Here is a 144,179-nt window from a genome sequence, read left to right as displayed (position 1 = left end):
AGAGAGTTCAGAAGCTCCTTTCGAACAAGGGGTCCTATGTGAAAATGTAACATCACCTAGAATAAAGTTTTGAGTTGAAAACTGTTTGATTTCAGTTTCTAATAACCTGCTAATGCTTATAATTTCAAAAATGAACATTTTTTTGGTCTTTATTAAAATGAAAAGGTTGATCTAAAAGTTTGTGGGATCTAAGAGTGTGGCAACCCAGTAGTCATGATTACTTCGAATTCTGACAATATGAGGCTCATGTTGCAGGTAGTGCAGCAAGAAGGCACTTATGTGTCTTGCGCATCTCGGAGCCCCAAAATTATTTTCCGGGCTAGATGCAGCTAAAAATTATTATTAATTTTAAATCTGGTGGAGCTTAGTATAGATGGCCTAATAGGATCAGTGCTGCACACTGCTACAAAGCCCAAATTATTTTCCAGCCAAGATACAGATAAACATGATTAGTAATTTGAAAGCTTAAAATGGTTGGTGAGGTGATTTTAACCAATCATCAAGATTTTACTCTCCCCAGGATGACACAGGGGTAGAAAAGTTGTTTCGGATCCATGATTTGTTTATCTTTATGAACGTGAGTCTGTCTACATTATCAGTGGAGAGCCGCGTGCGCTTATCTGTCAGCACACCACCAGCAGCGCTGAACACACGCTCAGACAGAACGCTGGCTGCGGGGCATGACAAGATCTCCAAGGCGTAAGTGGCTAGCTCCGGCCATTTATCCAGATTGGAAGCCCAAAAAGAGCAAGGGTCCAGTGACACAGTCATAGCTTCAATGTTTACTTGGAGATACTCCTGTACCATCGTCTCTAGGCGTTGACTATGTGTCAGACTTCTTGTCTCCTGTGGCCTTGCAAAGGATGGGCTAAAAAAGTGGTGAAATGATTCCGCAAAATTGATGTTACCAGCAGATACTGTGGTTCTGTTACGGTTTGAGTGCTGAATACTCGACGGTCCCACGGTTGGCAAGTTGGAACTGTGAGATTCACTACGTGCACCACTGGTGTTTTGTGGAAAAGCACATGTAAGATTCTGCAACAGTCTCTGCTGATACTCCTGCATGCGTGCATCCCTTTCTATGGCAGGAATAATTTCTGCAAATTTACTTTTGTACCCGGGATCTAACAGTGTGGCAACCCAGTAGTCAGGATTATTTCTAATTCTCACAATTCGAGGGTCATGTTGCGGGTAGTGCAGCAAGAAGGCACTCATGTGTGTTGCGCATCCAGGAGCACCAAGTCCCTGTTGTGTTGGTGGCGAGGTAACAATCATGCTTCCTTCCTCTGTCCTCTCCCCCCAACCTCGCACAACAGAAATGTGATCAAGGTCTCCCTCATCTGATGAGTCTTCCATCAGTTCGTCCTCCACTTCTTCCTGGGCTCCTGCACCTTCCTCACTAATTTGGCTGCTACCATGCGCCCTGGTAAAACCATCTCCCCCACACTCACATGCCTGCCGCCTTGGTGCTGCCGACCGTCTGGACCTTGCAGATGTTAGCCCTTCCACATACAACTCCTCCTCCTCTACTTCCTCCACCTCCTCTTGTGCCACCACCTGACTCCGAATTCTGTTTAACGTGCTCCAGCATGTAAATCACCGGAATAGTCATGCTGATAATGGCATCGTCAGCACTAAACATCTTCGTCGCCATTTCAAAACTGTGCAGAAGGGTGCATAGGTCCCTGATCTGAGACCACTCCTCCAGCGTGATTTGCCCCACCTCTGGATCTCGTTGGCCCAGGCTATACGTCAGAACGTATTGCACCAGGGCTTGTCGGTGCTGCCACAGTCGCTGCAACATGTGCAGTGTTGAATTCCACCGGGTAGGCACATCGCATTTTAGCCGGTGAAGTGGCAGGCCCAACGACTTCTGTAGAGATGTAAGATGCTGAGCAGCGGGATGCGAACGGCGGAAGTGAGCACACAGCGACCGTGCCCTCTGCAGAAGGCCATCTAGTCTGGGATAGTGGGCTAAAAATTGCTGGACAACCAGGTTCAACACGTGAGCCATACAAGGCACGTGTGTGACATTGCCCCGGCGAAGGGCCGCACCCAGGTTTGCAGCATTGTCGCACACGGCCTTCCCTGGTTTCAGGTCCAGTGGAGACAACCATTCATGAAATTGGTTCTCCAGAGCTGACCACAACTCCTCAGCTGTGTGACTCACATTTCCCAGACATTTCAATGTAAAAACTGCCTGATGACGTTGAGCCCTACTGCCAGCATAGTAAGGAGGTGTTCAGGATCCCTTCTGCGCAGTTAGAAAGCTTGTGGCATGACCAGACAGGCTTTGGGTGAAGGTGGAGGACCGAGAGGAGGTTGAGGAGGCAGAAGCAGTGGAGGAACTTTGACATAAAGAGGATTGACGCACAACTCGTGGGGACGGCAAGACTTGGACAGCAGCCCCTTGTCCTGCTGTTACCCAGTGCCCAGTCAGCGACATGTAACGCCCCTGTCCATGCCTACTCGTCCAAGTGTCTGTGGTGAAATGCACCCTGTCACACACAGAGTTTCTCAAAGAAGCGGTGATGTTGTGTGCGACATGCTGGTGGAGCACAGGCACACCTTTCTTTGAGAAGTAGTGCCGACTGGGCATCTGGTACTGGGGCACTGTCCACCAGGCGGAAAGGCAGCATTTCTGTAGCCAAGAGCTTGCAGATGGTGAAATTCAACCTCTTAGCTTTCTCATGGCTAGGAGGAAATGGTCTTTTACTTGTCCACATCTGAGGGACCGAGGGCTGGCTATTGTGCTTAGACAGGGTTGATAAGGGTGTCCCCGGCAAACTGCCGGTCTGTGAGGAAGATGCAGGCGGACATGTTAGGTTGCCTTGATCCAAAGGTGGTGCTATCGATGTCGGACAGCGCTCAACACCAGCTGGTGTTACCAACTCCAAAAAAAATGATGACCTGCCAATCACGCTGGCTGTTGCGGGTAAAGAGGTGGCAGGTCTGCGCCCCAAAACAGGTGTGACTGCTGTCCCCCCAGTCACAGAGGATGAAGAGGCCGCGGATGCACAAGATATGGCAGACGGTGGCTGGCCCGGCCGGCTAGGCCGCATTTTAGCACAGTGAGCTTCCCACTGCAACTTATGCTTCATGTCCATGTGCCGGTTCATGCATGAAGTACTCAAACTATGTATTTTTTGGCCTCTACTTAGCTTTTGCTGACAAATGTTACAGATAACACGAGTTGGGTCATCTTTATCGATCTGAAAAAATGCCCAGGCTATGCAAGGCTTAGCACCCATGCGACCTGAAGAGCCACCATGACTTGTGGTCAGAGGCAGAGTTGTGTTTGAGGATGCAGTTGTTGACGTACTTCCAGTACTACGTCTCTGTCCAGGAAGGCGCAACCTGACCTCGTCGTCACTAGCATCCTCCTCCACCTCCTCTGCTGACCTCATCTCTTGGCTGACTGTGGGTTGACAGTAAGTGGGATCTCCAACCTCATCATCATCACCCTGTGCGTTATCACACCCGTCGTCCTCAGAGCCAACCTGTTCCTGCCCTGACAAAAAAACTAAAGTTGTCGCTCCAATCAGGTATTTGAGTCTCATCATCGTCTTCCTCATTGTCTCCACCAACAGGAGTTACAGTTTGGGAATGAGGGTCTACATTATGGTCAGAACCTTCTGCGTCTGATCCTGGATCCGACTCATAAAGATTCTGGGCATCAGTGCAGATCATTTCCTCGTCTGGATTCACAGAAGCGCTGGAGTCGACCTCTGATTCCCAGGCTATAGTATGAGTAAACAGCTCTGCAGACTCAACCATCTGTTCTACCTCATACTCAGACGGGCAGCTGGAGATTTGGGAGCTGTGAGGAAGCAAGTGCGATTGGGGTGACACCTTTGAGGACTGGAGTATTTGTGATGTTGAAGTTGATGTGGAGGAGAGCCCACTTAAAGGAGCACCTGCTGTTTTTGTGCCTCATCTGGAATTTGTAGCGATTGGCGTGGCCGTAAGAAAGGGATCTTATCACATTGTCCGCTAAAAGAAGTAGACATTTTAGTTTGGCTGGAAGATGGTCTTTCTTCTGCAGATGTTACTGTTGCTTTAACACCTACCCCACGGACACAACCTTTTTTCCCCTTCCCAACACACCTATTCCCCTTTCCACCAGCAGCAGGCCTTTTTCCACTCATTTTGGTGGTTAACTAATTCACAACTCTGGAGTTGTTTGCACAAAAAAACAATGGATGGGAACCGAGCAGAGCTGAGTGGCCAAACTGTGGTATTAGGCCAAAACTATTGGCTGGGTTAGATGCAGAAAAAAATTATATTCAATTTGCAACCTGATGGAGGTCAGTATAGATGGACTAATAGAACAAGTCCCACACACAGCTAGAAGCCCAAATATTTTTTCAGAGGTAGATGCAGAAAAATTTTTTATTCAGTTTGCAACCTGATGGAGGTCAGTATAGATGGACTAATAGAACAAGTCCCACACACAGCTAGAAGCCCAAATATTTTTTCAGAGGTAGATGCAGATAAAAATTATTTTTAATTTGCAACCTGATGGAGGTCAGTATAGATGGACTAATAGAGAAAGTCCCACACACTGCTAGAAGGCCAAATATTTTTTCAGAGGTAGATGCAGAAAAAAATTATATTCAGTTTGCAACCTGATGTAGGTCAGTATAGATGGACTAATAGAACAAGTCCCACACACAGCTAGAAGGCCAAATATTTTTTCAGAGCTAGATGCAGATAAAAATTATTTTTAATTTGCAACCTGATGGAGGTCAGTATAGATGGACTAATAGAGAAAGTCCCACACACTGCTAGAAGGCGAAATATTTTTTCAGAGCTAGATGCAGAAAAAAAATATTTTTAATTTGCAACCTGATGGAGGTCAGTATAGATGGACTAATAGAGAAAGTCCCACACACTGCTAGAAGGCCAAATATTTTTTCATAGCTAGATGCAGAAAAAAATTATATTCAGTTTGCAACCTGATGGAGGTCAGTATAGATGGACTAATAGAGAAAGTCTCACACACAGCTAGAAGCCCAAATATTTTTTCAGAGGTAGATGCAGATAAAAATTATTTTTAATTTGCAACCTGATGGAGGTCAGTATAGATGGACTAATAGAGAAAGTCCCACACACTGCTAGAAGGCCAAATATTTTCTCAGAGCTAGATGCAGATAAAAAATTATTTTGAATTTGCAACGTGATGGAGGTCAGTATAGATGGACTAATAGAACAAGTCCCACACACTGCTAGAAGGCCAAATATTTTTTCAGAGCTAGATGCAGAAAAAAATTATATTCAGTTTGCAACCTGATGGAGGTCAGTATAGATGGACTAATAGAACAAGTCCCACACACTGCTAGAAGCCCAAATATTTTTTCAGAGCTAGATGCAGAAAAAAATTATATTCAATTTGCAACCTGATGGAGGTCAGTATAGATGGACTAATAGAATGATGCTATGCCCAAAAGATTTTACTTCACTAGGTGCAGTAAAAAAAATGGTATTCTATACACAGGTGGTATATCTTGCAACACAGATAGGCTACTCCACTGACTAACACACTCTGCAATAGGCCAAAAAGGATTAGCTTTGCTAGATTCAGCCAAATGCTGTGAAAAAAACTTGCACAGCACTGGCACAGACCTGCCTGGCAAAAACTGATAGGAACTGATGTAACCTAGTCCTGAAAAGGACTGCAATTACAATTAGTCTTTACTCCCACAATCTATCTATTTAAGAGCACAGACCTGCCTGATAAAAGTCGTAGGAAATGCTGTAACCTAGTCCTTAAAAGGACTGCAATCACAACTATTCCCTACTCCCAAGCTATCTGTAGATTTGTGCGAAAATTGGCTTGAAATTAACAAGGTATAGCGCACACAGCAACAGCGGTGCCGTCTAACACGCAGCTGCAGCAGTGAGAAAATGGTGGCGACGGGGAAAATGGCTTGGTCTTATAGGGCAAGGACATGTGACATACACTGCCAATGACACATGCCCTTGCTTGTGTGAAAAAAAGCACTTCGCTCCGTGTGTGCGTTGCTGATAGGCTGACAGATTGCACCTCCCCACTGTAAATGCGGGAAAGAGAAAAAAAAATGGAGATCTTCATTATTCCTGCAGAGATCCAACCCCTGCCCCTCCCCCCACCCCGCTGTACACTCAAACTGCGTATTAACATTAAATTTCATCATTACTGAGAAAAAATCCAGTTATGATTTTGGTGCACGAACAGTTATCGAACATAACCTCGAACAGCCAAATTTTTCTCAAATCGTTCGTGTTCGCCGAACGGCTCGAACACCGCCCAAAACAGCTCGAATTTGAGATTGGCGAACAGTTCGAGTCGAACAACGCTCATCTCTACTTCTCATTGGAAGTTGTATTTCACCACAGCAATATTCTTTAGCTCGGTGAAAGGGCTGGCATAGAGGGAAACCGTATCTACTCCGGCTATCATTTCTCTGTCACCAGGTTCCGCCCATTGTCACACACGACCATGCCTGGCTGTATGTTCAGCGGTGAGAGCCACAGCTCAGGCAGCTGTGTTACAGCTTTCAACAACTCTGCAGCGCTGGGCGGTTTGTCAATTAAGCATAAAGCATGTTATCTTCAGCACAGCCTGTTGCCGCTTGGCCAAGGCAGTGCTGCAGTGCTGTCAGCTTGTGACTGATGTGGTCAGTTCGAAGATGGAGGAGGAGGTGCAGGAGCTGAACAATGTGATTACATTGAGGTTAAATTGGTGACGCTGTTTTTTATACTAAAGAAAGATCCTATTGTTTTGTTTTTTTTCGTTATTTTTTAAGACAAAGGCATTCACCGGGAAATGTCATTTTAACATTTTACAACCTTGTGGCAATGTGGTGTGTGACACATTATCAGACACATCCTGTGTTATTTATGATGGAGGGACTCTGAAAGTCACAAAGCCTATTATTGTAGGGCCATCAGACGGCCCTTACTATTGTTAAAAGGCCAGCAGTCGGCCCGGCTATGCTTTGTTGTTCCCATTATTAACAAGTGGGTCTCCTATACTGTTATTGCGTATCCAGTGACTGCAAGGGCTGCCAAAAATTTGGACGCAACCCAATATCCCTTTGAAGAGACATAGAAGGTCTCAGTACAAAAAAAATGTTCCCATTATAAAGGAGCGGGTCTCCTATAGTGGTAATGCCCATGCTGTGACTGCAAGGGCTGCCAAAATTTGCAAAAACCCCCACTAAGAATTTAAAGACACATAGAGCAGTGCCACAGTAATGACAAATTTCCATTAGAAAAGAAAGAGTCTGCTATACAGTTATAGGGTACGCAGTGAGTCCAACGACTGACCAATTTTAGGAAAAATCCCACTAAGAATTTAAAGACATATAGAGCAGGGCCACATTAACGACAAATTCCAATTAGAAAGGAGAGAGTCTGCTATACAGTTATAGTGTTTGCAGTGAGTCCAACAGCTGACCAAATTTAGGAAAAACCCCACTAACAATTTAAAGAGACATAGAGCAGGGCCACAGTAATGACAAATTTCCATTAGAAAGGAGTCTCCCATAGTGTTGGCCTATGCAGTGAATGCAAGGGCTGCCAAAAGTTCCCATTATAAAGGAGTGGGCCTCCTATACTTGTAATGCCCATGCACTAAGTGTATGGGCTGCAAACATTTACCCCTGGGGGGTATACATGAACATACTGTATAATTTTTTTTTTTTTACGGACATCATAAACACCCTTTAGAAAAAATTATGTGGGTGTTGCATCACGGACCACAGTCACCCTGGTGATATGGTGGTGGAAGATGAGGAGAAGGCGTAGGACAAGAGCAAATAGCCAAAATCAGGAAGTGTATACCCATGTGTGGGTGTGAAAAGGTGCATGAGAATACACCTCCCAAGAAAAGACACTGGATTTGAGTTTATGTTACGCTGCTATCATTCGGTGGTGTTGAGAAGTCTGGCCCAATCCAGCCCTTGTTAATTTTTACAAGAGTCAGCCTGTCAGCATTTTCAGTTGACAGGCGGATGCGCTTATCAATTATAATTCCACCAGCAGCACTAAAAACCCGATCTGATAAAATGCTGGCGGCAGGGCAGGCCAGGACCTCCAAGGCATAGAGAGCAAGTTCATTCCACGTATCCCGCTTGGATACCCAATAATTATAAGTCACAGAGGAATCACGGAGGACGTTGGTACGGTCGGCAAGGTACTCCCTCAGCATATTCCAAAACTTTGCACTCCTTGTGAGAGTACCCCGCGCCTCAGGGCCTGTGCGATGGGAGGGTCTGAGAAAACTCTCCCAGAACTTTGTCAGTGTTCCCCTGCCTCTGCTGGATTGAAGTTGTGCTTCTCTCGCCTGTACTCCTTGGTTGTCCAACGACGTGTGCCCTCTGCCACCAGCGTTTTCAGATGGGAATTTTTTTTAATAGTTCCGCAACAAGGGCCTTCTGGTACAGCCACATTTTTGTAGACCTGTACGCCTCAGGAATAAGAGATAGAAAGTTCTCCTTGTAGCGTGGGTCTAGAAGTGTCACCAACTAGTAATGACTGTCACCCAAAATTTTGAGAACGCGAGGGTCATGGGAAAGGCAGCGTAACATAAACTCAGCCATGCGTGCCAGACTATTAACTGGCAAGACTTCCGTGTCTTCACCAAGAGGCTCTCCTCCTCCTCCTCTCTGTCCTCTGGCCATCCACGCTGAACAGACGGTATGACAGCTGTGCAGGTAGTATCGTCTATAGTGCATGAAACTAGCTCCTGTCCTTCCTCCTCCTCCTCTTCCTCATTGTCACCCAATCCACAATGGGATGAGATGAGGCATGGCTGTGTGTAATCACCCTGTATGGTTCCTTGCTCCATCTCATCATGCTCCGCCTTCAATGCATCCTCTTTGATTGTGAGCAGAGAGCGTTTCAGAAGAAAGAGAAGCGGGATGTTGACGCTAATTATGGCGTCATCGCCGCTCACCATCAAATTTTTGGAGGATGGTACATATGTCTGACATCCATGTCCACTCCTGAGGTCTTATGTATGGAGTCTGAACTGAATACCGACGGCCTTGTTGATGCTGGTACTCAACAACTGCCCTCCTCTGCTCACAAATCCTTCCCAACATCTGCAGTGTAGAGTACCAACGTGTGGGGACATCACACACCAGTCTGTGAGCCGGAAGCTGCAAACGCTGCTGAAACACGGCAAGGGCGGCAGAAGCTGTAGTTGACTTTCTAAAATGGGCACACATTTAACAAGCAGATCCAGTAGCTCCAGGTAGGATTTCAGAAACCACTGAACCATGAGGTTAAGCACATGGGCCAGGCATGGTACGTGTGTGAACTCGCCTCGCCTCAGAGCCGCCACCAGGTTCCGCCTATTGTCACACACGACCATGCCTGGCTTGAAGGTTCAGCGGTGTGAGCCACAGATCTGCCTGCTCTTTCAGAGCTGTCCACAACGCTTCAGAATTGTCAGGTGGACTCTCCCAGTAACTGCGTTGTTGAGGGCACGGCTAATGTTTTGGGACACGTGCTTGTGTAATGCGGGGACGGCGCACCGGGAGAAATAGTGGCGGCTGGGGACCAAGTACCGAGGGACAGCCGCCGCCATCAGGTTGCGGAATGCTTCCATCTCCACAAGCCTAAAAGGCAACATTTCGAGCGCAAGCAGTCGTGAAATGTGAGAATTTAGTAGTGTGGCCTGTGGGGCGTTGGCTGCATATTTGCACTTGTGTTCCAAGGATTGGGGTATGGACAACTGAACGCTGCGCTGGGACAAGGACATGGACGTGCTTCCTGATGCTGCTACTTGAGAGTGCGCAACGACAGGTGCAGGGCAGGAGGCATGCACCATGGACAGGGGATTGGTTTGCATGTACAACAGCAGAAGAAGCAATGGTGCCACCTGCAGACACTGTTCCTGGACCCTGGGGTTTGGCCCACAAAGTGGGGTGCTTTTCTGCCATGTGCCTGATCCTGCTGGTGGTGGTCAGGCTGGTCATTTTGCCACCCCTGCTGATGTTGGCCTAGCAGGTGGTGCAAATGGCCTTTTTGGGGTTATCGGTAGAGTCTTTAAAAAACAACCAGACTCGGGAAGACCTAACAGTTGTACTGGCAACTTCCTTCGTGTTGGTGTTACGGGAATCGGTGGCGTGCCTTCTGTCTGCGGCCACCACACTGCTTCTTCCTGCCTGTTGGGGTGCTCTGCCTCCCTCCCCCTGTGTGCTGCTGTCCTCGCTCTGCATGTCCTCCTGCCAGGTTGGGTCAGTTACTATATCGTCCACCACCTCGTCTTCCACTTCCGCACCCTGGTCCTCCTCCTGACTTTCTGGCAATTGTGTCTCATCATCATCCACCTCTTGTGACACTTTCCCACCATCGCCTTCGTGTGACTGTGGCTGCTCAAATATTTGGGCATCTCTACATGCGATCTCCTCTTGCCCCGCTTCAAGTGGACCGGGCGAGGGGCCCGAATCTATAAATGGAAACGTGAACAGCTCTTCAGAGTGTCCAAGTGTGGGACCAGTTGTCTCTGGGCACTCAGCATGGTGGGAGGAAGGAGGATCAGGGTGAGGAATATGCGGTCCAGACTCACGACTACTGAGACTTGACCGTGTGGAAGACAGGGTGGTGGTGGCTAAGTGACTGGAAGCATTATCCGCTATCTAACCTACAACCTTTTGATACTGCTCTGGGTTCAATAGTGGTGTGCTGCGGTCCCCTAGCAATTGGGACAGGAAGGTCAGGCGAGAAGATGTGGGTGTTCCTGTTGTGGCACAATTTCAGCTTGCCCACGGCCTTGTCCTCGGCCTCTGCATGCACCATCACCATCACGTCCAGTTCCCCGTCCCTTGCCATGTGCCTTGCCCATTTTAAATGGAGGACAGTATCTTCCACGCTCACTACAAATGACTGAGTTTGGAGCGAACTTATATGTGATCCGTGTGACGGAGAAAACAGAGTTTTAAATACCTGGCCTGTAAGTAAGTCGTTTGAACAGCAAACTGGTGTGAATTGCTTAACTGACACACTGAAAGAAATTTTTAATGGAGGCCAGAAATGGCAGTATTTTCTGACAATGTGTATGTGATCCGTGTGACGGAGAAAACAGAGTTTTAAATACCTGGCCTATAGGCAAGTCATTTGAACAGCAAACTGGTGTGAATTGCTTCACTGACACACTGAAAGAAATTTTTAATGGAGGCCAGAAATGGCAGTATTTTCTGACAACGTATATGTGATCCGTTTGATGGAGAAACCACAGTTTTAAATAGCTGGATTTCTAGGGCTCTAATATGGAAAGGACCTGGCTGTATTCTGCAGTGCCAACAAGCAAATGGAGCAAAAAAACGGTGTTCTCTGGATTGCTTTTTAAGCAAATAATGAGGATTAAGATCCAAAAAAAGTATTCCTGGCCCCTGAGACCTGGGCCTTTGTATAGAAGTATCTAACAGCAGTAGAAGGCAGATTTGGAATGGAGCCTCTTGTGCTATGTGTTATGAACTGCTACAAACACTAAGGAAAGAAAGGAAAACTGTCCCTACAATAGGACTAAGCTGATTCCCTACGATGCAGCGGGGGACCTGTTCCTTGTGAACAGACCCGCCTAAGTCCTCGGCTAGTCTGAACGCAGACCTATAGATATAAGGCAGGGGTCCCTACAAGAACTAAGGACTGGGAATATAGTTGGACACCTCCTAGCAGAAATTGTAGCAGAGCAAAGACAAACAAACAAACAGAAGTACTAGTGGTCAAAAGACCAAGCAAACTACAGAGAAAGGTACAAAGCACCTGGCTAGCTTAAGAGTAAATGTAACACTGAAGTCCAGCAAGGCCAGGAGGGCGGAGCTGGATTATCTAGGCAAAAAGTCATGTGACCAGCAAAAATAGAAAAAACTAACAGGAGGGTTCTAACAGTACCCCCTCTTCTATGAGGATCCTCCGGATCCTCCAGGCCCAGGTCTATCAGGAAATCTCCTGTGAAACGCTCCGACAAGTCTAGGAGCAGAGACATCATCCGCCCTTACCCAGGAGTTATCCTCGGGACCGAAACCTTTCCAAGCGACGAGATACTGCAATCTCCCTCTATGCCATCTAGAATTAAGAATGCGAGAAATTTCATATTCACCGTCTTCCTCCACCGGAGGAACAGAGACCGTGGCGTCCCTATCAGAAACATCAGCTTTTTTCAATAAGGAAACATGAAACACCGGATTAATCTTCCAGGAGGTAGGAACCTCCAACCTAACAGCAGATTGGTTAACTACCTGAAGCACCTTAAACGGACCTACAAACTTCGGGCCCAATTTCTTAGAAGGAATCCTCAACCGCAGATTCCTAGAGGACAACCAAACCATGTCACCAACAGTAAACAAAACCTCTTGACGTTTCCTGTCAAAGTACCTCTTGGATTTTTTGTTAGCCTCTTGAAGGTTACGACGTACATCAGTCCAAATTCTCTCCAAATCACCGGAAAAATTCTCCTCCTCCGGCACAGCCGATACCAATTTGGAGAATGACCCAAACGACGGATGTCTCCCAGTACAAAAAAAAAAGGAGAACACCCAGCAGAAGAGGATGTATGGTTGTTAAGAGCAAATTCAGCCAGTGGCAGAAACTCAGACCACCCCTCTTGATTGTCAGCCACAAAACAACGCAAAACCTGTTCAACATCCTGGTTCTTTCTTTCTGTCTGTCCACTAGACTCAGTATGATAACCAGACGAAAATGACAAATGGACTCCCAACCTGTCACAAAAGGCACGCCAAAAACGAGCCACGAACTGAGGTCCCCTATCGGAAACAATGTCGGTAGGAACGGCATGGAGTCTGACAATTTCTTTAACAAAAGCCTTAGCGAGTGTCCTGGCGCAGGGCAGTTTGATGAAGGGAACCAAGTGACACATCTTGCTAAAACGGTCCACGACCACCCAGATAACAGTGAAACCCTCAGAGGCAGGAAGGTCAATAATAAAATCCATAGCAAGATGCGTCCAAGGAGCACTAGGAACCTCCAGAGGGCAAAGCAACCCCGCAGCAGGAGCATGTGAAGACTTAGATCTAGCACACACAGTACATTGACGCACCCACTTAATGACCTCCTTCTGCCACCCAGGCCACCAAAAACTGCGACCTACAAGTCTCTTAGTCTCTGAAATTCCTGGATAACCTGCCAACTGAGACTCATGACACTCCACAAACAAATCTCTCCTAAAGTTCCTAGGCACAAACAACCTCCCATGGGGAGTGTTAGATGGGGCATCCTCCTGGGCTTTCAGAATCCCATCTTCCAAAACGGAGTCCAATGCTGCTATCACGACACCTTCCTGTAAAATGCTCTCCTCCTCCTTGGTACCAACTATGGGAGAAAAACTGCGAGATAAAGCATCAGCTTTTACATTCTTGGTACCCGGGATGTAAGTAACAGAAAAATTAAACCGCAAAAAAAAAAGTGCCCACCTAGCTTGACGGGCATTCAAGCACTTGGCAGCATCAAGATAGATCAGATTCTTATGATCAGTAAAAACCTGAATGGGAAATTTAGCACCTTCCAAGAGATGACGCCAATGTTCAAATGCGAGTTTAATCGCCAGCAATTCCCGATTACCGACATCGTAATTAAGTTCGGTCTCAGAAATTTTTTTTTTTAAAAAAAAGCACAGGGATGTACTCCATCCTTGTTTTCCTGAGACAAAACAGCACCGACCACCACCGAAGAAGCATCAACCTCGACCAAAAAAGGCTTGGTCTCATCAGGCTGCATAAGGATGGGGGCAGAACTGAACCTCTCCTTGAGATACACAAAAGCTTCAATGGCCTCAGAAGTCCACTGAACCGTATTCGCACCTTTCCTGGTGAGATCGGTCAGCGGCTTAACAATTCTAGAAAAATTCTTAATGAATTTTCTGTAATAATAATTCGCGAAACCCAAAAATCTCTGTATTGGTTTCAAACTAATAGGCCTAGGCCATTCCTGCACCGCCTGAACCTTCACCGGGTCCATCTCAAAGCCCTCGCTGGAGATAATGTAGCCCAAAAACTAATTCTCTGCACAGCGAACTCACATTTCTCCAGCTTAGCAAAAAGTGAATTGTCACTTAACAACTGCAATACCTCACGTACGCTCCGCCAATGAGACTCCAGATCCGGCGCAAAAATCAAAATGTCATCCAAATACACCACCACATTCTTACCGATCAACGGTCTTAGGATGTCATTAATAAGGTTTTGAAAAAACGCTGGTGCGTTGGTAAGACCAAAGGGCATAACCAGATTCTCAAAATGACCCACTGGAGTGTTAAAAGCAGTTTTCCACTCATCACCTTCCTTCATACGTAACAAATTGTATGCCCCCCGGAGATCAATCTTAGAGAACCACTTGGCCCCCACTAACTGGTTGAACAAGTCAGGAATTAATAGTAGTGGGTAGTAATTGCGTACTGTAATTTTATTAATTTCGCGAAAGTCCAGACATGGACGTAAACCGCCGTCCTTTTTTTTAACAAAAAAAAATCCAACAGCCACAGGTGACTTAGAAGGTCTAATGTGACCGGCGGCCAAGCTTGTCTGTATGTATTCCTCCAAGGCCTTTCTCTCAGGGATAGTAAGATTAAACAAGCGACTCTTGGGAAGAGTTGCTCCAGGGACAAACTCAATAGTACAATCATAGTCCCTATGAGGAGGCAAAACTTGCGACTCCTCCTCAGAGAAAACTTTCCAAAAATCCTGAATAGGTACAGGTAATTCCCCTCTTTCCACAGCAGCAATGTGACCGTTACAACATCTATCATAACACTTAGAACTCCAAGACTTAATTTCATTGGTAGACCAGTCCAGTACAGGATTGTGCAATTTTAACCAAGGTAACCCACAAACCACTGGAGCAGGCAAATTATTTAATACCGCCAAATTCAAATTCTCTTGGTGAATACCATTAATGGTGAGGGGAAATTCAAAAACCTTGTGAGTCATACCTTTCAAGGGAGAGCCATCAACAGCAACCACCGAAATAGGAGATTACAAAAGTTTGGATTCTAATTAAAATTTTTCAAAAAAACCCACATCAATCACATTGAGTGTAGAACCGCAATCTACAAATACCCGAAATTCAATCAACTCCTCCTGGAATGAGGTGCTTCCAGAAAGAAATACTCCTTTTGAGTTTAAACACGCTATGCGGGCGTAAACTGACCTCTTTTTTTTCTTTGTTCAAATGAAGCATACAGTTCTTAATAAAGTGGTCAGATTTACCGCAATAAAAACACAATCCTTTAGCAAACCTGCAGTCTTTTTCCTGAGAGTGGGGTGACATCGCCCCAATCTCCATCGGTTCTCCACCCTCTGAACAGACCCTCTGAAAACTAGGAGCTGCCATAGCAGTAAATTTCTCTTCATTACTCCTAGCACGCAGTCTCCTGTCCACATGTATGGCTAATTGCATTGCCTCCTGCAAGGTTCCAGGTTTTGGGAAGGCAATCAGCAGATCCTTAACCCTTTCACCTAGACCATCAAGAAACAAACATTTTAATGCTGAGTCAATCCATTCCACTTCGGCCGACCATCTTCTGAAGTATGTACAATAATTTTCCACATCACCTGATCCCTGCTTCAAACGTCTTAATTCAGTTTCAGCAGATGAGACTCGATCAGGATCATCATACAACAACCCCATAGCAGAAAAAAAATCTTCCACAGATCTAAAACACGGATCATTAGGTTGTAGAGAAAAGGCCCATCCCTGTGGTTCTTTGCGCAAAAGTGACATTATAAACCCAATGCACTGTGATTCATTCCCCGAGGATCTGGGTCTTAAACGAAAATATAATAAACAAGCGTTTTTAAAGGAAAAAAAATCTTGCCATTTACCATAAAAAAAATCTGGAAGTCCTACCTTCGGTTCGACAAAATGCGCTCCAGGACAGCTACCCACGTGTTGCTGGAGCTCGGCCACCTCCAAAGACGGACTGTTGAGCCAACTCCTGAACCAACACCATGCTGAAATCTGGATTTATTTATTTTTTTTCCTTAGAGTGTTTTATTTTTGGGCTGGACTTACTGTTATGAACTGCTACAAACACTAAGGAAAGAAAGGAAATGTTATGATCTGCTACAGGGACTAAGGAAAGACAGGAGAACTGTCCCTACAATAGAACTAAACTAGATCCCTACGATGTAACGGGGAACCTGACCCTGCGATCAGACCCGCTAAAGTCCTCGGCTAGTCTGTACGAAGACCTATAGATGTGAGGGAGGGATCCCTACAAGAACTAGGGACTGGGATAAGTTGGACACCTCCTAGCAGAAATAGTAGCAGTCAAAGACAAACACACAGCAAAAAGCATAGAGGTCAGAAGACCTAGCAAAACTAACAGAGAACGGCAACAGAGCACCAAGCTAGCTCAAGAGTAGTAAATACAATGAAGTCCAGCAAGGCCAGGAGGGCGGAGCCGGATTAAATAGGCAAAAATGGTCATGTGACCAGCAAACTTAAAAAAACCTAACAGGAGAGTTCTAACAGTACCCCCACTTCTAAGAGGATCCTCCGGATCCCCTAGGCCCAGGCTTACCAGGAAACCTCCTGTGAAAAGCTCTGACAAGTCTGGAAGCAGAAACATCATCCGCCCTCGCCCATGAGTTATCCTCAGGTCCGAATCCCTTCCAAGCGACGATATACTGTAAACTCCCTCTATACCGTCTAGAATTTAGGATGCGGGAAATTTCATATTCCCCGTCCTCCATCACCGGAGGAACAGTGGCAGAGGCGTCACCATCCGACACATCAGCTTTTTTCAACAGAGAAACATGAAACACCGGGTTAATCTTCCAGGACGTAGGAACCTCCAACCTAACAGCAGATTGGTTAACTATCTGAAGCACCTTAAAGGGCCCTACGAACTTGGGACCCAATTTTTTAGAAGGAATCCTCAATCGCAGATTCTTAGAGGACAACCAAACCATGTCACCAACAGCAAACAAAACCTCTTGCCGTTTCCTATCAAAGTACCTCTTAGATTTTTTGTTAGCCTCCTGAAGATTACCACGCACATCCGTCCAAACTCTCTCCAAATCACCGGAAAAACTCTCCTCCTCAGGCACAGCCGAAACCAATTTGGAGAATGACCCAAAAGACGGATGTCTCCCAGAACAACAAAAAAAAGGCGAACACCCAGCAGAAAAGGATGTATGGTTGTTAAGAGCAAATTCAGCAAGTGGCAGAAACTCAGACCACCCCTCTTGATTGTCTGCCCCAAAACAACGCAAGAACTGCTCAACATCCTGGTTCTTCCTTTCTGTCTGACCATTAGACTCAGGATGATATCCGAATGAAAACGACAAATGAACTCCCAACCTGGCACAAAAGGCACGCCAAAAAAGAGCCATGAACTGAGGTCCCCTATCAGAAACAATGTCAGTAGGAACACCATGTAGCCTGACAATTTCCTTGACAAAGGCCTTAGCGAGTGTCTTAGCGCAAGGCAGTTTGATGAAGGGAACCAAGTGACACATCTTGCTAAAACGGTCCACGACCACCCAGATGACCGTGAAACCTTCAGAGGGGGGAAGGTCAGTAATAAAGTCCATAGCCAGATGTGTCCAAGGTGCACTAGGAACCTCCAGAGGGCAAAGCAACCCCGCAGCAGGAGCATGCGAAGACTTGGATCTAGCACACACAGTACATTGACGCACCCACTTAATGACTTCCTTCTGCCATCCAGGCCACCAAAAACTGCGACCCACAAGTCTCTTGGTCTCAGAAATTCCTGGATGACCTGCCAACCGAGACTCATGACACTCAACAAACAAATCTCTCCTAAAGGTCCTAGGCACAAACAACCTCCCATGGGGAGTGTTAGATGGGGCATTCTCCTGAGCTTTAAGAATCTCATCCTCCAAAACGGAGTCCAAAGCAGCAATCACAACACCTTCTTGTAAAATGCTCTCCTCTTGCTCCTCAACACCGACCATGGGAGAAAAGCTGCGAGACAAAGCATCCGCTTTAACATTCTTGGTACCGGGATGTAAGTAACGGAAAAATTAAACCGCGAGAAAAAAAGTGCCCACCTAGCCTGACGGGCATTCAAGCGCTTGGCAGCATCAAGATAGATCAGATTTTTATGATCAGTGAAAACCTGAATGGGAAATTCAGCACCTTCCAAGAGGTGACGTCAGTGTTCAAATGCTAGTTTAATCGCCAGCTATTCCCGATTACCAATATCGTAATTAAGTTCAGTCTCAGAAAATTTTTTTGAAAAAAAGGCACAGGAATGTACTCCATCCTTGTTTTCCTGAGACAACACCGCACCGACCCCCACCGAAGAAGCATCAACCTCAACCAAAAACGGCTTAGTCACATCAGGCTGCATAAGGATGGGAGCAGAGGTGAACCTCTCCTTTAGAAACACAAAAGCTTCAATGGCCTCAGAAGTCCACTGAACCGCATTAGCACCTTTCCTGGTGAGATCGGTCAGCGGTTTGACAATAATAGAAAAATTTTTTATGAATTTTCTGTAATAATTGGCAAAACCCAAAAACCTCTGTATCGATTTCAAACCAATAGGCCTAGGCCATTCCTGCACAGCTTGAACTTTAACCGGGTCCATCTCAAAACCTTCACTGGAGATAATGTAGCCCAAAAAACTAATTCTCTGTACAGCGAACTCACATTTCTCCAGCTTAGCAAAAAGCGAATTGTCCATTAATAACTGTAATACCTCACGTACGCTCCGCCAATGAGACTCCAGATCAGGCGAATAAATCAGAATGTCATCCAAATACACAACCACATTTTTGCCGATTAAAGGTCTAAGGATGTCATTAATAAGATTCTGAAAAAATGCTGGAGCATTGGTAAGACCAAAAGGCATCACCAGATTCTCAAAATTACCCACAGGAGTGTTAAAAGCAGTCTTCCATTCATCACCCTCCTTCATGCGCAACAAATTGTATGCCCCCCGGAGATCAATTTTAGAGAACCACTTGGCCCCCACTAACTGGTTAAATAAATCAGGAATCAATGGCAGTGGGTAAGGATTGCGTACAGTAATTTTATTAATCTCACGAAAGTCCAGACAAGGACGTAAACTGCCATCTTTTTTTTTTACAAAAAAAAATCCAACAGCCACAGGAGACTTGGAAGGCCTAATGTGACCGGCGGCCAAGTTTGTCTGTATGTATTCCTCCAAAGCCTTTCTCTCAGGAATAGTAAGATTAAATAAACGACTTTTAGGAAGAGTCGCTCCAGGGACAAATTCAATGGTACAATCATAGTCTCTATGGGGAGGCAAAATTTGTGACTCCTCCTCAGAAAAAACTCTCCAAAAATCCTGAATAGGTACAGGTAATTCCCCTTTTTCCACCACAGCAATACGTCCGTTACAACACTTGTCATAACACTTAGGGCTCCAGGACTTAATTTCATTGGTAGACCAATCCAGTACAGGATTGTGCAATTTTAACCAGGGTAACCCCAATATTACTGGAGAAGGCAAATTATCCAATACCACCAAATCCAAATTCTCTTGATGAATACCATTAATAGTGAGGGGAAATTCACAGACCTTATGAGTAACACTCTTCAAGGGAGAGCCATCAACAGAAACCACAGCAATAGGGGATGACAAAGTTTTAGGTTCTAATCTAAGTTTTTCCAAGAATCCCCCATCAATCACATTCAGAGTAGAACCACAATCCACAAATACCCGAAATTCAATTAATTCATCCTGAGCAGCGGTAGTAGCAGATAGGAATACTCCCTTAGAATTTAAACAGGCAATACGTGCATGACTGACCATTTTTTATTTTTTTCTTCATACGAAGCACACAGTTCTTAATAAAATGACCAGAATTTCCGCAATAGAAGCACAAGCCTTCAGAAAGCCTGCGGTCTTTTTCCTGAGAGCGGGGTGCCATAGCCCCAATCTCCATCGGCTCTCCATTGTCAGCACAGACCCTCTCAGGACTCGGAGCTGACATAGCAGAGGATTTGCTCTCATTAACCCTTGCACGCAGTCTCCTGTCCACCCGTATAGCTAATTGCATTGCCTCCTGCAAGTTTCCAGGTGTGGGATAAGCAATCAGTAAATCCTTAACCCTTTCACCTAGCCCTGCAAGAAACAAGCTTTTCAAAGCTGAATCGTTCCACCCCACCTGGGCAGACCACCGACGGAAGTGAGAACAATATTTTTCCATATTACCTGATCCCTGCCTCAAACGTCTCAATTCAGACTCAGCAGATGAGACACGATCAGGATCATCGTACAACAAACCCAAAGCAGAAAAAAAACTATCCACTGATCTAAAGCACGGATCACTATGTTGGAGAGAGAAGGCCCATCCCTGAGGATCTTTGCGCAAAAGTGACATTATGAACCCTATGCGCTGTGATTCATCACCAGAGGATCCGGGTCTCAAACGAAAATACAATAAACAAGCATTTTTAAAAGAAAAAAAATCTTGTTGTTCGCCAAAAAATAAATCAGGCAGACGTACCTTTGGTTCCACAAAATGTGCTCCAGAACAGCTACTCGCGTGTTGTTGGAGCTTGGCCACCTCCAGAGAGAGTCCCTGCAAGCGTTGAGCCAAATCTTGAACCGAGACCATGATGGAAAACTGGAGGTCTTTCCTTAGAGAATTTTTTTTTTTTTTTTAGGGCTGGACTTACTGTTATGATCTGCTACAGGGACTAAGGAAAGACAGGAGAACTGTCCCTACAATAGAACTAAACTAGATCCCTACGATGTAACGGGGAACCTGATCCTGCGATCAGACCCGCTAAAGTCCTCGGCTAGTCTGTACGAAGACCTATAGATGTGAGGGAGGGATCCCTACAAGAACTAGGGACTGGGATAAGTTGGACACCTCCTAGCAGAAATAGTAGCAGTCAAAGACAAACACACAACAAAAAGCATAGCGGTCAGAAGACCTAGCAAAACTAACAGAGAACGGCTACAGAGCACCAAGCTAGCTCAAGAGTAGTAAATACAATGAAGTCCAGCAAGGCCAGGAGGGCGGAGCGGGATTAAATAGGCAAAAATGGTCATGTGACCAGCAAACTAAAAAAAACCTAACAGGAGAGTTCTAACAGGAAAACTGTCCCTACAATAGGACTAAGCTGATTCCCTACAATGCAGCGAGGGACCTGTTCCTTGTGAACAGACCAGCCTAAGTCCTCGGCTAGTCTGAACGCAGACCTATAGATATAAGGGAGGGGTCCCTACTAGAACTAAGGACTGGGATATAGTTGGACACCTCCTAGCAGAAATTGTAGCAGAGCAAAGACAAACAAACAAACAAACAGAAGTACTAGTGGTCAAAAGACCAAGCAAACTACAGAGAAAGGTACAAAGTACCTGGCTAGCTTAAGAGTAAATGTAACACTGAAGTCCAGCAAGGCCAGGAGGGCGGAGCTGGATTATATAGGCAAAAAGTCATGTGACCAGCAAAAATAGAAAAAAATAACAGGAGGGTTCTAACACTATGTGCACTGCAGTCTGCTATATACCCTGCCTGCCTGCCTATATACACTGCCTGCCTGATATCTCTGCAGATGGATTAGTTAGTCCTCAAAAGGACTGTTTGTTAAGATGGATATGTGTAATGTACGGTTTTTCTCCCTACACTACCTAATACACAAGCAAATCTTTCCCTAGCTCAGCAGCAGCTCTCCCTATACTGCCTGATTCTGGAGTGACTGTGGCGAGCATGGCGGCGCCAGGTCTGATATAGACCTGATGACGCTGTGTGGCCAGCCAATCACTGTAATGCCCACAACCAACATGGCTACGGCATTACAGTGAGTGGTAGCCAATCCCTGCATGTTCATTGGCTCTCTAAAGAGCGCCAAACATGCAGGGAGGGGGCCCGAGCTCCCGCCGAGCAACCCCGGAAATACTCGGCGAGCACCGAGCATCTCGAGCAGTGAGATGCTCGGGCGAGCACCGAGCAGTAACGAGCATACTCGCTGATCACTAGTGTTAAATAAGACGTGTATAGCACATCATGAAATCACGGAACTGAGAAAGTGCCAGAGTTGCCTAGGATGCCAGGCCGAGGATGATGGGATCAGAAGTGAAGACTGGCTGCCGCAAAAGACAAGACTGGCAACGGGTCAGCGGGAATTGAATTACTGAATTACCTGACTCATTTCCATTGATTTGTTCTTTTGTTAAATATTCAGATGTGTAGGAAAAATATTGTCCATTTTAAGAGATTAGGATGGATTACAAAGGAAAAGGTGAAGTTGGGGGTGAATTAAAAACTGATCAATAGTCATGTGAATGTGGCCTAAAGGTAATATTTATGTGTTCCGGTAGGGACTACAGCTGAAAGTCACAACTACTACACTACAACATATGCAAGAATGTAAATGTTGAACCTATGTCACACAATTTAAAGGGAAGATATCTCCTAGATTTTATTTGTATAACGTAAAACCTTTAATTTATTTCTAAGGAAACATTCTCTTTAAAGAAGTTGTTAGCAGTTCCCCTTTCTGGTGCAACAACGACACTGAGGGGTGTCACTCTATTGTGCATGGTAACTAAAGCAGGCAGGCACATCAATTGTTATTCTGGCTTCTTGCCCCCTAATAATATAATAATTCTGAGAGGAGAGGAATCAAAGTTATTAAACTAAAAGCTTCTCCCAAGGCTCTGCCAGCAGAATCTCTCCTAGAAATTCAATCATCCTCCTGAGAAAGATGGGGGTGGGGAGATGACTTGTTCTGTGAATGATGGCTTTTGGGGAAGTGGAGCAGATTAACGCATTAACTCTTTGTATAAATGCAGCAATTGTATCCTGATATTACGGTTTTATATTTGAAGATTTACAATGAATATGTTCACAAGAAGCAGCAGTCAAAATGCTGCACCATTATATCAAAAGAAATTCTAATATTAATATATACTGTACAGCTTTCACTGCACTTTAGATCTGAATGGTTTACTCAGATTGTCCCGGTGTTAAATTATATTTTGTTCAATAAAATGAAAGGAGTTGTATTAAAAAGAGCGCCATCCTTGTCCATGAGCAGTGCTGGTTCTACAGCTAAGTTGTCACGGCTTTACCGCAACAGTGAGGAGCCAGAACACTGCGCCGTCTGATTTCTCCTACTCCTTCATGGATTGGAAGAACTTCTCCTTCATATTAAATGGTGCAGGTTTTGTCTAGCAGTGCAGGGGTTAACCTGCTCCGTTGAGAGTGCCTGGAAGTTTACCTGCAGTATAGGGGTTGTCCCTCGAACAAAAGTTGATTTTAATAAATAATAATAAGTTCCACAATTGGATGTGTTTAACCCCTTAAGCCCCGCGGGTGGTTTGCACGTTAATGACCGAGCCAATTTTTACAATTCTGACCACTGTCATTTTATGAGGTAATTACTCTGGAACGCTTCAACGGATCCCCCTGATTCTGAGACTGTTTTTTCGTGACATATTGTACTTCATGATTGTGGAAAAATTTCTTCGATATCACTTGCGTTTATTTGTGAAAAAAATGGAAATTTGGCGAAAATTTTGAAAATTTTGCAATTTTCAAAATTTGAATTTTTAAGCCCTGAAATCAGAGAGATATGTTACACAAAAGAGTTAATAAATAACATTTCCCACATGTCTACTTACATTAGCACAATTTTGGAACCAAAATTTTTTTTGTTAGGGAGCTATAAGGGTTAAAAGTTGACCAGCGATTTCTCATTTTTCCAACAAAATTTACAAAACCATTTTTTTAGGGACCACATCACATTTGAAGTCACTTTGAGAGGTCTTTATGACAGAAAATACCCAAAAGTGACACCATTCTAAAAACTACACCCCTCAAGGTGCTCAAAACCACATTCAAGAACTTTATTAACCCTTCAGGTGCTTCACAGGAATTTTTTGAATGTGGAAGAAAAAAAATGAACATTTAACTTTTTTCACAAAAATGTTACTTTAGACCCAATTTTTTTTATTTTCACAGGGGTAACAAGAAAAAATGGACCCCAAAGTTTGTTGTGCAATTTCCCCTGGGCACGCAGATACCCAATATTTGGGGAAAAAACACTGTTTGGGCGCACGGCAGGGCTCGGAAGGGAAGGAGCGCCATTTGACTTTTTGATCGTAAAATTTGCTTGAATAATTAGCGGACGCCATGTTGCGTTTGGAGAGCCCCTGTGTGCCCAAACTTTGGAGCTCCCCCACAAGTGACCCCATTTTGGAAACTAGACCCCCCAAGGCACCTATCTAGATTCATAGTGAGCACTTGGAACCCCAGGTGCTTCACAAATTGATTCATAAAAATGAAAAAGTGTTTTTTTTTTCACTTTTTCATTTTTACGAATCAATTTGTGAAGCACCTGGGGGTTCCAAGTGCTCACTATGCATCTAGATAGGTGCCTTGGGGGGTCTAGTTTCCAAAATGGGGTCACTTGTGGGGGAGCTCCAAAGTTTGGGCACACAGGGGCTCTCCAAACGCAACATGGCGTCCGCTAACAATTAGAGCAGATTTTCCATTCAATTCGTTAGCGGACACCATGTCGCGTTTGGAGAGCCCGTGATGTGGGGGAGCTCCACTGTTTAGGCACAAGTGTCCCCATTTTGGAAACTATAACCCTCAAGGATTTTATTAAGGTGTATAGTGAACATTTTGAACCCAGAGGTACGGCACAGAATTTGTTTACATTAGGTCATCATATTGAATAAGTTGTCATTAGTCTTGAGCGCAAGTGCTCGCTACTTAAGTTTGCATCGGGTACTCAGGTATGCACCATGTACAGCGTGTACTTGAGTGACATGCTCGAGTCCCTGCTTCGCATGTTTCACGGTTATTAGACACCCAAAAAAAAACATGCGGGGATCGCTCGTGCATGGCAGGCAATCCCCGTAAAGTTTTTTTGGCCGCGAAGCATATGGGGCAGAGACTCGAGCATGTCACTCAAATACCCACGATACTCAATGCATACCAGAGCACCCGATGCAAACTCAAGTAGCGAGCACTTGCGCTCAACACTAGTCGCCATATAGTCATCTTTTTTTCTTACTTTTGAAAAAAATCCCAACCCCAGCCCTAACCCTAGCACAACCCTAACCCTAGCACAACCCTAGCCCTAGCACAACCCTAGCCCCAGCACAACCCTAACCCTAGCCCAATCCTAACCCAAGAGTTTATTTTTGACGCCGTTCCTTGTGCGGTATAAGTGATTAGACGACTTTATTCTTCAGGTCGGTGTGATTACAGCAATGCCAGAATCATATGGGGTTTTTATGACTGACAGCTGTCACACACTAAAAGACGCATTTTTTGTAAAATCTAGTTTTTGCATCGCCATATTTTGAGAGCTATAATTTTTCCAGATTTTGGCAGACAGTCATGTGACGGCTCGTTTTTTGCGGGATGACTTGACGTTGTTATTGGTGCCATTTTCAGGCACGTGACATTTTTTGATCGCTTTCTATTCCGATTTTTGGGAGGCAGAATAAACAAAAACCAACAATTCAGGAATTGTTTTTTTTTTTTTTATTATTCTGTTCCGCGTGTGGTAAAATTGATGAGGTAGCTTTATTCTTCGGGTCAGTACGTTTACAGCGGTACCACATTTGTATCATTTTTCTATGTTTTGGCGCTTATACACAATAAAAGCTATATTATAGAAAAAAATATTTTTTAGCATCGCTTTATTCTGAGAGCTATAACTTTTTTATTTTTCGGCTGATGGAGCTGTATGGCGGCTTGTTTTTTTGCGGGACGAGATGACGTTTTCAGCGGTACCATTTTTATTTATATGCGTCTTTTTGATCGCGTGTTATTCCACTTTTTGTTTGGCGGTATGGTGATAAAGCATTGTTTTTTGCTTCGTTTTTTTTTTTTTTTTTTTTTTACCGTGTTCACTGAAGGGGTTAACTAGTGGGACAGTTTTATAGGTCAGGTTGTTCCGGACGCGGCGATACCAAATATGTGTACTTTTATTGTTTTTTTTTTTTATAATAATATTTATTGATGGGTACATTATATTTTTATTTTTGGTGGATTATTTTTTTTTTTTTTTTTTTTTTTTTTTTCCACTTTCAGACAGTTTATACACTTTATTACTTTGTCCCACTCTGGGACTTTCACTTTTTTTTCTCTGATCGCCTGCATGGCATAGGAATGGAGCACCATCCCTATGCCATGCAGGCTGTCAGCGGTGCACAGTGTGAAGATTGTTTGGAGATGCACTGCGCATGTCCAAACAATCTTCCTGCTGTCTGGTGACCCGGATGTTGTCATGACGACATCGGGTCGTCATGGCAACACCCGGGAAGCCTTTGCAGACTGCGCTGGAAGCCGGAAGAGGAGGTTAGTATCGGCGATCACCTCCCCTTGCCCCCGCAATGCCGCGATCGACTTCGATCGCAGCATCGCAGGGGTTAATGTGCTGGGAGCGGTGCAGGACCGCTCCCTGCACATTGTCACAGCTGACACCCGGTACTATCAGCTGACACCCGGCGGCGATCGCGCCCGCACAGCCTGTGTGCGCGCGCGATCGCGATGACGTACTAATACGGGTCTGGCTCTTAAGTCCCAGGGCACAGACGCGTATTAGTACGTCAGATGTTGTTAAGGGGTTAAATAAAATGTTCTCCTGTGTAACGGCTGTTTATGACTGTGTACAGGAACATGGTCTGATCATACCACAGCTCCTGGGCAGGGGAGGAAGCAAAAGAGAGTATACAGACAGGACAGCAGGGGATCACAGCTGATTCTTTGTGTGAGGTAAAACATTTCCCTGCCTGTTTTTAAACAATGTTTTACTTCAAAGAAAGAATCAGCTGTGATCCCCTGCTGAAGTGTCTGTATTGTCTTTTGCTTCCTCCCCTGCCCAAGAGATGTGGTATGTTCCATACACGGTCAGACACAGCCATTGAATAAAATGAACTTTAGTTCATGGGAAAACCCTTTCAAGGCTCTCATCTGTTCACTGTTGGCCACTTCCCACTCTATATATATACCGGACTTTGGCTAGCAGGCATTGCCAGAGCTAGTTTCATGCCACATGGTTTCAGGAGTTGGTGGAGAGTTATTGTTTGAAAAGGCGTTTGGTGGATTCATCTAAGACTGTTGCTTGGTTTTGGTTGTGTGTTAATCCTCTCCTCCTACTTTGTTTTTCCCCATTCTCCACTCCCCAGTCTTTCCCTCTGTTGTTTGTGAGAGCATATTTGTATCATCTGTATTTTCCTTTATCCCTGTTCGTATTACCTTGTTAGTCTGGTTGGTGTATTGCCATACACTACTATACCCGTATTCCCAGGGTGGGGGGAGGGAACAGACTGAGGGTGGATTCAGTAGCTTCAGTAGCTCAGCAAGGGACGTGGCCCCGATGTCTTCACCTTCAGAAGTAATCCGGGCAACAGGGATAGCTAGGGCACAGGGCATTAGGGACAGGGAAGGAGCCCCTGGTCCCGGGATACCAGACAACAGAGTCATAACATAAGCTCTGTCTACTGCAATACCACCAAGCAGGCAACGTAGTAGAATGTTTACTCTGTTGCAGTTTGTTGCTATGGTCTGTCTACTCAGGCAAGGCCATCATCCTGGAATCCATAGAAGCAGAAGAGGTCAGCTGCCATCAAGTGACATGCAGCCTCAGACTAGAGCCTTTCTAAACACTGAAAAGGGCTCTTGTCTGGGCTGACAAACTGCTTTGAGTTTAATCCAAGTAAAGACAATTTGGATAGCATACAGACATATCCTTTTGTAGATGTCACATGAGGCTAGCCAAAGATACATGGAGGTCTGGAAACTGAGACAATTTATATTCAACAGTCTTTGGGGTTTTTCTTGGTCCTCTAAACCCAGTTACACCCCGATCTCAAACTGGAAATATTCAGAATACCTTTTATGTCTTTGGAAAAAATCTATAGAAGATGGTTAACTCTTATGAACTCAATGTTTTCTCTAGCCTTTTACTATGTGGTATTATTACGTGAGTAAAAGTCCAATCTATCAAAAGTCTCAAATTCATTAGTTCCACTATAGCTAGGCATTGTCTGGCAAATACTGCTCCCTTAATACAAGAGGTGGAGAGCTGTTGAATAACACTATTCTAATGGAAAAAGGGTTTATATCAAAAGGGGGACTACTGCTAAATTTGGGAAACAGTGGGGGGATTGCATTAAATGTGAAGTCGATCGCAGCATTGTGGGGCAAGGGGAGGTGAGTATTGCGATCTCCCGGCCTCCAGCACTGTCTGCCGCGACTTCCCGGATGTTGCCATGACGACCCAATGTCGTCATGACAACATCCGGGTCACCAGACAGCAGGAAGATATTTTGGTCATGCGCAGTGCATGACCAAAGTATCTTCTGTCCCTGCAGCGCTGACAGCCTGTATAGCACAGGGATGGATCCCTATGCTATACAGGCGATCAGAATAAAAAAAAGTGAAAGTCCCATAGTGGGACACAGAATAAAAGTCCAAAAAGTGTTAAAAAAATGAAAAAAAATTGTAAAAATATTAAAAAAAATAAAAAAAAAATCCAACAAAAATGAAAAGATAATGTACCCATCAATAAATATTATTCTGAAAAAAACAAAAAAAAACAATAAACGTACACATATTTGGTATTGCCGCGTCCAGAACAACCTGACCTATAAAACTGTCCCACTGGTTAACCCCTTTACAGAACATGGTAAAAAATAAAAAAAGAAGCAAAAACAATGCTTTATCATCATACCGCCAAACAAAAAATGGAATAACATGCGATCAAAAAGATGAATATAAAAAAATGGTACCGCTGAAAACGTCATCTTGTCACGCCAAAAACAAGCCACCATACAGCTCCATCAGCCGAAAAATAAAAGTTATAGCTCTCAGAATAAAATAGCTTTTATTGTGTAAAAGCGCCAAAACATAGAAAAACGATATAAATGTGGTAAACGTACTGACCCAAAGAATAAAGCTGCCTTATCAATTTTACCACACGCGGAACAGCATAAAAAAAAACATAAAAACAATTCCAGAATTGCTGTTTTTTGTTTATTCTGCTTCCCAAAAATCAGAATAAAAAGCGATCAAAAAATGTCAAGTGCCTGAAAATGGTACCAATAAAAACGTCAACTCATTCCGCAAAAAGCAAGCGGTCACGTGACTCTGTCAGCCAAAATATGGAAAAATCATAGCTCTAAAAATATGGCGATGCAAAAACTAGATTTTACAAAAAAATGTGTCATTTGTGTGTGACAGCTGTCAATCATAAAAACCCGATATGATTCTGGTATCGCTGTAATCGCACTGACCTGAAGAATAAAGTCGTCTAATCACTTATACCGCACGATGAACGGCGTAAAAAATAAACTCTAGGGTTAGGGTTGGGCTAGGGTTGGGAAAGGGTTAGGGTTGGGGTTGTATTAGGGTTGGGATTTTTTTCAAAAGTAAAAAAAAAAAAAAAGATGACATGGCGACTCGAGCATGTCACTTGAGCACCCGCGATACTTGGTGCATACCCGAGTACCCAATGCAAACTCAAATAGCGAGCACTTGCGCTCAAGACTAATGACAACTTATTCAATATGATGACCTAATGTTATCAAATTCGGTGTCGTACCTCTGGGTTCAAAATGTTCACTATACCCCTTGATAAAATCCTTGAGGGGTGCAGTTTCCAAAATGGGGTCACTTGTGGGGGGTTTCCACTATTTAGACACATCAGTGGCTCTCCAAACGCGACATGGCGTCCGCTCAAAATTCCAGCCAATTTTGCGTTCAAAAAGTCACACAGTGCTCCTTCCCTTCTGAACTCTGTCGTGTGCCCAAACACTGTATTTTCCCCACATATGGGGTATTGGCGTACTCAGGAGAAATTGCACAACAGTTTTTGGGGTCCATTTTCTCCTCTTAACCTTATGAAAATAAAAAAATTGGGGCTAAAACATCATTTTTGTGGAAGAAGTTTGATTTTTTTATTTTCATGGCTCCATGTTATAAACTTCTGTAAAGCACTTGGGGGTTCAGGGTGCTCAGTACACATCTAGACAAGTTCCCTGAGGGGTCTAGTTTCCAAAATGGTGTCACTTGTGGGGGTTTTCCACTGTTTAGGCACATCAGGGTCACATCCGCTAATTATTCAAGCAAATTTTACATTCAAAAAGTCAAATGGTGCTCCTTCCCTTCCAAACCCTGCCGTGCACCCAAACAGTGGTTTTCCCCCACATATGGGGTATCTGCGTGCTCAGGAGGAATTGCACAACAAATTGCATGGTGCAATTTCTCTTGTTATCCTCATGAAAATGCAAAATTGGAGGCTGAAAAACATTTTTGTTGCAAAAATGTGAAAATTTTATTTTTACGGCTCAATGTTCTAAACTTCTGTGAAGCACCTGGGGGTTCAAGGTGCTCACCACAAATCTAGATAAGTTCCCTGAGGGATCTAGTTTCCAAAATAGTGTCACTTGTGGGGGGTTTCCACTGTTTAGGCACATCAGGGGCTCTCCAAACGCAACATGGCGTCCGCTAATTATTCAAGCAAATTTTACATTCAAAAAGTCAAATGGCATTCCTTGTCTTCCGAGCCCTGCCGTGCGCCCAAACAGTGGTTTTCCCCCACATATGGGGTATCTGCGTGCTCAGGAGGAATTGCACAACAAATTGCATGGTGCAATTTCTCTAGTTACCCTCATGAAAATGCAAAATTGGGGGCTAAAATACATTTTTGTTGCAAAAATGTGAAAATTTTATTTTTACGGCTCAGTGTTCTAAACTTCTGTGAAGCACCTGGGGGTTCAAGGTGCTCACCACACATCTAGATAGGTTCCCTGAGGGGTCTAGTTTCCAAAATGGTGTCACTTGTGGGGGGTTTCCACTGTTGAGGCACATCAGGGCCTCTCCAAACGCAACATGGCGTCCGCTAATTATTCAAGCAAATTTTACATTCAAAAAGTCAAATGGCATTCCTTGTCTTCCAAGCCCTGCCGTGCGCCCAAACAGTGTTTTTTCCCCACATATGGGGTATCTGCGTGCTCTGTGGAAATTGCACAACAAATTTTGGGGTCCATTTTTTCCTGTTACCCCAGCAAAAATCAAAAAAATTGGGTCTAAAGTAACATTTTTGTGAAAAAAGTTAAATGTTCATTTTTTTCTTCCACGTGCCAAAAATTCCTGTGAAGCACCTGAAGGGTTAATAAAGTTCTTGAATGTGGTTTTAAAGCACCTTGAGGGGTGCAGTTTTTAGAATTCTGTCACTTTTGGGTATTTTTTGTCACAAAGACCCCTGAAAGTGACTTCAAATGTGATGTGGTCCCTAAAAAAATGGTTTTGTAAATTTTGTTGGAAAAATGAGAAATCGCTGGTCAACTTTTTAACCCTTATAGCTCCCTAATAAAAAAAAAATTTGATTCCAAAATTGTGCTGATGTAAAGTAGTCATGTGGGAAATGTTATTTATTAACTCTTTTGTGTAACATATCTCTCTGATTTAAGGGCATAAAAATTCAAATTTTGAAAATTGCAAAATTTTCAAAATTTTCCATTTTTTTTCACAAATAAACGCAAGTGATATCGAAGAAATTTTACCACAATCATGAAGAACAATATGTCACGATAAAACAGTCTCAGAATCAGGGGGATCCATTGAAGCGTTCCAGAGTAATTACCTCATAAAGTGATAGTGGTCAGAATTGTAAAAATTGGCTCGGTCATTAACGTGCAAACCACCCTCGGGGGTAAAGGGGTTAATAGTAGTATACTATGTCATATGAAAGATATTTGACTGTTTCGCTGTTTTTGATATGTATGTGGTCCATGTACTATAGTAGTAACATAATTTTATGCAAAGTTAGATGGGCAAGGGAGGCGTGCTGGGAGTTGGGGTTAAAAAAAAAGGACATACGAAAATCCTGGAATCCTGTAATTGTTATTGTTAGACTTATTAATTTGTTGTAATTTCTGTATCAACTAATCTGTAAAAAAAAAAAAAAAGTTTCTGTTCAATAAAAACGCTTTGATTAAAAATGATTAGCCCTATTGGTAAACGGCATGAGAAAAAAAGTCCGGTTTGCGTTTAGCTGGAGCATCATTTATTTTTCAACAGGACAATGACCCCAAACACACCTCCAGGCTGTGTAAGGGCTATTTGACCAAGGAGGAGAGTGATGGGGTGCTACGCCAGATGACCTGGCCACAGTCACCAGACCTGAACCCAATCGATATGGTTTGGGGTAAGCTGGAGCGCAGAGTGAAGGCAAAAGGGCCAACAAGTGCTAAGCATCTCTGGGAACTCCTTCAAGATTGTTGGAAGACCATTTCCGGTGATTACCTCTTGAAACTCATCAAGAGAATGCCAAGGGTGTGCAAAGCAGTCATCAAAGCAAAAGGTGGCTACTTTGAAGAACCTAGAATATAAGACATATTTTCAGTTGTTTCACACTTTTTTGTTAAGTATATAATTCCACATGTGTTAATTCATAGTTTTGATGCATTCAGTGTGAATGTACAATTTTCATAGTCAAGAAAATACAGAAAAATCTTTAAATGAGGTGAGTCCAAACTTTTGATCTGTACTGGGTATATATATAAAAAAATTAAAAAAAAAACAATTCTTCAATTGCATTTTTTCCGCAATTTCACCACACTTGGAATTTTTTTTGCCATTTTATAGTACATCACATAATTACATGAATGGGGTCATTCAAAAGTAAAACTCATCCTGCACAAAAAAAAAGCCCTCATATTGCTACACATGTGGTCAAAATTGTTGGTACCCCTTGTTTAATGAAAGAAAAACCCACAATGGTCACAAAAATAACTTGAATCTGACAAAGATAATAAATGAAAAATCTATGAAAATGAACAAATGAAAGTCAAACATTGCTTTTCTGCTTCCACAGAATTTAAAAAAAAAATCAAATTCATGAAATAGGCCTGGACAGAAATGATAGTACCCCTGAAAATGTTTTGACAAAAGGGACGTGGTAAATCAAGTTGTCTCCACTAATTAGCATCACACGTGTCTACAATCTTGCAATCAGTCTGTGGGCCTGTATATAGGGCTACAGATACTCACTGTGCTGTTCGGTAAAATAGTGTGTACCACACTCAACATGGACCAGAGGAAGTAAAGGAAAGAGTTGTCTCAGGAGATTAGAAAGAAAATTATAGGCAAGCATGTTAAAGGTAAAGGTTATAAGACCATCTCCAAGCAGCTTGATGTTCCTGTGACTACAGTTGCACATATTATTCAGAAATTTAAGATCTATGGGACTGTAGCCAACCTCCCTGGACGTGGCCGCAGGAGGAAAATTGATGACAAATCAAAGAGACGGATAATACGAATGGTAACAAAAGAGTCCATTTAAAAGGTGTACTTCAAGCTCAAGGAACATCAGTGTCAGATCGCACCATCCGTCGTGGTTTGATCCAAAATTGACTTCATGGGAGACGACCAAGGAGAACACCATTGTTGAAAAAAAATCATAAAAAAGCTAGACAGGAATTTGCCAAACTACATGCTGACAAGCCACAAAGCTTCTGTTAGAATGTCCTATGGACAGATGAGACAAAAATGGAAGTTTTTGGCAAGGCACATCAGCTCTATGTTCACAGATGGAAAAATGAAGCATATCAAGAAAAGAACACTGTCCCTACTGTGAAACATGGAATAGGCTCTGTTATGTTCTGGGGCTGCTTTGCTGCATCTGGCACCGGGTGTCTTGAATCTGTACTGGGTATAATTAAACCTCAAGACTATCAAGGGATTCTAGAGAGAAATGTGCTGCCCAGTGTCAGAAAGCTTGGTCTCAGTCGTCATGGGTCTTGCAGGATAATGACCCAAAACACACAGCTAAACACACCCAAGAATGGCTAAGAGGAAAACATTCTGAAGTGGCCTTCTATGAGCCAGACCTAAATCCTATTGAGCATCTTTGGAAAGAGCTGAAACATACCGTTTGGAAAAGGCAATCTTCAAACACGAGACAACTGGAGCAGTTTGCTCATGAGAAGTGGGCCAAAATACCTGTCGAGAGGTGCAGAAGTCTCATTGACAGTTACAGGAATAGTTTGATTGCACTGATTGCCTCAAAAGGTTGTTCAACAAAATATTAAGTTAAGAAGAACCATCATTTCTGTCCAGGCCTATTTCATGAGGTTAATTTTTTTAAAAATTTTGTGTAAGCAGGGTTGAAAAGCAATGTCTGACTTTCATTTGTTCATTTTCATAGATTTTTCATTTATTATTACTTTTGTCAGATTCAAGTTATTTCTGTGACCATTGTGGGTTTTCCTTTCATTAAACGAGGGGTACCAACAATTTTGACCACGTGTGTATGTTGACTGAGCAATTAAAAAAGTTATGGCTCTTGGATGAAGAGCAAAAAACAAAAATGCAAAAAAAAGCTTAAAATAGCCATGTCAGGAATAAGTTAATTCCCTATATCCCTATTTTTTGCGAATAATGTAAACAGTAATAACATGATTATTATAATAGTAATGTGAAAATAAAGATGTAAACTTTCAATATTGTTGTAACCTTGATCAGTTGTTCCATTCTCAGAGTAATCTCAGTGCAAAATAGAGGACCAATGGTCAGCCATCTTTAAAAGGAATGTGTAATAAGAAATTTAACTTTTGTTTAAATCAGGTTTTTGCTGTATATTTTTCAATTTTTTTGACAGTGTTTTTTTCATATCACCATCTTTAAAAAATAATAGACTTGCAGTTTTTCTCACTTGTCACTGGGGCTTTTTTAGAATAACTTCCTGATACATCAGGAAATCCACATGTACATTAGCAGTAAAAGAATTATTCAGGCCCTATCTTTTTTGTTGAAGCATTTAATGAGCGGGTACAAAGATCACTGTGATGGGAGGGGGAGCTATGACATCACTTATTGTAGATGGTAAATCTGTTTTATTAGCTGTGTATAGAAATGTTACCTTTCATTGTGATCTTGACTCTGATGATAAATAGCCTGCTGTAGACTCTTCTTGAATGTCAGCAAGTGTAAGTCTAAAATATCCCCTGTGGCCAAATTTTGTTTTGGTTTTTAACTGCTTCTGGCCTGCCCATTGATAAGAGTGGACTGCTGGGACTTTTAAAATCTATGTACTAAAGTTCTAAAACATCAAACATCTAAGTAGCTTTTACAAGATCATGAAAGTGTAGAGAGGGAAGCCGTTTGTCACACTCAGCCAGACTTCCGAGAGGAACATACTTTATTACCATGTTTACCTTTTCAATCTCTGTATACAACTAGCACTAAACTAGCACTATGCAGATTAGGAAACACTTACCCTGCTTCCCCCTCCAGACCCAGTGAACATGTGGTCACTGGGTGTACAGAGGGAAACTAGAGCTCCTGGGCCCTACAAAACCAAACCAGCTCTGCTATGCTCTCCCCAACCACCTCATATGTCTTTTAAAACCTTATGAGAGGCACAGTGTGTCAAATAAGTTAAAAAATATATAATTTCTCAAGAAAGGGGAACGCAATTTAAAATATTTTTAGCAGTTCTTTCGGATCATTAAAAAATAAAAGAAAAGTGAAAAATAGACATGTATTTCCTTATTTTTCTTTACATTTTTCCAGATATCAGCAAAAAAAAGGAATATAAAAATGACATCAAAATTAAAATGTGCTATTCAATTCAATTATTTGAATATCTGAATGAGAAAAAATTATAGAGATGTTAAAAGCGCATGTATGATAAAACCAGAAAATATCCCTGGTTAGGAATGGGGGTAAATGGCCAGTCATGAACTGGATAATAAAGATCGTGATATGAAATATAAAATTAAATAATAAATGTAACAGAAATTACATTTAAACAATAGGCAATTTTCCGGTGACATATTCCCTTTAAAGCCTTCTTTACTGGAATGTAAGATATATGACTCATGATATACTTCTATAGTTCCGTTGCAGGACCTCATGGGCCTCATTTATCAAAACTATCTTAAAGAAAAACTGTTATTGTTTCCAATAGCAACCAAGCACAGTGCAGCTTTTATTTTACCAGAACGATTTAAAAAATGAAAGCAGAGCGCTAACTGGTTACTATGGACAGAAGACTGGTTTTCTTTTAAACACTTAAAGGGGTGTTCCCATCTCCAAGATCCTATCCCAATATGTAGTAGGTGTAATAATAATAATAATAGCAAATAACGCCAATTAGAAATGTAAATACCCAAATAGTGACCAATAATCAATAGGGATGCTTCCAAAAGAATACAATATATCCAAGAAAAGGAAAGCAAAACAAACCCAAATAAAATCAATAAATCTTTATTATACTCAACAAAAAAAATTCATAAAACAATAGTAATAAAGTGGAACAAGAGCAGTGTAAAGCCTGGGCAGGTACAATACTCGTACTTATAAATGCATAATGTAAATCACAGGTAAGTATAAATGCTTAATACAGAGGACCTGTACGCTGATTCACTAACAAGATACGTATATATGTATAAAGATAGACACATTGGTGTCCAATGGCGCCATCTAGTGGGCAAGTCTTTGAATGTTCAATATAGTGATCAGAGTGACAAAGTAAAAGACAATACAAAACATTATTGCACAAATATCAAGAGAGATGTGGCCATATACTTGTAAAGGGTTATCACAATGGTCATTGAGTCAGTAAGTTATATGCTGTTTGCATGTAAACAATAATACCACTGCAACTAAAGTGCCAAAGTGCAATATAGTAAGCCTGCAAGGGCAGGGGCCTCTATCTACCCTCTGTACCAGTCTATCATTGTTTGTTTGTTACTGTAAGGCCCACGATGCGGATTTAATGAGTTTCCTTGGCGGCATTTCCACCGCGAAAATGCATTAAAAATGATTGTTAAGTTGACTGCCATGTTTCCGCAATGATAATCGGCATGTGCTGTGCACATGCTGCGAAAATTTCCACTGCGGATTATCATTGCGGAAAAATCTGCAACACAATCATTTATTGTGCGTAATCACGGCGAAATCTCCACCATTGACTTGCACTGAACCACATAACATGCAGAGGTTATGAGGTTCAATGCACGGATGGTACCCGAGTCTGGAAAAGAGGAGACTCACCTCCAGAGCCGGGTACCATTAGTTAAAAAAAAAAAAAAGAAAAAGAAAAAAGAATTAAAGCGTAAAAAATAAAAAAAAAATTATACTTACCTCTCCGGTGGCGTCCTTTGCCCTCGGCGTCCCGCGGTGTTCTGAAAGGACCTGCGGTGACGTCATTTAGTCATGTGATGGTCACGCGTCCGCTGACGTCAGCTGACTATGACATCACCACAGGTCCTTTCAGAACACCGCGGGACGCCGAGGGCAAAGGACGCCACCGGAGAGGCAAGTATAATTATTATTTTTTTTTATGTTTTAATTCTTTTTTTTTTTTTTTTAAACTCTCAGGAAAAATCCGTATCAATTCAGCATCGTGGGCACATAGACTAAGTGATATCTTTATTTTGTATGCAACCCCTTCTCATGTACACCACCATGGAATCAATGGTGCTATATAAATAAATAATAATAATATATGGCATGTGCAAAACAAGGTATGAAAAAACACAAAAATGTGTCTTGCTAAAGTGCAAATGCAGAAGAAAGGGAAACCAAAAATATGCAAATAATGTCAAGAGAAAGGTTAGAAAAAGGTAGAATGTACTCTGATGGCAGATGCTACTGCCTCAATCAAATGTATAGACATTCTATGAAAATGGAGAGTGAGATATTAGACCCTGATAACATCTTCACCCGCCCCCTAATTTATTATGATGCTATCAGGGGCTTATAGTGAATGGGGGGCACAGAACAGGGACTAAGGCTATGTGCACACTTTCAGGGTTTGCAGCAGAAAATTCTGTTGGCAGGAAAAAGCTGCCTAAAATGTGTTTTTGCCGTCTTTATCTACATGCGCTTTTGTTGCGTATTTTTGTCCTCATTATTATGCGTGAAAAACACTGCTAGGAAAAAATAAGCAATGTGTGCATGAGACTTCAGAAATCTCATTCACTTTGATTGTATTGTAAAACGCTGCATATTTTCCACAACAAATTTGTGCGGAAAAAAGGCAGCAAAAGCGCAACGTGTGTATATAGCCATAAAATTAAGAGAGTCACAGAGACTGATTAATTTATATTTATTGAGCAGCGGAGGGAAGACATATCTGTTACCTTCCAGCCAGCCGATAGTCAGCGTCTGGGACGTCTGATGATCGTTCTCGATTATCGGCCTGCAAAGAAGGATTCGGGATCTTCAAGACAGGTATCAAACAAGATCTTCCCAGGCTAATCCGTGGCAGTTAAGAAAGTAAAAAGACCTGTTTGCAGATTGGGAATTTCTCCTATCCCTTCCGCTACTTAGTTCCCCATCCTCCTTAACCAGCTGCAGCCTTTACGCTTCCCTGGTTCTCGTCGGTGGCCTTGCTTTTAAATTCATAAAGCCCCTGGCAGCTCGGCCAATTGCACACTTCGGCTCTGCCCCGTCCCTCCAACCACCGCTGTTAGCCTATCAGGGTGTGCCTCTCATTTAGATGCACGAGAACTCTGTGCACTTTCTGACACCGCCTCTTCCTCTTCTTCTTTGTGGCACCATCTTATAGCTGTCAGCTCATCCATAACCGCTGCAGGATCTCCAGCTCCCATGAACCCAGCAGCTCACTGCTGGTCCACCATTTTCTCCAGATTCGCGAGGGCACAGGATCCAGGACCTGAGTAAGCTCTGCCACCGGGCAGCAGCCCTCTATCCCCAGCAACGCTCTCTGGCACATTTTTTTCACCTGTATCCCTAAACTCAGGGACCCCCCTTTCTGATGGGGTCTCACTGAAGGATCCTTCTGACTGGTACAACGAGGCTCTGGCAAAGTCTGGCCTCAAGGCCGTGGGTTCGGCCCTTTGCCCGTCCTTGGCCGCAACATGGGTATCCAAGTCGGTTTCAGCCTGGGAAAAAGTACTTTAGCAAGGTATTCTGTCGAGCAATCCCGCTACTGAATTAGTGGATCTAGTGCATGAGATTGGACATATAGTATTACCTCCTTTCAGCTTCTCTCGACACAGTAGCCTGTTCAGCCCTTGCAGCTGGCAACATGGAACATGGACGCAGCCTCCAGGGTGGTGAAGAGTTGGACAAAATCATTTTGGATGGCACGGGGGAAAGAGTATTTTGCTTCTGCAACAGAACAAATGTCCACCTCCCAAGAGACGCATGATCCAGTTTCGTTCCTTTCGGAAATTTTCAGTCCATAACAGAAACGCCAAGTCAAATCTCTGGTCTGCCAGGAAAAGAGAGGACCCTACTTCAAGTCAGCCCCCTCCTGGCGTTTACAAACCCACCAGGGCCGGTCCTCCAGGCCCGGATCCAACAAATTCTCTTCAGCATGACGGGGTGCCCTCCACCTGGGGAGTCTCTCAGGGTGGACAGCCATCTTCTTCGGTTCTGGGACGGGTGGCTCTCAGTAGTCGATTATGCTTGGGTCTGGGACGTAGTCTTCTACTGCTATAAGACAGAATTTCCACCCTCCCACAATTTCATTTTTTAGAGTTCTACCCTCCAAAGAACCCCCTTCTCATTACCGGCTTCTTTAAGGCTATCGATTCGCTCTACAAGGCAGACGTTATCATTCCTGTTCACTCACAGGAACGTTTTTCGGGTTTTTATTCAAGCCTGTGTATGGTCCAAAAGAAGGATGGCTCTGTTTGCCCCAGCCTGAATCGAAAATTATTGTACACACACGTTCGTCTGCCTCACTTCAGGATGGAGTCCCTTTGGACGGTGAAAGCTTTAATGGAGCTTGAGGATTTCCTATGCTCGATAGACATTCAGGATGTCTATCTGCACATTCACATTTTCCCACCTCACCAGAGGTGCCTCCATTTCGCAGTCCAGGAAGCTCACTTTCAATTCACAGCACTGCGTTTTGGCCTAGCCACAGCACCCAGTGTTTTCTCGAAGGCGTTCTTGTCATCCCTTATTTGGACGACATTATGATCAAGGCTTTACCCCCCTCAGCATGTTGCAAGAGGCTGCAGATCACTCTGGACACCCTTTCTTGCCTCGGCTGGATCATCAACAGTTCGAAGTCATCTCTGATGCCGGCCCAATGCATAGTTTTCCTGGGAATGCTGTTTGACATCGCAAGGGCAGGTGTTTTTTTGCTCGAAGAAAAGTACTCGGCCCTACTACATGGAATTTGTTCTCTCAGATATCCCTCCCCATGCTCTCCAGATCTGCATGAGCATGCTGGGCAAGATGGTAGCATCAATTGAAACCGTTTCAGTCGCTCAGTTCCATACATGTCCTCTACAGCTCTTTCTTCTATCAAGATGGGACAAGTCCACTCACTTTTTGGACCTGCTTGTCACACTTCCTTCCTCCAGATTAAGAAGTCCCTGGAATGATGGAGACGCTCACCTCCTCATCCGTCATGGAAGATAGTTTCTGGCAATGTGTTGGAAGGTCGTAACAACGGATGCCAGTCTGCTCGGTTGGTGAGCAGTTTTTCATGACCTAACAGTCCAGGGCTGATAAAAAGTTCAGGAATCATCCCTTCCCATCAACATTTTGGAACTCAAAGCAATCCTCCTTGCTCTTCTTCTGGCAGAACATTATCACATGCCATTCTATACGAGTCCAATCCAACAAAGCCACGGAGGTGGCATACATCAACCACAAAGGAGGAAATCGAAGTCGAGCAGTGATGTCAGAGGTGGCTTAGATCCGGTCATGGGCTGAACAGAACGTACTGGTAATCTCAGCAATGCACACCCCAGGAGTGGACAACTGGGCCGCTGACTTTCTCAGCCAAGAGGGCCTCATCAGGCGAATGGTCCCCAAACCAGTCAGTTTTCGACGATCTGCCTCAGATGGGGAACTCACAAAGTCGATCTGTTGGTGTCCAGACTGAACCACAAGGTTCCCCAATTTGTATCCCCTAGTGGTCGCTGCCGATGCGCTGGCGATCTCCAGGTCCCAGTTCTTCCTCCCATATGTAACACTATGTCCGGCACCCCTGCACACACTCCCCTTCTCCCTCAGTGCTGGGACACCGGTTTACTCACCGAGCCGGCCCTTGGTGCAGCCCCCGGCACGTTCCCTGCCCCAAACTCTCCAGCGTGCTTCCGGGTCCTCTGCTGTGCACGCAGCACTGTGTTGTACACATGGCAAAATGTTCCCAGCTGACAGAAATTTTGATAATGTGTTCACCTGCAAGGTGTCTCCCAGCCAATAGTTGTTGGGTGGTGCCTGAGCAACCACTATAGTTATGTAGGTGGGAGTGTGAGCAATGATATGTTGCCAGGTCCCCCGTCCCTAGCCTGCTATAGTTATCCTGTGTCCCTTATCCGGAGTCCCACGGTCCAGTCTAGTTGCCCGTCCCGTTGACATAGCCAGAACCTGTCCCTGAGGCCGTCCTGTCGACACTGCCTGAACCTGTCCCAATGGCCGTCCTGTCTGCACAGTGTAAACTTGTCCCAAGTGGCCTTCCTGCCCTATTGAGAATCTGAAGTGCATCTCCACCCTTTGGGGGCTGTTTATGGAACCATTCACATATCCTTGAAAATCACAGATATGAAAATTAGATCTGCGAGACTCAGAGCATGTCTATTTCTGATCCGATGAGGATTACAATAGGACATACTCAATGGGTCTGTGTGCTGTCCAAGAAAAAAATAATCAGGCAGCAAACCGACACTTCAAACGGATACCTGATTAAGTATATAGTGTACTTTCTTGTTATATATTGTGCCATCCTTAATTACATAGTTTTCTCTTACCATGCCTTATTACATATCATCATGGCGCCATCCTTATTATATAGCATCCTGTTATGTACAGTGCTGTCCCATTATTACACAGTATCATCTCTTGTTATGTAAAGCATCGTCCCTTCCCTTATAAAATAAATACATAAGTACTATGAATGTCAAAACGATGCCACTGAGAAATATAACTCATGCAAAAAAAAAAAAAAAAAAAAAAAAAAAAAAATGGGACTCCTGGAACGTGACAATAGAAAAGTGAAAAAAAAAAAAAAAAAAGTGTCATAAAGGCCTATAAAGAGTTAAGATGGAGTCACAGTGTGCTCTATCATGCATTATTTTCGCCTGCCTGCCTCCAATAGGCATATACAGCCAAAAATGATACACAACCGAGCACACTGTGACTCCATCTTATCATTTTCGGCCGTATATGCCTATTGGAGGCAGCCAGCCAGATGTAGTTGATTGGAGTACGCTTTGAAAACCCGCCTCAGCTAAGCATATACAGCCGAAAATAATGCATGATAGAGCACACTGTGACTCCATCTTAACTCTTTATTGCCATTGCCAGTTTTGGTTTTTATGAAAGACTTTTTTTTTCTTTTTTTTTAAGGAGGAGTTATATTTCTCTGTGGCATCACTTTGACGTTCATAGTAGTGTTGAGCGAGTATGTTCTGTCCGAGTATGCTCGGGCCGAGCTCCAAGTATTTACAGCTGCTCGGTGATATGGTTGAATCGCGCCCGTGTGCATGATTTGCGACTGTTTGACAGCTTTATTACATGTGAGGAATGTCTATTTCTTACACATTGTGATCGCTGTGAACAACGTTGTCAGAGGATTACACCACTTTTATGGACAAACAATAAAACTTACAAAAACAAAGCCAAAATGGATTTTCCTGTAAAAAATGCATTACTCTACATTAAACCTCATCTGCCAAGTTTTGCTCATTCGGTCATTTAGTCCAAATCATTCTGCAATATTGTAATGTCAAGATCAGGTTTTAATATGGTAGTTTGGTGTCAACAAAGTGACACTTTACTCTCAATCCCATCCCCAAGGTGTGGGAAAGACTAAGTGCAACACAAAGGGAAGAGGGGAAGGAAGCCCAAACACCAGGGAAAGGGGGAGTGGATACTCCAAGGCAGACCTAATAAACACCCAGCCTACCCTACCATCCCTATATAGGTTCCACACCCATCGCCAACCTAAGCCCGGATGTGGCTTGGCCCTAGCTAGGGAGGGGTGAGTACTGGTCAGGCCCCACTACAAACTAAAGGCAACAAGGTAGACAAACAAAGGGGGGTAAACTTATCTTGAGCAAACACCAGAGGATTAACGCCAACTGTCCTCCAAGGGCACCAGAGAAGAAGCTAACCGACTGCTAGTGCTCCAAGCCTGCACAAAAGTACATAGAAGTATCACCGGCGATTCCCTGGAGCAAACTGAGTATTTTTAACTCTTAGGCTAGGGTGCGTCAATCAGCAGGAGGGAGGTCACCGCTGGGTCCTAAAGGAATAAGGATTAAGGCGTCCGTAATGCCTGGAGAAGAGAATCTCCAATCCTTGAAATCTGAAACTCCAAATTACCATCAACCATGATTGGGGGCGACAGTACGGAAGAGGACTCAAGAGGTTCTACATATTTCTTGAGCAGAGACCTGCGAAAGACATTGTGGATCTTAAGGGCCTGAGGTAGCTCAAGACGAAACGCTGCTGGGTTAATGACGGCGGTTATTTTATAGGGATCAATAAATCTAGGTTCCACCTTCCAGAAAGGAACCTTCAACTTGATATTCCTGGCAGACAACCACACAAAGTCATTCACACACAGGTCCGGACCTGGCAAGCGTTTCCTGTCGGCCATACTTTTGTATCTGTCACCCATGATCTTCAAATTACTCAAAACCCCCAGCCACACAGAGGAGAGCGACGAAGCAAAACATTCCAGCTCCGGAACTCCCAAAGCCCCTCTCCCACTAAAAGTACCAAACTGTGGATGAAAACTGTATGCACCAAAGAACAGTGACATGCTGGTAGATTCTTGGCAATTACTAATAGACAGTTCTGCCAGCGGTAAGATGCCCAATCCTCCTGGTTTTCAGAGACAAAACACGAGGTAAGTCTCCAGCTTCTGCTTAATGTGCTCTGTCTGCCCATTCGACTGAGGCTGAAAGGCAGAGGAAAAGGACAGTTGCAGCCCCAGTTGAGAACAGAACGCTTTCCAGAACTTGATAACAAATTGGGTCTCCCGATCTGACACCACATCAGAGGGAACCCCGTGAAGCTTCACAATCTCATTTATAAACACCTGAACAAGAGTCTTGGCATGTGGAAGTGCCAGTAATGCGACAAAGTTGAATCATTTTACTTAACCAATCTACAACCACCAAAACCACAGTTTTGCCTGCTGATACCGGTAGTTATCTCTTGGGACGTACCCAGAAATGGTGAAATCCTTGGATGGATAATGTGGGTCGTAATACAATTCCCTGATTCCTAAAAAGTGGCAATAAAGGATTAGGAGGTAGGCAGTGCAGTGTATGATCTCTAAAATAGACACTGGTAATGTCAGAAAGAGATGGAACATGTATTGGCACCTTGGGATGAGAATTCCATGTTCTAAGATGGCGACCGCAATATCAATGTGCGGAGTATGGATGCGCGGCCGTGATGTCATTGGCAGCTCTCTAATCTAATTGTTTCTTTTAAGAAGACTGTTCCTGCGTCAGAGCGGACATGCACAGCGAGATGCATAGGATGCCGAGAACAGTGTGGTGCAGCATGTCTGTGTACTGTGGATATGATTGTTGCTGGGTGAGTCGCCCTCTCATGATTATGAAATGCACCTGGACTTGAATTTAATTATTTAGAATAAAGTGCTTAGTGCATTAAATTATGTTTGCACTATGATTTTGATTTTTGCACATGTATTCAATTAATGGAACTTGTCCATATGATGACTTACTTATATTTGTATTATGAAAATTTAGAATATGATTGCACTTAATGAAATGTGATTATGTTGATTGTACTCTAAGACTATATATACACACCTCACTAGTAGCACTTTTACTTTGCTTGAGAAAGGTTCTATGAACCCAAACATTGCCATGTGGGCGGAATAAAAATCCATTTTTTCAAAAGAAATTTTCCTATGGGAGTGCTGCCTTTTTTTTTTTTTTTTTTTTTTACCTATATTGTGGAACAACCTGGACATTTGTATGGAGGTGTAGCACCCATCGTAATTTAATGGTGCTGTTCTTTAAAGCCTTTTTGTATTGATATCTATCTACAGTGACGAGCAATATATCAATGTTAAGAACTTTTAACTACCAGGCTCCATATCTTACCATGCACTACTGCTTTGAACGTGAGGCTACCATCATTTTATACACAGTCATCTTGGCTATCTCATACATAAATTTGACTAGCAACTACTTAGCATATGATTAGTTATGCAGATTCTTGTCATCTCACTGCATTGTTACGGTTTTGCTACTAGTGGTAGAAAAATCTTTTTCTTCTTGTATACTACAAATTACAACCTGTTCTCATATTCCCTAATAGCTCAGTGTGAAATTGTGTTTATTTCAAAGCAAAAGGTTACTAGTTCGAATTGAAAAGCAGCCATGAAGACTTCCGAAGTAAAGAGAAACAGCATCATCCAGCTCATTGATTGCGGTCTTTGGCCAAGAAAATTGCCAAACTGCATCATGGGGGTGACATAACAATTGGAACAATATGAAATGAAGTCTGTCCATCCATTCAAAAGTCAAGAGGTGGATGTCCAGGCAAAATATCAGAGCCAACAAGTCAGCTCATCACAAGATCTATCAGTTCTGTCGCTACAAACATGGCTGTGGAGGTGGTTCGTATGCTTTATAATAGTGAGATCACAGATATCTGTGCAAATGCACATCACACAAGTCTGGAATGGTGGTTTGAAAAAAAAAAAAAAAAAAGGTGAAGAAGCCTCAACTTCAATATCATCATAAGAAGCGTTGGCTCGAGTTTGCAAAAAAGTGGATCGTAGAAGATCGAAAACAGGTGATTTGGAGCAATGAGACAAGCCAATAGACTAGGCTCTGATGGGTGCAAATGGGTCTGGAAGAAACAAAGGAAAAGGGGCTAATTGATCAAGAAATCAAAGGAATTGTCAAGTTCGGTGGAGGAAGGATAATGATATGGGGTTGTTTCACAGCCAAAGGCATTGGATATTTGACCAGGATCGATTGTGGTCTCAATGCTGAGCTATATGTGAGTATCCTACAACATGAGTTACTTGGTACATTCGAGTACTATGGGTTTGAAAAGGACAACAGGGTTTCAGCAGGACAATGACCCGAAACATGCGTCAAGATTGGTGCAGAAATAGTTCAATCAAGTTTAAGTGCTGGATTTGTTGAGGGAGGGCACAAACGTCCCTTCACGGTTGACCAAGTGAGTGTCAAATTATGTTGATTGCAATCCAATAGAAAACCAGACGGAGGCAAAGTTCTGTATGGGGGGATTCAAGAATCTCTCTAACCCCGTTTATTTCTACTTAGCATTTTACATTGTTTTGATTTCATTAATGTCCAATCACCTTCAGCCATACTACAAGCTTGAACCAATGTTAGTACAATTATTTCGGAAATACACATATGGTCATATTATCGTTAGTTCGGTACATGGTGGAAAGTTACAAAGTCGTACATCCCGGCTGAGAGTAGCTAGATAACAGGAGCAGGGTGTCTCATAGAATGTTCCTGAGAGAAAAGGTTAGTGTGGGAAAGTTGCTTGTGAATCAAGAGGAAAGAAGGAAACAATGTATGTTATGCAAAGAGTATAATAACATGATTTTGAAGCAAGCAGACAAAATGGAGTTGCCATAGCATGAATATCAATATGTCCTTTACAGATTGACCCCTACAGTCCCTAGACCTCAACCCAATGGTGGCGAAAACGCAGCGCTTCCGCAAAATAATTGGTATAATAATTTTTTCGCAATGATAATCTGCATGTGCTGTGCACATGCTGCGGAAATTTCCGCTGCGGGTTATCATTGGGGAACATGGCAGACCTTCTACCAAGCGTTTAATCCGCAGCAGAAACGCTTAAAAAACGCAGCCTTATAGACAGAATACTATTTCAATTTATTTAGGAAATTATAAATATGTGATTGTGCTGGTTTATAAATTATAAACCAGCACATACACACTCACTTTGTTTGAAGAAGTACAAACTCCTCTCAAAGGAAAGAACCATAAAACACAATCACCATGGATTTCTGAGGTATTGGTCTTGATCAGGAGGCAAGGTCTAAAGTGGATCATCACTGCTTTGAATGTGTAGAACTAGATTTTCTTCAATTACATTTCACACCATACAAGCTCTGAGATTTCAGTCCTCAATGTGGTTGTCATGCCACCAAAAAAGGAGGAAAGTTTTGTGTAGTTTGAATTACAAAAGTAGGCTTATTGTATTGCTTCAGAAGTATAAATAAGTGTGTGGTCAGGAGTCCAGCTTGTGTAGAATTAGCTGAGCAGTAGTAGCTTTTGTAAAGTTCACATGTCTGACTATATTCCAATAGGATGCATCACAGTGAATCTTTAAGTTAGTAAATATTGGCACAATTCACTTAAAAAGTTTATTTGACAATAAGTAGAGAAAAAACAATTCATGTTGTGAAGTACATTTTTTGTATTTTATATTGTACCCAAAATGTTTCACACATCCCTACTTTTCCCATGAACTACCCTAATGAAAAAGATCATAAATAGGGAATTTATGAAAAAAAAAAAAGTTAAAGGAAGTATGCCATAGATTTTTGGTCACACTATGCTACATATTCTTTGGACATGTACTTAGACATTGTTTAAGTGGTGTCAAATGGTACATTTACACTGTTGTATTTTTAGACCATATATTTCTTGCCAAAATGGTGACGAATCTCAGAGGAAATCTATATTTTTTAACACCTGAGATTTTTATTTAACTATAGATCTATTACAGAAAATATAAAGCTGTGTGAGAGCATGTGTCCACTTTTTTTTAATCTGTAAGGCTGTGTGCCCACAATCAGGGGCTGTGTCCAAAATGCTGCGTTCTACAGTACAAGGACAGTGGATGGGATTTATAGAAATCCCATGCTCCTTGTGCTCGTTTTTTGACGGTGTTTAAAAACCCACCCGCAGCGCAGGTTTACGAGCTGTAGCATGTATATTTCTGTAGCAGAAACACCAGTCTCTGCTGCAGATTTCGACAAATTGAATGTCATTACACGTACTGACAAAACAAGTGCGACATTAGAAAGCAGCGAAAATCTGCTGCGTCCAAAGGGCTGCTGGTTCATGATTGTGGGGACATAGCCCAATATAAAAATGATTGATCTAGTGAATCTCAATTAGAATTTTTTTTTTATTAATATGAATGCCACTCACATAATTCATGGTTTTAAAATATGCCTGTAACTAGCCTGCTATCTTCACATCTGCATTACAAAATTTGTAATGGTCTGTCATAGGAACAAAAAAACGTTAGTCAAGTCAGGGATGGATCCATCACATGATGGACAAACTGCTTTTGAAGAATTCCATTTACTATAATGAGATTCTTCAGGTTTCATTATAAAAGATAACTCCTAGCATAACAGCTTTTATTTTAGCAAGTAAATGATCCAGCAACTGATCCCCTTCTTTGCAATTTATTCCATATATGACATGACAAAGGTTTTCATCCCTTTTGACATGGCTACAGTTGGCCATTTTATTTTTCATATTTGAGAAATTAGGTGTGATTGAATTAAATACTACAATATAAAAACCCACTAGCCCTGTGCCAATCTGCATTTGCAGGAGAAATTTAAAAAGTGGTACCACTGAGCAATATTCTGTGAACATCAGATACCATAGAGAAAGTTCAACATTAAGTCAACAAAATCCTTGAACTAATAGACAAAAACAACTAAAATACATAAGGACTTCAATACTACGATACTCCTAGAAGGCGAAGCGGGGAGGGGAGGGATATTAAAAACCAAAATTCATGAAGATATACTTGCTGGAAAGAAGCACAAAAAAGGTAATAATTACAACCCATTAAACACTTCAAGTTTTTGTAATGATGTTAGCTGAGAAGTCAAACAGATCTTTATTTATCTTGCGCACCATATTTAGCTCATCCTCGAGTTCTGAGGTCCTAGATCGAAGCTGTTCTACAATGCCAGAGAGGTTCTGGAGGGAAAAAATAAAAATAGTAGCATGACAATGGAATACAAATGACAAAATATTCATTTTATAGGGAATTAGTCATCAGAAAGTAACCTATTCTTTAAAATCAGGTTCTATTTTAAATGTAATTTTTTTTTATCAATTTTCCATATACTGTATTTTACGGACTTTAAATGAAATGGTGGTGTGTCTTACAGTCCGATTTTACAGTAGCTTACGGGTGGTGGGGGTGGTTGAGGGGGAACGGGGTCACAATAGGCAGGGACGTTGCTGCGGGCAACATGCTGGGAGGCTGCAGGCCCTGGCCTCTCATTAAATGTTAGCTCTAAAATCTCAATCTGCGCATGCGTCGCCTCCGGCGGCTATTTTGCCCAAAGCCCACCACAGGGAAATCTACTCCCCTCACCGGCCAGCTTTTTATGAAAGCTCATGGCCCGCAGCCTCACACTGCCTGGACACACCCACCTTCCAGCACAAGGCCACAGAATCCCCCCACTCCTGCCACCACCGCCGGCCTCCTATGACCCCTGCTCCACTGCAGTAGGTAAGCTACATTTGAATTATAAAACACACTCCCATTTTCCTCTCAAATTTGGGGGGAAAAAAGGGAGTCTTATAATCTGAAAAACATGGCATCTACAGTGGATATAAAAAACAACACACTCTTGCTAAACTGTCAAATTTACCATCATATAAAAAAAACATCAGGAAGAATCATTTCAGTACTTTTTTCCGCCTTTAACCCCTTAACGACCTTGGACACTGTCATCGTCCTTTGTTCTCTAAAGAACAGAAAAGATGACGATTGAGACTGCTGGCAAGTGTTCTTTAGAGACAGTTTTTCCTGCAGTCGTTGTCGTCAGCCTTTCTGTTCCCTATAATTTCGTCGTTTCTGTGCTCTAAAGAACACTTCCCAGCAGTTGCCGTTGTCACAGTCGTCACCCTTTCTGAGTCTCATTTTGACTTGTTTTAAGGACATTACATCAAAGATGAATCAGCCAGTAGTATGTTTTTCCACTTTAATTTTGGGGGTGACTCCAAATCCAGGCCTCCATTGGTTAATAAATTTGATTTCCATTGAGGATTTTTGTGTGATTTTGTTGTCAGCACATTCAACTTTGTACAGAACAAAGTATTCAATGAGAATATTTCATTCATTCAGATCTAGGATGTGTTATTTGAGTGCTCCCTTTATTTTTTTGAGCAGTGCACATCATTCACATTAGTGATCCTACAACTCCAATCCCCTCATAACTGTCTTGGCTGATTGAGGAGGCCATGTACACATGTTGAGCATTTGGTGAGCTTTTTTACATCAGTATTTGTAAGTAAAAACCAAGAGTTAAACAGTCAGAAGTATAATAGAAAGATGTGCACCACTTCTGCATTTTTTACCCACTGCTGGTTTTGGCTTACAAATACTGTGGTAAAAAAAACTCACCAAATACTCAATGTGTGCACATGGCCTTAAAAGGGAACCTGTCACATGAAAAAATGCTATTAACCTGCAGATATGGGGGTTATAGTGCTCTGAACCTGCCCGGCACTTCCACTTAGAGCCCCAATGCCGAGAGGAAATGAACTTTATTCCTCCCGGCAGCATTCGGTGTTCAATCCTGGTTGGGTGGTGCAAATTCAGTCACAACTCTGTGTATGGAAACCGGTCAAAGTAATCACACCCCCTGCCAAGCTACTGTCAGTAAGTCCTGGGGGTGCGGTTACAGCAGCCACCCCCGTGCCTGAAAGTCGAATCCCTGTCCAGCCGCAAATATATACATTTAAAAAAGTCTGGTATATACACCAGTAAATTATAACTGTGGGTTTGCTGTTCCACGGTAAAAAATCTCTATTATCCTGCTTTTCGCTTTTTTGGCCTTAAAGAAAAACAGTAGCGTCTCCTGATTGTTCTGACACAAAAATATATCTGTTGAAAATAGTCTGTTGTAGGCCCGACAAATCCCAGTGTGGTTTTGCATTTCCACGGGTCAAATCTCTGTACTATCCAGTTGTGGGCCTTTTGTATCTAAAAAAAAACAGTTTGAGTGTGTCGCTCACTGTTTTTCCGCAAATATATATATTTAAAATTCTATGGTATACCCCAGTAAACAATAACTGTGGTTTTGCCATTCCACGGTAAAAAATCTCTATTATTCAGGTTTTGGTATTTTTTCCGTAAAGAAAAACAGTAATAGTTTATCCCTGATTGTTCTGATTGTTTAAAAGAGTCGGGTGTAGGCCAGAGAAATAGAACTGTGGTTTTCCTCTTCCACGGTTCTAATCTACTTTTTATTACCCTTTTTCCATTGATAGTGCGAGTGTAAGCTATTTTACTTCCTTTACAATGGGCAAGGCGCGTGGCAAGGGACGTGGAAGTGGACGTTCTGGTGATGGTGTGTGCAGAGGACGGGGCCGTGGCCAAGGTGAAAATGTGCCATAACCAACAGCCACATCTTCTCGCTCCCACTTCTTGATCGAATTACTAGGGAAGCACAGAACAACACCAGTATTGCGAACTGATCAGTGTGAACAGGTTATTAATTGGATAGCAGAAAATACTTCCAGTTACCTGGGCACCACCACCTCCGGTCTGACTTCCACACGGTCAACTCTTAGTAGCCGTGAGTCTCGACCGCATACTCCTCCTCACCCTGATGCTCCTTCCTCCCACCATGCCGAGTGTCGTCAGAAAGCAACTGATCCCACACTTGGACACTCTGAAGAGCTGTTCACTGGTCCATTTCCAGATTTGTGCCCCTCACCTGCTACGCTTGAAGTGGTGGAAGAGGAGATTCCATGTAGCGATGCCCAAATATTTGAACAGCCACAGCCACAGGAAGTAGACGCTGGCAATTTGTCACAAGAGGAGGACGATGACGAGACACAATTGCCAGGAAGTGAGGAGGAGGATCGTGGTGCGCAAGTGGAAGAGGAGGAGGTGGTGGATGATCTAGTAACTGACCCAACGTGGCAGGAGGACATGCAGAGTGAGGGCAGCAGCACACAGAGGGAGGGAGGCAGAGTACCCCAACAGGCAGGAAGAAGCAGTATGGTGGCCGCAGACAGAAAGCGGGCAACCGTTCCCCGTAACACCAACATGAGGGACGTTGCCAGTACAAGCGGTAGGTCTTCCAGAGTCTGGAATTTTTTAAAGACTCAGCTGATAACCCCAAAAAGGCCATTTGTACCACCTGCCATGCCAGCATCAGCAGGGGTGACAAAACTACTAGCCTGACCACCACCAGCATGATCAGGCACATGGAAGCAATGCACCCGACTTTGTGAGGCGAACCCCAGGGTCCAAAACCAGTGTCAGCGCGTGTCACCACTGCTTCTTCCGCTGTTGTGCGTGCAATAGAACCCCCTGTTGTGTGTGCAAGGCAATCCCCTGTCCATACTGCATGCAAAGATGCCCCATCCTCTCAGTTTTCATTTGTTATGGCAGTTTCTCAAGAAACAGCATCAACGTCCACGTCCCACCACAGCGTTCAATTGTCCATATCCCAGAGCTTTGAACGAAAGCGGAAATTCGCAGCCAACGCCCCACAGTCCTAAATTCGCACATTTCACGACTGCTTGCGCTGGAAATGCTGCCTTTTAGACTGGTGGAGATTGAATCCTTCTGCAACCTTATGGCGGTGGCCGTCCCTCGGTACTCGGTCCCCAGCCAACACTATTTTGCCCGGTGTGCCATCCCCGCACTACACAAGCACGTGTCCAATAACATTTGCCGTGCCCTCAACAACGCAGTTACTGGGAGAGTCCACCTGACAACAGACACGTGGACAAGTGCTTGTGGCCAGATACGGTACATCTCCTTGACGGCACACTGGGTAAACATAGTGGAAGCCGGGACCCAGTCGGACCTTGAGACGGAACACATCCTCCCCACACCGAGGATTGCGGGCCCTATGTCAGTCAGAGTTGCCCCCACAGTGTACAGCTCCTGCGCATCATCCTCCTCCTCCTCCTCAGCCTCCATCTCAGATATCACCACATCAGTTACAAGCTGGAAGCACCGCAGTACTGCCTCCGCCAAGTGGCAACAGGCTGTGCTGAAACTCATAAGCTTAGGTGATAAACTTCACATTGCTTGTGAGTTGTGGACAGCTGTGAAAGAGCAGGCAGATCTGTGGCCGAGACCACTGAACCTCCATCCAGGCATGGTCGTGTGTGACAATGGCCGTAACCTGGTGGCGGCTCTGAGGCGAGATCACACACGTACCATGCCTGGCTCATGTGCTTAACCTCGTGGTTCAGCGGTTTCTTAAATCGTACCCAGAGTTGCCAGATCTGCTTGTGAAAGTACGCCGCCTGTCAGCTCATTTTCGCAAGTCGGCTACAGTTTCCGCCCTTGCTGTGTTGCAGCAGCGTTTGCAGCTTCCGGCACACCAACTGGTGTGTGATGTCCCCACACGTTGGAACTCTACCCTCCACATTTTGCAAAGGATTTGTGAGCAGAAGAGAGCAGTTGTGGAGTACCAGCTGCAACAAGGCCGTCGATATTCAGGTCAGACTCCACACAAGACCTCAGGAGTGGACCTGGATGTCTGACATATGTACCATCCTGACAAACTTTGAGGAGGCCACCAAGATGGTGAGTAGCGATGACGCCATCATTAGTGTCAGCATCCCAATTGTCTGTCTTTTGCAACGCTCTCTGCAGAGAATTAAAGAGGAGGCATTGCAGCCAGAGTATGATGAGATGGATCAAGAAGCCGTAGCGGGCGATTACACACAGCCCAGCCTTATCTCATCCCAACGTGCATTGGGGGACAATGAGGGAGAGGAGGAGGAAGAACAGGAGCTGGTATCATGCGCTGTAGACGGTAGTACCTCTACAACTGTCATACCGTCGGTTCAGTGTGGGTGGCCTGAGGCCGGGGGGGCGGGGAGGAGGAGGAGAGCATGGTCAGTCGTCATCTTGGTGAGGACACGGAAATCTCGCCCGTTACCTGTCTGGCACGCATGGTTGACTTTATGCTACGCTGCCTTAACCGTGACCCTCGCGTTGTCAAAATGTTGGGTGACAGTCATTACTGGTTGGTGACATTTGTAGACCCCCCGCTACAAGGAGAACTTTCACTCTCTTATTCCTGAGGTGGAGAGGTCTACAACAATGGGGCAGTACCAGAAGGCCCTTGCTGCATAACTGTTAAAAAAAAATTCCCATCTGAACACGCTAGCGGCAGAGGTCACAGTTCAAGGCGTACATGCGAGAGAGACGCAACTCCAATCCAGCAGAGGCAGGGGAACACTGTCAACGTTCTGGGACAGTTTTCTCAGACCCTCCCTTTGGACAGACCCTGAGGCGCGGCGTACTCTCACAAGGAGTGGAAAGTTTCAAAAGATGGTGAGGGAGTACCTTGCCGACCGTACCAGGGTCCTCCGTGATTCCTCTGTGCCTTGTAATTATTGGGTATCCAAGCTGGACACTTGGAATGAACTCGCTCTGTAAGCCTTGGAGGTCCTGGCCTGCCCTGCCGCTAGCGTGTTATCGTAGAGTGTTGTTAGTGCGGCTGGGGGAATTATAACTGATAAGCGCACTCGCCTGTCAACTGACAATGCTGACCCTTATCAAAATGAACAAGGGCTGGATTGGGCCAGACTTCTCATCACCACCAAATGACAGCAGAGTAACAAAGTCAAATCCACTGTCATTTCGGGAGGTGTATTCACATGCACCGCTTCACACCTACACACGGATATACGCTTCCTCATTTTGGCTGTTTTATGTTCTTCTCCTTATCCTCAGCCTCCACCACCACTCTACCACCAGGGTGACCGTGGTCCGTGTTGCCATTATTGAATGTTCCTCCATCCTGATTTTTGTCAGCTTTTGCTTGGAAGGCATAAGCAAAGACTGTGGGAGACCCACTCCCCAATAATGGGAATAATATTCTTAAGATGCTTTACTGTATGGCTCTTCCAAGGGGCATTAAAAGCGTCTTGTTATAACACTCTGAGCTCCACGTCTCTTCCGAGGAGCATTAAAAGCGTCTTGTTATACCACTCTGACCTCCACGTCTCTTGTAAGGGGCATTAAAAGCGTCTTGTTATACCACTCTGACCTCCACGTCTCTTGTAAGGGGCATTAAAAGAGAGTCTTGTTAAGCTACTGGGACCTCCACGACTCTTCGAAGGGGCATTGCATTTCCTCAAAATTTTTGGAAGCTTTTGCTTGGAAGGCATAAGCAAATACTATGAGAGACCCACTCCCCAATAATGGGACTAATGTTTGTAATATGCTGTACTGCATGGCTCTTGTAAGAGGCATTGCAAGTTGCTCAGCCCTAATTTTTGGAAGCTTTTGCTTGGAACGCATTAGCAAATACTATGGGAGACTCACTCCCCAATAATGGGACTAATGTTTGTAATATGCTGTACTGCATGGCTCTTGTAAGGGGCATTAAAACAGTCTTGTTAAGCTACTGTGACCTCCACGACTCTTCCAACGGGCATTGCATTTCCTCCTAATTTTAGTCAGCTTTTGCTTTTCAACGCAAAGTTGAAAACTAAGGGAGACCCACTCCCCAATAATGGGTAGAAGGTTTTTAGTACGCTGTAATCCACTTCTGTTTCAGGGGCATTGCAGTTCCTCATAATTTTTTGGAAAGCCTTCCATTCACTGCTTAGGCCAACAGTGCACAGGAGACCCAGTTGCTATAAATGGAAAAAAAGGTTTAGTTAAGGCCCTCTGACCTCCATGTCATTTCCAAGGGGCATTGGAGTGCCTCAAAATTTTTGGTAGGCATTGCACTCACTGTATGCCCCATAACTGTGTAGCCGAACCGCTCCTTTTGTTACAGAAACGTATCCTACAAGACATATGTGGTCGACTGGCCTGATATTGATGTGAATGGTCCCTGTTCCTCCTGCTCGTTCTCCTTTGCCACTACCTCATCCATCATTTATCACCTGAAGCTTTGTTTTAACGGGAGTCAGAACTTGGATAGTAGCAGGAAAACATCCAGCAATCCTCGGAGGAGGTAGGATATGCGCCAAAACGCTGACCACCTCAGGCCTAGCCGCTACTACATACATGCGCTTGCATTCCTTGAAAACAAAGCAGATGCTAACTTCTATCATCCTTATCATGCTCCTCACCTTGGCACTCAACTCTCCTGATGGAGAAGCCAGGGCCCACCGGAGGAGTCGGGTTCTCTGGTGGGCTCGTCCAATGCTGCCCTAAAGCAGGTCAGTCTAAGAAAAGTCTGTGTGGGGATGTTCCGCGGAGAAATCGGGGCGGCTGGAGACCGTTTATAGACACCCGGCCGCCCCCAGGTGGCTGGGGACCGTGTGTGGACACCCGGCCGCCGGGGACTGAGTATGGATACCTCGCTGCCGAAGCAGCCATTAGGTAGTGGCCAGCTTCGGCCTCCTCAAAACTAAAAGGCCCCATTTCAAGTGCAAGCTAGCAGTATGGTATTGCAGCCTGGGGGTGGGTGGGTGGCAGGTTGCACATTTACGCTTGCATTCCAAGAAAACAAAGCAGATGCTAACTTCTATCATCATCATCATGCTCCTCACCTTGGCCCAAACAACTCCCCTGATGGAGAAGCCAGGGCCCACCAGAAGTCGGGTTCTCTGGTGGGCTCGTCCAATGCTGCCCTAAAGCAGGCCAGTCTAAGAAATGTCTGTGGATGTTCCGCGGAGAAATCGGGGCGGCTGGGGACTGTTTATGGACACCCGGCCGCCCCCAGGCGGCTGGGGACCGTGTGTGGACACCAGGCCGCGGGGCGGCTGGGGACCGAGCGTGGACAGCCGGCCGCCGGGGACTGAGTATGGATACCTCACTGTCGAAGCAGCCATGAGGTAGTGGCCAGCTTCGGCCTCCTCAAAACTAAAAGGCCCCATTTCAAGTGCAAGCTAGCAGTATGGTATTGCAGCCTGGGGGTGGCTGCATATTTGCGCTTGCATTGCAAGGAATGGGGGAGGTACAATTGAACACTGCCCTGGGACAAGGACTTGCACGGGGATAGTTGCAAGTCTGCATCGTCTGATGCGGCAAGGATCACTTCTGATGGGCACACTTTTAGGCAGTGACCTGGGAGTCAGATGCTTCCAGGGGTCTTCCCCATGCTATTCCCATGTCTTTTCAGCACTGTATGCATGTGTCACACAGCACATGGCCAGATAAGGTTGTAAAATGTTAAAATTACATTTTCCCGGTGAATGCTTCCTGGGGTGATCCCCATGCTGTCCCCATGTCATTTGAGCACTGTCACTATGGTTTTGGGCACTTTTTAGGCTTTCTACAGACTGCCGGGGGTGCCGCCGCAAAAATGCTCGGGTCTCCCATAGACTATCATTGGGCGAGCTCGGGCCGAGCTTTGAGCACCTGAGCATTTTAGTGCTCGCTCAACACTAATAATGACAGATCAATTCTGGCAGAGAAAGAACCAGATTTCTCTGATAAGAAATTACAAAAGTTTCTTATTTTTACGTGTACTATTGATTTATGACATAAAAATTAAGATGATGGTTCCACTTAAGGTGCTCTTAAACAAAAATAAATGAAAATCAGTTTTAGTAATAAAAAAAAAAAATTAAAAAAAAAACCCTCCCACTAAGTCATATTCGGTACCACTTTATTCATAATGATCCATATCAATTAATACCATATGGCGAATACTGAAAAAAAAAAAAAAAAAAATTCATAGGTATTCCAAAATGGTACCAATAAAAACTACAGCTTGTTACACAAAAAAATCCCTCATTTAGCTCTTTAAACAGAAAAATGCCAAAGTTAAGGATCTTCACAATTCAAGATTTAATGTGATGAAAAAGTTTATATACCAAAAACTGGTACCAGTAAAAAATACAGCTTGTCCTGTAAAAAAAAAAAAGCCCTCATACAGTCATCTACAGAGAAATAAAAGTTATGAGTGTTAGAAGAGGATTAAAAACACTTTCTCAGGTAATTTTTTGTGTAAAAGTAGAAAAAAATACATTCAAATTTTGCTATTGGCGTGATTGTATCCAATGGCAGAATAATGATTAAATGTTCTTCATCTCCCTAAGAGTTAATAGAAAGTTACATGCACCACAACCCCCACCCCCCCATATCCCTCAAGGTACTGGTTTATAGGCTGTGCCTCTAGTATACCCAGCAGATGCAAGCTGTGTTATACAGACATTATCAGCCACTCGCTCCGTTCGCTGTTTAACCCTTTAAATGCAGTTGACAAATTCTCAACGCCATTAAACCCCTTCACCAAGAAGCATGTTTTCAACTTCCTGAGGCCAATTTTTTTCAATTCTGACGAGTGACACTTTATGAGGTAATAACTCGAACTCTTCAATGGATCCCACCGATTTGGAGACTGTTTTTTCATGATAGTGGTAAAATTTCTTTGATATGATTTGCATTTATTTGTGGTAAAAAATGGGAAATTTAGCAAAAATTTTACAGATTTAGCAATTTAAAACTTAACATTTGGTTTAAGGGCATAAAGGGGGGGGGGCACACCCAGCCTACCGGGTGAGGGAGGGAGGGGGGCACGACCAGCCTACCGGGGGGAAGCTGCCAGGGTGGGGATCAAGGGGTGCCATGCATATCAGGATGGGCCATATTAACAGAGCTGGGGGACATTACCCCTGTAACAGTGTCAGCAGCAGACCGCCTCCCCCATAATAGTGCATCATGACCACATTTTTTGCTTACTATTTTTTTTTTTTTTACAATTTTCCTCCTCTAAAACTTAGGTGCTTCTTATGGTCCGGTGCGTCTTATAGTCCGAAAAATACAGTAACTCTCTGGTTTACGGGAATAAAAATGTAAAGTTTGAAAATTGCAAAATTTTAAAATTGTCAAATATTTGATATTTTCATAAATAAAAACAAGACATAGCAACCAAATTTACCACCATCATGAAGTACAATACGTCACGGGAAAATCTCAGAATCACTGGGATCCTTTAAAGTGAAAGAAAAAAAAAAAAAAAAAAAACTAGCTTACCTTGCCCTCAGTTTCACCTATTAAAAGGTGCAACTGTTCTCCACGCTGCAAATAAGTATCTTCCGAGCCCTACAAAAAAAAACAAAAAACACAGCACTAAAATAAAGTATTATGAATTGTGTAAAAATCCACTACAGATGCATCTCACTAAGCTAGAATATCATGAAAAAGTTATTTTATTTCAGTTCAATACAAAAAGTGAAACTCCTATATTATATAGAGTCATTACAGAGTGATCTATTTCAAGTGTTTATTTCTGTTAATGTTGATGATTATGGCTTACAGCCAATGAAAACACAAAAGTCATTATCTCAGTAAATTAGAATAATTAACAAAAAAACACCTGAAAAGGCTTCCAAAGCGTTTAAAAAGGTCCCTTAGTCTGTTTCAGTAGGCTCCGCAATCATAGGGAAGACTGCTGACTTGACAGATGTCCAGAAGGCAGTCATTGACACACTCCACAAGGTCATAGAATTCCAATTTTCATTTGGAAATCAAGGTCCCAGAGTCTGGAGGAAGAGTGGAGCGGCCACAATCCAAGCTGCTTGAGGTCTAGTGTGTAGTTTCCACAATCAGGGATGGTTTGGGGAGCCATGTCATCTGCTTGTGTAGGTCCACTGTGTTTTATCAAGACCAAAGTCAGCGCAGCCGTCTACCAGGAAATTTTGTAGCACTTCATGCTTCCCTCTGCCGACAAGCTTTTTGGAGATGGAAATGTCATTCTCCAGCAGGACTTGGCCCCTGTCCACACTGCCAAAAGTACCAATACCTGGTTTACACACAACAGTATCACTGTGCTTGCTTGACCAGCAAACTCACCTGACCTTAACCCCATAGAGAATCTATGGGGTATTGTCAGGAGGAAGAGGAGACACCAGACCCAACAATGCAGAAGAGCTGAAGGCTGCTATCAAAGCAACCTGGGCTTCCATAACACCTCAGCAGTGCCACAGGCTGATCGCCTCCATGCCACGCCGCATTGATGCAGTAATTGATGCAAAAGGAGCCCCGACCAAGTATTGAGTGCATTTACTGAACATACATTTCAGTAGGCCAACATTTCAGATTTTAAAAACATTTTTCAAGCTGTTATAAAGTATTCTAATTTACTGAGATAATGACTTTTGTGTTTTCATTGGCTGTAAGCCACAATCATCAACATTAACAGAAATAAACACTTGAAATAGATCACTCTGTTCGTAATGACTCTATATAATATATGAGTTTCACTTTTTGTATTGAAGAACTGAAATAAATTAACTTTTTGATATTCTAATTTTGCGAGATGCACCTGTACAGTGTGTACAGTTACCACATAATTCTTAGTGCTACTGGCTATTAAAGAAGTTGTCCACTACTTTATATGAACCCCCCCCCAATGTATTCCCCTGGGGCCCAGAAGTGTTTTTGTAAATACCTTGCAGTGCCTTTCCTGCCTCTGAGTGGCGCTATCGCTGGCCGCTCAGAGGCATCATGTGACCCGTCACTGATGTCACGCCTCACTTGACGTGACATCAGTGACGTGCTCCCCACGGTGGACCCTGGGCTGTGGGCGGGGTTACCCCGTGCGTGACACCCAGTATCTACCGTGCATTTTTCCAGTGAATGAGGAGAGGGAGAGCGCGCGGTGGATGCCGGGTGTGAGTAACCCCACACACAACCCAGCAGCCACCGGTGGAACACTGAAGAGGGACCCTTGGCTGCAGCCTGGACTTGTGACGTCAGCGGATGTCAGAGCCGGCTGCAGCCAGGGGTCAGGTGATGCCAGTGAGCGGCCAGTGATAGCGCCGCTCACAGGCAGAAAAGGCACCACAAGGTATTTAGAGAAACACATATGGGCCCTGGGGGGAATACATTGGGGGATCATATAAAGTAGTGGACAACCCCTTTAGGACAGGCTTACATTGAACTCTGTTATTCAAGTATGAAACTAACCCATTTTTGATCATATGACATATACCGTATTTTTTGAGACTAGAAGACGCACTAATTTTCTCCAAAAGTTTGGAGGAAAGCGGGGGTGGGGGTGCGTCTTATAGTCCGAATATATATATATATATATATATATATATACACATATACATACTGCTCAAAAAAAATAAAGGGAACACTTAAACAATATAACTCCAAGTAAATTAAACTACTGCGAAACCAAACTGTCCAGTTAAGAAGCAACACTGATTGACAATCAATTTCACATGCTGTTGTGCAAATGGAATAGACAATAGATGGAAATTATTGGCAATTATAAGACACACTCAATAAAGGAGTGGTTCTGCTGGTGGGGACCACAGACCACATCTCAGTACCAATGCTTTCTGGCTGATGTTTTGGTCACTTTTGAATGTTGGTTGTGCTTTCACACTCGTGGTAGCATGAGACGGACTCTACAACCCACAGAAGTTGCTCAGGTAGCGCAGCTCATCTAGGATGGCACATCAATGCGAACTGTAACAAGAAGGTTTGCTGTGTCTGTCAGCGTAGTGTCCAGAGACTGGAGGCGCTACCAGGAGACAAGCCAGTACACCAGGAGATGTGGAGTGGGCCGTAGGAGGGCAACAACCCAGCAGCAGGACCGCTACCTCCACCTTTGTGCAAGGAGGAACAGAAGGAGCACTGCCAGAACTCTGCAAAATGACCTCCAGCAGGCCACAAAAGTGCATGTATCTGCACAAATGGTCAGAAACCGACTCCGTGAGGGTGGTATGAGGGCCCAACGTCCACAGATGGGGGTTGTGCTCACAACCCAACACTGTGCAGGACGCTTGGCATTTGCCACAGAACACCAGGATTGGCAAAGTCGCCACTGGCGCTCTGTGCTCTTCACAGAATAAAGCAGGTTCACATTGAGCACATGTGACAGACGTGACAGTCTGGAGATGCCGTGGAGAGCGATCTGCTGCCTGCAACATCCTTCAGCATGACCGGTTTGGCAGTGGGTCAGTAATGGTGTGGGGTGGCATTTCTTTGGAGGGCCGCACAGCCTCCAAGTGCTCGCCAGAGGTAGCCTGACTGCCATTAGGTACCGAGATGAGATCCTCAGACCCCTTGTGAGACCATATGCTGGTGCGGTTGGCCCTGGGTTCCTCCTAATGCAGGACAATGCCAGACCTCATGTGGCTGGAGTGTGTCAGCAGTTCCTGCAAGATGAAGGTATTGAAGCTATGGACTGGCCCGCCCGTTCCCCAGACCTGAATCCGATTGAGCACATCTAGGACATGTCTCGCTCCATCCACCAATGTCACGTTGCACCACAGACTGTCCAGGAGTTGGCGGATGCTTTAGTCCAGGTCTGGGAGGAGATCCCACAGGAGGCCATCCACAACCTCATCAGGAGCATGCCCAGGCGTTGTAGGGAGGTCATACAGGCACGTGGAGGCCACACACAATACTGAGCCTTATTTTAAGGACATTACATCAAAGTTGATTCAGCCTCTAGTGTGTTTTTCCACTTTAATTTTGGGGGCGACTCCAAATCCAGGCCTCCATTGGTTAATAAATTTGATTTCCATTGATGATTTTTGTGTGATTTTGTTGTCAGCACATTCAACTTTGTACAGAACAAAGTATTCAATGAGAATATTTCATTCATTCAGATATAGGATGTGTTATTTGAGTGTTTCCTTTATTTTTTTGAGGTATGTATGTATGTATGTATGTATGTATGTATGTATGTATGTATGTATGTATGTATGTATGTATGTATGTATGTATGTATGTATGTACATATACACACATGCACTGTGGCTGGTGGGGAGAGCGGCAGCGGAGCAGGGCACAGGAGGCAGTAGCCCGCTGCTGCATCCTACACGGTGCCCGCTGCTAAAGAAAATAAATATTCACCGCTCCCCACGCCCATGTGCGTGGGGAGCAGTGACTATTCATTTTCCTTAATAGCGCGCACACTGTACCTGCAGCGCGGCTCCTGGTATGTATGGCACCCTTCATCCCTTTTCCTGGTATTTTTAGCACCCCTCATTCCCATCATGCTGCACAAAAAAAACAAAAAAACAATTATACTCACTTCCTCTCTCCTCCAGCGCTGCGTCCTGCTCTGCTGCCAACAGGGATCTCACGGTGTGAGCCGTGCATGGTGTAACTGCCATGCACCCTCACACAGATGCTGTGCCGGAATTGTCACTGTTCCCAACGCCGGGACTATGGACTTGGAGACCAGTGACTATTCATTCTCCTTAATAGCATGCACACTGTGTGCAGCATGATGGGGATCAGGGGGTGCCACACATACCGGGATGAAGGGTGCCATACATACCGGGATGAGGATGAAGGGTGCCATACATACCAGGATGAGGATGAAGGGTGCCATACATACCAGGATGAGGATGAGGGCCATATATACCAAGATGGGGGATATTAACAGAATTGGGGGACATTACCCCTATAACAGTGTATCATGACCACATTCTTTGCTTTATTTTTTTTTCTATTTTCCTCCTCTAAAACCTAGGTGCGTCTTATTGTCCGGTGAGTCTTATAGTCCGAAAAATACGGTAATTAATAAAACTCACCTGCTGCCGTTTCCCAAGCCGCAATACAATGCCATCACTTTCGGGCCCCTCGCAGCCTTCAGCACCTTGAAAATGTTTATTAAAGCGAGGCAGCGGAAAGCTAGGTTTACTGTCTGCTCTTAACATGTTTCCGGGTGCAGGTATGATGATCGCATTGGTCACTGGACCTAGAAAGAAAGATGAAAATGCAGATAACATGTTATACTTTTGGATATGATAAAATATTATACTGTAAAAGAAAAATGAATAAGAAAGTTAGTACCTCTATGGTTTACAGTTCGAAGGCATTGCTTGCTTTGGATGTCCCAAACACATACAGTTTCATCATGGGAACCCGAAACCAGCATACTTCCATCTAATGATACGGAAAGACAAGTCACCTGGTCTCTAAAAAGTCAAAGAACAGTTAATACAATTAAATTACCTAATATTTTAGGACAATTAAAGCAGATCTGTTGTAAGATTTCACAAAAGAAAAATTATTAAATAGACCTTAGGGATGATTAAGCTAGTATACTTTGATAAGTGATGTCATAAAATGTTAGAAAATGTTTTTATACCAAGCCGGAAAACTTTTTTTTTTTTTTAAAACAAGATTATACAGCTATTTTAGCAATGATTTTTACAGTCTGTAATTGCAGCGCCACCTCTGAATCACAAGTAGACAAATCACCGGGTCTGAACAGCATACACCCTTTAAGTACTGCAAGATTTAAGTATCGTGATACACCATATTTTGAATATTCAAGGATCCAATATTAATGGTCTGTAATGGCGCATAGCAAACGTGGTACCAATTTTCAAAAAATGGGGTCAAACAGAGTCTGGAAGCTATAGGTCTGGAAGTGGCCTCTGTGATAGCAAAATCTTTTAGTTTTTTTTTTTGACAGATGTAATCCTGGAGTATCTCAATAAAAATATCCTCATGACCAAAACAGCAACATGGTTTAGAAGGGATCAGTCCTGTCAGACTAATCTTATCACCTTCTATGAGGAGGCAAGTTCCAGACTGGACCAGGGAAATGCAGTGGATGCTGTCTATATGGACTTTTTAGAGCAGTTTAATATAGTCTGACATAGATGGCTGGTACATGAAATGAGAACAAAAGGTGGTTATTAATGAACCACACTCTGATTTGGTCACAGTTAGCAAAAGGTTACCACAAAGGTTAGCATTGGGCCCTCTTTTAAACACATTTATGAAAGACCCAGTTGAGGGCATACAGAGTAAAATGTCAATATTATCTAAACTCTGCAAGGTAATCAACACAGAAAAGGATAGTTTAATCTTACTGATGGATTTAGTTAAGTGTGCTTTCACATTGCGTTGTGTCCCCGTCGTGGCATACGTCCAAAATTCCCTGCAAAAAGGGGTCAGGGCGCATACGCCGATGAGTCCGTAGACTGTAATGATGCCGACGGAGCAAACATGTGCTCTGAAATGTATCATTTTCTGGAGCGTACGTCTACTGGAGGCGGACACCCAGAAGTAGTACACTCCCGTAAACGATGTACGTTAGAGAGCACGTTCTCTCGGTCTGCAACATAACAGTCTATGGACCCGTCGGCGTATAAGTCCGGACCCAGTCTTGTGGGGGATTTCAGATGTATGCCCTGATGGGGACACAGAACACAATGTGAAACCACCCTAAGCCGGAGGCTTGGGCGGGTATGTGGCAACTGAGTTTTAATGTACATGAATTTAAGGCCATGCAGCTGGAAAAAAAAAAAAAAAAAAGTACAGTCATGTACAAAATGGTAAAATGGGTAAAACGGTCACTAGAAAAAAAAAAAAAAAAAAAAAAAAAGACTTCTTTTGCAGCAACTTCCCGAAATTGGACGTATCAGTACGTACTGGTGATCGTACAAGGAACAGGAGCGGTGCCCGTGCCATCGCCACCAGGAGCTTGGTTTAAGTGATAGCCGAGACCCGGATATTACAGCCATGAGTGGTTGGTGTGGTTTGTCCTACTCAGGATTATTTTAAAGTAATCAATAAATGAAGATCTAATTTTTTTTTTTTAATTTTATTTCATTTCATCGCTGGACATTTTCTCTTTTTTGCTGTACATTTGCCCGACCCGTGCGTCTCCGTGCGATATTCTCAACAAAGGACTGCTTTATTCACTGATGAGCGGACTTTCCTTTTTCCCTTTCCTATGCTTGGTATATTTCATGGTTTTTGTCGTGCTCCCATATGAATTTTGCTTAAAAGATATTTATTATCCTATCTGATAATGGACACCACGATACCTACCAGTTTCCTTGATCTGGTACTGAATACAAAAAGATTGGACAGATTTGCTTCTATCTTTAATGAAACATGTGTTTCTAAAACTAATGCCACTAACACAGCAGCTGAGGAGAATTTAAAATCCCTAATGAAACAACTAGATAATAAAAAGACGAAAGAATTGAAGCTATGGTGGGACTCTACTTCCTTGCAATCTTATATCTCAAAAGAGATGATCCCGAGGGGACTGAGATTGAGAAAAAGTGCAACCTCCACATATGCAGATTCCTTTCAATGTGAATGGAACCAATACTGTCTGCTTGCGCTCTTAAAGGGGTTGTCCACTACTATTCAAAATAGCCCAATGTGTTTTTCTGATGAAAAGAAGCTTCTTTCTAATTACCTCCCTTCTGCCTTTTCTGCCTGTGAGCGGCGCTATCACTGGCTGCTCACAAGCATCACGTGACCCCCGGCTGCAGCCAGCTCTGACATCCGCTCATGTCGCGTCATGATTCCGAATGCAGCCGGGGGTCTCCCTCATCTATGTTCCACGGTGGCTGCTGGGTTGTGGGCTGGGGTTACAGCCCGCGTCACACCCAGCTTCCACCGTGCGCTCTCCCTCTCCCCATTCATTGGGAAAGCGCGGTGGATGCTGGGTGTAACCCTGCCCACAACCCAACAGCCACAGTGGGGGCCCCAGCGCTGAGTCACGCCTCACTTGACGTGACGTCAACGGGGGTTGGGGGGGGGGGGTCACGTGATGCCTGTGAGCAGCCAGTGATAGCGCCGCTCACAGGCAGAAACCGCAGAGGGAGGTAATTAGAAAGAAGCTTCTTTTCATCAGAAAAACACATTGGGCTATTTTGAATAGTAGTGGACAACCCCTTTAAACTCATGGAGCTAATTGTGAGATTTGAGGTTCAAGAGATGACAGCTGTAAAAGAAGATATTAATAACTTACAAACCTCTTGGAAAACATTAACTCAGATTGAATATTAAAATGACAAAAAAAATCTTCAGAAATTAGAGGATATTATATCTGAAATAAAAGAAGGCAAAGTTTGAAAGGGATCCTATGGATTATAAAATGAACCAAGTTTATACTTGGAGTACATCCAGTTTCAATAAATCCATTTTGAAAAATGGGTCTTTTTTCAAATCCTCCAAATCCAAGCAGGGATCAGGTCAGTTTCTCTAACTTAAGCTTTAATTCTTCAGCAGAATCCTCTAGCCTTTGCTCCTCAGGCGATCAATCTGACATCTCTGCACCAACATCTAAAAGTAACTTTCAGCAGAAAAAGTCAACAAGTACCTTATCTACATCGTCAAAAACCGCAGCAGGAGGGCAGGACGGAAACACAGACGAAGGAAGATGTGCACTAAGGGGGATAACTAATAACCATGACATGTTAAAAAATAAAGCAGACAAAGGTGGAGGGGGATTGTTGTTTTAAATGCTTCACTATTTTTGAGAGAAAACGTGAAAGCCTTAAATGATGAGAACATTTGCATCAAGTTGAAAAGTGATCCTACATATCACTATCAAAAGATGTCCAAATTATTACAAGATTGAGTTCTCTTGGGAGCTTTAGATTCTAAATTAGCAGAATATCTTTATGTTGAGAACCCAATTATCCCAATTTATCATGCACTTCCCAAAGAAATCCCCCCCCTCCCTTCAGGCACATAATATCAGGAATTGGGTCCTTATCTGAGAAACTGGGTGAATGGGTTGACCACGATCTCCAGCCGCTTATCAGAGCAATTCCAGGTTACATCAGGGACACTAAAGCGATCACTAATGCTGTGGCAGGTCAGCTCTGGCAGTCAGACTATGTCTGGTTAAGCTGTGATATAGAGAGCTTATACCCCTCTATTCCACACGATATAGCATTCAAATGTTTAACAACTTCTCTAAAAAAAAATATATAGCACCTATTCTATAATGTTGCAAGAATTCCTCGCAACAGCAGTCTCATTTCTACTCAGTCATAACTTTTTTTCTTTTAATGATTTATTTTATTTACAGAGACAAGGTGTGAGCATGGGAGGTAAATTCTCCCCATCCCTTGCCAATATAGTGGTAGGAATGTGGGAAGAGCATATCTTTACAGATGGTAACCTTTCCTTAGAACTGATTACATTCTATGGCCGCTCTATTGATATGATACTTATTTCGAAGGGGGGTGAGAAATATACTCCATTTTATTTCCTATATCAATAACAAATCATTATGATCTGAAATTTTTTCTTCACCAGTATCCATAAATTTTCTTGATATAACTTTGGGAGGGAATATAGAAACAATCAGCTGCAAAACGTATAGAAAGTCGACAGTTTAATTCCATCCTACAGGCACATTCCTGTCATGCTGCACAGACTATCAGGAATGTTCCTGTGGGAGAACTAGTTAGAATGAAAAGGAATTCATCAACAATTGAAGCTTATAAAGCAGAATTAAAACTGGTTAAGGATAGATTGAGACAGAAGAAACGCAGAATGGGTGTTACAAAGGGCTGAGTCCATAGTGGACAATATTGACAGAAGAATTGTTACTCAAATTAAAAACAATATAGAAATAAACCAAAAGAACAATAATAGTTGTATTACCTTTTCGACCCAGTATAGTCCTGAATATAACAATTATATCCATCATCAAAAAACATCTCCCAATGTTACACCAGGATGCTAAACTAGTTAACATTTTACAAAACTCTACCATCGGATATGTGGCAAAAAAAAAAGCCTGTACCTTAGGTAATCTTACTTCTCCCAGTCTTTTTCATGACAGAACCAACAATACAAGGACATTAACTGGCTGGCTTGTAAAGGTTTTTTCAAATGTGGACACAATGTATGTAAATCCTGCAAACATGCAAATGTTTCTGCTGGTTTCACCTCTATGGCAAACATTTTAATGTCAATACAGTCGGAGTCATCCATCGGGCCGTGGGGTACTCTCTGCCGGGCCGGTCGTTGCCAGGCGAGATGTCACCGTGGCGGTGACCCGGTCTGTGACCCAGGGCGGTCAATCAAAAGGGGATTATTTATTTACAGGGGATTTATAGTTTTTATGTATATACAGTTTGTGACGCCACCTGTGGTATGCGGCTATGTGGAACCGCCGCTGCGGAGCAGATCCTCCGGAGCTGATGTAAATGCAGCAGGGTTGGTTTAGCTCTCCACAGGTAGAGCTTAGCTTCAGGGCAGTGTAGATGTTTTAGATGTTGCTGGGCGTTGTAGTGCAGTGTAGTGCAGGGAGTGATGGCGCAGCAGTAATTCACAGAGACAGTGGGGTGCAGTCTTCAGAGTTTACTCACAGTTAAGTTCCTCAGGTTGCACTGTACACATTACAGCCTCCCACGTCGCGCTGCGCTCACCAGGCAGGGGTTCAGCAATCCCTCAGGTAATTCAAGAGAGCCTGACAGGACTCCGTTCTGTGTGCCTTCTTCAGTAGTCTTCCTGCGCTGGCTCTCGCCCTCCTGCCCTGCGCCTCACAATCAGTGTCCCAATCCGGTAGCCTGGGGTCTTGTCGGGCGACCTGCAGTCCCCTGGACCCTCTGTGGCCACCTTTTCGGCGATATAATTGTGGTTGTGGCCACTGCACCTTGCAAGTACAGCAGCCTCCAGTTTCTAGCTGAGCCTTGTAGTTCTCCACTAGTTTAGGGGCCGGTCCCCTCCGCGGCTCGATCCCTCTACCGCCTGGCAGATTCGGGCGTAAGGGTGGCCTCCAGCACTTCCCGTACCCCTGGGATCCCTTCTGTTCCTGGAGCCTTTCTCCTGCTCCCTCTCCTCAGGCCCGCTCTGGAGCAGAGCTCCTACAGAGCCTCTGCTCTTTTCACTTCTCCTCCTCTGACAGTTCTGACTGAGCTCAATTCCCAAGATGGTTCCCCTTTTTATACAGCTTCCTTTCATGCTCCCCTAATCTTCTTCCTCCACCCACACCCACTACATGGTTCCCCTCCACTCCAGCCAGGGACTGTGCTCTCCCTTAGAAGCAATCTCGCTTGGCCCTACTGAAGTGGATGTGTTGGATGCAGGTGATCGGGTCCTGGGCAGCACACTATCCTTACCTGAGAGTGGGATACCACACCTCTGGGTGAGATGCAGTACCTCTGTGGTGACTGAACCCACAGGGGCGCCATACATACATACAGTACAGACCAAAAGTTTGGACACACCTTCTCATTTAAAGATTTTAAACCCCATTTATAAGGCAAGAAATCCCACTTATTAAACCTGACAGGGCACACCTGTGAAGTGAAAACCATTTCCGGTGACTACCTCTTGAAGCTGATCAAGAGTGCAAAGCAGTCATCAAAGCAAAAGGTGGCTACTTTGAAGAACCTAGAATACAAGACATATTTTCAGTTGTTTCACACTTTTTTGTTAAGTATATAATTCCACATGTGTTAATTCATAGTTTTGATGCCTTCAGTGTGAATGTACAATTTTCAGTCATGAAAATACAGAAAAATCTTAAAATGAGGTGTGTCCAAACTTTTGGTCTAATATGAATATATCTATCTCTATATACACACAAAAAATTGTTGTTTTAGCCCCAATTTTTTTTATTTTCACAAGGACAGAAGGAGAAAATGGACCCCAAAATTAATTGTGCAATGTCTCCTGAGAACGCAGATACCTAATATGTGGTCGAAAACTACTTTTAGGGCACAGTGCAAAGCTCAGAAGAGAAGGAGCGTCATTATTGGTGTTCAGATTTTGCTGGACTGGTTTGAGGATGCCATGTCCCATTGGCAGACCCCGAGGTGCTTGAACATCAGAACCCCCTATAAGAGACCCCATTTTTACCAACTACACCTCTCAATGAATTCATCTAGGGGTGCAGTGATCATATTGACACCACAGGTGGGTCACAGAATTTTATAGCATTATGCAGTGAAGAAAAAAAAAATTACCACTAAAATTTTGCTTTAGTCCCAAATTTTACATTTTAACAATGGGAAAGGAGTAAAAATTGCACCAAAATTTGTCCCCCAATTTCTGCTAAATGTAGAAATACCCCATATGTGGCTGTACAGTATTGCTTTACCATACAGTGAAACTCTGGAGGGACGGAGCGCTATTTGCCTCCTGGAGCACAGTTTTTTCTAGAATAATTTGCAGACTCCATATACAAAGCCCCTAAGTGCTAGAAGAGCCGAATCCCCCTCAAGTGACCTCACTTTGGAAATTATACCCATTTGGGAATTTATCTACAGATGTAGAAACAATTGACTCCATGGGTGTTTTCCAGAAACAAGCAGCAGTGGATGCTGCTGAGTGAAAATTGCAAACTGCCGTTGTAACAACCAGTACGTTGTAGTCCCCAGCTTGTGCTTCTGGAGACACGCGCCCGTAAATTAGGTGGGCACTTATCGCTACAGAAATGCCAAACATGCAGACGCTGACTGCGGTTTAGGCACACAAACTCATAAGGGAAGATTTTAAACCCCTGAAAGATCCATTCACTATAATGAGGCAGACGAGTTACTCTGCACTTCTGAAAAAGGCAACGCCGAACAGAGGCCAGACTGAGTGCACAAAACTCTAGCCAACGGCACGTTTATGCACGCCTAAAATGAATGGACACCGCCGGATCACAGGACAGACTGCGTCCACAGTGCCTCCATCTGTCTTATTATAGGGAATCTTCTGCCAGGGGTTGTGTCTGAATCACGTATTTCAGAGATTTACATGGAAACCCCTGTGTAAGCGCAGAGCGCAGGATAAATGTGAGCCAAGCCTTACTGCGATCTTTGGGAGGCAGAATGAAAAAAAGGAAAAAATAAATAAATAAATCAAACAGCAGGTGAAGAATTAGCTTTATTTATTTTTTATGCTGTTCCTCGTGCGGTTAGATTACAGCAATACCATATTTATAATGTTTTTTTCTGTTTGGCTGCTTTCACACACTAAAAGATGCAAAAACACGTTTTTCGCGTCGCTGTATATTGAGAGCTATAATCTTTCCATATTTCTGGTGACAAAGTCATGTGAGGGCTTGTTTTTTCGCAGGACGAGTTGATGTTTTTATCGGTACCATTTTCGGTCACAACCTTTTTTGAATGCTTTCTATTTCAACTTTTGGGAGGCAGAGTGAACAAAAACCAGCAATTCAGGAATTAGTTAAATCAGCAGAATGCATGGGGAGTTTGTCAACCACCCTAACCCACTTTGTTTTTGCCATAAATGAAGGATGGAAAATGGCCCAAAAGAACCCCATATACCTCTCCAGCCAAGTTTCAGGTTGTATTCTACCTTTCTGCTTCACTTCCTGTCTCCTGGTATCAGCTATGTGGTCAGAGCCATAGCTTACTTTTAGAATCCCTTGAATGTGCTGCAAGCTGGTAGTGACAACACCCCTCCCATTATTCCCCAGCTTCACACACAGCCTCAACATAACATCCCGTTTAGTAAACAGCTGCAGGAAAGTCACCGATACAGTGCATAGGTGTAAAGCAAAGCACCAGGACACCAGCCCTGGCAATAAAGATTATCCCTTGCTCCCCCTCGGTGACTAAACATGTTCTACTGTAACGGGATAAATAGATGGGGAGAGATCCATCAATGTTTATTTCACCTAGTATTCCCTTTGTGGGTGAGCATTCACGTGACTGCGTGCATGCGATTTGCATTGTGGTGGTCACGTGCCGACCAGACTATTGCGCTTCTCTTAATTCTGTTCTAATAAGAGAAGCCAGATGAGACTAGTAAACACATCACGCACGGTCATAATTTGGCTGTCTACAGTCACAGTGCCTGCAGATTTTTCTCATGAGACTGGACAACGACTTTAATGACGCAGCCAATTTGGGGCATTAGAACATAGCTTCATTTTTAAAATATGGCAGATTTCAAATTTACATTGCAATAACTGATCTTGAGAATATATATTTTTATTATAGTGTACTTAACCTTTTCACTCCCAAGCCTGTTCCCACCTTCCTGACCAGCCCAAGTTTTTCAATTCTGACCAGTGTCACTTTATGTGGTAACTCTTAAACGCTTCAATATATCCCAGTGATTCTGACATTGTACGTCATGATAGTAGTACATTTAGGTTGATATGATCTGCATTTATTTATGAAAATATCTTTAAAAAAAAAATTGAAAATTTTCGCAATTTTTACATTTTTATGCCCTTAAACCAGATAGTCATCTCACACAAAATAGTTAATGAATAACATATGCAATATATCTACTTTACATCAGCATCAATTTTGAAACAAATTTTCTTTGCTAGGAAGTTAGAAGGGTTAAAAGTGTCAGTGATTTTTTTCAACAAAATTTACAAAAGCTATATTTTTTTTTCTTAGGGACATCACCTTTGAAGTGACTGAGGGGCCTATATTACTGAAAATACCCAAAAGTGACAAAATTCTATGAACTGCACCCGTCAAAGTCCTCAAAACCACATTCAAGAAGTTTATTAACCCTTTAGGTGCTTCACAGGAATTAAAGCAATGTGGAAGGAGAAAATGGAAATTTTACTTTTTCCCCACAAAAATGTTTCCTTTTCACAAGGTTAACAGGAGGAAATGTAGCATACAATTTGTTGTGCAATTTCAACAATAAAGCATATGTGGTGGAAAACTACTGTTTGGGCGCACGGCAGGGCTCGGAAGAAAAGAAATACCATTTGACTTTTGAAGTGAAGAATTGGCTGGAATAGATAGTGGATGCCATGCCACATTTGCAGAACCCCTGATGTGCCTATACAATGGAAATGCCCCACATGACACCATTTTTTAAACTACTCCCCTCAAGGAATTTATCTAGAGATCTGGTGAGCACCTTAAAGCCACATATGCTTCACAGAATTTTATAACATTTAGTCGTGAAAATAAACTACATTTTTCCAAGAAAAATGTTGCTTTAGCCCCAAATTTTCAATGGTATTCGGAGAAAACAGACCTCCAAATTTGTTGTACAATTTCTCCTGAGTACATCGATACCCAATATGTGGTGGGAAACTACTGTTTGGGCACATGGCAGGGCTCAGAAGGGATATAGAGCTATTTGCATTTTAGAGGACCATTTGAAGAGCCCCTGACATGCTAAAACAGAAAACCACACACAAGTGACCCCATTTTGGAAACTACACCTCCTCTCAAGCAATTCCGCTAGGAGTGTAGTGGGCATTTTTAACCCTCAGGCTATTCATAGAATTGTTTAACACTGGTCTGAGTCAATAGAAAAAAATAAATCAACAATTTGACACTAAAATATTGCTTTGGCTCCAAGTTTTTAATTTTCAAAAGGGATAATAGGAGTAAAATAAATGGTAAAATGATACACAATTTCTTCCTAGTTTGCCAAAACTCCACGTGTGGTCAAAAACTACTTTTGATGCACAGTGCAAAGCTCAGAAGGGAAGAAGCGCCATACTGGATCGGAGATTTTGCCAGAATGGCTTGAGGGTGCCATGTCACATTGGCAGAGGCCCTGAAGTGCCAACAGACACCTCCCATAAGTGAACCCACTTTACAAACTACACCCCCCAATGAATTTATCTATGGGAAGAGTAAGCATGTTGACACCACATGTGCCTCACAGACTTTTATACCATTGAGTGGTTATGGACCTTTCAGTTTGTTGTGCATTTCCTGCTTAGTAGGCCAATACCCTACAAGTAAATTGGGAACTACTTTTCAGGCACAGTGAAAAGCTGAGAAGGGAAGGAGCGCCATATAGTGCAGATTTTGCGGTTATGATTTGTGTGAGCCATGTCACATTGGCAGAGCCCCTGAGGTGCCAGATCAGCAGAACATCCCATAAGTAACCCTATTTTACAAACTACACCTCTCAATGAATTCATCTAAGGGTGCAGTGATCATATTAAAAGCATAGTTGCCTCTCAGAATTTTATACCATTGGGAAGTGAAGAAAAAATAATTACATTTTTAACCACAAAAACTTTGCTTTGCTTTATCCCCAGATTTTACATCTTCACAGGTGAAAAAAATGGGTAAAAATGGTACCAAAATGTGTCACAATTTCTGCTTTTGTGGCAATACCCCATATGTGAGTGTACCGTACTCTTTATCCATAGAGCAAGACTTGGCAAGGAAGGAGCACTATTTGACTCTTGAGCGCACAAATTTTCGCAGAATAGTTTGCAGAGTCCATATAAAGAGCCTCTTAATGCCAGAAAGTCGAATCATCCCTAAAGTGACCCCATTTTGTAAATTACACCCATATGGGAATTTATCTATAGATTTAGTGACAATTTTGACTCCATTGGTGTTTTCCAGAAACAAACAGCAATGGATGTTGTTGAGTGAAAATTGCAAATCTGCCTGTGTGTCCGTACATTGCAGTACCCAATTCGTGTTTCTGGAGATACGCACCCTGTAAATTAAGTGGTCTCTCATTGCTACAGACATGCGAAACATGTGGACGCTAAATGTGGTTTAGGCACACTGTGGGGCTCAGAGGTGGGTTGTAGCATTTAGATTTAGGTAGCGTAGATTTTGCTGGATTACTTTTTTGCCCTCACATCTCATATGCCAAGAACTGAAAACATTACAGATCTCGAAAAATTGTGACAAGCTAATTTTTTTTTTAAATAAAAAAAATATGCATAATAGTTCTGACCTGGATAATCTTATTGCCAGGTCAGTTATACCGTATAGTGAACATGGAAAATAAAACTCAATTGTGTAATTGCACTTTTTTTTTGCAATTTCAACGCACTTGAGCTTTTTTTCTTGCTTTCCCAAACATCACTTGATAAAATGAAGGTTGTGTTGCAACAGTACATCTGGTCCTTCAAGAAACAAGCCCTCATATGGCTATGTGTAAGGAAAAATAATAAAAAGTTATGGCTCTTGGAAGACTGGGAGGCAAAAAAACAAAATGGCCTTGTCAGGAAAAAAAAAAAAAAAGTTACATTTTTGGGAATAGAGCTGGAAGTGAATTAAAAAAATATTACAGTAAGATCACTTGCAGAGCCCCTAAATATCAGGATAGATGAAAGTGACTCCATAATGTAAACTACAATCGCAACCCCCCCCCCCAAGGAATTCATCTAGGGTGTAGTGAGTATTGTAAATGCACAGGCGTTGTCCAGAAATTAGTGCGCAATCGATGCAGTGAAAATCTGTAATCTTTCCACAAATAAAACTTCAGCGCCCAGTTTTCACTACAGTGATAGGACAGTTCTCCATTATGCCTTACTTCTTGGTTTTTATAAACACCCTACGTGTGGCCTTCATCTTTTGGCAGGATATATGACTGACTTTTCAAAGTGTTCTTTTTGCAACTTTTCTGGCAAAAACACTGGTGTAAACTGGAACAAACATTCCCTTTATTACTTTTGTGAAATAAAAACACAGTTTTAAAAAAAATAGTTTGTATAGCAATATTCTAAGAGTTATAAAAAATTTCTATCTACAGGGATGTGGAATTGCATCTTTCAGGCCGAGATGTAAATTTATTGGTACAATTTTTGGACGCTTGTCAGTTTTTGATCGCTTTTTAATCACACCAAAACTGGCTTTTTACTTTTAGTGTTCACTGTTTGGAGAGAGGTGAAGGGACCTTAAATTTTACTTCGATTTTAGATTACTTTTTTTTTTTACAATAAAATATGCATATCCATTTTGTGACATCACTTTATCTTCAATTTTTCACAGCCTTCACTTGTGTGATAAATGACACTCTAGTACAAGTCGTGACGAACAAGGCAAAATTACATTTATTTTTTATAATAAATATGAGAGGAAAATCACAATTTTGCACATTTTGTTTTACTTTGTTCCATTGTGGACTGTTTATGCGGGACTTGAGCATCTAAGTTTCTGATTGCTGGTATATTACACTACCATACTTCAGTATCACAGAGCATTTATTAAACATGTCCATTTTCCAATGACAAAGCACATTAGACCCAACGGCTGGCAAGGCCCACCTGACTCCTGTATATGTCAAGTGGTGAGGCCATTTTTAGCCATCTACACCCAGCGACTACATAGCATTGAGTGGAGGATGGGGTACAAAGGAAGCCCCATCCCTCTGTCAACCCACTAAATGCCATGGAATCACAGAGCCCAGTCATTGAGGAAAAGTGATCTCTATGCAACATGTCACAGGTGGACCCAAATGCACCATAATAGCAGGTCATTGACTGCAAAAACATTAATATCAGCAGCATATAGAGTACAAACAGGAAGGAAGGTTAAGATTTTAAGATTAAGACAGATTATGTCAAATCGTCAGTACAAAGGAAGAACTTAAATTGAATCAGAATATTCTAAACTCATTTTTACCTGTGCCCTTTAAACACCTTCTCATGTTCAGTATTAAATGTTCTATCTCGCTGCACAGGCTAAAAAGATAAGAGAAAATGGCTTTTAGGGATTTAGGAGACCTTAAAAGGGAACTTGTCATTTTAATTTTTTAAATATTTTTTCTAAATTTGCAATGTTGCAATTTTTACACTTTACATAATTACTAGACTCACATTTCTTGCTCTGTAGAGAAGACTATTCACTATAGGTGAGGTTACACCTCCCCTTTCACAATCACCTTTGTCCATACAGAGCATGGCTAGTTATAGTTCTATACAAATAAGGTCTGAGTCAGTCTATTACAGCTAATGTATATGTGAAAACAGGGAATAAGCGTTAAATATTAGTCCTAATGGCTAAGTGTTAAAATTGCAAACATATTTAATACACATACACACAGTCATGGCCGAAAGTCTGGGCACCCATGAAATTGTTACAGAAAATGAACCATTTCTCCCAGAAACTTATTGCAATTAGGCTGAGTTCACACGATGCGTATTTCATGCGTTTCCGCGGCGTTTTTGCAGTTGCGTAAACACCGCGGAAACGCATGAAAAACGCATGGTAGAAGGGAAGCAATGTTCCCCAATGAAAATCCGCATGGGCTGTGCCCATGATGCGGATTTTTCCGCAGCGTAAACGCTGCGCTCAAAAATCTGCAGCATGTCAATTAATTTTGCGGAAACGCGGCGATTTCGCCGCCATTGACTTGCATTAGAACGCGCCAATTCCGCAAGACTGCATCTGTACTTGCGTTATTGGTGCGTTCTAATGTGCGGATGGTACCCGGGTGTAGAGGAGAGGAGAGTCTCATCCACACCCAGGTACCATTAAAAAAGCTGTAAAAAAAGAATAAAATAAAAAATAAATGTATTCTTACCTTCTGTCGGCCCGCGCAGCGCTCCCGCTTGGTTCCCGGCACTTGCAGTGAGTTGTAGGACCTGATCTGACGTCAGAGTCATGTGACGGGTCACGTGACGCTGACGTCGGCAGGTCTTTCAATTCAAAGTTGCCGGCGAGGGAGAACAGATTGAGCAGGACAGCGCGGGCCATCGGAGGTAAGTATATACACTCTCTCGGGTCACACTATATAAATCATTGCTGTTTGCATGGATTTATACAGTGTGACCTAGTTGTCAAGCACTTTCCAAGTGATGCTATCGCCTGGAAAGCGCTTGTCAATCTGCATGCGGAAACGCATGTGAATCTGCATGTGGATCCGCATGTATTCTGCAGGAAAAACGCATGCACAATCTGCATGCGTTTTTTCTGCCAGGGAGATGCAGAAATGATGCAGAAATTTTCTGCTTCATTTCTGCATCGTGTGCACATACCCTTACACTTGTTTTTTATATACATGTTTATTTCCTTCGTGGTGTATTAAAGCACCACAAAAGAAAGAAAATAAAAGCAAAACTTGACAATTTCACACTAAGGCTGTGTGCCCACGATGCGTTTCTGGCGCGTATTTTGGTGCGTATTTGCAGCAAGTAAACGCTCCAGAAACGCATTGCATACCTTATCCCATGACTTCCTATGACATTTTGCAAGTTCTGTGCACATGGTCCGTATTTTTTCTGCACAGATTTTACTTGCAGAAAAAATAAGGACATGACCAATTCTTGTGCGTTTCCGCATGTGTATTTGCCTATACAATGCATTGGAAAAACGCATGGCAAATACGCGTCAAATACGCATGTAAAAACCGAATGCGTTTTTCTGCCAAGGAGATGCAGAAATGCTCAGGAAAATTTCTGCTTCATTTCTGCATCGTGGGCACTAAGCCTTAACCCCAAAAATGGGCCTTTTCAAATATGTTGGTAAACAACTTTGTTTCAAGCATGTGATGCTCATTTAAACTCACCTGTGGCAAGTAACAGGTGTATGCAATATGAAAATCACACCTAAAACCAGATAAAAAGGGGGAAAAGTTGAGTCAATCTTTGAATTGTGTGTCAGTATGTGCCACACAAAGCATGGATAACTGAAAGAGAAGAGAACTGTCTGAGAACTTAAGAACCAAAATTGTTGAGAGAAAAAAAAACAAAAAAAAAACAACAATCTCCAGAGATCTTGATGTTCCTTTGTCTAACGTGCGCAACATAATCAAGAAGTTTACCACCCATGGCACTGTAGCTAATGACCCTGAATGTGGACGGCAGAGAAAAATAAATGAAAGGTTGCAACACAGGATAGTTCGGATGGTGGATAAGCAGCCCCAATCAAGTTCCAAAGAAATTCAAGCTGTCCTGCAGGCTCAGGGTGCATCAGTGTCAGCGTGAACTCTGTCGACATTTGAATGAACCGCTATGACAGGAGACCCGGGAGGAAAACACAGCTAACAGACATAAAAAAGCTAGACTGCAGTTAGCCAAAATGTACGCGAGTACGCAAAAATCCTTCTAGGAAAGTATCTTGTGGACAGATGAGATTAAGATAGAGCCCTTTGGTAAAGCAGATCATTCTAATGTTTACCAAAACAGAATGAGGCCTACAAAGAAAAGAAACCAGTACCTACAGTCAAATCTGGTGGAGATTCAAAGCTGTTTTGGGGTTGTTCTGCCGCATCTGCCACTGGTTGCCTTGACTGTGCGAAAGGAGTCAAGAAATTTGAAGATTGCTAAAGGATTTTGGGTCGCAATGTAGTGCCCAGTGTCAGAAAGCTGGGTTTGTGTCCTAGGTCATGATTCTTTCAGAAGGACAAGGACCCCAAACATACTTCAAGAAGCACCCAGAAATGTATGGAAACAAAGCGTTAGAGAGTTCTGAAGTGGCCAGCAATGAGTCTGGATCTAAATTCCATTGAACACCTGTGGAGAGGTCATAAAATTGCTGTTGGGAGAAGGTACCCTTCAAATCTGAGAGACCTGGAGCAGTTTTCAAAAGAAGAGTGGTCCAAAATTACAGTTGAGAGGTGTAAGAAGTTTGTTGATGGTTACAGGAAGTGATTGATTGCAGTTATTTATTCTAGAGGGTGTGCAACCAAATAAGTTGAGGGTGGCAACAATTTTGTCCAGACCATTTTTTGGGGTGGTGTGTTAAATTATGTCCAATTTGCCTTTTATTCAGTTTTTTTGTGTTATTCCAATACACACAAAGTAAAACGTGTGTATAGCAAAAAATGTGTAACTGCACTCATTTTCTGGAAGACATCATTTTCTGAAACAATTTCAATGGTTCGAACACTTTCGGCCATGACATACATATCAAAAACACATTGCCATTAAGTTCACAAGCAGACATGTCCTGTTTTGAGCCAATGAATCTTACCCATTCACAAAGATCCACCTGAAATATTGTTCCATCACTTCCCCCACAGAATAAATGATATTCCGCAGGGTCAAAGGTTACTGACATGATTCGAACATCAAAGAGGATAGACACAAGAAGCTCCCCAGATGCAATATCCCAAAGCTATAGGAGAAAAAAAAAAATGATAATCAACTACCAGATTGTTGAAAGGGTTGCCACAACTTTTACATTGATGACCTATCCTTAAGGAATCTGACAGTGGATACATGCTGCCCAAACCTCAAGCAGCATGTATCTAGCTGTATGATTTCAGCCAGCAATTCCAAGAAAATTAAAAAAAAAACAAAAAAAACAAACAACATACTTTAAAGGGCGGCCGGGTGACCATGTTAAAAAGGCTGGTCCTAGGCGCTTCCTCTCGGTAAGGGACGGAGGTCTCCCTGCGTGTGTGTACAGGATGAGACCTGTCAGTCATTGGGAGTGGGAGGATAGAGGCCATTGAGGACCAGCCTTTTTCAACTAGTTGCCCATGCAGTTCGGTCCCCGTTGGCTTTTAAATAGTTTTTCTCTGAAACTCTGCAATGTTCAAAGAAGACATACATGACTGAAATCATACAGCCAGTGCCTGATACATGCTGCTTGAACCATGGGCAGCATGTATCTGCTGTCAGGTCACCTTTAAATTGTGGTGACCACTACTATCTGTTATAGGCTGATGAATGTTCCTATCCAGGACTGAAAACACGTTTGCTACGAAACATATGAATAGTTTTACCAAATAAACTATTGGAGAAGCATACAGTGGGGAAAGTATTTGATACACTGCCTATTCTGCAGGTTTTCCCAGTGAAAGAATGGAGAGGTCTGTAATTTTTATCATAGGTACACTTCACCTATGAGAGACAATCAAAAAATAAAAAAATCATATACAATGTGATTTTCTGTTTAAATAATTACATTGCATGAAGTATTTGATCACCTACCAACCAGAAAGATTTTGTCTCTCTCAGATGAAGTGTACCCAAGATAAAAATTAGACCTTTCCATTATTTGTAGGTGGAAAAACTTGCGCGTGTGAGTATATGATTACACTAATATTCTCATAGGAACATTCAGTGAAGGACAAATGCATAGCTCATAAAATGAGCAAGTGCAATCCAGTCAAGAATAACCAAAAATACTTCATTAAGGTTACGCATCTTCTTTTCTTGGCATGAAATAGCTAAACTTCGGCTAAGTCATCAGTATAAGATCAGTGGGAGTGGGGGGAGTGGGGTCAAAAACCAGCACTCCCACAGATCAGCAGTTATCACTTCATATTAATTTACTTTTACTTTATATAGTGTACATGGTACGGATTAATACGTTTTGCAGTTTAAGTAGATCAAGATATGCTCGATTTTTCTGACTCAGGCCAAGTCCCCACTATCAAAATTTGGTCAGTATTTTTTCTCAGGAGTGGGAGCCAAAACCAGGAATGGGTGATAGAGACAAGTGCACCAATTCTGCTTTTATTATACCTTTTCTCTGATTGTTCCTCACCTGGTTTTGGCTCCCACGCCTGAGAAAAAATACTGACCAAATACTGATAGTGCTACTCTGAAGCTTATGCCACAGCCCCACTAAGATGGGGACAAATGCCTGCAGTAGGAACAGGCTGCCAATGTAAGTCTAAACAATGCAGTTATTAGATTAAAAGCAATATCTAAATGGTCAAACAGCAGTGATCAGAGCTAGCTCCAGTGGCTGCTGTTAGAAGCAGGTGACAAATATATGACACTTCCAGCACCTGCTACTGAGCTCATTCCATATACCCGACCTGTGACCTACACAGAAAATATTTATGTGTAATACATGTGTGTAATTTATGCATTTCTCTCCCTCTGAAGACAGACACACACAGACACACAATATCGTGAACGTTTTAGGCAGCTGTGAGAAAAATGCGTTTTAATAGTTTACTTTCAGCAGTTAAGATGCAAAATTAATAAAAAACAGAAATCTAAATTAGATCAATATTTGGTGTGACCACCCTTTGCCTTCAAAACAGCATCAACTCCTCTCGGTACACTTGCGTAAAGTTTTTTGAAGTTACTTGGCAGGGAGATTGAGCCCAACATCTTAGAGAATTAACCACAAATCTTCTATGGATGAAGGCTTCTGCAAATACTTCTGTGTCTTCATATAATCCCACAGAGAATATAGGACATTAAGATCAGGGTTCTGTGGTGGCCATATCCTCACTTCCAAGACTCCTTGTTCATCAAGGATAAGATATACAGTACAGACCAAAAGTTTGGACACACCTTCTCATTTAAAGATTTTTCTGTATTTTCATGACTATGAAAATAGTACATTCACACTGAAGGCATCAAAACTATGAATTAACACATGTGAAATTATATACTTAACAAAAAAGTGTGAAACAACTGAAAATATGTCTTATATTCTAGGTTCTTCAAAGTAGCCACCTTTTGCTTTGATGACTGCTTTGCACACTCTTGGCATTCTCATGATGAGCTTCAAGAGATAGTCACCGGAAATGGTCTTCCAACAATCTTGAAGGAGTTCCCAGAGATGCTTAGCACTTGTTGGCCCTTTTGCCTTCACTCTGCGGTCCAGCTCACCCCAAACCATCTTGATTGGGTTCAGGTCTGGTGACTATAGAGGCCAGGTCATCTGGTGTAGCACCCCATCACTCTCCTTCTTGGTCAAATAGCCCTTACACAGCCTGGAGGTGTGTTTGGGGTCATTGTCCTGTTGAAAAATAAATGATGGTCCAACTAAACGCAAACCGGATGGAATAGCATGCTGCTGCAAGATGCTGTGGTAGCCATGCTGGTTCAGTATGCCTTCAATTTTGAATAAATCCCCAACAGTGTCACCAGCAATGCACCCCCACACCATCACACCTCCTCCTCCATGCTTCACAGTGGGAACCAGGCATGTAGAGTCCATCCGTTCACCTTTTCTGCGTCGCACAAAGACACGGTGGTTGGAACCAAAGATCACAAATTTGGACTCCTCAGACCAAATCACAGATTTCCACTGGTCTAATGTTCATTCCTTGTGTTCTTTAGCCCAAACAAGTCTCTTCTGCTTGTTGCCTGTCCTTAACAATGGTTTCCTAGCAGCTATTTTACCATGAAGGCCTGCTGCACAAAGTCTCCTCTTAACAGTTGTTGAAGAGATGTGTCTGCTGCTAGAACTCTGTGTGGCATTGACCTGGTCTCTAATCTGAGCTGTGGTTAACCTGCGATTTCTGAGGCTGGTGACTCGGATAAACTTATCCTCAGAAGCATAGGTGACTCTTGGTCTTCCTTTCCTGGGGCGGTCCTCATGTGAGCCAGTTTCTTTGTAGCGCTTGATGGTTTTTGCAATTGCACTTGGGGACACTTTCAAAGTTTGCCCAATTTTTCAGACTGACTGACCTTAATTTCTTAAAGTAATGATGGGCACTCGTTTTTCTTTACTTAGCTGCTTTTTTCTTGCATTAATACAAATTCTAACAGTCTATTCAGTAGGACTATCAGCTGTGTATCCACCAGACTTCTGCACAACACAACTGATGGTCCCAACCCAATTTATAAGGCAAGAAATCCCACTTATTAGACCGGACAGGGCACACCTGTGAAGTGAAAACCATTTCCAGTGACTACCTCTTGATGCTCATCAAGAGAATGCCAAGAGTGTGCAAAGCAGTCATCAAAGCAAAAGGTGGCTACTTTGAAGAACCTAGAATATAAGACATATTTTCAGTTGTTTCACAGTTTTTTGTTAAGTATATAATTCCACATGTGTTAATTCATAGCTTTGATGCCTTCAGTGTGAATGTACAATTTTCATAGTCATGAAAATACAGAAAAATCTTTAAATGAGAAGGTGTGTCCAAACTTTTGGTCTGTACTGTATATTAATGGCATTGGTTATATGTTCAGGGTTGTGCTGCTGCAGAATAAATTTGAACGATATCAATGTCTTTCTGATGGTGTAACATGATTGATCAGCATCTCCCTATATTACTCAGCATTGAGGACAGAAAGAAAAGGGCAATTTTGTGGACTTTAGACAGTGGTTGGCCAAGGAAACTTAATGCAGCAGATAATAGACATATCAAGTTTAATTCTCTTCTAAATCGGAAGATATCCAGCAGTGTAATCAGCTTAAAACTAACAAGCTGTGGGACCCAGATGCACCCATCAACTGTTCAGAGAAGTCTATCCAGTCTTTTTAGAAGAATTGCAGCCAAAAAAAAACCAAAAACAGACCGTCCACATGTGCTCTGGACAGATTAGTCAAGATTAGTGATCGGGCGAGCACCAAGTATTTACAGCTGCTCGGTGATATGGTTAAATCGCTCACGTGTGGTTGATTTGCAACTGTTTGACAACTTTAATACATGTGAGGAATGTGTATGAAATTGACAGCTTTAGTACATGTAAGGAATGTCTAACAGTCGCAAATCATGCACACGGGAGTGATTCAAACATAACACCGAGCAGCTGTAACTACTTGGTGCTCGCCCGAGCATACTCACTGAAAGGGTTAACAGAATGTACTAGCTCAACACTAGTCAAGATGTGAAATATCTAGCAGTAACAGAAGCAGTTTGCTCACCGAAGGGCGGCAGTACAGTACAATAATGAGTCTGCAGGGAACAGTGAAGCATGCTAAAGGTTCCTTGTAAGAGTGGGGCTACATTTCAGAAAATGAAGTTGAGGATTTAGGTTGTGTGCCCACTATGCGTTTAATCTTTTCCGCAGCGGCAATTCCGCAGCGAAACAGCTTGGTAGAAGGTCGGCAATGTTCCCCAATGATAATCCACATGTGCTGTGCACATGCTGTGGAAAATTCCGCTGCAGATCATTGCGGAAAAATACGCAGCATGTCCATTCATTTTGCGGACACGCAGCGTAATCGCCACCATTGACTTGCATTGAATCACTTAATATCCGCATGACTACATGTGCACAAGCGGATATTAAGCGATTAAATGTGTGGATGGTACCCGGGTCTGGAGAAGAGGAGACTCTCATCCAGACCCGGGTACCATAGTACCTGTAAAAAAAAAAAAATTAAAATAAAAAAAAAAAAAAAACTCACCCTCTGATGACAGTGTCGTCCAGGCTCGCGATGGTGTAAAAGGACCTTCGATGACGTCATTTAGTCATGTGACAGGTCATGCGACCGCTGACGTCGCCAAATGACGTCATGGAAGGTCCTTTTAAACCACCGCGAGCCACTGGGGAGATCGGAGGAGACCGAGGGCCATCGGAAGGCGAGTATAATGTTTTTGTTTTACCATTTTATACTTTTTTTTAAAACTATTACTGGGTCACACTATATAAATCCATGCCGGTTGCATGGATTTATATAGTGTGACCAAGTTGTCAAGCACTTTCCAAGTGATGCTAAAATTGCTTGGAAAGCGCTTGTAAGCCCGCATGCGAAATCGCATGTGCAAAACGCGTGACAAACGCTTGTCCCTGGCTGAAAAAATGCATGTACAATCCGCAGGTACAATCCGCATGCGTTTTTTTCTGCCAGGGAGATGCAGAAACGCTCAGGAAAAATCCGGAGCATTTCTGCATCGTCGGCAAATAGCCTTAGTCTGGATTAATGGTGTTCCAATGCTGAGAAAAACAAGAAGATACTTAGCCATCATGTAATACCATCAGGGAGGCGTCGGATTGGCTCCAAATTTATTCTGAATCAGGATAATGACATTCCATTTCATTAACAATTATTTTAGGAATTGTGCAACCCTACAGCCACAGACAATCTGCGGTTAGTTTTCCAAGCTGTCCGAAACCATCTCCGTGCCGATTTCCTTCAAATACCTGTGTGCTTAGAAAAATTGATGTTTTGATATCAATAGGTCATCACACCAAATTTTGATTTAATTTAGATTTCACATTTGTTCACTTTGAATGTTGATCTTTAAAAAAAAAAAAAAAAAAAAAAAAAATGAATAACTATATTAGCATTTCTATTTTTGAAAGCATTCTTAGGCTATGTGCCCACGATGCAGAAATGCTCCGGATTTTTCCTGAGCGTTTCTGCATCTGCCTGTCAGAAAAAACGCATGCGGACTGCGCATGTGTTTTTCCTGCCAGGGACAAGCGGAACTGAAGCGTTCTTCCCATGCATTTCTGCATGCGGGTTATCAAGCGATTTTAGCATCACTTGGAAAGTGCTTGACAACTTGGTCACACTATATAAATCCATGCAACCGGCATGGATTTATATAGTGTGACTGTAAAGAATGGTAAAAATTAAAAAAATAAATATTATACTTACCTTCTGATGGCCCCCCAATGTCCTCGTCTCGGCTTGCCGGCAGCTCGCGGTAGATTTAAGGACCTGCCGACGTCAGTGGTCACGTGACCCGTCACATGACTAAATGACATAAGGGCAGGTTCTTTAGTCTACAGCGAGCTGCCGGCAAGCAGAGACGAGGACATTGGGGGGCCATCAGAAGTTAAGTATAATGTATATTTTTTTTATTTTATTTATTTATTTTTTTTACAGGTACTATGGTACCCGGGTCCGGAGGAGAGTCTCCTCTTCTCCAAACCTGGGTACCATCTGTACATTGAAATGCATGGAATCCTTATCTGTAGTTGCAGTGATGCGGAATCCAAGCGTTCCAATGCAGGTCAATGGCGGCGAAAACACCACGTTTACGCAAAATTGGTAGTGCTGCGTATTTTTCCGCAATGAGAATGCGCAGCAGAAATTTCTGAAGCATGTGCACAGAACATGCGGATTATCATTGGGGAACATGGCAGACCTTCTACCAAGTGTTTCAGCAGCGGAATTGCCATGCAGAAATGCCTAAAAAACGCATAGTGGGCACACAGCCATACTTGGCAGTAATTTTTCCCTACCTGCCTTAAACTTATGCACAGAACTGTAAATACAGGCACCCTTACGAGTCTTAAAATCCATATACAGACAGTAGTGACTTCTCAATCTGTATGTAGAATTTTGGGCCAAAGTTGCCATAGAGAACTATATTAATAGTTATTATATAACAAAGAAAACTGCAAGCTACAGAAACAATTAAACTTAATTTACAGGGTTTAATTACCTTAACTGTCTGGTCCAAAGACGAAGTAATTGCTCGGGATTGGGGCCCTCCAGTGCCACACTGCACATCAGTGATCGGAAGCGAATGTTGGGTCCACATGTGACGAGGTTCAGAACCTCGAGAACCTTCAGTCTGCAAAACACTGATACTAGAGACTGTTAGACATTTGTTACACCTTACAGTACTGACCTTTTAAAGAAGCAACAAAAATGTACTTTATTGAAAAAATAATGGTACTAAAATGAACATCAGCAAAATGTCATTAAAGGGGTGTTCCCATCTCCAAGATCCTATCCCAATATGTAGTAGGTGTAATAATAATAATAATAGCAAATAACGCCAATTAGAAATGTAGTATAGTTTTCTGATTCACTACGTCTCTTTCCTTATATGCAGGGCCTCAGGTATCCATGGATACAACCACTAGCAACTAGCTGACTGTCATTATATCAGTGGCTGTAACCATGGATACCCAAGGTCCTGCGATGACTGCACATGAGGAAAGAACTAGCAAATCAAAAAAACTATACTACATTTCTAATTGGAGGTATTTGCTAATGTTATTACACCTACTATATATTGGGATAGGATCTTGGAGATAAGAATACCCCTTTAAGTTTTGCATGCTGTTTGCTTTCTCACATTTTCCCTCTGAAGAGCATGCCAACATAAGAAAGATTGGATGTACATCAGCTCACGACTCGGATAAGCTTATTTCTGTTGAAAGATATACTAGCTCTTCCACTACCTTCTCAGTTTCTAGAACTTAAAGCTAACAATACTGAAAGGTGTTACACTATTCAGAAGTAGATCCCATTTTATATAAATGATGTAGTGTCATGTTCGGCTTTATCGAATAGTGTAAAATGCGACGCCATAGGACAATTGTCACCTTGTCTTTTCAGATTCACAGAAAAATATATCCACTTTGCTGACATATACAGAGAGTTATAATTGCAACCATAATAGCAGTAATTGTATGGACAGTGACTCAGTTCTTTGAATCTTACAAAATAAAACAGTATAAAATCTGCAGTAATCAATCTGGATCCAAGTTATTAATTCTTTACTGAACAAAAAATAAATAAATAAATCGCACAAACAAGAAAAAAAAACACTAAAAGTGGACCTACGCAGATGACAAAAAAAATGGGCAAGCCATACTTCTACAATGATTTCAAGTGTAGAAAAGTCTCAAAAATATACAAAAAAAGGAGTTACTAATATGTAGAACATAAAAAATGCATGTATATTAACCCCTTTACCCCCGAAGGTGGTTTGCATGTTAATGACCGGGCCAATTTTTACAGTTCTGACCACTGTCACTTTGAGGTAATTACTTTGGAACGCTTCAACGGATCCACCTGATTCTGAGATTGTTTTTTCGTGACAAATTGTACTTCATGATGGTAGTAAAATTTCTTCAATATCACTTGCGTTTGTGGGGGGAAAAAAAAAATATATATATCATTGCAATTTTCCATATATATATATTTTTTGTTAGGGAGCTATAAAGGGTTAAAAGTTGACCAGCGATTTCTAATTTTTCCAACAAAATTTATAAAACCATTTTTTTTTAGGGACCACATCACATTTGAAGTGACTTTGAGGGGCCTTTATGACAGAAAATACCCAAAAGTGACACCATTCTAAAAACTGAACCCCTCAAGGTGCTCAAAACCACATTCAAGAACTTTATTAACCCTTCAGGTGCTTCACAGGAATTTTTGGAACATGGAAGAATAAAAAAAATGAACATTTAGCTTTTTTCACAAAAATGTTACTTTAGACCCAATCATAAGGGAAGAGGAGAAAATGGACCCCAAAAACTTGTGCAATTTCTCCTGAGTACCCCGATACCCCATAAGTGGGAAAATACAGTGTTTGGGCACACGACAGAGTTCAGAAGGGAAGGAGCACGGTGTGACTTTTTGAATGCAAAATTGGCTGGAACTGAGAGCTGACGCCATGTCGCGTTTGGAGAGCCCCTGATGTGCCTAAATAGTGGAAACCCCCCACAAGTGACCCCATTTTGAAAACTAGACCCCTCAAGGATTTTATCAAGGGGTATAGGGAACATTTTGAACCCAGAAGTACGACACAGGATTTGATAACATTAGGTCATCATATTGAATAAGTTGTCATTAGTCTTGAGCGCAAGTGCTCGCTATTTGAGTTTGCATTGGGTACTCGGGTATGCACCATGTATTGCGACTGCTCAAGTGACCTGCTCAAGTCCCCACCCCGCATGTTTCACGATTATTAGATACAAAAAAAAAAAAAACATGCAGGGATTGCTCGTGCATGGCAGGCAATACACGAAAGTTTTTTTTTTGGCTGTATAACAGCCGCGAAATATGCGGGGCCTCGAGCATGTTACTCGAGCACTTGAGTTTAACCAATAGTCGCCATATAAGTTGTAACGGGTCTGGGAGGCGGAACCTCTGAGCAACTTATACAAGGGGGCGGTCCTTGTAAGGAAGCGGGTGGCGACCAGGGAAGACAGGCAGGTAGTCACAGCAGGTGACCGGGACAGTCTATGGGTAAACGGGCAGGAGGTCACGGCAAGTGACCGGGGCAGTCTCTGGGTGAACGGGCAGGAGGTCACGGCAAGTGACCGGGACAGTCTCTGGGTGAACGGGCAGGAGGTCACGGCAAGTGACCGGGACAGTCTCTGGGTAAAGGGTAGGTACGACCTGTGACGGCTGAGCCTCCAGGTAGGCTAGCAGGCAGATGGCAGATGTGTGCTCCCAGGTGAGCAGGCGAGAGTCTCTGGATAAGCAGGTGGTCACAGCATGTGACGGCGGAGCCTCCAGGTAGGCCAACAGGCAGGTAGCAGATGAGCGCTCCCAGGTGAGCGGGCAAGAGTCTCTGGACTGGCAGGTGGTCACAGCACGTGACGGCGGAGCCTCCAGGTAGGCTAGCAGACAGGTAGCAGATGAGCGCTCCCAGGTGAGCGGGCAAGAGTCTCTGGACTGGCAGGTGGTCACAGCACGTGACGGCGGAACCTCCAGGTAGGCTAGCAGGCGGGTAGCAGGTGGGCGCTCGCAGGTGAGCGGGCAAGCTGGTCCATAGACAGACTGACAGGTGTCGGAAGGCAGACCGTCGGACCTCAGGCTAGCAAGCAGGTAACTGGCAGGTAACTGGCAGGTAACTGGAAACGGGACCTGAGGGCTGAAGCAGAGTAGTGAACAGTGCAACAACATTGCTCGGGCACCTCCATTTTGGAGGAGGTGCCTATATATGGTGAAGTCCTCCGGCCATTGGCCGGGGACTCCTTAGGACGACGCGCGCGGCCCCTTTAAGAGGGGGGGAGCGCGCGCGCGCCCTGAGCACCGTGGCCGGGAAGGAGCGCGCGCTGCCAGCAGAGCAGGAGGAGGACGCCGGGCTCGGAGCGGAGAGGTGAGGGGAACAGCGTCCCTGCCTAGCAGAGGGCAGGGACGCAGACGCTGCAGTACCCCCCCCTTTAGGCCCCCCCTTTTTTAGGCCAGACAGAAATTTAGCAAGGATGAGAGGGGCATGGATGTTCTCCCGGGGCTCCCACGTTCTCTCTTCAGGACCAAACCCCTTCCAATCTACTAGAAAAAAGGTCTTTCCTCTTACCCTTTTTGTGGCCAGAATGTTCTCTACCTCAAACTCGTTTTCAGTGGAAACCGGAGCAGGAGGCGTACCTGTAGACTTGAAAAAAGAGTTAAGTACCACGGGTTTGAGGTGAGATACATGGAAGGAGTTAGGGATCCGCAAGTTGGCCGGGATTTTCAATTTATAGGCCACCGGGTTGATCTGACTGATGACCTCCAGAGGACCGATGAACCGAGGCCCTAACTTATAGGAAGGAATTTTGAGCCGGACATACTTGGACGAGAGCCAGACCTTATCCCCTGGACGGAATTGAGGAGAATCCAGACGTTTTTTGTCAGCATGTCTTTTCATACGCTCGGACGACTGAGGGAGTGCGGACCGGGTACTCTCCCACAAGGAGGAAAATTTGTTAACAAGAGATTCCGCAGCCGGATTATCCACCGAGGTGGAGACGGGAAATGGGATCCGAAGATGCTGACCTAAGACTACAAAAAAACGGGGATTTGAAGGAAGATTCGCTCTCGTGATTGTTGTAAGAGAATTCGGCCCATGGCAGGAGATCCACCCAGTCAGAATGGTGGGCATTAACGAAGTGCCGGAGGTAACTGGTCAGGATCTGATTGATCCGCTCCACTTGACCATTAGACTGTGGGTGGTAAGCGGAGGAGAAGTCCAGGGTGACGTCTAGCAATTTACAAGTGGCTCTCCAGAAACGTGAGGTGAACTGTACCCCACGATCCGACACGATGTGGAGGGGCAGGCCATGAAGACGGAAGATGTGGCGGATAAAGTCTTTAGCCAGCTCGGGTGCAGACGGGAGGCCTGGCAGGGGAATAAAGTGAGCCATCTTGGAAAAGCGGTCAGCGACCACCCAAATGACCGTACAACCGGCAGAGACGGGGAGATCAGTTATAAAGTCCATAGCAATATGCTGCCAGGGGGCAGCAGGCACAGGAAGCGGAAGGAGGCAACCGGCTGGCAGGTGTCTCAGGACTTTGTTGCGGGCGCAGGACACACAGGCAGAAACAAAGTCTATTACGTCCTTGTGCAGGGTAGGCCACCAGTAGTGCCGGGTAATAAGCTGGAGGGTCTTTTTCTGACCGGCGTGGCCAGCTAGTTTAGATGAATGGCCCCAGTGTAGGATCTTCTCCCGATCAGGTACTGAAACGAACGTCTTACCGGGAGGGAGACGATTTAGACTCACGGGAGCCACTTGCATTACTCTGGCGGGATCGATGATATGTTTGGGTTCTTCCTCGAGATCGGACACCAGAAAGGATCGGGACAAGGCGTCTGCTTTGATTTGGTCAGCCGGGCGAAAATGAAGAACAAAATCAAAGCGAGCAAAAAACAAGGACCACCGGGCTTGGCGCGGGTTAAGTCTCTGGGCATGCTGGAGGTAAGCCAAGTTCTTGTGGTCAGTGTAGATTATTACCGGGTGAAGAGCCCCCTCGAGTAGGTAACGCCACTCCTCCAATGCCAGCTTGATGGCCAATAACTCTCGGTCTTCTATGGAATAGTTGCGCTCAGAAGAGGAGAAGAGTTTGGAGAAGAAGCCACAAGTTACCATTCTCCCGGAAGACGATTTTTGGGTAAGTACCGCTCCGGCTCCAGAGGAGGAGGCGTCAACTTCCAGGAAGAACTGCTTGTTGCCGTCCGGGCGATGCAGCACCGGGGCAGAAGACAAGGCCTGTTTTAAGGAAAGAAAGGCCTCCTCTGCTTCGGGCGGCCACTCTCTGGGATTAGTGCCCTTACGGGTGAGCGCGGAAATTGGGGCAGTCCGGGAAGAGAAGTGCGGTATGAAGAGGCGGTAGTAGTTGGCGAAGCCCAGGAACCGCTGAATAGCCTTCAACCCCTCCGGTCGAGGCCATTTCTCGATGGCAGACAGTTTCTCTGGATCCATTCGGAGGCCGGTCTGAGAAATAATGTAGCCCAAAAACAGAAGAGAGGTCTGCTCAAAGAGGCACTTCTCATATTTAGCGAAGAGGTGATTCTGCCTGAGCAGGACCTGACGAACATCCCTCCGGTGAGTCTGGAGATCCGGAGAGAAGAACAAGATGTCGTCCAGGTACACCACTACGCAGGAGTAGAGAAGGTCCCGGAAGATGTCATTGACCAACTCTAGAAAGACGGCAGGAGCATTACAGAGACCGAAGGGCATTACCAGATATTCATAGTGGCCGTCCCGGGTGTTGAATGCAGTCTTCCATTCATCCCCCTGACGGATACGGACCAGGTTGTACGCCCCACGGAGGTCCAGTTTGGTGAAGATTCTAGCCCCCCTCAGACGATCAAATAACTCCGGAATGAGCGGAAGGGGGTACTTATTCTTCACCGTGATCTGGTTAAGGCCTCTATAGTCTATACAGGGACGGAGAGAGCCGTCCTTCTTTTTAACGAAAAAGAAGCCTGCTCCCGCCGGGGAGGTAGATTTCCGGATGAATCCCCGGGCCAGATTCTCCTCAATATATTCGGACATCGACCGGGTCTCAGCAGCGGACAATGGGTAAATACGCCCACGGGGAGGCGTAGTACCGGGTAACAGGTCGATAGGACAGTCGTATGGTCTATGAGGGGGTAATGTCTCGGCCTCCTTTTTATTAAAGACATCAGCAAATGACCAATAAGGAATCGGAAGTCCAGGTAGATTAGTTGGGGTAGGAGAAGGACGGACGGGATGAACGGGAACCAAACAAGTCTTATTGCAGTCCTGTCCCCAACGAAGGACTTCTCCGGTCTTCCAGTCAAGCACGGGTGCATGTCTCTGGAGCCAAGGTAGGCCTAGCAAGAGGGCGTGAGAGAGTCCAGGCAGAACATGAAAAGAGATGCTCTCAGAATGCAGCATTCCGACCTGCAGAGTAATGGATTCGGTGAGGAGTTGGATGGGACGTGGTAAGAGGCCCCCATCCACGGCAGCGACAGATAAGGGTACAGCCAGAGGTTTGGTGGGAATGCGGTGTTTTTCTACCAGGGACTGTGAAATAAGATTCCCGGCTGCTCCAGAGTTAAGTTGGGCTAGTTCGAATAAACGGTTCTCCCCGCAGATAATTGAGACTGACAGCAGCAGAGATGGAGAGGATTTATTCTTGTCTAGGTAGACCTCTCTGAGCGAACCTAGACACAGGCGTCTCCCGACCTCTCCGGGCAGGTACGGATCCGGTGCTCCTTGCTGCCACAGTAGAAGCAGCTCCCCTCGGCACGGCGTAAGTCCTGACGGGTTTTGACCATCTTGGTCTGGTCGACCTGCATAGGCTCAGGAGAGTGTACCTGGGGAGAAACGGAGGGAGTGACGGGTTTCTGGAAGGTAGGAGCTAGACGTGGAAACCTCCTCTCACGGGTGACCTCTTTGGCACGCTCCTGGAACCGTAGGTCAATCCGGGTGGCAAGAGTTATTAGGTCATCGAGAGTGGTAGGAATGTCCCGACCGGCGAGTTCATCTTTAATACGGCCGGACAGACCCTCCCAGAAGACAGACACCAGAGCGTCGTTATCCCAGGCCAGCTCCGAGGCAAGGGTACGGAACCGTATGGCATATTGGCCCACGGTGAGACTTCCCTGACGGAGGCGTAGCAGAAACGATGCGGATGAGGTCTTCCGTCCGGGTTCGTCGAAGACTTTCCGGAAAGCCGTGAGAAAGGCAGGCAAGTCGGACACCAGGGGGTCTCCTCTCTCCCATAGAGGATTTAGCCAAGCCAGTGCCTCCCCCGTGAGATGGGACATGATGAAGGCTACTTTAGCCCGGTCGGAGTTAAACTGGTGGGACAATAGTTCAAAGTGCAGGGTGCACTGGTTTATGAAGCCCCGAGCCAGAGCGGAGTCGCCTCCGAAGCGAGGAGGTGCAGAAAGCCGGGGTCCGGAGCAGGATACCATGGTATTGGTGGGCAGCGGAGCTGCCGGGTTGCGAGTCAAGACACTAGCGGTGCTTGCTGGTGGAGCAGTCAGAGTGTCCAGGCGAGAATTGACATTCCGCAGGTGACTCAGGATGGACTCCTGTTGAAACCTCTGACGGGACAGTTCATGACAAAGGTCCGAGAGCGAGGGAGCTTGGGTGCCACCGGGTTCCATGGCCCGAGCAAACTAACGGGTCTGGGAGGCGGAACCTCTGAGCAACTTATACAAGGGGGCGGTCCTTGTAAGGAAGCGGGTGGCGACCAGGGAAGACAGGCAGGTAGTCACAGCAGGTGACCGGGACAGTCTATGGGTAAACGGGCAGGAGGTCACGGCATGTGACCGGGGCAGTCTCGGTGAATGGGCAGGAGGTCACGGCAAGTGACCGGGACAGTCTCTGGGTAAAGGGTAGGTACGACCTGTGACGGAGGAGCCTCCAGGTAGGCTAACAGGCGGGTAGCAGATGAGGGCTCCCAGGTGAGCGGGCAAGAGTCTCTGGATAAGCAGGTGGTCACAGCACGTGACGGCGGAGCCTCCAGGTAGGCTAGCAGACGGGTAGCAGATGAGCGCTCCCCGGTGAGCGGGCAAGAGTCTCTGGACTGGCAGGTGGTCACAGCACGTGACGGCGGAACCTCCAGGTAGGCTAGCAGGTGGGCGCTCCCAGGTGAGCGGGCAAGCTGGTCCATAGACAGAGTGACAGGTGTCAGAAGGCAGACCGTCGGACCTCAGGCTAGCACGCAGGTAAGCAGGAAACTGGCAGGAAACGGGACCTGAGGGCTGAAGCAGAGTAGTGAACAGTGCAACAACATTGCTCGAGCACCTCCATTTTGGAGGAGGTGCCTATATATGGTGAAGTCCTCCAGCCATTGGCCGAGGACTCCTTAGGACGACGCGCGCGGCCCCTTTAAGAGGGGGGGAGCGCGCGCGCGCCCTAAGCACCGTGGCCGGGAAGGAGCGCGCGCTGCCAGCAGAGCGGGAGGAGGACGCCGGGCTCGGAGCGGAGAGGTGAGGGGGAACAGCGTCCCTGCCTAGCAGAGGGCAGGGACGCCGACGCTACACAAGTCATCATTTTTTTTTTTCTTTACTTTTGAAATAATCCCGACCCCTGCACGACTACCAACCCCAGAGTTTATTTTTTTTCACGCCATTCCTCGTGCGGTATAAGTGATTAGACAACTTTATTCTTTGGGTCGGTGTAATTACAGCGATACCAGATTCATATCAGGGGTTTATGTTTGGCAGCTGTCGCGCACTAAAAGACTCTTTTTTCCTTGCTAAGACTAGTTACTGCAATTATTTTTCCATATTTCGGTCGACCGAGTCATGTGAGGGCTTGTTTTTTGTAGGACAAGTTGACGTTTTATTTGTACCATTTTCGGGCATGTGACATTTTTTTTATCGCTTTCTATTCCGATTTTTGGGAGGCAGAATAAACAAAAACCAACAATTCAGGAAATGTTTTATTGTTTTTTTTTTTTATGCCGTTCTGCGTGTGGTAAAATTGATAACTTCGCTTTATTCTTCGGGTCAGTACGTTTACAGCGATACTATATTTATATAGTTTTTTTATGTTTTGGCCCTTTTACACAAAAAATATTTTTTTGTATTGCTTTACTCAGAGCTATAACTTATTTTTCAGCTGATGGAGCTGTATGGTGGCTTGTTTTTTGCGGGACAAGATGACATTTTCAGCGGTACCATGTTAATTTACATTCGTCTTTTTGATCGTGTTTTGTTCCATTCTTTGTTTGGCAATATGATAAAGCATTGCTTTTTGATTCGTTTTTTTATTTTTTTTTTACCGTGTTCACTAAAGGGGTTAACTAGTGGGACAGATTTATAGATCATTTTGTTCCGGATGCGGCGATACCAAAATGTGTACTTTTATTTTTTTTTCATAATGCTATTTATTGGTACACTATATTTTTTATTTTTTTTGATTTTCACTATTTTATTTTTTTTTTTATATTTTAACATTTTTTTCCTCACTTTGACACTTTTTACTTTTATACTTTGTTCCACTATGGAACTCATTTTTTTGCTGGCTTATTGCTCGCACATTTTGGGACAGAGTCCAGCTTTGACCACTCACACCATTATTATGCCTTTATGTTGTGTATTTATTGTTTCTGGACCATGTTAGGTTTATATATATTTGCTTCAACTGTTGCTATTCTTTTCTTCTGTTTTAATTACAATATTTCAGAGTGACTTGCCGGCACGTGTCCACAAGATGCCTGCTCTACAATGACGCATAGACGGCAGGAAGAAGTGTGCTTTGCGTAAAAGGTGAAGTGCGCAGGCGCGGCATGTGGCCGCGGCGACTGCATGTCACAGGGCACTGTGACATGCAGGAGAGGGGGGAAATATTGTATTTAGAAACAGGCAGGATTTCTTGCAGCCCCGGGACAGGAACACTTCACAAACCAGAATGAATAAAAAGACATTTCACACCAACAAGACCTCTACTATGGGCCATACAGGTAAGTATAGATTTACATTTCTATCACCTGTATGCCCATAGTAGAGGTCTGATAAGTGCCAGGGGGTGACAGATTCCCTTCTGAATGCCATTTACAGAAGTAGTCAGCAGTAAGGTCACTATAAAAAACAAACACTAACAGATTAAAATAAATCACTAGTAATACCTTGATTTAAGAGTTTAATTTGTTTTGTGATCGAGCTCAGAACTCAATTTGCTCTAAAATCAAATCAAATTTCCCTATTAAAATGAATTGAAATGAAATTAATCTGTTCCAGCCCCCCAAACACCACAACATTTTTTGTTAGGTGTTTTTAAATAAGAAAAATTAATTTTATTAATACAGTAATGTACAGTATGGAAAACTATTAAACGTGTAATAAACCATTGTACTATACTTTATTAACTTCACTTAATCATCTTCACATATAAATATAGCAAATATTGAATCCTAAAGCCAACACTCCAAAGAATAATAGTGCAGTATACTATACCTTGCTACACATGAAATAACAGTACTGCCATAGAAAAAATAGAAGCAAAAAAAAAATAATAAAATTAGACTTACCAGTAATTTGGTTTCTAATAAGCCACCACGACAGCACACAGGAGGATGTCACCCCACCGTAATAGTGACAGGAAACACAAAGATTAAATAGTCCCTCCCACTGCCTCCTTCCAGTGTTCTTATAAAGGACAAGTGTATGAATGCTTCAAATCATATTTTATCATCACTGATAGGATAATGCAAGAAATAAAGCAAAGGGAGGAAATTACCCGTGCTGTCGCCGTGGGCTATTATAAACCAAATTACCGGTAAGTCTAATTCTATTTTCTATAATAACCCCCCCACAACAACACATTGGAAGAATACGCAAGAATAATTTTAGGGAGGGACAATAGCCTGGAGGACTTTACTCCCAAAGGCGAAATCTTTAACAGACATTAGGTCTAGTCTGTAATGTTTGGAGAACGTATGGACCAAGGACCAGGAAAGCAGCTCTGCAAATCTGCTCAATGGAAGCACTGACTTTCTCAGCCCAGGAGACCGATACTGCTCTAGTGGAGTGAGCGTCTCCGGAGGTGGAAGGCTCTGGATCTGGTATGCTTCAGCAATTGCTCTCTTTATCCAGTTGATGATCGTAGATTTGGAAGTTGTCTTCCCTTTATTATGGCCTTGAAGCAGGAAAAATAGATTTTGGTCTTTTCGCCACTCCTGGATTTTCCAGGAGATAATGCAGGACCACTCTTCAAACGTCCAGAGTGTGGAATGCTTCTTTCTCATTTGTCGGATTCTGATAGGAGGGAAAAAATCTCTTGATATCTGTGGAATTAAGAGACCACTTTAGGTAGAAACGAAGGGTCTAGATGAGGAATGAGTCGGTCCTCTAGTATTCTCAAGTAAGGTTCGTTATCTGAGAGAGCCTGTAGTTCGCCCACCCTTCTGGCCATGTTTATATCTACAAGGAAGGCGGTCTTCCAGGAAAGTCTGTCCGGTCTTCTAGATAAGGGCTAAAAAGGTTGAAGTGTCAGTCCTTTAAGGACAATGCTAAAGGTCCCAAAAGGGAACCAGGTTTGCCACTCTAGGGTGAATGCGAGAAGATGAAGTTATAAATCTCTTCACCCAGTGATGCTCGGCCAGGCTCTGGTCAAAATAAGAATTCAATGCTGCTACTTGGATCTTAAGGGTACTGGGTTTGAGACCTTTTTCTAGGCCTTTCTGCAGAAAATCCAAGATCTGGGCAATGTTCGGTTGATGTTCAGGCACACTCCATGATATAAAGGTTTTCCATATCTTATAATATATGGCGTTCGTTACCAGTTTCCTACTTTTTTGAAGAGTTCTAATGACCATCTCAAAATTGAGAATTCAGCAGCCAAGCAGCCAGGTGTAGCCTCTCAAGGTCTGGGTGGTGAATCGGCCCCTGGTGAAGATCTCTGATGGGAGACAGGACTAGGGGACCGTCTATACTTGCGCTGGTTAGAGTGCTGAACCAGCTTTTTTTCAGCCAGAAAGGTGCTACTAGGATCACTTTGGTCCTTTCAGATCTCATGTTCTGCAGGGTTCTTGGTAAAATTGGAACCAGAGGTAAGGCGCATGGCAGATTGGATTTCCATTGGTGGGGGAATGGGTCAACACCTAGGCAGGCATAGTCTGGATTTAGGTTATATAAAAAAAAAAAAAAAAAAAAAAAAAAAATGTAAAAAAAAAAAAAAACCAACACAAACACACACCACCACAGCCACTTTCGCGTTCTGATATCCCGCAAAAAGATCTACCTCTGGATGACCCAATTTTTTGGTTAGCATTTGGAAGTCTTTGGGATTTAGACTATTCTCCTGGGTGAATCTCTGTCCTGCTGAGGAAATTGGCCTGGACATTGCCTTCCACATAAAAGGTTTCTTTCAGATAGGGAGAAAAGGTGTACTTCGGCCCAGGAGAATATTCTTGTTGAGATTGAGTAAGTCCTCATGTCTCATGCTTCCCTGGTGACGGAGGTGGGCTACTGTAGTCATGTTGTCTGAGTAGATCTTTACATGGAAATCGTGGATCAGAGATATCGCCAGATATTACAGTTTTAGGGGCTCCCTAAAAACACCTGTTTAGGGCGGCCCATCACGTTCCCTAATCAAAGTCCTTATATATTCTTATAGCCCATCCCTTATTTCTCCAAACATAAGTCTCCACCGAACCCAAAAGCACTACAGATACTGGTTGGTGATTAGCTCATGCAGCCTTTATCTATCCCTCATCCCCTCAAGATGCTCTTACAAGCAGGGCCGTCATTTGCTTTAACTTTAGCTATGTTACTTATGACTGTTGAATATGAACCTCTGAATTGTAAAGCGCTGCGGAATATGTTGGCGCTATATAAAGATTATTATTGCCGATCTGAGCACTTCCTCTACAGCTTTCAGTTCTCTGAAGTTGAAGGATTGTTGACTAACCTTTCTTGTCCCTAGAAAAATTCTTCTTAGGAGACCATGGCTGCCAATCCCCTACTGCTGGCATCTACTTTTATGGAGCCCACAGGGTGCTGGATCCAGGGGACTCCTCTGTTCAGGTTCCTTGGCTGAGCCACCAGGATAGAGAGGCTTTTAGTCGCGGTGGTATAGGCATTTTCTTGTTTAGGGATTCCAGAGATCCATCCCAATTTGCCAGAATGTGAGAATGTAATGTTCCGGTATGTGCCTGGGCCCAAACCACTATCTGGATGTAGGATGTCATGTAGACGAGGAATGACATGGCACACCTTACTGACACCAATTTTCTGCTTCGCAGTATGTTTACCCTTGATTTTAACAGGATCTGTTTCTGTTTGGATAAGAAAGATGTCTGGTTGTGGGAATCCAACAGAACCCCCAGGAACGTCTGTTGTGGAGGGAACCATATCCGATTCTTTGTGGTTCACTAACCAACCAAGTGATGTCAGGATCTGGGTTGTTAACTGCAGATGTTTCTGGAGTAACAGTATTGAGGGGGGCACAAGCAGGAAGTCGAGGTATGGAATTATGCAAACATCCTGACCTCTGATGTACGCCATTACCTCTGTCATGATTTTCGTGGAGATCTGTAGTGCCGATGATCTTCCAAAACAGGAGAACATTTAACTGGTAGCGTACTGTTCGTTCTCCTTGGGCAACTGCGAACCTCAGGAACTTCCAATAGGTTGGGTGAAAAGGGACGTGATGATATGCGTCCTGAAGAGTGATTGTAGCCATGAAGTTGTGGCCTATCAGAGGAACTGCTGACCTGACTGATGTCATCTTGAATCTCCTGTACACTATATGCAGATTCAAGGGTTTCAAGTTGATTATGATCTGATGAGATCCGCTTGGTTTTCTTACCAGAAAGAGCCTGGAATAGTGTCCCCTGTTTCTTTCCCTTTCTGGAGCTAGGGAGATTACCCCTGAGGATAATAGGCTTTCCAGACCGGCTATTAATGTGGATTGCATTTCCGGAGAGGAGAGTTACGTTATTCTTACTCTCTGTGGAGGATAGGAAGAAAATTCTATTTTTACTCCCGCTTTGAGCAATTTTAGAGTCTGTGCATATTTCGCTCCATTGGGGAAGGAAACTCGAGATGCGACCCCCTACTGTCTTGGCTTGTTGTGAGAGGTCTTGGGAGAGAAAAAGATTTCTGCCCCGTCCACCTTTAGAGTAGCTCCACCAGCCCAACTTCCCTTTTTCCTCTGTACTTTGGAGTCTGCTCCTGGGAAGGTTAAAAGGGTCTTTCCCTAGAACTTCTAGGTTTATGTAGGGCTTTCTTTTTATTTGAGGTCTTCTCCAGTAGGTGGTTAAGGGCAAGCCCGAACATGTACTTCTCTTTAAAGGGAATAGAGTACAACTTCATTTTTAAAGTCACGTCCCCACTCCAAGATTTCAAATCAGAGTGAATGTCTCACAGAGTTCGATAGGCCAGATGACCTTGCGGCTACCTTTATTGATTCCGCAGATGTGTCTGCTAGAAATCCGGATGCTTTTTGGAGCAGAGGTAAAGATGTCAGAATGTCTTCTCTGGGAGTACCCGTAGACAGATGTTCTTCCAGCAGACTTAGCCAACGGAACATCAATCGTGCAAAACACTTGGAGGCGGCATTTGTGTTCAGCAGTGCGGCTGAAGTTTCCCAGGACTTCCTTAAGAGTCCTTCCATTTTGCGTTCCAAGGGATCTTTCAGCAGTGGGGAATCCTCAAATGGCAAGATCATTTTTTTGGCCACCCATACAATTTGGATGTCTATTTTTGGTACTTCTGACCAGCATTCTGCAGTTTCATCGTCCACCGGGAACAGGTTTCTAAGCTCGGCGGGAGAGTTCAGCCTCTACATAAGGGTTTCTTATGGGAAGAAGCCAGTTTCTTTGCACAGAATGAACATTTGTGTAAGGTTTTAGTTCTGCTTCCAGGTGCAGGTTCCTTGTCCCCCCTGAGAGAGAGGGGAGAAGGAATAAAAGGCTATAATACAGGTGCATCTCACTAAATTAGAATCAGGGCTGTGGAGTCGGTAATCCAAACCTCAGACTCCTCAATTTCCATGACACTGACTCCACCTCCCTCATACATGGTTCATGTTTAAGTGATAAATTTACTGCAGCACAGATTCATCTCAGCTAAAAGTCTAGACCATGAGATCAGGAATAGGACAGACATTTCATAATGCCCACATTTTTATGAAAAAATATTCCCCACAAACTGCATTGAACTACTGTACCCAATTTATTACATATTTTAGGAGTCTGAGTTGGTCCATTTTATACCAACTCCACCAAAATGGGCTCTGACTCAACAGCCCTGATTAGAATATCATCAAAAAGTTAAATTTCAGTTCTTCAATACAAAAAGTGAAACTCCTATATTATATAGAGTCATTACAGAGTGATCTATTTCAAGTGTTTATTTCTGTTAATGTTGATGATTGTGGCTTACAGCCAATGAAAACACAGAAGTCATTATCTCAGTATATTTGAATAATTAACAAATAAAATACCTGCAAAGGCTTCCTAAGCATTTAAAAAGGTCCCTTAGTCTGTTTCAGTAGGCTCCACAATCATGGGGAAGACTGCTGACTTGACAGATGTCTAGAAGGCAGTCATTGACAGACTGCACAAGGTCCCAGAGTTCCAATTTTCATTTGGAAATCAAGGTCCCCGGGTCTAGAGGAAGAGTGGAGAGGCACACAATCCAAGCTGCTTGAGGTCTAATGTGTAGTTTCCACAATCAGTGATGGTTTGGGGAGCTATGTCATCTGCCGGTGTAGGTCCACTGTGCTTTATCAAGACAAAAGTCAGCGCTGCCGTCTACCAGGAAGTTTTAGAACACTGGTAGACGGCTTTTTGGAGATGGAAATTTCATTCTCCAGCAGGACTTGGCACCTGTCCACACTGCCAAAAGTACCAATACCTGGTTTAAAAACATCACCGTGCTTGATTGGCCTGCAAACTCGCCTGACCTTAACCCTATAGAGAATCTATGGGGTATTGTCAAGAGGAAAATGAGAGACATGCATGGAACGCGTGGGCACCCTTCAAACCCCCCCCCCCCTCCGATCCCGGATGCGTGGGCACCCCTCAGCCCGGTATGCATGGGCACCCCTCACCCCCCCCCCCCCAATCCCGGTATGCGTGGGCACCCCTCACCCCCCCCCCCCCAATCCCGGTATGCGTGGCCCCCTCACATCCCTATCTTGGCATGTATCGCACCCCTCATCCCTTTCACGCTGCACACATGGATGGAGTTGCGTCTACATTTCTTGGGAGTGGCTTCCACTAGAAAATCTCGTCAATTTGACTTGCCTTGAAAAACATGGCATGTGAACATACCCTAAGGATCTCAAAGGCTCCATATCACACAATACACTTCCAAATTGGCCAAGGGAAATGGTATCAATAGGATTTGAACCCATAAAAAAATATATATGCACAAGATGAAAAATGGCAACCACGACTTCAGACTAAATCCACAGAAACGTCTCACTGGATAATATAGGAAGCATTATTTAACTCCATCGTGAAAAGTTGATAATCATTCTGTATAGTGGGGCACGTTTTGCCCCTGAATGCATACCACAATAATCCTATTGTTAGCCCCGGGTGTCAACATTTATTGTAAAAATCCTACAGCACCAGAAAGCCGAGCTTCATTTTAAGAACAGCTCTTACCTGAAAAGGTTCCACACAAGAGCAAGACTATCCTTGGCTCCAGTCAGGAAATGACTACTGTCATCTGTGAAGGTGAGGCAGGTGACATCCTGGTAGTGACTATTGAGAATGGTAAGTAGATGTCCTGTGCAAACCTGAGAAGAGAGATAGGAAAACAGAGACAGATAAGAAAAATATAAATATTTCCCAAATAGATCATAAAGATGGAGATGGGAGAACTGCTATAACAAAGCACATTTACATCAGCTGTCAATCTTCTATTCAGGAAACTAAAGAAATAAAATCAGTATAGACATATGTAATATGTATGACAGTCTATTATTTCCTCTCATGTCTTAACAGTGATGGTTTTCAATAGACTGTGGACCCGATTCATCATTTGCGAATTATTAAAGTCACTATTCTTTTTGTCTTTTAGTATTCGCTCATTTTTTGCACCAAAATCTTTCAAATGGTACATGCAATTTATGAATTTGGCGCAAAAATCAAAAATGCTGTATTGCAATTCTTTTAAAAAGTCGCAAAAATGCACCTTTTGCAAAACTCAAACCTGACTCCAGAGTGAGAAGCACCAAAAAAATGAGACATTTGGTAAAGGTCACAGTTCATGAATCTGTCTAAAACATGTGGATAAGCAAAGTTTTAGAGAAGAAAAAAAAATAAATAAAGGCTCAGGCTGCGTGCCCACGATCATTAATACTAGCGTTCTGGGCGCAGCATATTTTCACTGCGTTACACAGTGCATAAGATTAATAGAAATCTCATGCCCACTGTGTTTTTTACACTTTGTAAATATCACCTGCGTTGCGGGTTTCCAAGCCGCAGCATGTCAATTTCTCTTGTGAGAATGCTCAGTGTTCTGTGTGGAAAATACAATTTTGAAAAAATAAAAAAGCACACGAGTTGCAAATGCATTTACGCTGGTGTTTTTAGCCTGGTTTTTAAAATAAAAAAAAATAAAAAAAGATGGGTGTGGCCCCCCCTATTTTTGATAACCAGCGAAGGAAAAGCAGACAGCTGGGGCCCAATATTATCAGGCTGGGAAGGTCCATGGTTATTGAGCCCTTCCCAGGCTAAAAATACTAGCCTGCAGTCACTCCAGAATTGGAGCATCAAATGAGATGCGCCAATTCTGGCGCTTTGCCCAGCTCTTCCCGATTGCCCTGCTGCGGTGGCAAACAGGGTAATGGTAGTTGGGTTAATGACAGCAGTGATTTGTTAAAAACCACAGCTGGCGTCAAGCCTTGGGATAAGTAATGGAGAGGCGTCTAGACACCTCCATTACTAACCAAGTCATAAAAAATAAAAATCACACAGAAAAAAAATTGAGACTCCCACACACTACCACTTGCTCACCAATTTATTAAAAAAAAAAAAAACCCCACACACCACATAGGTTCGCAGTAATTCACCGAATCGGATGTAGTCCAGAAATGAATACCTGAAAAACATAAAAAGACAGAAAAACAAGAGAGTCCCTCGTTCACCAAATTCATTTGTAAAAATGTTCATAAGAAGCTCCGACGTAGTCTACGTTCCAAGAATGTTGCTCCGGTGACTAAACAGCAGTAAAAGTGATCGCCATTTACAGTGTCTGCGGGAACTGACTACAACTCTGATCAGAGCTGCCATGTCTTGCTACTCTTAGCGAGACCCGGCGATGATGAGCATTGACGTCACTACCCAGCGCTTATGAATTGCAGGAACTTTATTCACAGATGCTGGAGCCACAGGAGAGGAATATGGACATCGGAGCTTTGTGGGAACAGGTTTACAAATAAATTGGTGAATGAGGCCTGTCTCGTGTTTAATTCTGTCTTTTTGTTTTTCAGGTAACCTTTCCTGGACTACATCAGATTTGACGGATTACGGCAGACCTGCATGGGATTTTCCTTTTTTCAGTAAATTGGTGAATGAGGGACAATGTGGGGGAGGAGTCTTTCTTGAAATAATAAAAATACTGTGTGTTTTGTTTTTGTTTTTTATTACCGGGTTAGTATTAGGCGTGTGATATACACCTTTCCATTACTAACCCCAGGGGTTGATGGTAGCTGTGATTTTTGACAAATCACAGCTGTAATCAGCTCCAAATACCATTACCCCGATTGCTACCACACCTGGACAATTGGGAAGAACTGGGCAAAGAGCCAGAATTGGTGAATTTAATGGATGTGCCAATTCTGGTGCAACTACAGGCTTGTATTTTAGACTGGGAAGGGTCCAATAACAATGGACCTTCCCAAACTGATAATAAGTCCACAGCTGTATGCTTTACCTTGGCTGGTTAACAAAAAACGGTGGGACACTACGTTGTTTTTTTAACGTTTATTTGGTTAACACATGGACAGTCCACTACATGCACAGCACTAATATCTATCTCATGAATATCTATCTATATCTTGGCACACCTAATCTAACATATCAAAGAGACAAAAACGCATACAAAAACGCAAGTGAGCTGACGTGCGTGATTCATGGGGAAATTCAGCTGCATGAAAGCCTGAACAAACACTGATCATGGGAATGTTCCTTTAAAGAAAGACAACTTTAAAGTGGCCCCAAACAAATAAAGAATAAGGTAGAAATACTAAAGTCATTAAAAAGGTAACAAATTACTCCAGGAAAGTGGAGAAATTGGGCCTATATAACTGTGATTAATCTTGGGTACCCTGGCAAACAGGTAGAAGAAAAAGTGTGGCAGAAATGAAAAGTACTGAAAGAGCAGCTAAAACGTACAATTGAGAAAACAAAAATCACAAACATTCCACAAAGAAAATGAATTTTTCAGTTTACTCTCAGTGTGTGTGTTTATTTAGTTCTTTACTTTGGTTTAGTAATGAGAGGGTCTGATTGACACCTTGTCATCAATAAACAAAAAAGGGCTAGGTGTCAGCTAATCCCATACATGTTAATCTCATTAATGGGAATGTCTGGGGCAGCTGGCTTTTCCCTGGCTATTAATAAAAGCTCACAGCGTGTTTGTTTAGCCGCTACGTCCCCACGATCAGCAACCAGCAGCGCTTTGGACGCAGCGTATTTTAGCTGCGTCCAAAACGCTGGGTTCTAATGCCACACTTTTGTTGTCAATACATGTGGACCCACTGCATATAATGACATTTCAATCCGTCAAAATCTGCAGCAGAGACTAGCGCCTCCTTGACTTGCTGCACGTGAATTTGGGTATGAGGCCACGCTCACGAGCTGCTGCAGGTTTGAAGCTGCCTGTTTATGCAGAGTCAAACCCGCAGCGTCCAGATGTTACAGCATAGTGGATGGGATTTCTAAAAATTCCATGTCTACTATGCATGCATCTGAGGCTGCAGATCACATGTGGACACAGACATTCGGCGCGTCTTTCAGGACCGCAGCATGTCAAATTCTCTTGCGGAGTCACTAGTCTCCACAAAATAAATTTGACCACTAGAATGTATTGAATGCAGTAAATCCGCATGGTTCAGTGAAGACATGTGGATTTACCTGTGCTCAATAGAACACAGCAAAAATATGCTCCACCCTAATGCTTCCTTTAACGCCCCGTCACACTAAGCGAGATCGCTGCTGAGTCACAAGTTTTGTGACGCAGCAGCGGCCTCATTAGCGATCTCGCTACGTTTGACACTTAGCAGCGACCAGGCCCCTGCTGTGAGATCGCTGGTCGTGTCGGAATGGTCTGGACATTTCTTTGATCGCTGAGGCCCCGCTGGGTAGCATGCATCGGTGTGTTTGACACCTTACCAACAACCTTGTTGACGACTCAGACACAGAAACACATAGGAATGCATTGTTATACAGATCGTTACGGGTTGCTGCATCATTGCTGCGTCGTTAGGAAGATCTGACTGTTTGACATCTCACCAGCGACCACATAGCGACGCAGCAACGATCCCTGACAGGTCGTATCGTTATCGGGATCGCTGTAGCGTCGCTTAGTGAGACGGGGCCTTAAGCGCTGCTCTGTCCAGATCGTGGGCAAATAGCCTAATAAAAAAAATGGCGTGGGCTCCGGCGTCGTTTTCATAACCAGCAGAGGGAAAGCCGACCGCTGGGAGCTGATATTAGTAGCCGAGGAAGGGGCCATTAGCCAAAAATGTTACCCGGCTATTAATAACAGCCCACAACTGTTTGCTAAGCCTTTACTGGCTAGATTACAAGTGAACCCCAGAAAAAAATTGACATAGGGTCCCCCTATAATATCTAAACAGACAGCTGTGAGCTGATAATTGCCAGGGAAAGGGGCATGAATCCTAGCCCCATACGAGGCTAATAATATCAGCTCTCAGAGGCCCCAGAACTGGTGCATCCATAAGATGCACCAAATCTGGCGCTTAGCCTCCACTCTTCCCACTGCCATGTAGCGGTGGTGAGTGGGGTAATAGGGTGGGGTTCATGTCAGCCTTGTATTGTTGGCTGACATGAAGCCAAGGTTAGTAATAGAGAGGTGTCTATAAGACGCCCCCATTACTAACCCTGTAGTAAGGTTTTAGACGTTTTTTCAAAAAAGACACGGCCAGAATAAAGTCTTTAATTTAAATAAAAGTACACAAGTTTTTAATCTTTTATTTAAAAATAAAAAATAACACCATATACTCACCTAACGCCCAGTCCCCTGTAAGAAACCAAAAATAAGCTATATTCCTCACCTGTCCACTATCCTGAAGTAATCCCAGTGTCCCAAGGCGATTTGTGTCACTTTTACAGCATCCACATCAGCCATCACTGATGTGACTGCTGTAGAAGATGCCACTGTATACACCGACAGGAGTGTAGTCACTCCTGTCAGTGTACTTTGCTGTGCTGCTGCTGGGGCCAAGTTCACCAGCTGAAGATCAACTGATAAGCCCCGATGCCCTCATTTACTGCATCGATGTTTCATTGGAAAATCCCCAGGTAGCACCGATGCTGTAAGTCGTACGTCCCGGAGCTCGTCAGCTAATTTTCAGCTGGTGAACTCAGTCCCGGCATTACAACGATGTACACTGCTGCGAAAACCGCATCAAAAAGGCAGTGTGTACATAGACTAAGACATCAATAGTACAAAATGAAAAAAAAATAAAAAAATTTTACACGGGCCATAAAAATATTATGTATAAAAGTAGCAATTTTCTAAAAAAAAAATGCGGAGTAAAGTCAAAAGGGGTTTTCCCATCTCCAAGATCCTATCCCAATATGCAGTAGGTGTAATAATAATAATAATAATAATATCAGCAAATATCTCCAATTACAAATGTAGCAAAGCTGTTCTGATTCGCTATGTCTCTTTGCTCATGTGCAGGGCATTGCAGGACCATTGGCACACATGGTTACGACCACTGATATAATGACAGTCAGCTAGTTGTTAGTGGTCGTAACCATGGATGCCTAAGGTCCTGCAATGCCCTGCACATGAGGAAAGAGACATAGCGAATAAGAAGAGCTATACTAAATTTCTAATTGGAGGGATTTGCTAATATTATTACACCTAATACATATTGGAAGAGGATCTTGGAAATAGGAATACCCCTTTAAGCCAATTTTTAAATCCACAACAATCTCACGGCTATAGAGGTAAAGTTATACTGACCATACTAAAGATTTTACATAAGCAATCCAAGTAATTCTCGTGGATACAAGCGGTGGCAGAGGCATTTATGTAATGACTTAAGTCAACCATTTACTAAATAAACCCCTTGGCAATGTCCAGTGTGCACTGCAGGTGTGCAGTGGCTTCAGGAGCTCAGTCCATGCAGTGTGGGTGCCAGTTGTGTTATACAGCCAGCACTGGAGTTTAACTGATTTAATCAGAGCTAGCTCAGATTGTGACAATGTAACCCTTTAGACCTCACTGTAAATTGTGAAAGCAGCATGAAATGGGGGCTGCTTCTGATGCTCATTGACCACTCTGCAAAGCAATGGACATCATGGCAGAAAGGTAATTTTAGAATAGTTGGCAATTACAGTATTGCAGCGTATTTTCCAAGAGATCAGGTAATCGCAGATACAGTTTTCCTAGGGGACACTGACAAATTCTGGTTTTCACAAAGTTACTTCATTCAGTTTTTATATTGGCAATTTGCATTAATTATAGATTATTATAAAGAGCGATGAGAAATTTTAAAAAATTGCAGTCATTCCAGCGGGGCGGGTGCAGCCCCCACAACCCCAATGCCCCCACACACGGAGCCCCAGCACCTTACCTCCCACAGGTAAACACTTTCCGCAATGCCGGCTGCTAGGTACAGACCATTAGGGGATGCAGACAAGCAAGTCACTGGCGCCGAGCACACGATCTTCTGCTGCAGCTGATCCTGGAGGACAACGACAACCACGGGTTAATGTCAGAAAGCAGGCGCCAGGACGCCATCATGGATCTCGGCTCTCCCACCTTTCTTTGTAGCTCCCATACATTGATGTAGTTCTTCCCCAGCTGTCCTCCGAGGAGATACTGCCCGCCGAGCATCACCAGGCCTCGGGTGGAGGTGTTTCCTCCACGATAGGTGAGTAGAACCGCTCCCGTCTGTGGATCCCATGCCGAGCAATTAGCAACTTGTCCCGCAGCATCCGTACTCAAAACCAGCTCTAAGGGCGCCGCCATGTTTGCCGCCCGGGCAAACAGTCACGTGCTCGCCACACAAGCGCGCGGCGCTGTGAGTGTCATATGACTGCGCTGCTGCCGTTCATTTGCCTGCTCATTCCGCATACTGAGGTGGATCGTCACCGGGGGAGGGGCGTCATGAATGTGCTGAGGAGGCTCGTCATCGGGGGAGGGGCGTCGTGAATGTACTGAGGTGGATCGTCACCGGGGGAGGGGCGTCATGAATGTGCTGAGGAGGCTCGTCATCGGGGGAGGGGCGTCATGAATGTGCTGAGGAGGCTCGTCATCGGGGGAGGGGCGTCGTGAATGTACTGAGGTGGATCGTCATCGGGGGAGGGGCGTCGTGAATGTACTGAGGTGGATCGTCATCGGGGGAGGGGCGTCATGAATGTGCTGAGGAGGCTCGTAATCGGGGGAGGGGCGTCGTGAATGTACTGAGGTGGATCGTCATCGGGGGAGGGGCGTCGTGAATGTACTGAGGAGGCTCGTCATCGGGGGAGGGGCGTCGTGAATGTACTGAGGTGGATCGTCATCGGGGGAGGGGCGTCGTGAATGTACTGAGGAGGCTCGTCATCGGGGGAGGGGCGTCGTGAATGTACTGAGGTGGATCGTCATCGGGGGAGGGGCGTCGTGAATATACTGAGGTGGATCGTCACCGGGGGAGGGGCGTCGTGAATGTACTGAGGTGGATCGTCACCGGGGGAGGGGCGTCATGAATGTGCTGAGGAGGCTCGTCATCGGGGGAGGGGCGTCATGAATGTGCTGAGGAGGCTCGTCATCGGGGGAGGGGCGTCGTGAATGTACTGAGGTGGATCGTCATCGGGGGAGGGGCGTCGTGAATGTACTGAGGTGGATCGTCATCGGGGGAGGGGCGTCATGAATGTGCTGAGGAGGCTCGTAATCGGGGGAGGGGCGTCGTGAATGTACTGAGGTGGATCGTCATCGGGGGAGGGGCGTCGTGAATGTACTGAGGAGGCTCGTCATCGGGGGAGGGGCGTCGTGAATGTACTGAGGTGGATCGTCATCGGGGGAGGGGCGTCGTGAATGTACTGAGGAGGCTCGTCATCGGGGGAGGGGCGTCGTGAATGTACTGAGGTGGATCGTCATCGGGGGAGGGGCGTCGTGAATATACTGAGGTGGATCGTCACCGGGGGAGGGGCGTCGTGAATGTACTGAGGTGGATCGTCATCGGGGGAGGGGCGTCGTGAATGTACTGAGGTGGATCGTCATCGGGGGAGGGGCGTCGTGAATGTACTGAGGTGGATCGTCACCGGGGGAGGGGCGTCATGAATGTACTGAGGTGGATCGTCATCGGGGGAGGGGCGTCGTGAATGTACTGAGGTGGATCGTCATCGGGGGAGGGGCGTCGTGAATGTACTGAGGTGGATCGTCATCGGGGGAGGGGCGTCGTGAATGTGCTGAGGAGGCTCGTCATCGGGGGACGGGCGTCATGAATGTACTGAGGTGGATCGTCATCGGGGGAGGGGCGTCATGAATGTGCTGAGGAGGCTCGTCATCGGGGGAGGGGCGTCGTGAATGTACTGAGGAGGCTCGTCATCGGGGGAGGGGCGTCATGAATGTGCTGAGGAGGCTCGTCATCGGGGGAGGGGCGTCATGAATGTGCTGAGGAGGCTCGTCATCGGGGGAGGGGCGTCATGAATGTGCTGAGGAGGCTCGTCATCGGGGGAGGGGCGTCATGAATGTGCTGAGGAGGCTCGTCATCGGGGGAGGGGCGTCATGAATGTGCTGAGGAGGCTCGTCATCGGGGGAGGGGCGTCATGAATGTGCTGAGGAGGCTCGTCATCGGGGGAGGGGCGTCATGAATGTGCTGAGGAGGCTCGTCATCGGGGGAGGGGCGTCATGAATGTGCTGAGGAGGCTCGTCATCGGGGGAGGGGCGTCATGAATGTGCTGAGGAGGCTCGTCATCGGGGGAGGGGCGTCATGAATGTGCTGAGGAGGCTCGTCATCGGGGGAGGGGCGTCATGAATGTGCTGAGGAGGCTCGTCATCGGGGGAGGGGCGTCATGAATGTGCTGAGGAGGCTCGTCATCGGGGGAGGGGCGTCATGAATGTGCTGAGGAGGCTCGTCATCGGGGGAGGGGCGTCATGAATGTGCTGAGGAGGCTCGTCATCGGGGGAGGGGCGTCATGAATGTGCTGAGGAGGCTCGTCATCGGGGGAGGGGCGTCATGAATGTGCTGAGGAGGCTCGTCATCGGGGGAGGGGCGTCATGAATGTGCTGAGGAGGCTCGTCATCGGGGGAGGGGCGTCATGAATGTGCTGAGGAGGCTCGTCATCGGGGGAGGGGCGTCATGAATGTGCTGAGGAGGCTCGTCATCGGGGGAGGGGCGTCGTGAATGTGCTGAGGAGGCTCGTCATCGGGGGAGGGGCGTCGTGAATGTGCTGAGGAGGCTCGTCATCGGGGGAGGGGCGTCATGAATGTGCTGAGGTGGATCGTCACCGGGGGAGGGGCGTCGTGAATGTGCTGAGGAGGCTCGTCATCGGGGGAGGGGCGTCGTGAATGTGCTGAGGAGGCTCGTCATCGGGGGAGGGGCGTCATGAATGTGCTGAGGAGGCTCGTCATCGGGGGAGGGGCGTCATGAATGTGCTGAGGAGGCTCGTCATCGGGGGAGGGGCGTCATGAATGTGCTGAGGAGGCTCGTCATCGGGGGAGGGGCGTCGTGAATGTGCTGAGGAGGCTCGTCATCGGGGGAGGGGCGTCGTGAATGTACTGAGGTGGATCGTCATCGGGGGAGGGGCGTCGTGAATGTGCTGAGGAGGCTCGTCATCGGGGGAGGGGCGTCGTGAATGTACTGAGGTGGATCGTCATCGGGGGAGGGGCGTCGTGAATGTACTGAGGTGGATCGTCATCGGGGGAGGGGCGTCGTGAATGTACTGAGGTGGATCGTCACCGGGGGAGGGGCGTCGTGAATGTGCTGAGGAGGCTCGTCATCGGGGGAGGGGCGTTGTGAATGTGCTGAGGAGGCTCGTCATCGGGGGAGGGGCGTCGTGAATGTACTGAGGAGGCTCGTCATCGGGGGAGGGGCGTCGTGAATGTACTGAGGAGGCTCGTCATCGGGGGAGGGGCGTCGTGAATGTGCTGAGGAGGCTCGTCATCGGGGGAGGGGCGTCATGAATGTACTGAGGAGGCTCGTCATCGGGGGAGGGGCGTCGTGAATGTACTGAGGTGGATCGTCATCGGGGGAGGGGCGTCGTGAATGTGCTGAGGAGGCTCGTCATCGGGGGAGGGGCGTCGTGAATGTGCTGAGGTGGATCGTCATCGGGGGAGGGGCGTCGTGAATGTGCTGAGGAGGCTCGTCACCGGGGGAGGGGCGTCGTGAATGTACTGAGGAGGCTCGTCATCGGGGGAGGGGCGTCGTGAATGTACTGGGGCGGATCGTCACCGGGGGAGGGGCGTCGTGAATGTACTGAGGTGGATCGTCATCGGGGGAGGGGCGTCGTGAATGTGCTGAGGAGGCTCGTCATCGGGGGAGGGGCGTCATGAATGTACTGAGGAGGCTCGTCATCGGGGGAGGGGCGTCATGAATGTGCTGAGGAGGCTCGTCATCGGGGGAGGGGCGTCATGAATGTACTGAGGAGGCTCGTCATCGGGGGAGGGGCGTCATGAATGTGCTGAGGAGGCTCGTCATCGGGGGAGGGGCGTCGTGAATGTACTGAGGAGGCTCGTCATCGGGGGAGGGGCGTCGTGAATGTACTGAGGAGGCTCGTCACCGGGGGAGGGGCGTCGTGAATGTACTGAGGTGGATCGTCATCGGGGGAGGGGCGTCGTGAATGTGCTGAGGAGGCTCCTCATCGGGGGAGGGGCGTCGTGAATGTACTGAGGTGGATCGTCATCGGGGGAGGGGCGTCGTGAATGTACTGAGGTGGATCGTCATCGGGGGAGGGGCGTCGTGAATGTACTGAGGAGGCTCGTCATCGGGGGAGGGGCGTCGTGAATGTACTGAGGTGGATCGTCATCGGGGGAGGGGCGTCGTGAATGTACTGGGGCGGATCGTCACCGGGGGAGGGGCGTCGTGAATGTACTGGGGCGGATCGTCACCGGGGGAGGGGCGTCGTGAATGTACTGGGGCGGCTCGTCATCGGGGGAGGGGCGTCGTAAATGTACTGGGGCGGATCGTCATCGGGGGAGGGGCGTCGTGAATGTACTGAGGTGGATCGTCATCGGGGGAGGGGCGTCGTGAATGTACTGAGGTGGATCGTCATCGGGGGAGGGGCGTCGTGAATGTACTGAGGTGGATCGTCATCGGGGGAGGGGCGTCATGAATGTACTGAGGTGGATCGTCACCGGGGGAGGGGCGTCGTGAATGTGCTGAGGAGGCTCGTCAACGGGGGAGGGGCGTCGTGAATGTACTGAGGTGGATCGTCATCGGGGGAGGGGCGTCGTGAATGTACTGGGGCGGCTCGTCATCGGGGGAGGGGCGTCGTGAATGTACTGGGGCGGATCGTCATCGGGGGAGGGGCGTCGTGAATGTACTGAGGTGGATCGTCATCGGGGGAGGGGCGTCGTGAATGTACTGAGGTGGATCGTCATCGGGGGAGGGGCGTCGTGAATGTACTGAGGTGGATCGTCATCGGGGGAGTGGCGTCGTGAATGTACTGGGGCGGCTCGTCATCGGGGGAGGGGCGTCGTAAATGTACTGGGGCGGATCGTCATCGGGGGAGGGGCGTCGTGAATGTACTGGGGCGGATCGTCATCGGGGGAGGGGCGTCGTGAATGTACTGAGGTGGATCGTCATCGGGGGAGGGGCGTCGTGAATGTACTGAGGTGGATCGTCATCGGGGGAGGGGCGTCGTGAATGTACTGAGGTGGATCGTCATCGGGGGAGGGGCGTCGTGAATGTACTGAGGTGGATCGTCATCGGGGGAGGGGCGTCGTGAATGTGCTGAGGAGGCTCGTCATCGGGGGAGGGGCGTCATGAATGTACTGAGGAGGCTCGTCATCGGGGGAGGGGCGTCATGAATTTGCTGAGGAGGCTCGTCATCGGGGGAGGGGCGTCGTGAATGTACTGAGGTGGATCGTCATCGGGGGAGGGGCGTCGTGAATGTGCTGAGGAGGCTCGTCATCGGGGGAGGGGCGTCATGAATGTACTGAGGAGGCTCGTCACCGGGGGAGGGGCGTCGTGAATGTACTGAGGTGGATCGTCATCGGGGGAGGGGCGTCGTGAATGTGCTGAGGAGGCTCGTCATCGGGGGAGGGGCGTCGTGAATGTACTGAGGTGGATCGTCATCGGGGGAGGGGCGTCGTGAATGTACTGAGGTGGATCGTCATCGGGGGAGGGGCGTCGTGAATGTACTGAGGAGGCTCGTCATCGGGGGAGGGGCGTCGTGAATGTACTGAGGTGGATCGTCATCGGGGGAGGGGCGTCGTGAATGTACTGGGGCGGATCGTCACCGGGGAAGGGGCGTCGTGAATGTACTGGGGCGGATCGTCACCGGGGGAGGGGCGTCGTGAATGTACTGGGGCGGCTCGTCATCGGGGGAGGGGCGTCGTAAATGTACTGGGGCGGATCGTCATCGGGGGAGGGGCGTCGTGAATGTACTGAGGTGGATCGTCATCGGGGGAGGGGCGTCGTGAATGTACTGAGGTGGATCGTCATCGGGGGAGGGGCGTCGTGAATGTACTGAGGTGGATCGTCATCGGGGGAGGGGCGTCGTGAATGTACTGAGGTGGATCGTCATCGGGGGAGGGGCGTCGTGAATGTACTGAGGTGGATCGTCATCGGGGGAGGGGCGTCGTGAATGTACTGAGGTGGATCGTCATCGGGGGAGGGGCGTCGTGAATGTACTGAGGTGGATCGTCATCGGGGGAGGGGCGTCGTGAATGTACTGGGGCGGATCGTCACCGGGGGAGGGGCGTCGTGAATGTACTGGGGCGGATCGTCACCGGGGGAGGGGCGTCGTGAATGTACTGGGGCGGCTCGTCATCGGGGGAGGGGCGTCGTAAATGTACTGGGGCGGATCGTCATCGGGGGAGGGGCGTCGTGAATGTACTGGGGTGGATCGTCATCGGGGGAGGGGCGTCGTGAATGTACTGAGGTGGATCGTCATCGGGGGAGGGGCGTCGTGAATGTACTGAGGAGGCTCGTCATCGGGGGAGGGGCGTCGTGAATGTACTGAGGTGGATCGTCATCGGGGGAGGGGCGTCATGAATGTACTGAGGTGGATCGTCACCGGGGGAGGGGCGTCGTGAATGTGCTGAGGAGGCTCGTCAACGGGGGAGGGGCGTCGTGAATGTACTGAGGTGGATCGTCATCGGGGGAGGGGCGTCGTGAATGTACTGGGGCGGCTCGTCATCGGGGGAGGGGCGTCGTGAATGTACTGGGGCGGATCGTCATCGGGGGAGGGGCGTCGTGAATGTACTGAGGTGGATCGTCATCGGGGGAGGGGCGTCGTGAATGTACTGAGGTGGATCGTCATCGGGGGAGGGGCGTCGTGAATGTACTGAGGTGGATCGTCATCGGGGGAGGGGCGTCGTGAATGTACTGAGGTGGATCGTCATCGGGGGAGGGGCGTCGTGAATGTACTGAGGTGGATCGTCATCGGGGGAGGGGCGTCGTGAATGTGCTGAGGAGGCTCGTCATCGGGGGAGGGGCGTCATGAATGTACTGAGGAGGCTCGTCATCGGGGGAGGGGCGTCATGAATGTGCTGAGGAGGCTCGTCATCGGGGGAGGGGCGTCGTGAATGTACTGAGGTGGATCGTCATCGGGGGAGGGGCGTCGTGAATGTGCTGAGGAGGCTCGTCATCGGGGGAGGGGCGTCATGAATGTACTGAGGAGGCTCGTCACCGGGGGAGGGGCGTCGTGAATGTACTGAGGTGGATCGTCATCGGGGGAGGGGCGTCGTGAATGTGCTGAGGAGGCTCGTCATCGGGGGAGGGGCGTCGTGAATGTACTGAGGTGGATCGTCATCGGGGGAGGGGCGTCGTGAATGTACTGAGGTGGATCGTCATCGGGGGAGGGGCGTCGTGAATGTACTGAGGAGGCTCGTCATCGGGGGAGGGGCGTCGTGAATGTACTGAGGTGGATCGTCATCGGGGGAGGGGCGTCGTGAATGTACTGAGGTGGATCGTCATCGGGGGAGGGGCGTCGTGAATGTACTGAGGTGGATCGTCATCGGGGGAGGGGCGTCATGAATGTACTGAGGTGGATCGTCACCGGGGGAGGGGCGTCGTGAATGTGCTGAGGAGGCTCGTCAACGGGGGAGGGGCGTCGTGAATGTACTGAGGTGGATCGTCATCGGGGGAGGGGCGTCGTGAATGTACTGGGGCGGCTCGTCATCGGGGGAGGGGCGTCGTGAATGTACTGGGGCGGATCGTCATCGGGGGAGGGGCGTCGTGAATGTACTGAGGTGGATCGTCATCGGGGGAGGGGCGTCGTGAATGTACTGAGGTGGATCGTCATCGGGGGAGGGGCGTCGTGAATGTACTGAGGTGGATCGTCATCGGGGGAGGGGCGTCGTGAATGTACTGAGGTGGATCGTCATCGAGGGAGGGGCGTCGTGAATGTGCTGAGGAGGCTCGTCATCGGGGGAGGGGCGTCGTGAATGTACTGAGGAGGCTCGTCATCGGGGGAGGGGCGTCATGAATGTGCTGAGGAGGCTCGTCATCGGGGGAGGGGCGTCGTGAATGTACTGAGGTGGATCGTCATCGGGGGAGGGGCGTCGTGAATGTGCTGAGGAGGCTCGTCATCGGGGGAGGGGCGTCATGAATGTACTGAGGAGGCTCGTCACCGGGGGAGGGGCGTCGTGAATGTACTGAGGTGGATCGTCATCGGGGGAGGGGCGTCGTGAATGTGCTGAGGAGGCTCGTCATCGGGGGAGGGGCGTCGTGAATGTACTGAGGTGGATCGTCATCGGGGGAGGGGCGTCGTGAATGTACTGAGGTGGATCGTCATCGGGGGAGGGGCGTCGTGAATGTACTGAGGAGGCTCGTCATCGGGGGAGGGGCGTCGTGAATGTACTGAGGTGGATCGTCATCGGGGGAGGGGCGTCATGAATGTACTGAGGTGGATCGTCACCGGGGGAGGGGCGTCGTGAATGTGCTGAGGAGGCTCGTCAACGGGGGAGGGGCGTCGTGAATGTACTGAGGTGGATCGTCATCGGGGGAGGGGCGTCGTGAATGTACTGGGGCGGCTCGTCATCGGGGGAGGGGCGTCGTGAATGTACTGGGGCGGATCGTCATCGGGGGAGGGGCGTCGTGAATGTACTGAGGTGGATCGTCATCGGGGGAGGGGCGTCGTGAATGTACTGAGGTGGATCGTCATCGGGGGAGGGGCGTCGTGAATGTACTGGGGCGGCTCGTCATCGGGGGAGGGGCGTCGTAAATGTACTGGGGCGGATCGTCATCGGGGGAGGGGCGTCGTGAATGTACTGAGGTGGATCGTCATCGGGGGAGGGGCGTCGTGAATGTACTGAGGTGGATCGTCATCGGGGGAGGGGCGTCGTGAATGTACTGAGGTGGATCGTCATCGGGGGAGGGGCGTCGTGAATGTACTGAGGTGGATCGTCATCGGGGGAGGGGCGTCGTGAATGTGCTGAGGAGGCTCGTCATCGGGGGAGGGGCGTCGTGAATGTACTGAGGAGGCTCGTCATCGGGGGAGGGGCGTCATGAATGTGCTGAGGAGGCTCGTCATCGGGGGAGGGGCGTCGTGAATGTACTGAGGTGGATCGTCATCGGGGGAGGGGCGTCGTGAATGTGCTGAGGAGGCTCGTCATCGGGGGAGGGGCGTCGTGAATGTAATGAGGAGGCTCGTCACCGGGGGAGGGGCGTCGTGAATGTACTGAGGTGGATCGTCATCGGGGGAGGGGCGTCGTGAATGTGCTGAGGAGGCTCGTCATCGGGGGAGGGGCGTCGTGAATGTACTGAGGTGGATCGTCATCGGGGGAGGGGCGTCGTGAATGTACTGAGGTGGATCGTCATCGGGGGAGGGGCGTCGTGAATGTACTGAGGTGGATCGTCATCGGGGGAGGGGCGTCGTGAATGTACTGAGGAGGCTCGTCATCGGGGGAGGGGCGTCGTGAATGTACTGAGGTGGATCGTCATCGGGGGAGGGGCGTCATGAATGTACTGAGGTGGATCGTCACCGGGGGAGGGGCGTCGTGAATGTGCTGAGGAGGCTCGTCAACGGGGGAGGGGCGTCGTGAATGTACTGAGGTGGATCGTCATCGGGGGAGGGGCGTCGTGAATGTACTGGGGCGGCTCGTCATCGGGGGAGGGGCGTCGTGAATGTACTGGGGCGGATCGTCATCGGGGGAGGGGCGTCGTGAATGTACTGAGGCGGATCGTCATCGGGGGAGGGGCGTCGTGAATGTACTGAGGTGGATCGTCATCGGGGGAGGGGCGTCGTGAATGTACTGGGGCGGCTCGTCATCGGGGGAGGGGCGTCGTAAATGTACTGGGGCGGATCGTCATCGGGGGAGGGGCGTCGTGAATGTACTGAGGTGGATCGTCATCGGGGGAGGGGCGTCGTGAATGTACTGAGGTGGATCGTCATCGGGGGAGGGGCGTCGTGAATGTACTGAGGTGGATCGTCATCGGGGGAGGGGCGTCGTGAATGTACTGAGGTGGATCGTCATCGGGGGAGGGGCGTCGTGAATGTGCTGACTAGGCTCGTCATCGGGGGAGGGGCGTCATGAATGTACTGAGGAGGCTCGTCATCGGGGGAGGGGCGTCATGAATGTGCTGAGGAGGCTCGTCATCGGGGGAGGGGCGTCGTGAATGTACTGAGGTGGATCGTCATCGGGGGAGGGGCGTCGTGAATGTGCTGAGGAGGCTCGTCATCGGGGGAGGGGCGTCATGAATGTACTGAGGAGGCTCGTCACCGGGGGAGGGGCGTCGTGAATGTACTGAGGTGGATCGTCATCGGGGGAGGGGCGTCGTGAATGTGCTGAGGAGGCTCGTCATCGGGGGAGGGGCGTCGTGAATGTACTGAGGTGGATCGTCATCGGGGGAGGGGCGTCGTGAATGTACTGAGGTGGATCGTCATCGGGGGAGGGGCGTCGTGAATGTACTGAGGAGGCTCGTCATCGGGGGAGGGGCGTCGTGAATGTACTGAGGTGGATCGTCATCGGGGGAGGGGCGTCGTGAATGTACTGAGGTGGATCGTCATCGGGGGAGGGGCGTCGTGAATGTACTGAGGTGGATCGTCATCGGGGGAGGGGCGTCATGAATGTACTGAGGTGGATCGTCACCGGGGGAGGGGCGTCGTGAATGTGCTGAGGAGGCTCGTCAACGGGGGAGGGGCGTCGTGAATGTACTGAGGTGGATCGTCATCGGGGGAGGGGCGTCGTGAATGTACTGGGGCGGCTCGTCATCGGGGGAGGGGCGTCGTGAATGTACTGGGGCGGATCGTCATCGGGGGAGGGGCGTCGTGAATGTACTGAGGTGGATCGTCATCGGGGGAGGGGCGTCGTGAATGTACTGAGGTGGATCGTCATCGGGGGAGGGGCGTCGTGAATGTACTGGGGCGGCTCGTCATCGGGGGAGGGGCGTCGTAAATGTACTGGGGCGGGTCGTCATCGGGGGAGGGGCGTCGTGAATGTACTGAGGTGGATCGTCATCGGGGGAGGGGCGTCGTGAATGTACTGAGGTGGATCGTCATCGGGGGAGGGGCGTCGTGAATGTACTGAGGTGGATCGTCATCGGGGGAGGGGCGTCGTGAATGTACTGAGGTGGATCGTCATCGGGGGAGGGGCGTCGTGAATGTGCTGAGGAGGCTCGTCATCGGGGGAGGGGCGTCATGAATGTACTGAGGAGGCTCGTCATCGGGGGAGGGGCGTCATGAATGTGCTGAGGAGGCTCGTCATCGGGGGAGGGGCGTCGTGAATGTACTGAGGTGGATCGTCATCGGGGGAGGGGCGTCGTGAATGTGCTGAGGAGGCTCGTCAACGGGGGAGGGGCGTCATGAATGTACTGAGGAAGCTCGTCACCGGGGGAGGGGCGTCGTGAATGTACTGAGGTGGATCGTCATCGGGGGAGGGGCGTCGTGAATGTGCTGAGGAGGCTCGTCATCGGGGGAGGGGCGTCGTGAATGTACTGAGGTGGATCGTCATCGGGGGAGGGGCGTCGTGAATGTACTGAGGTGGATCGTCATCGGGGGAGGGGCGTCGTGAATGTACTGAGGAGGCTCGTCATCGGGGGAGGGGCGTCGTGAATGTACTGAGGTGGATCGTCATCGGGGGAGGGGCGTCATGAATGTACTGAGGTGGATCGTCACCGGGGGAGGGGCGTTGTGAATGTGCTGAGGAGGCTCGTCAACGGGGGAGGGGCGTCGTGAATGTACTGAGGTGGATCGTCATCGGGGGAGGGGCGTCGTGAATGTACTGGGGCGGCTCGTCATCGGGGGAGGGGCGTCGTGAATGTACTGGGGCGGATCGTCATCGGGGGAGGGGCGTCGTGAATGTACTGAGGTGGATCGTCATCGGGGGAGGGGCGTCGTGAATGTACTGAGGTGGATCGTCATCGGGGGAGGGGCGTCGTGAATGTACTGGGGCGGCTCGTCATCGGGGGAGGGGCGTCGTAAATGTACTGGGGCGGATCGTCATCGGGGGAGGGGCGTCGTGAATGTACTGAGGTGGATCGTCATCGGGGGAGGGGCGTCGTGAATGTACTGAGGTGGATCGTCATCGGGGGAGGGGCGTCGTGAATGTACTGAGGTGGATCGTCATCGGGGGAGGGGCGTCGTGAATGTACTGAGGTGGATCGTCATCGGGGGAGGGGCGTCGTGAATGTGCTGAGGAGGCTCGTCATCGGGGGAGGGGCGTCATGAATGTACTGAGGAGGCTCGTCATCGGGGGAGGGGCGTCATGAATGTGCTGAGGAGGCTCGTCATCGGGGGAGGGGCGTCGTGAATGTACTGAGGTGGATCGTCATCGGGGGAGGGGCGTCGTGAATGTGCTGAGGAGGCTCGTCATCGGGGGAGGGGCGTCATGAATGTACTGAGGAGGCTCGTCACCGGGGGAGGGGCGTCGTGAATGTACTGAGGTGGATCGTCATCGGGGGAGGGGCGTCGTGAATGTGCTGAGGAGGCTCGTCATCGGGGGAGGGGCGTCGTGAATGTACTGAGGTGGATCGTCATCGGGGGAGGGGCGTCGTGAATGTACTGAGGTGGATCGTCATCGGGGGAGGGGCGTCGTGAATGTACTGAGGAGGCTCGTCATCGGGGGAGGGGCGTCGTGAATGTACTGAGGTGGATCGTCATCGGGGGAGGGGCGTCGTGAATGTACTGGGGCGGATCGTCACCGGGGGAGGGGCGTCGTGAATGTACTGGGGCGGATCGTCACCGGGGGAGGGGCGTCGTGAATGTACTGGGGCGGCTCGTCATCGGGGGAGGGGCGTCGTAAATGTACTGGGGCGGATCGTCATCGGGGGAGGGGCGTCGTGAATGTACTGAGGTGGATCGTCATCGGGGGAGGGGCGTCGTGAATGTACTGAGGTGGATCGTCATCGGGGGAGGGGCGTCGTGAATGTGCTGAGGAGGCTCGTCATCGGGGGAGGGGCGTCGTGAATGTACTGAGGTGGATCGTCATCGGGGGAGGGGCGTCGTGAATGTACTGAGGTGGATCGTCATCGGGGGAGGGGCGTCGTGAATGTACTGAGGAGGCTCGTCATCGGGGGAGGGGCGTCGTGAATGTACTGAGGTGGATCGTCATCGGGGGAGGGGCGTGGTGAATGTACTGGGGCGGATCGTCACCGGGGGAGGGGCGTCGTGAATGTACTGGGGCGGATCGTCACCGGGGGAGGGGCGTCGTGAATGTACTGGGGCGGCTCGTCATCGGGGGAGGGGCGTCGTAAATGTACTGGGGCGGATCGTCATCGGGGGAGGGGCGTCGTGAATGTGCTGAGGTGGATCGTCATCGGGGGAGGGGCGTCGTGAATGTACTGAGGTGGATCGTCATCGGGGGAGGGGCGTCGTGAATGTACTGAGGTGGATCGTCATCGGGGGAGGGGCGTCATGAATGTACTGAGGTGGATCGTCACCGGGGGAGGGGCGTCGTGAATGTGCTGAGGAGGCTCGTCAACGGGGGAGGGGCGTCGTGAATGTACTGAGGTGGATCGTCATCGGGGGAGGGGCGTCGTGAATGTACTGGGGCGGCTCGTCATCGGGGGAGGGGCGTCGTGAATGTACTGGGGCGGATCGTCATCGGGGGAGGGGCGTCGTGAATGTACTGAGGTGGATCGTCATCGGGGGAGGGGCGTCGTGAATGTACTGAGGTGGATCGTCATCGGGGGAGGGGCGTCGTCAATGTACTGGGGCGGCTCGTCATCGGGGGAGGGGCGTCGTAAATGTACTGGGGCGGATCGTCATCGGGGGAGGGGCGTCGTGAATGTACTGAGGTGGATCGTCATCGGGGGAGGGGCGTCGTGAATGTACTGAGGTGGATCGTCATCGGGGGAGGGGCGTCGTGAATGTACTGAGGTGGATCGTCATCGGGGGAGGGGCGTCGTGAATGTACTGAGGTGGATCGTCATCGGGGGAGGGGCGTCGTGAATGTGCTGAGGAGGCTCGTCATCGGGGGAGGGGCGTCGTGAATGTACTGAGGAGGCTCGTCATCGGGGGAGGGGCATCATGAATGTGCTGAGGAGGCTCGTCATCGGGGGAGGGGCGTCGTGAATGTACTGAGGTGGATCGTCATCGGGGGAGGGGCGTCGTGAATGTGCTGAGGAGGCTCGTCATCGGGGGAGGGGCGTCATGAATGTACTGAGGAGGCTCGTCACCGGGGGAGGGGCGTCGTGAATGTACTGAGGTGGATCGTCATCGGGGGAGGGGCGTCGTGAATGTGCTGAGGAGGCTCGTCATCGGGGGAGGGGCGTCGTGAATGTACTGAGGTGGATCGTCATCGGGGGAGGGGCGTCGTGAATGTACTGAGGTGGATCGTCATCGGGGGAGGGGCGTCGTGAATGTACTGAGGAGGCTCGTCATCGGGGGAGGGGCGTCGTGAATGTACTGAGGTGGATCGTCATCGGGGGAGGGGCGTCATGAATGTACTGAGGTGGATCGTCACCGGGGGAGGGGCGTCGTGAATGTGCTGAGGAGGCTCGTCAACGGGGGAGGGGCGTCGTGAATGTACTGAGGTGGATCGTCATCGGGGGAGGGGCGTCGTGAATGTACTGGGGCGGCTCGTCATCGGGGGAGGGGCGTCGTGAATGTACTGGGGCGGATCGTCATCGGGGGAGGGGCGTCGTGAATGTACTGAGGTGGATCGTCATCGGGGGAGGGGCGTCGTGAATGTACTGAGGTGGATCGTCATCGGGGGAGGGGCGTCGTGAATGTACTGGGGCGGCTCGTCATCGGGGGAGGGGCGTCGTAAATGTACTGGGGCGGATCGTCATCGGGGGAGGGGCGTCGTGAATGTACTGAGGTGGATCGTCATCGGGGGAGGGGCGTCGTGAATGTACTGAGGTGGATCGTCATCGGGGGAGGGGCGTCGTGAATGTACTGAGGTGGATCGTCATCGGGGGAGGGGCGTCGTGAATGTACTGAGGTTGATCGTCATCGGGGGAGGGGCGTCGTGAATGTGCTGAGGAGGCTCGTCATCGGGGGAGGGGCGTCATGAATGTACTGAGGAGGCTCGTCATCGGGGGAGGGACGTCATGAATGTGCTGAGGAGGCTCGTCATCGGGGGAGGGGCGTCGTGAATGTACTGAGGTGGATCGTCATCGGGGGAGGGGCGTCGTGAATGTGCTGAGGAGGCTCGTCATCGGGGGAGGGGCGTCATGAATGTACTGAGGAGGCTCGTCACCGGGGGAGGGGCGTCGTGAATGTACTGAGGTGGATCGTCATCGGGGGAGGGGCGTCGTGAATGTGCTGAGGAGGCTCGTCATCGGGGGAGGGGCGTCGTGAATGTACTGAGGTGGATCGTCATCGGGGGAGGGGCGTCGTGAATGTACTGAGGTGGATCGTCATCGGGGGAGGGGCGTCGTGAATGTACTGAGGAGGCTCGTCATCGGGGGAGGGGCGTCGTGAATGTACTGAGGTGGATCGTCATCGGGGGAGGGGCGTCGTGAATGTACTGGGGCGGATCGTCACCGGGGGAGGGGCGTCGTGAATGTACTGGGGCGGATCGTCACCGGGGGAGGGGCGTCGTGAATGTACTGGGGCGGCTCGTCATCGGGGGAGGGGCGTCGTAAATGTACTGGGGCGGATCGTCATCGGGGGAGGGGCGTCGTGAATGTACTGAGGTGGATCGTCATCAGGGGAGGGGCGTCGTGAATGTACTGAGGTGGATCGTCATCGGGGGAGGGGCGTCGTGAATGTACTGAGGTGGATCGTCATCGGGGGAGGGGCGTCGTGAATGTACTGAGGTGGATCGTCACCGGGGGAGGGGCGTCGTGAATGTGCTGAGGAGGCTCGTCAACGGGGGAGGGGCGTCGTGAATGTACTGAGGTGGATCGTCATCGGGGGAGGGGCGTCGTGAATGTACTGGGGCGGCTCGTCATCGGGGGAGGGGCGTCGTGAATGTACTGGGGCGGATCGTCATCGGGGGAGGGGCGTCGTGAATGTACTGAGGTGGATCGTCATCGGGGGAGGGGCGTCGTGAATGTACTGAGGTGGATCGTCATCGGGGGAGGGGCGTCGTGAATGTACTGAGGTGGATCGTCATCGGGGGAGGGGCGTCGTGAATGTACTGAGGTGGATCGTCACCGGGGGAGGGGCGTCGTGAATGTGCTGAGGAGGCTCGTCACCGGGGGAGGGGCATCGTGAATGTACTGGGGCGGCTCGTCAACGGGGGAGGGGCGTCGTGAATGTACTGAGGTGGATCGTCATCGGGGGAGGGGCGTCGTGAATGTACTGAGGTGGATCGTCATCGGGGGAGGGGCGTCGTGAATGTACTGAGGTGGATCGTCATCGGGGGAGGGGCGTCGTGAATGTACTGAGGTGGATCGTCATCGGGGGAGGGGCGTCGTGAATGTACTGAGGTGGATCGTCATCGGGGGAGGGGCGTCGTGAATGTACTGAGGTGGATCGTCATCGGGGGAGGGGCGTCGTGAATGTACGGAGGTGGATCGTCATCGGGGGAGGGGCGTCATGAATGTACTGAGGTGGATCGTCACCGGGGGAGGGGCGTCGTGAATGTGCTGAGGAGGCTCGTCACCGGGGGAGGGGCGTCGTGAATGTACTGGGGCGGCTCGTCAACGGGGGAGGGGCGTCGTGAATGTACTGAGGTGGATCGTCATCGGGGGAGGGGCGTCGTGAATGTACTGAGGTGGATCGTCATCGGGGGAGGGGCGTCGTGAATGTACTGAGGTGGATCGTCATCGGGGGAGGGGCGTCGTGAATGTACTGAGGTGGATCGTCATCGGGGGAGGGGCGTCGTGAATGTACTGAGGTGGATCGTCATCGGGGGAGGGGCGTCGTGAATGTACTGAGGTGGATCGTCATCGGGGGAGGGGCGTCGTGAATGTACTGAGGTGGATCGTCATCGGGGGAGGGGCGTCGTGAATGTACTGGGGCGGATCGTCATCGGGGGAGGGGCGTCGTGAATGTACTGAGGTGGATCGTCACCGGGGGAGGGGCGTCGTGAATGTACTGAGGTGGATCGTCACCGGGGGAGGGGCGTCGTGAATGTACTGGGGCGGCTCGTCAACGGGGGAGGGGCGTCATGAATGTACTGAGGTGGATCGTCATCGGGGGAGGGGCGTCGTGAATGTACTGAGGTGGATCGTCATCGGGGGAGGGGCGTCGTGAATGTACTGAGGTGGATCGTCATCGGGGGAGGGGCGTCGTGAATGTACTGAGGTGGATCGTCATCGGGGGAGGGGCGTCGTGAATGTACTGAGGTGGATCGTCATCGGGGGAGGGGCGTCGTGAATGTACTGAGGTGGATCGTCATCGGGGGAGGGGCGTCGTGAATGTACTGAGGTGGATCGTCATCGGGGGAGGGGCATCGTGAATGTACTGAGGTGGATCGTCATCGGGGGAGGGGCGTCGTGAATGTACTGGGGCGGATCGTCATCGGGGGAGGGGCGTCATGAATGTACTGAGGTGGATCGTCATCGGGGGAGGGGCGTCGTGAATGTACTGAGGTGGATCGTCACCGGGGGAGGGGCGTCGTGAATGTACTGGGGCGGCTCGTCAACGGGGGAGGGGCGTCGTGAATGTACTGAGGTGGATCGTCATCGGGGGAGGGGCGTCGTGAATGTACTGAGGTGGATCGTCATCGGGGGAGGGGCGTCGTGAATGTACTGTGGTGGATCGTCACCGGGGGAGGGGCGTCGTGAATGTACTGAGGTGGATCGTCACCGGGGGAGGGGCGTCGTGAATGTGCTGAGGAGGCTCGTCACCGGGGGAGGGGCGTCGTGAATGTACTGAGGTGGATCGTCATCGGGGGAGGGGCGTCGTGAATGTACTGAGGTGGATCGTCACCGGGGGAGGGGCGTCGTGAATGTGCTGAGGAGGCTCGTCACCGGGGGAGGGGCGTCGTGAATGTACTGGGGCGGCTTGTCATCGGGGGAGGGGCGTCGTGAATGTACTGGGGCGGATCGTCATCGGGGGAGGGGCGTCGTGAATGTACTGAGGTGGATCGTCATCGGGGGAGGGGCGTCGTGAATGTACTGAGGTGGATCGTCATCGGGGGAGGGGCGTCGTGAATGTACTGAGGTGGATCGTCATCGGGGGAGGGGCGTCATGAATGTACTGAGGTGGATCGTCATCGGGGGAGGGGCGTCGTGAATGTGCTGAGGAGGATCGTCATCGGGGGAGGGGCATCGTGAATGTACTGAGGAGGCTCGTCACCGGGGGAGGGGCGTCGTGAATGTACTGAGGTGGATCGTCACCGGGGGAGGGGCGTCGTGAATGTACTGAGGTGGATCGTCACCGGGGTAGGGGCGTCGTGAATGTACTGAGGTGGATCGTCATCGGGGGAGGGGCGTCATGAATGTACTGAGGTGGATCGTCATCGGGGGAGGGGCGTCATGAATGTACTGAGGTGGATCGTCATCTGGGGAGGGGCGTCATGAATGTACTGAGGTGGATCGTCATCGTGGGAGGGGCGTCATGAATGTACTGGGGCGGCTCGTCACCTGGGGAGGGGCGTCGTGAATGTACTGGGGCGGCTCGTCACCTGGGGAGGGGCGTCGTGAATGTGCTGGGGCGGCTCGTCACCGGGGGAGGGGCGTCATGAATGTACTGGGGCGACTCGTCACCGGGAGAGGGGCGTCGTGAATGTACTGAGGAGGCTCGTCACCTGGGGAGGGGCGTCATGAATGTACTGGGGCGGCTCGTCACCTGGGGAGGGGCGTCGTGAATGTACTGAGGTGCATCGTCACCGAGGGAGGGGCGTCGTGAATGTACTGAGGTGGATCGTCACCGGGGGAGGGGCGTCGTGAATGTACTGAGGAGGCTCGTCACCGGGGGAGGGGAGTCGTGAATGTACTGGGGCGGCTCGTCAGCGGGAGAGGGGCGTCGTGAATGTACTGAGGAGGCTCGTCACCGGGGGAGGGGCGTCGTGAATGTACTGGGGCGGCTCGTCACCGGGGGAGGGGCGTCGTGAATGTACTGGGGCGGCTCGTCACCGGGGGAGGGGCGTCGTGAATGTACTGGGGCGGCTCGTCACCGGGGGAGGGGCGTCGTGAATGTACTGAGGAGGCTCGTCACCGGGGGAGGGGCGTCGTTAATGTACTGGGGCGGCTCGTCACCGGGAGAGGGGCGTCGTGAATGTACTGAGGAGGCTCGTCACCGGGGGAGGGGCGTCGTGAATGTACTGGGGCGGCTCGTCACCGGGAGAGGGGCGTCGTGAATGTACTGAGGAGGCTCGTCACCGGGGGAGGGGCGTCGTGAAAGTACTGGGGCGGCTCGTCACCGGGGGAGGGGCGTCGTGAATGTACTGGGGCGGCTCGTCACCTGGGGAGGGGCGTCGTGAATGTACTGAGGAGGCTCGTCACCGGGGGAGGGGCGTCGTTAATGTACTGGGTCGGCTCGTCACCGGGGGAGGGGCGTCGTGAATGTACTGAGGAGGCTCGTCACCGGGGGAGGGGCGTCGTGAATGTACTGAGGAGGCTCGTCACCGGGGGAGGGGCGTCGTTAATGTACTGGGGCGGCTCGTCACCGGGAGAGGGGCGTCGTGAATGTACTGAGGAGGCTCGTCACGGGGGGAGGGGCGTCATGAATGTACTGGGGCGGCTCTTCACCGGGAGAGGGGCGTCGTGAATGTACTGAGGAGGCTCGTCACCGGGGGAGGGGCGTCGTGAATGTACTGGGGCGGCTCGTCACCGGGGGAGGGGCGTCGTTAATGTACTGGGGCGGCTCGTCACCGGGAGAGGGGCGTCGTGAATGTACTGAGGAGGCTCGTCACCGGGGGAGGGGCGTCGTGAATGTACTGAGGAGGCTCGTCACCGGGGGAGGGGCGTCGTGAATGTACTGAGGAGGCTCGTCAGCGGGGGAGGGGCGTCGTGAATGTACTGGGGCGGCTCGTCAGCGGGGGAGGGGCGTCGTAAATGTACTGAGGAGGCTCGTCACCGGGGGAGGGGCGTCGTGAATGTACTGAGGAGGCTCGTCAGCGAGGGAGGGGCGTCGTGAATGTACTGGGGCGGCTCGTCAGCGGGGGAGGGGCGTCGTAAATGTACTGAGGAGGCTCGTCACCTGGGGAGGGGCGTCGTGAATGTACTGAGGAGGCTCGTCACCGGGGGAGGGGCGTCGTGAATGTACTGGGGCGGCTCGTTAGCGGGGGAGGGGCGTCGTTAATGTACTGGGGCGGCTCGTCAGCGGGGGAGGGGCGTCGTGAATGTACTGGGGCGGCTCGTCACCGGGGGAGGGGCGTCGTGAATGTACTGAGGAGGCTCGTCACCTTGGGAGGGGCGTCGTGAATGTACTGAGGAGGCTCGTCACCTGGGGAGGGGCGTCGTGAATGTACTGAGGAGGCTCGTCACCGGGGGAGGGGCGTCGTGAATGTACTGAGGAGGCTCGTCAGCGGGGGAGGGGCGTCGTTAATGTACTGGGGCTGCTCGTCACCGGGGGAGGGGCGTCGTGAATGTACTGGAGCGGCTCGTCACCGGGGGAGGGGCGTCGTGAATGTACTGAGGAGGCTCGTCACCGGGGGAGGGGCGTCGTTATTGTACTGGGGCGGCTCGTCACCGGGGGAGGGGCGTCGTGAATGTACTGAGGAGGCTCGTCACCGGGGGAGGGGCGTCGTGAATGTACTGGGGCGGCTCGTCACCGGGAGATCGGCGTCGTGAATGTACTGAGGTGGATCGTCATCGGGGGAGGGGCGTCATGAATGTACTGAGGTGGATCGTCATCGGGGGAGGGGCGTCATGAATGTACTGGGGCGGCTCGTCACCTGGGGAGGGGCGTCGTGAATGTACTGGGGCGGCTCGTCACCTGGGGAGGGGCGTCGTGAATGTGCTGGGTTGGCTCGTCACCGGGGGAGGGGCGTCGTGAATGTACTGGGGCGGATCGTCACCGGGGGGAGGGGCGTCGTGAATGTACTGGTGCGGCTTGTCACCAGGAGAGGGGCGTCGTGAATGTACTGGGGCGGATCGTCACCGGGAGAGGGGCGTCGTGAATGTACTGAGGAGGCTCGTCACCGGGGGAGGGGCGTCGTGAATGTACTGGGGCGGCTTGTCACCGGGAGAGGGGCGTCGTGAATGTACTGAGGAGGCTCGTCACCGGGGGAGGGGCGTCGTGATTGTACTGGGGCGGCTCGTCACCGGGGGAGGTGCGTCGTTAATGTACTGGGGCGGCTCGTCACCGGGAGAGGGGCGTCGTGAATGTACTGAGGAGGCTCGTCACCGGGGGAGGGGCGTCGTGAATGTACTGAGGAGGCTCGTCACCGGGGGAGGGGCGTTGTGAATGTACTGAGGAAGCTCGTCACCGGGGGAGGGGCGTCGTGAATGTACTGGGGCGGCTCGTCAGCGGGGGAGGGGCGTCGTGAATGTACTGAGGAGGCTCGTCAGCGGGGGAGGGGCGTCCTTAATGTACTGGGGCGGCTCGTCACGGGGGGAGGGGCGTCGTGAATGTACTGGAGCGGCTCGTCACCGGGGGAGGGGCGTCGTGAATGTACTGGGGCGGTTCGTCACCGGGGGGAGGGGCGTCGTGAATGTACTGGGGCGGCTTGTCACCAGGAGAGGGGCGTCGTGAATATACTGGGGCGGATCGTCACCGGGGGAGGGACGTCGTGAATGTACTGAGGAGGCTCGTCAGCGGGGGAGGGGCGTCATTAATGTACTGGGGCGGCTGGTCACCGGGGGAGGGGCGTCGTGAATGTACTGGAGCGGCTCGTCACCGGGGGAGGGGCGTCGTGAATGTACTGGGGCGGATCGTCACCGGGGGAGGGGCGTCGTGAATGTACTGGGGCGGCTTGTCACCAGGAGAGGGGCGTCGTGAATGTACTGGGGCGGATCGTCACCGGGGGAGGGGCGTCGTGAATGTACTGAGGAGGCTCGTCAGCGGGGGAGGGGCGTCGTTAATGTACTGGGGCGGCTCGTCACCGGGGGAGGGGCGTCGTGAATGTACTGGAGCAACTCGTCACCGGGGGAGGGGCGTCGTGAATGTACTGGTGCGGATAGTCACCGGGGGGAGGGGCGTCGTGAATGTACTGGGGCGGCTTGTCACCAGGAGAGGGGCGTCGTGAATGTACTGGGGCGGATCGTCACCGGGGAGAGGGGCGTCGTGAATGTACTGGGGCGGCTCGTCACCGGGGGAGGGGCGTCGTGAATGTACTGGAGCGGCTCGTCACCGGGGGAGGGGCGTCGTGAATGTACTGGTGCGGATAGTCACCGGTGGGAGGGGCGTCGTGAATGTACTGGGGCGGCTTGTCACCAGGAGAGGGGCGTCGTGAATGTACTGGGGCGGATCGTCACCGGGGAGAGGGGCGTCGTGAATGTACTGGGGCGGCTCGCTGGATATTCAGAATTAATAGATTTTGTGAACAAAAAATTAGTATTCGGTCAGTAGTTTACTTCAGTAGTTGTTAAAGGGAACCTGTCACATCCTAGCAAAGGCAAAGACCTTTCTACTGATCTTTTTACTCTGAGGCCTGAGACGGGGACAAGGGGGCATCTTCTACGTCTGGAGGAAAGAAGGTTTAATCATAATCACAGACGGGGATTCTTTACTGTAAGAGCAGTGAGACTATGGAACTCTCTGCCGCATGATGTTGTAATGAGTGATTCACTATTAAAATTTAAGAAGGGCATGGATGCCTTTCTTGAAAAGTATAATATTACAGGTTATAAATACTAGATTTCTTGATAGGGCGTTGATCCAGGGAACTAGTCTGATTGTCGTATGGAGTCGGGAAGGAATTTTTTTCCCCAATGTGGAGCTTAGTGTTTGCCACATGGTTTTTTTTTGCCTTCCTCTGGATCAACATGTTAGGCTATGGGTCGAACTAGATGGACTTAGTCTTCCTTCAACTTTAAAAACTATGTTACTAGCTGCCCTCTAGACGGCCCCCATAGCGTTGTTAGTGATGCAATGTGCATCACTAACATGCTGTTTTCATGAAAATTGGTGCAGCGATAATGATTTTATAACGTTTAATATACTTAGATCCTACCTGCCTTTTCTGTCATAGGGGCGTGCTTGTCATATTCAGTCATGGGCGGGTGCAGCATTTAGTCACTGCTGGTGCTGCCCATGTATTTGAATCCTGCTCCCGGCAAGCGCTGATATTGTGGGGCACAGGCGCAGTTGTAGATGTCCGGTCGCCTCTGCAGTGAGGCTGTGTGATTACTAGCTTCACTGCGCATGCGCTATAACGCGCTATGTTCCCGGCGCATGCGCAGTGAATCTGGTAATCACACAGCCTCACTGCGCAGGCGGCCGGACATCTACAACTGGGCCTGCGCCCTGTATAACAGTCGGATCACGGGTGGTAGCACTGCTCGAGTGAGGGAGAGTGTAAAATAAATCATTTAAAAAAAATTATGCTGGGTCCTCCCTATTTTTAATAACCAGTCAAGGAAAAGCATACAGCTGTGATCTGGTCTTATTATGCTGGGAAGGGGCTAATATACATTGACCTTCCCAGCCTATTACTATCAGCCCCAAGCTGTCTGCTTTGCCTTTGCTGGTTATTAAAAATGGGGAGACCCCCAAAATATGATGTGGGTTCCCCCCCTATTTTTAATAACCAGCTAAGGCAAAGCAGACAGCTGGGGGCTAATATTAATAGGCTGGGAAGGTCCATTGATATTTTCCCCTTCCCTGTCTAGTAAGAACAGCCCTCAGCAGCCCCAGAAATGGGCATCCATTAGATACGCCAATTCTGGAGCTTAACCTCAGTTCTTCCCGATTGCCCTATTGCCGTGGCAATTGGGGTAATAGTTTTTGGGGTTGATGTCAGCCATGTAGTGTCCACTGGCATCAAACCCAACTGGTTAGTAATGGAGAGGTGTGTATCAGACCACCCTATAACAATGTCACGCAAGTTGTGGGAAAGACTTAGTGAAGCACAGAGGGAAGAGTGAACGGAGTCCCAGACACTAGGGAAAGGGGGAAATGGAGACCTCCTAGTCTGGTCTAGTGTCAACCTGTCTCAACGACCATCCCTATATTGGCTCTTCACCAATTACCGCACGCATGCCTCGCCCTGACTTTCCCTAGCGTAAGGCTAAGGCTAGGGAAGGGAGGAGATGAGCACTAGTCGATCTCCACTAAACTCTATAGACAACAAGAGTAGACAAACAAGGGGGAATTGCTTAGCTTTAGACGACTCCAAACAAATGTGCACACGGCCTCAAGCTCCAGCGAGGACAAAGTACTGCTCTTGCTAAAGCCTCACAAGTAGTAATGAATCACAGGGCGGTAGTTATGGCCGAGGGGCTTCTTTCCTATGCCCTGGCACCATACAAATAAATTGTGTCCCAGTCCCAGTGTGCTATCTTGTGCAAGGTGCATCACATTTACTTTCAGGCCGGAAGCCTCCGCTGTTTCACAGTTCCAGAAACAGACGCACAATCATCAGGAGATACCCAGTTCGGTTTAACAAGTTCAACTTTCCTGGACAATTCAAGTACATCAGTGTTTAACACGCAGTATCGGGCACAGCAGCCTCCAGTTCTTGTTCCCTCAACACAGTACATTTCAAGCAATTGCTTACATTCAGCTCGGACTATCCCCAGCTTAATCCTCCTGTCAGCCGTAGGGATTTCCCATCCAGCACCCCGTCCTGCTTCCTTTGTATGGAAGGGATTAAAGCTCACTCCTCAGTGCCTAGTTCGTGCTGTGGACCCCAGACATTACAGGAATGTCCACAGGAAATTTGGTACGTCCTCATGCTGCCAGAACGATATGTACTCCATGTGCCGTACAGCCCACGGCAGCTTGAACTTGATCCTGACATGAACCTAACACTTACATCTAACTCACTAAACCAGGAAATTATTCCCCTTTTTATTTGCCCTTGACCCCTCCCTTCCTGGGCTGGTCCCAAACATCTAACGGTATCCTACACTAATCCTATCTTCTCTAATGTTCCTATCTATCACTACCTAAGTACTAGCTTATATTCTATATTTTCCCTACCCCTAAGTTGAGTGTACCAGAGTTACCTTAGGCATTACCTTGCAGTACCCACACATCAGCATCAGTACTATGTGTAGCATCGGCGTCTCTGCCCCTTACTAGGCAGAGACGCCGTCCCTCTCACCTCCCCGCTCCTGGCGCGGCGTCCTCCAGCGCTTCTCTCCTCGCTGCTGCCAGCGCGCGCTCCTTCCCCGGCAGTGTGCTTAGGGCGCGTGCTCCCCCTCTCTTAAAGGGACCGCGCGCGCCGTCCTAAGGAGTCCCCGGCCAATTGCCGGAGGACCTCCCATATATAAGGCACCTCCTCCAAAATAGAGGTGCCCGAGCAATGTTGTTTGCACTGTGTCTGATCTGTGCTTCAGCCCTCAGGTCCTGCTGCTAGCCTGACTTCTCGTCCTGCCTGCCAGCCTGTTATCTGTCCGTTCCCTGCCGAGCCTGCCAGCCTGCTCACCTGGAGCGCTCACCTGTTACCTGCCTGTTATCTGCCTTGGCTATCTGTCCGCTCACCTGGGAGCACCCGCCTGTTACTTGCTGTGTCCGTCAGCCCGCTCACCTGGGAGCGCCCACCAGTTACCTGCCAGTTACCTGCCTCGTCTGTCTGCCCGCTCACCTGGGAGCGCCCACCAGTTACCTGCCAGTTACCTGCCTCGTCTGTCTGCCCGCTCACCTGGGAGCACCCGCCTGTCACCTGCTGTGTCCGTCAGCCCGCTCACCTGGGAGCGCCCACCAGTTACCTGCCAGTTACCCGCCTCGTCTGACTGCCCGCTCACCTGGGAGCACCTGCCTGTTTCCTGCCAGCCTGCCTGGAGACCCTGCCGTCACTTGCTGTGACCTCCTTCCTGGTAAACCTAAAGACTGCTACTTGCCCAGCTTTCTCGAACTGTGACCACCTGTCAGCTACCAGAGACTTCCGCCGGCTTGCCGTGTCCATCCGCCATACTGGTCAGTCCCAGCCATCTGACCCGTGGGAGCCACCTGCTCTCTTACAAGGTCGTCCCCAGAGTAGCACCTGGATCCTCCCTGGTCACTGTGTCGTTAGCTGCCGTACGACCAGGGTCGGTTTGGGTGGATACTTAGTCACGCCCCTGTGGGTTCCTCCTTGCACCTCGGCTCAGAGGTTCCACCACCCGGACCCGTAACAGTTTGCTCGGGCCATGGAACCCGGTGGCCCCCAGATCTCCGATCTGCACCAGGAAGTCTTACGTCAGAAAACTCAGCAGGAAGTGGTACTGTCCTATCTACGGTCCGTTAACTCTCGTCTAGGCGCATTGTGTGACTCGTCTATGTCTACTTTTGGTCCAGCCGTGCCTATTCCTGCGGTACCGCAATCCAGTCCCTTCATGGCACCCGGCTATGGACCTCGGCTTCTGGCACCTCCACGCTTTGCCGGCGAACCTGCTTTAGCTCGGGGTTTCATAAACCAGTGCACCCTGTACTTTGAGCTATTGGCATACCAGTTCATCTCCGACCGGGCTAAGGTGGCCTTCATCATGTCCCATCTCACTGGGGAGGCACTGGCATGGCTAAATCCCCTGTGGGAGAGAGGGGACCCCCTGGTGTCCGACCTGCTGTCTTTCCTTGCTGCTTTACGGAAAGTCTTCGATGAACCTGGACGGAAAACCTCTTCTGCCTCCTCTCTGCTACGTCTCCGCCAAGAGAGTCTCACCGTGGGCCAATATGCCATACGGTTCCGCACCCTCGATTCTGAGCTTGCCTGGGAAAATGAGGCCCTGGTGTCCGTCTTCTGGGAGGGTCTTTCCGGCCGGATTAAGGACGAGTTGGCTGGTCGGGACATTCCTACCACTCTGGATGACCTGGTGTCACTAGCTACCCGGATTGACATCCGGTTCCAAGAACGTGCCAAAGAGACTGCCTGGGAGAAAGACTTTTCTCGCTTTGCTCCTACTTCCCTGAGACCTGCCTCTCAACCAGTCACTCCCCGGGCGCACTCGCCTGAACCTATGCAGATCGACCAGAGATGGTCAAATCTCGCCAAGAATCTCGCCGAGCCGAGGGAAGCTGTTTCTATTGTGGCAGTAAGGAGCACTTCATCCGTTCCTGCCCAGAAAAGCCGGGAAATGCCAGTGTCTAGGACCGCTCGGAGAGGTCGTCCTAGACAAAAGTAAGCCCTCTCCGTCTCTGACTTTGTCGGTCTCTATTGCTTGGGGAGAAAACCGTCACTTTGAACTCGCCCACCTGGATTCTGGAGCTGCTGGAAACCTCATCTCCCAGTCTTTGGTAGAGAGATACCGTATTCCCACCAAGCCCCTGGCTGAACCATTGTCAGTCGCCTCCGTGGATGGAAGACTTCTCCCGGTGACCATCCTGCTTGTCACTGAACCTATAACCCTGCAGGTGGGAATGCTACACTCTGAGGAAATCTCATTCCATGTGCTGTCCGGACTCTCTCACTCCCTGTTGCTAGGTCTACCTTGGCTCCAGACACACGAACCCGTATTGAACTGGCGATCCGGTGAAGTACTCCGGTGGGGTCCAGACTGCCATAAGACCTGCCTGGTTCCGGTCCGCCCAGCTCGCCCTCCGCCTACTCCAGCTAATCTACCAGGTCTCCCGGCTCCTTACTGGCCCTATGCGGACGTCTTCGGTAAAAAGGAAGCAGAGACGTTGCCACCCCATAGGCCATATGATTGCCCGATCGACCTGGTACCTGGCCCCACTCCTCCCCGTGGGCATATCTACCCGTTGTCTGCAGCCGAAACCCGGGCCATGTCTGAATACATTGAAGAAAATCTGGCTAGGGGATTTATCCGAAAATCTACCTCCCCGGCTGGAGCCGGATTCTTCTTTGTCAAAAAGAAAGACAGCTCGCTACGTCCCTGTATTGACTACAGAGGACTCAATCTAATCACTGTAAAAAACAAATATCCCCTGCCGCTCATCTCCGAATTGTTTGACCGTCTCAAGGGCGCCAGGATCTTCTCCAAGCTGGATCTACGAGGAGCATATAACCTGGTCCGTATCCGTCAGGGAGACGAGTGGAAGACAGCATTCAATACCCGGGACTGTCTCTGTAACGCCCCTGCTGTCTTTCAAGAGCTGGTCAACGACATCTTCCGTGACCTCCTGTACTCCTGCATAGTGGTATACCTGGACGATACCTTGGTCTTCTCTCCGGATCTCCCCACACACCGAAGGGATGTTCGTCAGGTCCTGCTTAGGCTTCGGCAGAACCACCTCTATGCCAAATACGAGAAGTGCCTCTTCGACCAGACCTCCCTACCATTCTTGGGCTATGTTATCTCCCAGACAGGTCTGCAAATGGATCCCGAGAAGCTCTCTTCCGTTCTAAAAAGGCCCCAACCAGAAGGTTTGAAGGCGATACAGCGATTCCTGGGCTTCGCCAATTACTATCGTCTTTTCATCCCACACTTCTCGTCCCGGACTGCTCCCATATCTGCTCTTACCCGTAAGGGGGCAGATCCCAAGGTATGGTCGCCTGAAGCCGAGGAGGCCTTCCTTTCCTTAAAGAAAGCCTTCGCCTCTGCTCCCGTCCTACACCGTCCGGACTGTAATAAACAATTCTACCTGGAGGTTGATGCCTCCTCCTCCGGAGCCGGAGCGGTACTCACCCAAAAATCTTCTACCGGGAGAATGGTAACCTGCGGCTTCTTCTCCAAAATCTTCTCCTCGTCTGAGCGCAACTACTCCATAGGAGACCGTGAATTGCTAGCCGTCAAATTGGCACTGGGGGAGTGGCGCTATCTGCTTGAAGGGGCTCTTTATCTGGTAATTATCTACACGGATCACAAAAACCTGGCATATCTCCAAAATGCCCAGAGACTCAATTCTCGCCAGGCCCGGTGGTCGTTGTTTTTTGCCCGCTTCGACTTCATTCTTCATTTCCGCCCGGCGGACAAGAACGTCAAAGCTGATGCCTTGTCCCGGTCCTTCCTGTCCTCCGATCAAGAGGAGGAGCCTACGCACATCATTGACTCCTCCAAGGTGATGAATGTGGCCCCCTTGGATCTGACTCGTCTTCCACCCGGTAAGATGTTTGTAGCTGTACCAGATCGGGAGAGTCTTCTTCGCTGGGGACATTCTTCTAAACTAGCTGGCCATGCTGGCCAAAAGAAGACCTTCCAACTCATTACCCTGCATTACTGGTGGCCTACCCTGCGTAAGGACGTTGTAGACTTCGTCGCGGCCTGTTCATCCTGTGCCCGTAACAAAGTTCCCAGACATCTACCAGACGGCCATCTCCTGCCCCTTCCCGTACCTGCTGCTCCATGGCAGCACATTGCTATGGACTTTATCACCGATATTCCTGTTTCTGCCAGTTGTACAGTCATTTGGGTGGTCGCTGACCGCTTTTCTAAAATGGCCCACTTCATTCCCCTGCCTGGTCTCCCATCTGCACCCTAGCTGGCTAAAGACTTTATCCGCCACATCTTCCGTCTCCATGGCCTGCCCCTCCACATCGTGTCGGATCGTGGGGTTCAGTTCACCTCACGCTTCTGGAGAGCCACATGTAATCTGCTAGACGTCACCCTGGACTTCTCCGCTTACCAACCACAGTCCAATGGTCAAGTGGAGCGGATCAATCAGATCCTGACCAGCTACCTCCGGCACTTCGTTAATGCCCACCATTTGGACTGGGTGGATCTCCTACCATGGGCCGAATTCTCTTATAATAACCATGAGAGCGAATCCTCTTCCAAATCCCCGTTCTTTATAGTCTGTGGTCAACATCCCCGGATTCCAGTTCCTGGCTCCGTTTCTGTGGACAACCCTGCCGCGGAGTCTCTTGTCAGCGAATTTTCTACTATTTGGGAGAGTACCAGGTCCACTCTTCTTCTGTCCTCCGAGCGGATGAAGAGATATTCTGATAAGAGACGTCTGGATCCGCCTCAATTCCGTCCGGGAGACAAGGTTTGGCTCTCTTCCAAACATGTGCGGCTCAAAGTACCCTCCTACAAGTTGGACCCTCGATTCATCGGACCCTTCGAAGTCCTCAGGCAAATTAACCCTGTGGCCTACAAATTAAAACTCCCAGCCACCCTACGGATTCCCAACTCCTTCCACATATCTCTCCTCAAACCCGTTGTCTTTAACTCTTTTTCCAACAATCCAGGTGCTCCCCCTGCTCTTGTTTCCGCTGAAGACGTCTTTGAGGTAGAGAGTATTCTGGCCTCCAAAAGGGTAAGAGGAAAGACCTTTTTTCTGGTAGATTGGAAGGGGTTTGGTCCTCAGGAGAGAACTTGGGAACCCAGGGAGAACATCAACGCCCCGCTTCTCCTTGAAAAATTTCTGGCCAAAAAAAGAGGGGGACTAAAGGGGGGGGTACTCCCTCTCTTAAAGGGACCACGCGCGCCGTCTTAAGGAGTCCCCGGCCAATTGCCGGAGGACCTCCCATATATAAGGCACCTCCTCCAAAATGGAAGTGCCCGAGCAATGTTGTTTGCACTGTGTCTAATCTGCTTCAGCCCTCAGGTCCCGCTGCTAGCCTGACTTCTCGTCCTGCCTGCCAGCCTGTTATCTGTCCGTTCCCTGCCAGCCTGCTCACCTGGAGCGCTCACCTGTTACCTGCCTGTTATCTGCCTTGGCTATCTGTCTGCTCACCTGGGAGCATCCGCCTGTTACTTGTTGTGTCCGTCAGCCCGCTCACCTGGGAGCGCCCACCAGTTACCTGCCAGTTACCTGCCTCATCTGTCTGTTCGCTCACCTGGGAGCGCTCACCAGTTACCTGCCAGTTACCTGCCTCGTCTGTCTGCCCGCTCACCTGGGAGCACCCGTCTGTTACCTGCTGTGTCCGTCAGCCCGCTCACCTGCGAGCACCCACCAGTTACCTGCCAGTTACCTGCCTCGTCTGTCTGCCCGCTCACCTGGGAGCACCCGCCTGTTACCTGCTGTGTCCATCAGCCCGCTCACCTGGGAGCACCTGCCTGTTTCCTGCCAGCCTGCCTGGAGACCCTGCCGTCACTTGCTGTGACCTCCTTCCTGGTAAACCTAAAGACTGCTACTTGCCCAGCTTTCTCGAACTGTGACCACCTGTCAGCTACCAGAGACTTCCGCCGGCTTGCCGTGTCCATCCGCCATACCGGTCAGTCCCAGCCATCTGACCCGTGGGAGCCACCTGCTCTCTTACAAGGTCGTCCCCAGAGTAGCACTTGGTCCCTCAGCCTGGATCCTCCCTGGTCACGGTGTCGTTAGCTGCCGTACGACCAGGGTCGGTTTGGGTGGATACTTAGTCACGCCCCTCTGGGTCCCTCCTTGCACCTCGGCTCAGAGGTTCCACCACCCGGACCCGTAACACTATAACAATGTACATCAATTACATTCAATATTCGATTCGGATTACGATCGCCGAATTTGCAATATTCGCCAATTTATTAGTCGAATGTTCATCAAACATTACCGAACGCCATAGCATTCAATGGGGGGCTAAAAAAAACACATACACAACACCTTAAAATGGGCCCAAAAGCTGCCAAAACACATCAAATTAGGGTAGACACCTGGAAAGCGCCATCAATTGACTCAGAGTACAAGTACTATAATTATTATTACTATTACAGTGACATTTATTCCGTGGCGCTTTACATGTCAAAGGGGTCACCGACTGGTACAAGAGGAGAGACGACAATGTCCGCGAGGGCGCACAAACAATCTACAAGGGATGGGTGAGGATACAGTAGGTCAGAGTACAACTTGTCGTGCAGTGGTATGCCGGAGCGAGGGTTACCGCAGTTGTACGCTTGTCACAAGAAGTGGGTCTTCAGCTTCTTTTTCAAGGTATGCACGGTAGGCGAGAGTCTGATGTGTTGAGGTTCAGAGTTACACAGTAGCGAGATGCACGGGACAAATCTTGCATGCGATCGTGACAAGAAGAGATAAGAGGGAAGTAGAGAAGGAGATCTTGGGAGCATGGGAAGTTGCGTTCAGATAATTAGTACAGGGAGACTAGGTCACACATGTATGGATGAGAGAGGTTTTCATTGGTTTGGTATGCCAAAGTTAGGCTTTTCAACTGGAGTCTCTGGGCAACAGGGAGCCAGCGTGGGGATTGACAGAGGGGAGAAGCCTGGGAATAGCGGGGTGACAGGTGGATTAATCGGCCAGCACAGTTTAGGATAGATTGGAGGGGTGCGAGAGTGGTAGAAGGGAGGCCACAGAGCAGGAGCTTGTAGTCAAGGCAGGAGATGATGAGGGCGTGCACTGGTGTTTTTCTACATTCATGGTTGAGTAATGTGCGGATCCCCAAGATATTTTGGAGTTGGAGTCAGCAGCAAGTGGAAAGGGCTTGGATCTGACGTTTGAAGGACAGTTCAGAGTCAAGCCTGCAGGACTGGGAAGAGTGGGCAGCCATTCACTTTAATGGATAGGTCAGTTGGGGGTTGGGGTTATTGAGATGGTGGAAAGATGATGCATTCTGTTTTATCCATGTTAATTTTTACAAATCTAGCAGAGAAGAAAGATGAAATACAGGACACACATTGTGGGATTCTGGTTAGTAAGGAGGCGATATCAGGTCCAGAGAGGTAGATCTGTGTGCCATCAGCATAGAGGTGATACTGAAAGCTGTGAGACCATGAGCTGTCCCAGGCTAATGGTGTAGATGGAGAAAAACCTGGGTCCTACAACTGAACCTTAGGGGACACCGACACATAGGGGGTGAGATGAGGAGGTGGTGTGTGAGTGGGAAACACTGAATGTTCTGTCGGTTAGGTATGAAAAACTCCAAGACAGGCCAAGTCTGTGATGCCGAGAGATGAGAGTCTGTAGTAAGAGGGTATGGTATACTGTGTCGAGGGCAGATGACAGGTCTAGGAGGAGGAAGACAGAGTAGTCTGGCTTGGATTTGGCAGTTAGTAGGTTGTTGGTGACTTTAGTCAGGGCAGTTTCATTGGAATAGTGAGTTCGGAAGCCTGATTGTAAGCAGTCAAAGAGGGATCAGGAGGAGAGGTGGGAGGACAGTTCAAAATAGATGTGTTGATCCAGTAGTTTGGAGGAATAGGGGAGAAGTGAGATGGGGTGATAGCTAAACATAGGATGGGTCAAGGGAGGGCTTTTGGAGGATGCTTGTGATCGAGGTATGTTTGAATCATGAGGGGAATACGCCAGTTGTTAGTGACAGGAAGAAGAGGAGGGTTAGGCTTGGGATGAAGACTGTGGTACGGTTTGGAATAAGGTGGGATGGTATTACGTCAAGTTCACAGGTGGTGAGATGTGATTTGGAGATGATCTTCCGTGATGTCAGAGAAGCTGGTTTTGGAGGAGGAGAGTTGAGTCGTTATTAGTGTTGAGCGAGCACTAAAATGCTCGGGTGCTCGAAGCTCGGGCCGAGCTCACCGTGATACTCGGGTGCTCGACCCGAGCAACGAGCCCAATGTTAGCCTATGGGAGACCCGAGCATTTTTGCGGCGGCACCACCGGCAGTCTGTAGAAAGCCTAAAAAGTGCCCAAAACGATAGTGACAGTGCTCACATGACATGGGGACATCATGGGGATCGCTTCAGGAAGCATTTCTGACCCCCAGGTCACTGCTGTCAACAACGTGGTCAGAGGTATTAAGCTACTTTTACGGGCTCACAATAAAACGTTCAAAAACGAAACTGAAACGGTTTTCCTGTGAAATATGTTAACCGGTTCCCGACCGCCCACTGTACATAAACGTCGGCGCTGCCTGGGCTCTGTGCAGTGCTGACGTTTAAAAATGGTGGGTGGTCCCGCAGCGCTCAGGACCCCCAGGGTCCTGGTAGCGCTGCGGTACCGGTTCAGAGCAATAGCTCTGACATGTGGCATCATGGGGACCTGATTGGATCAGGTCCCCATGATGTTAACCTGTTCCTATCTTCTAGATGCCGCGATCCATAGCGATCGCGGCATTTAAAAGATAGTGACAGCCGGTGGTCGGCGATTGGGACCCCCCACATACCTTACCAGCGGCGGGGATCCCGGTGCTGTGACCTCTGACATCATCGAGACCTGATTGGCTCAGGTCTCGATGATGTCAGCGTCACACCAGCCAATCAGAGAGATCACCAGGGAAGTTTGTTTTAGCAACAAACTTTCCCGGGCGATCTGCCTGATATAAATACATTGTTTCTCCTCCGATCTCAGTGAGAGAGCATAGGAGAAACACTGTGACAAGAGCTGTCAGCCTTGCCACTCTGAAAGTGAAAAATAAAAATCAAAAAAGAAAGTAAGGTTAGGGTTAGTCAGTCTGTCCGATCAGTCCTGTCAGATCAGTCCTGTCAGTCAGTCAATCCTGTCAGTCAGTCAGTCCTGTCAGTCAGTCAGTCCTGTCAGGTCAGTCCTGTCA

The 144,179-nt window shown here is 47.3% G+C and overlaps 1 protein-coding gene across 1 annotated transcript; it reads right to left on the bottom strand.

Annotated features, from left to right (window-relative positions):
* Positions 1 to 46,155: 46,155 nt before the first annotated feature.
* Positions 46,156 to 110,553, bottom strand: LOC141176271 (WD repeat-containing protein 18-like). The gene is made up of 10 exons (XM_073660230.1): positions 110,205 to 110,553; positions 110,017 to 110,127; positions 103,844 to 103,977; positions 87,234 to 87,375; positions 80,159 to 80,302; positions 76,868 to 76,926; positions 63,621 to 63,745; positions 63,359 to 63,525; positions 58,830 to 58,898; positions 46,156 to 48,874 (listed from the first exon to the last, which is right to left on the bottom strand). The coding sequence occupies exons 1-10, from the start codon at positions 110,412 to 110,414 to the stop codon at positions 48,749 to 48,751; spliced, it is 1,287 nt and encodes a 428-aa protein (XP_073516331.1). The 5' UTR covers positions 110,415 to 110,553; the 3' UTR covers positions 46,156 to 48,748.
* Positions 110,554 to 144,179: the final 33,626 nt, after the last annotated feature.

This window comes from Phyllobates terribilis, unplaced genomic scaffold (assembly GCF_046119375.1).
Source record: "Phyllobates terribilis strain yellow unplaced genomic scaffold, ASM4611937v1 Scaffold_22__1_contigs__length_20350403, whole genome shotgun sequence".
Classification (NCBI taxonomy): domain Eukaryota; kingdom Metazoa; phylum Chordata; class Amphibia; order Anura; family Dendrobatidae; genus Phyllobates; species Phyllobates terribilis.
Note: the sequence above shows the minus strand (reverse complement) of the source record. Positions and strands in the feature narration are given on the sequence as shown.

What these genes read in the sequence shown, in the direction of transcription:
- LOC141176271 (XM_073660230.1), bottom strand. Translation starts at nt 110,414, where the DNA reads ATGGCGGCGCCCTTAGAGCTGGTTTTGAGTACGGATGCTGCGGGACAA. An exon ending in CTTGTGTGGAACCTTTTCAG is followed by an intron (nt 87,376 to 103,843) that starts GTAAGAGCTGTT and finishes CTCTAGTATCAG; the next exon opens with TGTTTTGCAGACTGAAGGTT. An exon ending in GGCTTGGGAAACGGCAGCAG is followed by an intron (nt 58,899 to 63,358) that starts GTGAGTTTTATT and finishes TTTTTTTTGTAG; the next exon opens with GGCTCGGAAGATACTTATTT.